Genomic DNA, 144,179 nt, shown 5'->3' on the forward strand with positions numbered 1-144,179 from the left:
TCACTGTCTTTGTATGTGATATTCATGTTTCTGGGCTTATTAAAACTCGTAAAATATAAGACATTTATCGTTGGTCTAACTTGGGCATTGAAGATTTTTTTTTATTTTGATAATTCTATATTTTATAAACAGTTTAACTCTTGAATTAATTGTGGAAAAAGTTCCAAAACTTTAAGAATTCATTGAGAATATCCATCTTTCGAAATACCCAAACGATCTCTGTGTTAGAATTTATCTTGATTCCATGGCTCAAGCTTATAGGTGTCATATTATGATATCCTACATTAAAATTGGCTAACTTGGAGTCAGGAAATGCTTTATGCTTAAAACGACACTTAAGACCATATATGTCTAGTTCCAGGAGCAGATAGTCCCCACATGAGCTGTCTCTTCTCAAATCATTCTCTTCTTTCTATTTCTCAGAACTTATTTGTTATATGTACATGACGTTCATCCCTATGTCTTATCTGTACTCCTTTCACCCTTTTACTCCCTTCCTACTACTGTCCTATGAGTATTTGCATGTAAGCATTTCCTTTTTAATGTATAAAAACCCAACTGAAGAATAAACAACAGAGGCTTATTTTGAATACAAACAGGTGTCTGGTGTCTAATTCATTCTCCTCCAAGTGCACTTGTAGTAATAATTTGACTTATTCTGAATATAACAAAGATCAATATTTAGATCTATATCAATTTGGTGCCGTGCCCAGGATCAGACAAATCCAGTCCATCTGGACCCAGAAGGGTTGACTCGGAGCCCAGACGGTTAATCAGCTGCAGCGGGTAAGAAAAAGCTTTTATTTTTCTACCTATAATTGATTTTGACTCTCTGGAACTCTTTGAGACCCCTGTCCGGGTGGGTAAGGATTTTAAAAACGTCTGATCTAAATAGCTTGTTTTCTGTGGTATTATGGCTGTATTCAGGTGGATGTTGTGTTATGTCTTGTGAAAGGAACCTTGAGATAGTGGAATATAACTGTGGGTTTTAATAATTAATAAATATTTTTTTATAATTTGAGTTAGAATCCTCAGAGAGCAGATCTCCTGATCTGTGTTTAGAATAACGAAGACAAGACTGTGAAAATTTCACTGGAGTGGTCCTAAGTGTCTTTTACACTGTTTTTGTACAGTTTGTTTTGGGTAAGGAAGTAATTAACCCTTACAAGTTTTAAGATGGGTAGCTCTCAAAGCACTCAAGGGCAATTTATGGCTTTAACAATTGTCAAGCATCACAAAGGACAAGGAGCAATTAAGAATATTAAGAGGTTACTTAAGAAAGCTGGCATGCCCTCAGAGGGCACTCTAGACCCACATATATGGAGGCAATTTAAGGCAAATTACAGAGGTTAGAAAGAAGTTAATGACTTAGTAAAAGTCACCCATATTGGACCTTACAATGGGCAAACTTAACTTTTAGGTAGAATGTTGAAGTAAAATTTAGTACAGGCCATAAATGAACAAGATATAAGGAGCTAATGCTATTGCCACCACATGAGCTCAGAAACAAGGATAAGGCAAACTCACAGTCATGAGCCAAGGACTGAGACAGATTAATGCTGGAAGAATGGGAACAATTTGGACTAAACACGTTTAGAGTTAAATACATTCTGGGTCTTGTACACTGGCTACTATTGCACTGGATACAGGATAATGAGTTAGGCAAAATACAAGGAGCAGACAGGTACCCTGGAAATCACATGATAATATAAATCATAAAATGGCACTGTAGTGAGGTAGAGTTTAAGTCTATTTATGCCTGAGCCCATGTGTCAAGATTGTGTACATTTTTTAAATGCCAAATGAAAGTGCTGACTTCAAAATCTATAAACAGATGCTAAGGTTGTTGCTTGCATTGTTCATGCTGGTTCAGAGCCTGAATGATGCGACCACAACTATTTAAGAATGACTCTATGCTGTTCTTGACTAGAATAATAGGAAATTGATGCTAGTGCATCAATTTGGTGCTCCAGAAAGGTACGTAAAGCTCACCTTTACCTATCTTTAGCTATCTCCCCCTTAGCCATTGGACTGTCAATTGTGATGTCACCATAGGGGTCTTTGCAAATTCAGAAAAGTCTCCAGAACGTGATAGTGCTGATTTGAAACTACCCTAGCCTAAGCCACACTAGCACAAGTAAAATAATCAGATGATCAAAATATATAGTTACATAGTTACATAGCTGAAAAGAGACTTGCGTCCATCAAGTTCAGCCTTCCTCACATTTGTTTTTTGCTATTGATCCAAAAGAAGGCAAAAAACCCACTTTGAAGCACTTCCAATTTTGCAACAAACTAGGAAGAAAATGTCTTCTTGTCCCCAGAGTGGCAGTAAGATTAATCCTTGGATCAATAAGCTATTACCCTACATTGAAAAATTGTATCCTTGAATATTCTGTTTTTGCAACTATACATCTAGTTGCTATTTGAGCATTTGTACAGACTCTGATAAAACCACTTCTTTAGGGAGAGAATTCCACATCCTTTTTTTTTTTTTAATATTATAATAATATTTATTGAAATTTTTTTTTCACATACATAAAGACATATAAACATCTTATATCGTACAGCAAATTTAGAAAAAATGAATAATTATAGATATATTCAGACTCAGTTTGCAGGTTACAGACATGTATAGACGAGATATTATAATTTCCATTTAGCAAAATTTCCCAAAAATACTGACGCAAAGATGAAAACATTACACTGCAAAACAAACAAGGATACATCCTAGAATTAGTTTATTTGATAGGTTCAAAGGGTTAGGTTGAGTTGTTAAATAATTTGAGGTCAGTAGTAACGTTTCCAACCATTCATTATACTTATCTTGTTTAATTGCGGAATGTAAGATAGATCCATGCAGATCTCTTTCCATACGCAATTGATAAGATAGTTGGTTTAATAAGTGCTTTTTATGAAAGGGTAGACTTGATTTCCATTGTCTAGCTATTATTATTTTAACAGCTAAAAAACAATGTGTAACAAGGCCTTTCGATGATAAAGAAGGGATGGTCCACTTTAAATGTAGCAAGGAAACCCCATATTCTTTATTTATGTTTATTTAAAATTAACTTTTAAGTAGGTCATAAGCCCAGAGCCATATTGGGTTTACTAGTTTGCAATACCACCATATATGTAAAAAGGAAACATCTAAACCTCCGCATCTCCAACAATGTGGAGTTTGGGCCGAATACATTTTTGAAAGCCTATACGATGTTAAGTACCATTTATACATTATTTTGTATTGTATCAGATTCAAACAATGAATTTTGCTCAGAGAGAGTAATTAACTTGGCTGCTTTGGGAGTTATTCTTTTTATTTTAGTATAGTTGAAAATTTATAAAATTAAAGATTCAAATTTAGATGAATTTGCTAATAGAGCTTGATTTAAAACGTTCTTGATTCTCAGATATGAAAAAAGGTTCTTTATTTGGAAGTTTTAATTGGGTTTTAATATCAACAAAGGATAACAGTTGATCTTTTTGACAGATATCCTTCATACTCAGTTGATGTTTAGACCAATTATTTAAGGAAATATCTTGCATATTATCTTCCAGAATAGCCAAATGACAAGTATTAATAACTTTATGAGAAATGTTTAAACTTTTTTTCAGTATGTCCCAAGCCCGAATTAATTGGGATAATATTAAAGATTTTGATTTAAATTGATCAGTAATTTTTGTATTGCTGTTTAAACCATAGATATACTTCCAATCTATCTCTTCCAACTGCTATGACATACCACATATACTTTTTGAAGGATTCAACTTTTAACTTATATATATATATGGCCAATGATATTAGAAAAATAACATCAGGATAATTTAACCCCCCTTGATTGTATTTCCTTGTAAGTACTTTGGAACTTATTCTAGGTATTTTACCTTTCCATATGAATGTCTGAAAACTAGCTTGGATCATAGTTAACCAGATAAATGGCATCTGAAGGGGAAGCATTCTAAACAGATAAGACCATTTAGGAATAATATATGCATTTATTATGTTGATCCTGCCAGACCAAAAAGATTCCAAAATTCGCAATTTTTTAAGCTTTATATTAGTATATTTTAAAAGATTTAGCACATTAATTTCTGTTGTGTTCATAGACTGTATCGAGATCAACACCCCTAGATAATTAAAATTATCGTTTGACCAGATGAAGTTATAATTATTTTTAAGATCTTTGAAATAATAATCTTCAGCCTTGTTGGTTAAGGCAACAGATTTAGATACATTCAATTTATAATTTGATACTTCACTATATTTGTTTATTTCTTGTAGAATTTGGGGTAAAGAAGTTTCAGGAGATGTTAAATATAATAAAATATCGTCAGCATATAATGATATTTTAGCTTCTGATTTGTTAGTTGAGAATCCTTTAATCTTTAGATTCGCTCTGATATTAATAGCTAACGGTTCCAGCGATATAACGTAGAGAAGGAGAGATTGTCAGGATCGGGACAGGGATCCAACACGCAGAGTACAAAGAGTGGAAAGGTACGTATACCGGGCCTTAGAATGGCCGGACTAACGTACCGAGAGTAAAGAATAGTCAGAGACAAGCCGAGGTCGAGGGAACGAGAAGACAGATAAGCGAGAGACAAGCCGGGTCAAGGGATAACAGAGAAACAGGGTAGTACGACAAGCCGAGTCAAAACCAAAAGAGCAAACTAGAATACCAGAGCACTGAGTGACTAGACAAGCTAGAACCACGACAGGGCAATGAGCTGAAGTAAGGAGTAAGCTTAAATACCCTGGCTCTGGATGGAAATCACGCCTCTGACAAGTACCGATTGGATATCGGACACTTGAGTGACAGATTGCTCGTGCTATCGTCATGACGTCACGTATTGAGCGTCCTGCTAGAAAAGGACGTGGATTCCTCGCGGCCGGTGTTTAAGTGACTGGATGAACCGCGAGGAACGGAGGAAACAGCTCGCCTGGACGGATACACCACCAAGTCTCTACCTCCCTTAGAGGTAGAGGCCTCAGGTACCCTGACAGTACCCCCCCTCTCAGATACGCCCACCGGGCGGAATGAACCGGGGCGAGATGGGAAGCGGAGGTGAAATGCTCTGCGAAGGCGAGAAGCATGGACGTCCTCCTGAGGTACCCAACTCCTCTCCTCAGGACCATATCCCCTCCAGTTGACCAGATATTGCAATTTTCCCCTTGAAATTCTGGAGTCAATGATGGAGCTGACCTCGTACTCCTCCCGACCCTCCACCTGAACAGGACGAGGCGAGGGGACCTTAGAGGAGAATTTGTTGCAAATGAGGGGTTTCAACAAGGAGACATGAAAAGAGTTAGGAATGCGTAAGGCAGGTGGCAGAGCAAGGCGATACGCCACCGGATTGATACGAGTGAGAACCCTGTAAGGGCCTATGTAGCGAGGAGCAAATTTCATGGACGGAACTTTTAGGCGAATATTCTTAGTACTCAACCATACCCTATCCCCAGGAACAAAAACAGGAGCCGCTCTTCTATGTTTGTCAGCGTGTTTCTTGAACAGCGAGGAACTATGTAATAGAATTTGTCGAGTCTGGTCCCATAATTTCTTCAGGTTGGCGACATGATCATCAACCGACGGTATCCCCTGAGAAGAGGAAACCGAAGGAAAAATCGAAGGATGAAAGCCATAGTTCATGAAGAAAGGGCTAGAGCGAGTTGAATCGCAAACAAGGTTATTGTGTGCGAACTCCGCCCAAGGAATCAGACCGACCCAATCGTCCTGGTGTTCGGAAACAAAGCAACGCAGATACTGTTCGATCTTTTGATTAGTATGTTCAGCAGCTCCGTTAGACTGAGGGTGATAGGCAGAGGAAAAGTTCAATTTGATGCCCATTTGAGAACAAAAGGATCTCCAGAAACGTGAGACAAATTGAGAACCTCTATCAGAAACAATCTCTGAAGGAATCCCATGTAGGCGAAAAACCTCTCTCGCAAAAATCTCCGCCAATTCAGGAGAAGTCGGAAGTTTAGGTAATGGCACGAAATGGGCCATCTTAGTAAATCTATCCACCACCGTGAGAATAACAGTCTGTCTTTTGGAAGCAGGCAAATCAACGATAAAGTCTATGGACAAACAGGACCAAGGTTTCTCAGGAATGTCCAAGGGGTGTAATAGGCCACATGGGGATGCATGAGGTAGTTTAGTCTTGGCACAAGTCTCACAAGCTGCGACGAACTCCTCAATATCCTTTCGAAGTGAAGGCCACCAGAAATCCTTGGATATCAGAGAGTATGTCTTGCGAATACCAGGATGACCAGCTATTTTACTTTCATGAAAACATTGTAAGAGCTCCAGTTGAAGTTCAGGAGGAACAAAGTTTCTTCCCTCAGGAGTGTTTCCGGGAGCTAGATGTTGTGACTTCAAGATCTGGTCAAGTAGCGGAGAATGAATTTTGAGACTGGTATTAGCAATAATATTGCATTTGGGTACAATGGAAGACAAAAGTGGTTCAACTGAAGCAGAGGGTTCATATTGGCGAGATAGCGCATCGGCTTTAGAATTCTTTGACCCAGGTCTGTAAGTCAGAACGTAATTGAAATGGGTAAGAAACAACGACCAACGAGCCTGCCTGGAGGACAGACGCTTGGCCTCTCCGATATAGGACAAGTTCTTGTGGTCTGTCAGGATGGTAACAGGATGTAATGTACCTTCCAATAAATGTCTCCATTCTTTCAAAGCCTTGATAACCGCTAGTAATTCTCTGTCACCAATGTCATACCTGCTTTCAGTACCGGTCAATTTTTTAGAGAAAAATCCACATGGATGTAATGGTTTATCAACACCCAACCTTTGAGATAGAACAGCACCTAAACCAGTCTCTGATGCGTCTACCTCGAGCAAAAAAGGCAGAGAAGTGTCAGGGTGAACTAAAATTGGAGCGGAAGCGAAAAGCTCCTTGAGAGTCTTGAACGCAAGGAGAGCTTCAGTAGTCCAATTCTTAGTGTCAGCCCCCTGTTTGGTCATGTTAGTGATAGGTGCAATAATGGAAGAATAGCCCTTAATAAAGCGCCTATAATAATTGGAAAAACCAATAAATCTCTGTATGGCTTTAAGACCTGTGGGTAAAGGCCACTCTAGAATGGATTGGAGCTTATCCGGATCCATCTTAAATCCCTCCCCAGAGATCACATAGCCGAGAAAGGTTACCTGGGTTTGATCAAAGCTACATTTCTCCAACTTGCAATACAAGCCATGCTGGAGAAGCTTGTGCAAAACCCTCCTGACTTGCTTGTGATGAATCTCAATGTCACTAGAATGAATGAGTATGTCATCTAGGTATACAATGACGCACTCTTGCTGAAATTCCCTAAGAACCTCATTAATCAGATCTTGGAATACCGCTGGCGCATTGCATAACCCAAAAGGCATGACAGTATATTCATAGTGGCCATATCGAGTATTGAATGCCGTCATCCACTCATGTCCCTGCTGGATTCTCACCAAGTTATATGCCCCTCTGAGGTCTAACTTGGTGAAAATTGTAGAGCCCTTCAAACGATCGAAGAGTTCGGTGATCAAGGGAATCGGGTAGGCATTTTTAATGGTTATCTTATTCAAGCCTCGATAATCAATACAAGGTCTCAAAGAACCATCTTTCTTTTTAACAAAAAAAAATCCAGCCCCGGCAGGGGAGGAGGACCTCCTGATGAATCCCTTGTCTAAGTTCTCGTGAATATATTCCTCTAGGACTGAGTTCTCCTTTATAGATAATGGGTATACATGACCTCTGGGAGGCATGGTACCAGGGAGTAGGTTAATTTTGCAATCAAAGGACCTGTGTGGGGGTAAGGTATCGGCTTTCTTTTTGTCAAATACTGCCTTTAAATCTAGATACTGAGGCGGAATTTGTGTCTCTGTAGGATTGTCAGAGGTATTCGATGTATTAGTTAATCCAAGAGGTAAGACCTTCCGCAAGCATTTTTCTTGACAATTCTCTCCCCACGAAACTATCTCCCCTGATTCCCAATTAATAATAGGGTTGTGTCTCCTCAGCCAGGAGTACCCCAGGACTATGGGAATAGATGGAGAAGAAATGAGCATTAAGGATATATCCTCTTTATGCAGGATGCCAACAGTCAAGTTAATCGGTATGGTCTCATGGAAAATAACAGGCTCAAGTAACGGTCTACCATCGATGGCCTCGACAGCCAGAGGTGTCTCTTTTAACTGGGATGGAATAGCATGCTTGGCAGCAAAACCCTGATCTATAAAGCTCTCAGCAGCTCCAGAATCGATTAGTGCATTAGTCTTAACTACCCCCTTCTCCCACTTTAAAGAAACGGGTAACACAAGCCTGAGCTCCTTGTAGTTGTGAATAGAGGACAAAGTAGAAACACCCAAGGCCTGTCCTCTAGAGGAACTTAGGTGCGAGCGTTTCCCGAACGATTGGGACAATTTAGGCGTAAATGACCCCTGACTCCACAATACATACATAAACCCTCCCTTCTCCTGTACTGTCTCTCCCTTTCAGTGAGATGAGTACTGCCTATCTGCATAGGTTCAGGAATACGTAAGTCTTCGAACTCAGAGATTTGAAAGGTAGGCGCTAGTTTAAAGGAGGGTCTACGGGTCCTATCTCGAGTGTTTTGCCTCTCTCTTAAGCGTTCATCAATACGAGATATAAAAGAAATTAAATCCTCCAAATTTTCAGGGAGTTCTCTAGTAGCGACCTCGTCCAGAATTACATCTGATAACCCATTCAAAAACACATCTATATAAGCCTGTTCGTTCCACTTAACTTCTGCCGCCAGGGATCTGAACTCTAGTGCATAATCCACAAGTGTTCGATTGTCCTGTTTAAGGCGCAACATTAATCTAGCTGCATTGACCTTTCTGCCAGGAGGGTCAAAAGTTCTTCTAAACGCAGCTACAAAGGCATTATAATTATAGACTAGTGGGTTATCATTCTCCCATAAAGGATTGGCCCATCTCAAAGCTTTTTCAATGAGCAGAGTAATAATAAATCCAACCTTTGCTCTATCTGTAGGATAAGAGCGGGGTTGTAATTCGAAATGGATGCTAATCTGGTTTAGAAAGCCACGACACCTCTCCGGTGACCCGCCATAACGTACTGGTGGGGTAATACGGGAAGAAGCACCTACAGTGGCTACCTCTAGACCTGAGACTGCAGGAGAGATAGAAGGAGTATGTGTCTCCTCAGGTGGATTACTAGCACGAGACAAAAGTGCCTGTAGTGCCAAAGCCATCTGATCCATCCTATGTTCCATGGCGTCAAACCTGGGATCCGAAGAACCAAGCTGACTGTTTGTACCTGCAGGATCCATTGGCCCTGTCGTAATGTCAGGATCGGGACAGGGATCCAACACGCAGAGTACAAAGAGTGGAAAGGTACGTATACCGGGCCTTAGAATGGCCGGACTAACGTACCGAGAGTAAAGAATAGTCAGAGACAAGCCGAGGTCGAGGGAACGAGAAGACAGATAAGCGAGAGACAAGCCGGGTCAAGGGATAACAGAGAAACAGGGTAGTACGACAAGCCGAGTCAAAACCAAAAGAGCAAACTAGAATACCAGAGCACTGAGTGACTAGACAAGCTAGAACCACGACAGGGCAATGAGCTGAAGTAAGGAGTAAGCTTAAATACCCTGGCTCTGGATGGAAATCACGCCTCTGACAAGTACCGATTGGATATCGGACACTTGAGTGACAGATTGCTCGTGCTATCGTCATGACGTCACGTATTGAGCGTCCTGCTAGAAAAGGACGTGGATTCCTCGCGGCCGGTGTTTAAGTGACTGGATGAACCGCGAGGAACGGAGGAAACAGCTCGCCTGGACGGATACACCACCAAGTCTCTACCTCCCTTAGAGGTAGAGGCCTCAGGTACCCTGACAGAGATAAAGGGCAACCCTGTCTCGTTCCATTTCGAAGATTAAACCAGTTTAATACTATATTTACCCCAACTATTCTTGCCGTTGGTTCTGAATAAAGGGCCATAATGGCTCAATGTATCCAACCAACAAAACCAAAGGAAGTTAAAACAGCGTCGAGGAAATTCCAGCTGACCCTGTCAAAGGCTTTCTCAGCATCTAATGACAGGGTCAGCATTGGAATTCCCAGACATTCCGATCTATCCAGTATGTCCAAAATTCTTCTGGTACAGCTTTCTGAAGATCTACCCAGGATAAAACCCACCTGGTCGGGATCAATAATTTGCTCAATAATCAATTTTAGTCTGGATGCTATAATTGCTGCATATATTTTCATATCTATATTTATTAATTATATTGGTATTTAATTACAAATCTCCTTAGCATCTTTATTTGGTTTTAATATTGGAGATTATTCCTTTGGGGTTTTAGCTTTTTTGGCCATTTCATTATAATGAGAAGTTAAAGAGAAGTTAGAGTGGCTATTTCGAGAATTCCACATCCTTATTGTTCTTACAGTAAAAAAAAAAAAACGTTTCTTTGCCTTAGACAACATCTTCTTTCTTCTAGTTTAAAGGCATGACCTTGTGTCCTTTGTAAAGTCTGGTTTGTGAATAGATTTCCACACTATGATTTGTATTGGCCCCAGTTATATTTGTATAATGTCATCATAACCCCTCTGAGGCAACATAGAAACAAAGAATGTGACGGCAGATAAGAACCATTCGGCCCATCTAGTCTGCCCAGTTTTCTAAATACTTTCATTAGTCCCTGGCCTTATCTTATAGTTAGGATAGCCTTATGCCTATCCCACGCATGCTTAAACTCCTTTACTGTGTTAACCTCTACCACTTCCGCTGGAAGGCTGTTCCATGCATCCACTACCCTCTCAGTAAAGTAATACTTCCTGATATTATTTTTAAACCTTTGTCCCTCTAATTTAAGACTATGTCCTCTTGTTGTGGTAGTTTTTCTTCGTTTAAATATAGTCTCCTCCTTTACTGTGTTGATTCCCTTTATGTATTTAAATGTTTCTATCATATCCCCCCTGTCTCGTCTTTCCTCCAAGCTATACATGTTAAGATCCTTTAACCTTTCCTGGTAAGTTTTATCCTGCAATCCATGAACCAGTTTAGTAGCCCGTCTTTGAACTCTCTCTAAGGTATCAATATCCTTCTGAAAATAGGGTCTCCAGTACTGTGTACAGTATTCCAAGTGAGGTCTCACCAGTGTTCTGTACAATGGCATGAGCACTTCCCTCTTTCTACTGCTAATACCTCTCCCTATACAACCCAGCATTCTGCTAGCATTTCCTGCTGCTCTATTACATTGTCTGCCTACCTTTAAGTCATAAGAAATAATCACCCCTAAATCCCTTTCCTCAGATGTTGAGGTTAGGACTCTATCAAATATTCTGTACTCTGCCCTTGGGTTTTTACGTCCAAGATGCATTATCTTGCACTTATCCACATTAAATGTCAGTTGCCACAACTCTGACCATTTTTCTAGTTTACCTAAATCATTTTCCATTTGGCTTATCCCTCCTTGAACATCAACCCTGTTACATATCTTAGTATCATCTGCAAAAAGACACACCTTACCATCAAGACCTTCTGCAATATCACTAATAAAAATATTAAAGAGAATGGGTCCAAGTACAGATCCCTGAGGTACCCCACTGGTGACAAGCCCAAGCTTTGAATATACTTTGAATATATTGACTACAACCCTCTGTTGCCTGTCACTCAGCCACTGCCTTACCCATTCAACAATATTGGAATCCAAACTCAAAGATTGTAGTTTATTGATAAGCCTTCTATGTGCAACAGTGTCAAAAGCCTTACTGAAATCTAGGTAAGCAATGTCTACTGCACCACCCTGATCTATAATTTTAGTTACCCAATCAAAAAAATCAATAAGATTAGTTTGGCATGATCTCCCTGAAGTAAACCCATGTTGTCTCTGATCTTGAAATCCATGTGTTTTTAGATGTTCAACAATCCTATCCTTTAACATGGTTTCCATCACTTTCCCCACTACTGGCTTACTGGCCTATAGTTGCCCGACTCCTCCCTATTACCTTTCTTGTGAATGGGCACAACATTCGCTAACTTCCAATCTTCTGGGACTACTCCTGTTATCAATGATTGGTTAAATAAATCTGTTAATGGCTTTGCTAGTACACCACTAAGCTCTTTTAATAGCTTTGGGTGTATTCCATCAGGTCCCATTGACTTATTTGTCTTTACTTTTGACAGTTGAAATAGAACCTCTTCCTCTGTAAACTCACGTGTAATAAATGACTCATTTATCCTTTTTCTTAACTGAGGTCCCTTTCCTTCATTTTCATCTTCTTTTGTTTTTAATCTAACTAATCCTTGTTTTACTTTTCTTTTCTCATTTATGTATCTAAAAAAAGTTTTGTCTCCCTTTTTTACTGACTGTGCTATTTTCTCTTCTGTGTGTGATTTGGAAGCTCTTATAACTTGCTTAGCCTCTTTCTGCCTAATCGTATAGGTCATTCTGTCTTCCTCACTCTGGTTTTTTTTATAATTACTAAATGTTAACTTTTTGTTTTTTACTATTTTGGCCACATCTGCGGAGTATCACAGTGGTTTCTTGAATTTTTTGCTTTTACTGACAAGCCTAATGCAATTTTCTGTTGCCTTCAGTAGTGCAACTTTTAAATAATCCCATTTCTTTTGGACTCCATTTAAATTGCTCCAGTCTGATAATGACTCCTTTACACATATTCTTATTTTAGAAAAGTCTGTTTTTCTAAAGTCTAAAACTTTTGTTTTTGTGTGGTGTGACTCAGTCACTGTTCTTATATTAAACCACACTGACTGATGATCACTGGATCCTAAACTTTCACCTACAGTAATATCTGATACCAAATCTCCATTTGTTAACACTAAATCTAGTGGCCTCTTTACGAGTTGGCTCCTCAACGACTTGTTTTAGAGACAATCCCAGTAGGGAGTTTAGAATATGTGTGCTCCTGGCACAAGTAGCTATTTTTGTTTTCCAATTCACATCAGGAAGATTAAAGTCACCCATGATGATAACTTCCCCCTTCATTGTCATTTTAGCTATTTCTTCAACTAGTAGATTATCTAACTCTTCAATTTGTCCTGGGGGCCTATAAATCACATCTACACGAGTTACTGTGTGATTACCAAATTCTAACGTAACCCAAACGGACTCTATGTTCGCTTCACTAACCATTATTAGGCTAGATTTTATGCTATCCTTTACATACAGGGCCACCCCTCCCCCTTTCTTGCCTTCCCTGTCTTTTCTATATAAAGAGTACCCTGGTATTGCTATGTCCCAGTCATTTTTCTCATTATACCATGTCTCAGTAACAGCGACTAAATCTACACTATCAGTTGCCATTATTGCCACAAGTTCATGGATCTTATTCCCTAAACTGCGAGCATTTGTAGACATGACTCTAAGCTTATCATTTTTTAACACACTTGCTACAGGCACCTTCTGTCCTTGTTTTGGGGGACAATTGGATTGATGTTTTATCACCCTTTTGCCCCCCCTCCTAGTTTAAATACATCCTAGCAAAACCTCTGAACTGCTCACTGGGAACATTTGTTCCCTTTTGAGAAAGATGCAAACCATCTTTTTTGTACAGTTTATTTCCATTCCAAACAGAGCTACCATGAGCAATAAAGCCAAATCCTTGCTCCCGACACCATTCACCAAGCCACAAGTTAAAGTCCCTAATACACATCCGCCTGTCGTTCTGAGTGTTATGCACAGGCAGATCTTCAGAGAATGACAGTGTGGAAGCAACCTGCCGTATATCATTGGCAAAAACACTAAAAACTTCCTTAACCTCTGAAACCTCATTGCAAGCCAAGTCATTTGTCCCTAAATGGACAAGTACATCCAATTCCCCTTCCTGCTTTGCTTGCTTAACAATATTACAGATACGCCTCCTGTCTCTGTGAGCAGTAGCTCCAGGAAGACACCTCACAAGACCACCATTGTCCATCTCCACACCTCTTATGATGGAATCCCCCAACAACAACTGCTTTCTATTAGGCCTCACCATAGTCTTCAAGCCTCTCTGCACAACACCACTAGCCTCAGTGCCTCTCTGCACAACACCACTAGCCTCAGTGCCTCTCTGCACAACACCACTAGCCTCAGTGCCTCTCTGCACAACACCACTAGCCTCAGTGCCTCTCTGCACAACACCACTAGCCTCAGTGCCTCTCTGCACAACACCACTAGCCTCAGTGCCTCTCTTCACAACACCACTAGCCTCAGTGCCTCTCTTCACAACACCACTAGCCTCAGTGCCTCTCTTCACAACACCACTAGCCTCAGTGCCTCTCTGCACAACACCACTAGCTTCAGTGCTTCTCTGCACAACACCACTAGCCTCAGTGCCTCTCTGCACAACACCACTAGCCTCAGTGCCTCTCTGCACAACACCACTAGCCTCAGTGCCTCTCTGCACAACACCACTAGCCTCAGTGCCTCTCTTCACAACACCACTAGCCTCAGTGCCTCTCTGCACAACACCACTAACCTCAGTGCCTCTCTGCACAACACCACTAGCCTCAGTGCTTCTCTCCATGACACCACTACACTCTGAAAGTGCAGAAAAGGAATTATGTAGAGCAACAGACTGTGCAATATGCCTTTTATCCACTACTCCAAGTCTACCAGATCCTACAGTAATCCATCTGCCATTCCTAGTATGTCTCTGCGGCAGTGGCTTTGCAGCAGTTCCAGCTTGAGTTTGCTTACCAGATAATTTACAAATCTCAGACTTCAAAAATACAATCTCCTGCCGCAAGATAGAGAACTGTCTACAGATTAGACAACAACCAAACCTCCAAAAAGTGGAACGTGAAACAAATGCAAAGCAACTATTACACTGAACTAAGTCTGCCATTCCAATGAGGTGAATAATTTAAATCAAACAAACCTTAACTTTTTATTTATCCTCCTGAACACCTCAGATTACCTCCAGTTTATCTCCAGAATATCTCCAACCACACACACACTTAGAAGCAACACTTAGATGTAGCAACCAAGCTATATTAGCCAAGCTAATGACAACTACCCTTATATACTCCTAAAATCACCTCCCACTAGGAATGTTTAACACCTGGGTAGGCCTCTGCTTATTAGCAAACAATAGCTAATTTACACAGCAATCAATAGCAAGTAGCTACCTAATCAAATCAAATGCCTTATAATTACCAACAGGAAACCAAACCTTGTGCAATCAGTAACCTTTTCCTACAGATGAATCTTACCTGTAACAGTAAAAAAGAAAACTCTTAGCACAACTCTTAGACAGTTGAAGCTTCTGTAAAACTCTCTAAAACGCAACGTTTTTCTAAACTAAAGAGGTTTAAATTTATTAACCTTTCTTCATAGCTGATATGTTCCTTTCATTTTATTAATTTTGTAGCCCGCCCCTGCACTTTTTCTAGTGCCATAATATCCTTCTTTAGAACAGGTGCCCAAAATTGCACAGCATATTCAATATGTGGTCTTACCAGTGATTTATAAAAAGGCAAAATGATATGCTCATCCTGAGATGCATGACAATACCTTACGGCCTTAGCCACTGCTGATTGACATTGCACATTGTTGCATAGTTTGTTGACTATAAAATTCCCAAGTCCTTCTCGTGTGTTGTTATCCCTAATTCGCTTTCATTAAGGGTATACGCTTGTGCATTCTTTACACCGAAGTGCATAACTTTGCATTTTTCAACATTAAATGTAATCCGCCATTTGATTGCCCAGTCCCTCAGTCTATCTAAATCCTCTGCTGCAAAGTAATATCTTGCTCACATTGTATTACTTGAGAGTGTTTTGTGTCATCAGCAAACACTGAAACATGACTTTCAATGTTTTTTTCAAGTTCATTTATAAACATGTTAAATAGAATGGGTCCCAGAACAGAACCCACTTGACACCTCTTTCCAGCTTGAAAATTTACCCTTAATGACAACTTGTTGTACTCTATCCTTAAGCCAATGTTCTACCCACAAACAAGCATTTTCATCTAGACCGATTTCCTTGAGTTTTAACACTAATCTATTGTGTGGAACTGTATCAAATGCCTTGACAAAATCAAAATAGATCACATCCACTGCAACACCCTGATCTATACTTCTACTTACTGCTTCGTAGAATGCAATCAAGTTAGTTTGACATGACCCGTGCTTCATAAAACCATGCAGATTTTTTCTGATAACCATGTTTTTCTCAATGAATTCTTGAATATTATCCCTTAATAACCTTTCAAATACTTTACCAGCTACAGAAGTTAAGCTCACATGTCTATAATTTATAGGCAAGGATTTTGAACCCTTTTTGAATATAGGAATCACATCTGCCTTCCTCCAATCCTCTTGAACACTCCCTGAAGGAAAAGAATCTTAAAAGATTAAAAACAGAGGTTCACTCATTTCTACACTTAGTTCCTTAAGTACTCGTGGATAAATACTGTCAGGCCCTGGAGCTTTGATTATATTAACTTTCTTTAGTTGCTGCAGCACCTTGTCTAGAGTTAACCAATTGCAATTTTTAGCAGGAATTATTTGCACATTTCTGCCTTTTCCTGGTCTTCATTCACTAATAGCTCCATCACATTTTTAGTGTACCTACACCTTCATTGTTTTTTTGTTTTTTTTAAATTCATGTATTTAAAAAATGCTTTGGGAACCTCACCTATATCGCCGCATGGGAACGAGACCTGGGGCCGCCGGAAGAATCGAGCGACTGGGCCGAAATCTGGGAGGCAACAAACTCCCTGACAGTATGTGTCACCCACAAGGAACAAACATACAAAACGCTGTTCCGGTGGTACTTGACACCATACAGACTCCACAAAATGGGTCAAAAACCCGACACCCTGTGCTGGAAGCTGTGTGGTGAAACTGGCTCCTACATACACTGCTGGTGGACCTGCCCAAAAATTAAACCACTATGGATGGCAATCAGCGGCCTCATAGAACACATTCTAAACAAACCCTACCCGGCGCAGCCGTGGACGACACTACTCAACAAACCTCTGGACTCCCTCACCAGGAGCGAGAACAAGCTAGCCGCGAGGATAATACTGGCGACTAGAAGAGCGATCGCGGAGCGGTGGGCCGACCACCGAATTCCCGCACTCTCAACCATCATCAACAAGATCATAGAAACCCGAGACCTGGACGAGCTAACCACGCAGATCCACGACTCTTACAAAGCATTTCATCAAACCTGGGATCCCTGGGACATAAACTACCCGACGCTGGACTCCATTGCAATAACATAAACGCCTCACGTGACAGCTGACCCCACCAGCCCCAATACCTGGCGAACTCCACGGCACGAACAAACCGTGTAAGCCGGACCCAACACCGGACACCGGCCGCACCCTCACCCCACAAACCCACCCCCCTTCCAACGACCCATCCCCCTTACCCTCCTCCCCCATAGGGGGCCCCGGTGGGCGCGGGCGGACGGCTGGGGGGGAACAATACCCACGGTCCCACCACAAGACCCCCCGTTGTTAGAGGAGGAGGAAACCCCGGAGAGGAAGGGGGCACTCCAGGGAAGAACCCACACCAGTCCCTGACCCCGACGGACGGACTACTGCCATCCTACGGACCGACATGGGCCAACGGAGGGGATCCCACCCGAGACGAGCACTTGCCCAGAGCCTAAGCACCGGACGGTTAGGGCCCCTACACGGCACAGCCCCATGGCTCCAGCCGTCACAACAGGCATGGCACTGGACCGCAAAGGCCAGATAACGGGATCAGAGGCGGGACCCCATACCGCATAATGACGGGACGAACCCCGAAGACATTAGGCCCCCACCCCAGGCCCCCCCGATGAAACAACTGAAACCCAACACATGCAGAGAGGGAGCAAACAGAGAGAATACCCACTCCCCCCCGCCACTGACACGCATAGGTGGGCAGCAAAGCACACCACACGCACCTACAACAATCACTGATCCCAGCCCCCCCTTTTTTGTTTCTACTCCCTTCTCTCTCTCTCTCCCCCTCCCCTTCTTCCTTCTCTACTGTACCCCCTTACCCCCACAACCCCAACAGAAAAGGGAAGAGATAACGCTAACAACTAACGAGGGAAGCTAGTAGACCCCGAGACCATGTACCCCAGTTCACCCCTACCCGGTAAAAAGGAAAATGTACACCAGACAGCCAGATTGGACATGGGAAATACTGTGAACTGTATGTGCTCAACAGCTAGCAACAGCAATACTATTACGAACAATGCGACAGCGTTAAAAAAAAACTGCTATAATTGATGTACTACCATGTCAAAGATCTGTCTGTAATTCTAAATATGTACCTTCGAAAATAAAGAATTTATAAAAAAAACAATGCTTTGGGTTGGTTTTGTCTCTTTGGCTATCATTTTTTCATTTGGAAGTTTAGTGAATCTAATCACCTTTTTGACCACATTATTGTCTTCCTTATATCTTTTATAGGATGCCTCTGATTTGTCCGATTTAAATGCTTTAAATGCCCTTTTCTTATTTTTAATCTCTTGTTTTACTTCTCTACTAAGCCACATTGGTTTAAAGTTGTTTCTTTTAGGACCTTCCATCTTCCTCTTACTTTGTCATTAGTACCAACATGGACCATAACCGCTAGGTCATCCCCAGCCCCTCCCAATAATCCAACCACTCTGTCAGCAAAATGCCGGACCTGAGCACCCGGGAGACAGCAAACTGTTGAGCTGATCAGAGTGGCAGATTGCCCTACCTACTCCACTAATGATAGAGTCCCCTATCATCACAACCTGTCTAGCCTTCCTTACATTTTCATCCCCACCCGTACTAGAGGGGCTATTCCCTCAGCTGTTAGAGGGAACAGATTCCTCTAATACAGCTATTGCTGAGCTGATGCTCCCAACATCTTCACTCAAACGGGCAAATTTGCTAGTGTCACATCCTGTTCTGTTCTGCCGAGATGTCTGGCTTTGGATTCTAGTATCCAGTACTCTTTTTACAATTCTTGTTTAGTTTTTCTTGTTTTTTCTGGTTTTCTATTCCATGTCTGGTTTTCTTTATGCTGGATTTTCTGGGTTCATTCCTGTATTCTGTTCCTGGAATTCCAAGTCTCTTGGATTTCTTTTAAATGTTTGTTTTATGTTGCCACACCCGTTCCTTTTCCATGAATCCTTTTGTTTCAGTTTTTTCCTGCAGGCAGTTGCTACAAGTCCTCTGCTCTTTCTTGCAGGTAAGTGCTGTGTGTGTTTTATTATTGTTTACTCAGTCATGCATATCTAGGTAGTTAGTAACCCACCTTAATTGGGGTACTTTGACACAGTGGTGGGCTGCATACATCTATGTATGACTAAATCTCCAATGTTTTACATATATAGTACTTAGTTATGTCTCCTGTTTTGCCTTGCATATCTTGTCTTGTTTTATTTTGTCTTGTATTCCCTGTTCATGTTTCCCTTATGTCTTGTGTACATGCTCTGGGTTCTGCTTTCTGTCCTGCTCCTGTTATGGGTTCTTCTAGTCTTGTCTTGTTTTCTTGTTAGGTGCCTGTCCTAGTCTTGCCTTGTTTCTGTACTGGATACATACCTGGGAGGTCTGCATATCATCAAGCTCCTAGCTCTTGGGATCCGCAGTAGCTGCATCAGGGCCCTGGTATGTGGCCGCACAAACACTGGTGCTCAACACCAGGGGGCGTCTGGTTACCCTGTACCAAGCCCTGATGGTCCATTACCATGCTGAGACACCCTTCATCCCATGACAGCTAGGTTGCATGAAATCAGGACTAGCTAGTACTTTCCTCTTGCCTCCCCCAAAGCTTCCTCGCCCCACTGTCACCCCATCTGTCTTATCTCCTCCCACTCCACTCCCTGTCCCCTCTAAACTCTGCTCAGTGAGCAGCAGACTCCTCTCAAGATTGTCAATCTCCCTTAATGTTGCAATCTGCTTCTCGAGATCTCCAGTCTGAGCTTCCAGAGAAGTCACTCGCACACACCTCCACAGCAGTATGGACCCTGGATGGGTACATCCAGGTATGCATACATGCAACATGATGTGCATTGAGTCAAACCAGCAATCTTGCTAACACTGATTTCCTCAGTTGCAGAACAGTAAAGCAATTACCTTGCTAGTTTAAACTCCTGGTTTTCTAACTATTTTCTAACTATTTTCTAACTATTCTATATTATTCTTTTCACGGACTCCTACATTCTTGGTCAAAGCTATCTGCACTTTATTACATTTTTGGGGAGCCCAACTCTACAAAGTTCCAAGAGGAATTCACTCCATGAGAACAAATATAATTGATTTTGTCATGTTGGTGAGATTGTGTGCAGGGACATTTCAGCTTTATATATTAACGCAACTTTTTCTTCCTGCCAAGGCATTCCATGATGCTCATTATTCTTAAAATTATTATTATTTTGTAATTTGATTAGTGTTTGATCTGGACATTTAATGTTATCATTCATATAAAGGAGTATGTTAATTATGCATTACCTGCAATTATTATCAACTAGATATATGACTTTTTTAAATATACCCTATGAATTGACTGGGGTATTGTATTGCTTCTGTTGTGAGGCTTGTATCCCACCGCTTGCCACCAATTGTAGTGGAGCTCCAATACCCCGACTAGGTATCTCCGCTGTTCCTTCCTCAAAGCTGTAAGAAGTGCTGTAGTGAATATAGCCCTTTCCCTCCAGCAACTAGATGACACATAGTTCTGGGAGTCAACTGAGATTTATTGTACCACACTCTGCTTTTATGCACAGACCGCAGCATGGGTTCTCCATAGAGAAATATGCAAGTCCCTCCCAGGCGTCTCTGTGTCTGAGAGATAGTTGAGTCCAAAGCAAGATAACTCAATTATATCTCAGTTACAGGAAATAATATAGAATGACACAAAACACCCCAAAAACATATCAAAATTGTATAGGAACCCCACAAAAGTCATATCCCCTTATAGCTTGAGTCTGAGCACCCATGTTGTCAAAATAGGAACCCCACAAATGTCATATTCCCGAATAGCTTGGGTCTGAGCACCGAAGTTGTCAAAATAGCGCTCAGATCCCTTTGGTAGAATGGAATCGCCATTCGGGTAAAGTTTTGACGTGCCAACCGCAAGGTGATGTCCCAAAACAGATCCATAGAAAAAGAGGTGACGGTCGGTCTTCTTTTGGGGGCTCCTGTACAAACACCAGCAAATGCTCCCCCTGGCTTTTAGGGAGCAAATGCTCCCCCTGTTTGGTAGTTTCTCTCTCCCGAACGCCATTCTCCTAACTGTTTGGGAAGTTGAACGGGCAGTGGTACAAGGATCCCCAGCATCCGCAAGGTTGTGTAGCCGACATAGAGTTCCATACATTTGATGACCAAGTACCGCTACCTGAGTTTGGGAGACAAAATGGCTTCCACTCTTTAGACCACGTGTATTTAGATATATGAAGGCTGCCACCCAGGGAAAGCATGGGAGATAATTGTTCATTTGCGGTTAACAGCCAGGGCTGGTCAGTGCTCGAGGGTGTTTAAAAGGGGGACCACACGTATTCTGTTCAGGAACTGAACAGAGGGGCTTTGGACAGCCGTACAAAAGGGAAATAAGTAGTTTATAACTAATCCATTCCACTACACGGCTCCCCCTTAACCACAAGCTGGCATACACAGTCTGATCCTTAATGTATGAATGTCCAGGAAGTACTCATGGATCACTTTTCTAGTTCAATTTGTCAAAATAACCTGCCGACATTGCCATTCTGTTTCCCGTGGTGGTAATGGATGGTGAAATCGGTTGTAATGCCAAGCTCCACCGCAACAACCGGGCATTGTCCCCCACCATTCAGTTTAGCCATTACTTTAGGGTTGTGATCCATGAGTAAGGTGAACTGCTGTCCTTACAAATATGGCTGAAGTTTTTTCAAGGCCCACACCACTGCCAGACACTCCTTTTTGATGGCTGTGTAGCTCACCTCCCGGGTAGAAGTTTCCTGCTTAGGTAAGCTACCAAGTGTTCTCAGTTATCTTCTCTGACCTGGCTTAATACTGCTCCCAACCCAAACATTGAAGTGTCTGTGTGAAAAAAAAACTTTAGATGGATTGGGAGCACCTAAAAAATAACAAATAAAGAATAAAAAATATAAAATATAATAATAACATGTACACATATTGCAAACAAGCAATTATTTGGTTATACATATTGCAAACATGCTTCTCTTATCCAGTCTAGTACCATCCCTATGTGGACCAAAGTTCTTCCAAGTTTTCACTAATCATTACAATGTCATCCAAGTATGCACATGCATAATCTTGGAAACTATCGAGAAGTCTGTCTACCATGCGGTTGGAACATGGCTGGGGCATTTTTCATTCCGAATGGCATGACTTTAAACTGAAACAGGCTGAATGGGGTGACAAAGGCAGATTTCGGGTGGTAAGGTATTGTCCTTGAGCCATCCTATCAAGGAGCTCATCGATCCTGGACTGTCGGACGCATTTATAACCCTAAGATGGAGCATCTCATGTATCTCCTGTCTCATATTTTCCCAAACAGCTTCTGGGATTCGGTAGGGGGTCTGTTGGAGGGGTAGCTGTTCGGGAGTTTCTACCAGGTGATTGCCAGGGTATCCGGGTACATTCAAAAAGGTAGCTTCTTTCATGGCTAGAAATTGACATACCTGGATACGCTCCTGGGCATCCAGCTGTTCCTCTAGCTGAACCTCACCTTGGAGGTAAGGGAAGGGAAGATTCTCAAAGTCATTGGAGGTGGGTGCACAAATGGCCATCACATCTTCCCTTCTCTTGTATTAGGGTTTGAGCATGTGCACGTGGAGCATGCCTCTCCTCCCACTACCAGTGCAAGGGCCGATCACATAAGTGGTGTAATACCTCTGTTTTACCACTTGATATTGGCCCTGCCAGGTGGCTTGTAGCTTGTCGTGGTGGACAGGTTTTTAAACCAAAACCATTTGGCCAATTTCAAAGCTACGTCCCCTGGCGCCCCTATCATACCATTGGCACTGGCAGTTGTGCACTGCCTGGAGATTGGTTCACACATTCTAGTCAATTCCTCCAAACGGTTGTGGAGTTTTTGGAGGGGCCTGTTTGCTTGCCTCCTACCCTGTGACTATGGGCCCAGGCCCTAATTCCCTGGAACTGTTTTGGGCATGAAGCCATGTTTGCAGCCAGGCTGTAACATATTCTTCCTCACCTTGCAGTCAGTGGACCTGCATTTGCATGACTAACACTTGCAGCATGTTAATGGACACCGGCCTCTGTTGATCCACGGCTAATTATACCCCCACGTCCGCTCACGTGACTAACCGCTCGTGCACGTTTTGTGTCCCCTGACCTCTGCTAGCACCCTGACTATTCTTTGGTACGTTAGTCCGGCCATTCTAAGGCCCGGTAATATGTTACCTATTAGTCATCTGTGTAACACAATTCTACGTGCTGGATCATATAGTAATCCTGACATAGTCAAAAAGAGACTTCCATGAAATTTTTGAACCCCTGCTCTGATCTGTGTGATTTTTGGATATGTTGTTCACCCAGAACAGGGCTATCTGGGGATGTAACATTTTGGGGGTATGTTATGTTTTGGGGTACTTTATGAACTTTGTGAAATTGTGGTTTTTCTGCCTGGAGATAATTGAGTTACTTACAGGACTTTACACAATTATCTCCCAAGCAGAGGAGAGGGATTGTGTGCTGTACCTTCATGAAGTCTTGGCTCATGGGGTCTCCATAGAGACATGCACAAAATCCTCCCAGGCGTTTTTGTGTCTGAGAGATAATTCAGTCCAAAGCAGGATAACTCAATTATGTCTCAGTTACAGGAAATAATACAGGGGTGGACGGTGCTCAATGGTGTATAAACACGTATTGTGTTCGGGAACCGAACAAAAGGGAAATAAGTAGTTTATATCTAATCCATTCTGCAGTTTTAGAGCTTTCATTTTTTTGTGTTTTATTTTCTTTAACTGTTTACATTAGAGTTTAATATTTATATTCTTCAATGAATCATCCATTGTTAAAGCTAGTACTCAAACTATCAGCATTTTCTGTGTATTTGTGTTTCTTGGTCATCCAGTGGGTCAAATCCATATTCTATATTAGACCTCATTTCGAATCATCTTCTCAGGAGCCAGCCTCTCTTTAGTGTCAATCAAGAGTCTCCTAGACTGTTTCTTTTTCAAAGCCACCAAACTAGGCAAATACTGGAGAAATGTTAAAACTACCCATGGGGACACAATCTGCTATTGCTTGTTTAAGGAATCCTGCTCTATAGCTAAAGTACATTTTGTTTCTGAAGTGGAATAAGTCTAGCAAACTTCTTTCTCTCTCCCATTTGAGGCATAGTAAATATTTCTAAGGTAAATAAAATTGTCAACTTCATTTTTTTATTTACTGGACCAAAACATTTTCTAGGTTTGCTTAAACAAATAATAAATAGAATGAGCCTTAACTAATTAATTGGTGGCCAGTGGGTCTCTTCCATATCGACCTATATATTGCTTGCACCCCTTAAAGTGATTATTATAATGCAAACCTGTTTATGGGAAAAATTAATACCCATATAAAATGCAAAATGTTAGTTTAAACTTGGATAAGAAAACAGAAATCTATAAAATCAGAGAGAAGGGAATTGGAAATAGAAGCACCATGCTTAGTAAATTTAGAGCTAGATATTGATATGTTTTAGAAATGTTGACAACCCAAATATCCCAAAGCACACAGGTCCATAGCTATATCCAGCACCCATTGAAATTCATTCCACTACACTGTATAAAAGGAGGGAGATCATTTCGATTCATTACAATAGGAGATTCAAACTGCAAGTGGCATTATCCTGACCATCACTGAATCCTGGATCTGTGATACGGTGTTTGTTTTTGATACATTACTATGTCTAAAGTAATAATGCTGCTTCATATATCTGGATCAGATGTGGTTAAAGTGCTATGGTTTATGCTGTTCCGATGTGTAATTTCTGCAATGCGGAGCTCAGCGATGACGTGTGACTTGATAATGACACCCTGGTTGGAGGACTTTCAATATTTCCAGGATGGAGACATTGTTATTGGAGGAGTGTTAAGTGTGAATGTTTATCTTTCTCATAATTTCATAATGCCTTATATAGCTGATCGTATGCTGTGTGCTAAGTAAGTGCTTCATTCTTTTCATACTTCAGTCTTTTCTTACTGTCATCTTCTATTTAACAGGTATCAGACACCTTAAATTCATTTCTCCTTCCAATATCTGTACCTCTGCCCCTCTCTATGCCCTAATTTTGCCAGTTACCACTTTCATGACAGATGATATTCTAGACATTTACTCTGTAATAAAAAAATTATATGGCAGGATAGGTCATGCGATTATCCAAGAACTGTCAGGTATTATTAAACAATCAAACCAGCTGTGAATCCCTCTACTTTAACAAACCATATACAAAGAAATAATAAAGGAAGGGATATTCTCCAAAAACGAATAATTTGATGCAATACCTTGCTAGTAGATCTTTCAATGTGACATAAAATATAGTGCTACACTTAAAGTATACTTTGGGGTCACGAATCCATATATTGAATATGTAAAAGTGATTATAAAAAATACTACATTAAAAAAAGAATCTATATTGATCTCAGCTCACACTTAATAGAGGCACATCTATCTCTATAATGGTGGCTTGATGGTACAATCCTCAGCTAGAGATGAGTTTGGGTTTAGCACATAATTTAAGAGATGCAATGTCTGAGAGGTATATGTAAAAAACATTAGTAGATATTTCATGGTGAAGTATGTACAGAACATTAAACTATAAAAAAAAAAAACATATGTTGATGCACTCACATTTATATGATCCTCCTTATTGCAATATAACATAGAGTGAATATTCTTCCCAGAAGTAGAATATATGGATACAAAATAAGTAAAAATACTTCAGATATATATGAAAATACATTAAAAATTGATGGGCTGCTTACAATTTTCCAAACAGAGAACTGAAATTAATATAGGTGATATATTATCCACCAAGGACAACACAAAGAGTAGCCATGCAAGCTTATAAGGGGGATAAAGATCAATCATTTATTCAAAGCGAAACAAGCAAGTTTACTGAAATATATTTCTCCACATTTCCCCGCACACAGAGGTGCTATCATAATTTAAACAATGATATGTAGAGTGTCTCTTAAATACTTGATTTGAATTACGATTATCCTGGCCAAGCTTACAAACAAGCATGGTTTCTGTAATGTTTTAATGCTATAGTGCTCATAATGCTGAAGTCCCCCTTTACCATCCCACAGTAAGTAGTCAAACCATTTTAGCCCCCTAGGTGCCCACATCACATCCAGTTTTCTTCTGCATGACACAATCTGTATTGATAGAATAAAACACAGCCAATAAAGGATCAGGACCTTCACAAGCCTCTGCTATTGTGTACATAGTTTATACTAAGTGACCCATAGGTTGAGGAGGCGGTGACCGTGGCGGTGTAGGTGGAAGCGGCGGTGGAGAAGGAGGTAGCCAACACTGTTTTTCTACAAATATATATTTTTTTATTTTAATTGGGGTAGCCCCCAAAATATTGGGACATATAAAAAAGAAACATTTGCGGCCTGCATTGCATTTCTTGCAGTCCTGATGCATGGAGAAATGCTCAACTCCCGATGCCTGGAGTAAAGGCCTTCACAAGCCTCGGCTATTGTGTACATAGTTTATACTAAGTGACCCATAGGTTGAGGAGGCAGTGACCATGGGGGTGTAGGTGAAGGCAGCGGTGGAGGAGGAGGAGGTAGCCAACACTGTTTTATATATATATATATATATATATATATATATATATATATATTATTTTAATTGGAGTAGCCCCCAAAATATTGGGACATATAAAAAAAGAAACATTTGCGGCCTGCGGTGCATTTCTTGCTGTCCTGATGCATGGAGAAATGCTCAACTCCTGATGCATGGAAAAAAGGCCTTCACAAGCCACTGCTATTGTGTACATAGTTTATACTAAGTGACCCATAGGTTGAGGAGGCGGTGACCGTGGCGGTGTAGGTGGAAGCAGCATTGGAGGAGGAGGATGAGGTAGCCAACACTGTTTTTTATATATATATATATTTTTTAATATTTAGGTAGCCCCCAAAATATTGGGACATATAAAAATAAAGAAACATTTGCGGCCTGCGGTGCATTTCTTGCAGTCCTGATGCATGGAGACATTATTAACTCCTGATGCATGGAGAAAAGGCTTTCACAAGCCTCTGCTAATGTGTACCTAGTTTATACTAAGTGACCCATAGGTTGAGGAGGAGGTGACCATGGCGGTGTAGGTGGAAGCAGTGGTGGAGGAGGAGGATGAGGTAGCCAACACTGTTATTTATTTATATTATTTTATTTGTTTTTCAGCAGAAATTACATCGGAAAAGCGACATTATACAATAACAAGCTTTTAAGTGTTGTACATATTTAAGATGAACAGTCAATGATTAACAGTAACATGAGCTACATAAACATTGTCACATTTGTTGTCGGAATATTCCTTTACATAGGAAACTGAATAGTGCAGTTTAACGGTTTAACTATCGCATTGTCAGTAATCATCACAGCGATTTTACATAGGACTTTACATAGGAAACTAAATAGTTCAGTTTAACGGTTTAACTATCACATTGTCAGTAATCGTCTCAGCGATTGTGTTAGATAAAGCATCTCCGGACCTGTGGGAGTTTTATTTTAGGTATCACTATACTGGGACGAATCAATCCCCTTGCCTATCTGCCTTATTTAGAAAATCATTCCAAGGTCCCCATATACGGTGGAATGTTTTGAGGTTTTTAGTTGTGGCGAAAGTAAGCTCCTCCATTTGTTTTATTCCTTATACCTTATTAAACCATTCTCTAACAGAGGGGGGTTGCGCCTGTTTCCATTGTATTGGTATTAGCAGATTTGCTGCCGTGAGTAGGTGTGTAATGAGTGATAAAGTGTGTTTCTTTATACCTGGGGGTGGGAGAAGGAACAGTACATATTCCGGGGAGAACGGTATATTTATTCCTGTGGCACTGTTAATGAGCTTAATAATTTGTTTCCAAAAGGCTTGTATGTGAGTGCATTCCCACCATACGTGCGCGGGATGAGCATTGGGTTGCTGGCATCTCCAGCATGTGTGCTGTGTCGTCGTGTATATTTTGTGTATTTTGGCTGGGGTATAGTGCCAATGGGATAGTCTCTTATAGTTTCCCTCCTGTGTATTTACGCAGGTGGATGTTTTGTGGGTTCTCAAGAATATTTGTCTCCATTGGGTATTGGAAATATCTAATTGCATTTCATTACACCATTTCCCCACATAAGCGGGCAAGTCCTTTTCCCGGGGTCTAAGCAGTAGTTTGTACATTGTGGAGAGCACGTTTCTTTTCAGTTTGTGTTCGGAGCACAGCTGTCAAAATTTGTGAGATCTCTCTCTCCTTTTGGTAGGAGTTGCATAATTTGGATAAAGTGAGTTAGTTGGGCGTAGTGTAACTGCTGTATCCCTGACGGAGTCTGTGAAGCAGCTAAAATATAAATTGTTCTTAGGTGACCATCTTTTGCCACCTCCCTTAGTTGGACGTACTCTTTCTTCTGGTTTGAGTTTAATAGTTTGCCCGTCTTACCCAGCTCATAATGGGGGTTATGGGTAATTGGGTATAGTGGTGATGGGAAGCTAGACAGGTTTTCGCTGGTGTGTAGGGATTACCATACCTTGATAGTGGCCTCTATTGTGGGATGATGTTTGTGTCGTATGAAATGAAGAGATGTCTTATGCCAGGGCAACGTCTGTATAGGGGATTCTAGGAATGAGTTTTCTATAATTGTCCATTGGTGGGGTGAGGGTACCTTAGTCCACTCGTAAATTCTGGCTAGGTGTATAGCTTTGTGATATAATTCCAAGTCTGGGAGGCCCACTCCCCCTCTTTTGCGGGGAGTCGTCATGGTAGAGTGTGCCAGTCTGGGGTGGGTATGTGACCAGATGAAAGTTGTGATGTTTTTACGCACCGTATCAAAGAATGTCTTTGGGATAGCTATGGGTAGAGTTTGGCGAGGGTACAGTAGCCTTGGGAGCACATTCATTTTAATTATGTTAACCCTGCAAAACCAACCGAAGCCCGGTCTGTGCCATTTAATCAGGTCTGCAGAGAACGCTTTTAAGATTGGGAGGAAGTTTAGTTTGTATATGTGTTCTAATTTAAGTGGAAGGTGTACCCCTAGGTATTTGATAGACTTACTAGCCCAGCTGAAGGAGAATAAGGTCTTGATTTGCATCTCTAGTTCTGGTTTGATAAGTAATGGGAGGATTTCGCATTTGGTAAGGTGGCCTTAAAGTTGGAGACCATACTGTAGATCTCCATTTCCCTGAGAATTTGAGGAAGTGAGTGAAGAGGGTCCGCCACTGTGAACAAAAGAACATCTGCAAACGCAGAGACCTTATATTCTGTGTTGTTGACAGAGAATCCCTTTATCTGATGTTATCTCTTATCCCTTGTAGGAACGGTTCTAGCACTAGAATGAAAATTAGTGGCGAGAGAGGACAGCCCTGTCTCGTTCCATTTCGGATTTGGACCGTGACAGATAGTTGGCCATTTATTCTCAGTTTAGCTGTGGGGGAGGAGTATATAGCGTCAAGCCACTCCAGCCATCTGTCCCCAAAACCCAAGCCTCTCATCGTGGCCAGCAAAAAGGACCAGTCCACTCTGTAAAAAGCCTTCTCGGCATCTATCGACAAAAGTAGACTGGGGGAGGCTTTGTGTGTGGTCCTTGCCCAGTGTATCAGATTGATAAGCTTTGTGGTGTTGTTCTTCGCCTCTCTACTAGGTACAAAGCCCGCTTGATCCTCCTGTATAAGATCCGTGAGTAGGGGCTTTAATCTAGTGGCCAGTATCTTGGTGAATATCTTCAGGTCTAAGTTTATTAGCGAAATGGGTCTATAGCTCCCGCAGTTAGACAGGTCATTTCCCTCTTTGGGAATCAGTGCTATGTGAGCTTCTAATGCAGAGTGTGGGATAGTGTTTTCCAGGTCTCTTGTGTTAAAGGCTCTAAGGAATGGCTGTAACAAGTCTTGGGACAATGTTTTATAATATCTGCCCATAAAGCCATCCGGGCCTGGGCTTTTCCCTAAAGGTAACTGTTTTATAGCGTGTCTGAGTTCCTCCTCTGAGATGGGATCATCTAAGAAATGTCTCATATTAGGTGTTATGGTCCGCTTAATCCTCTCTTGGAGGAATTTTTGTATGTCTGCGGGGTCAGGGGGGGGGAGTCTCTGAGGTTATAGAGTCCTGTATAATAGTTTGTAAAGGCTTTCAAAACCTCTGGCATCTTCTGAGAGATTGTCCCATCATGTAGCTTAATTTCTGACACAAAGGTTGAAGGCCTCTCTTGTCTTAGGGCTTGGGCCAACAGCTTACAACTTTTTCCTCCTTGTTTGTAATATGTGTGTTTAGTTAACCTAATTTTCCTTTTTGCATGGAGTTGTAGCGTGGTGGTAAGTTCTGATCTTTTTGTATTTTATATGTCATGATTTACAGGTCTCTGGTGTGCTGGTCCTCTAGTTTTTTAATCTCCTCTAATAGGTTGTTCACTCTGCTCTCTCTTTGGTGTCTGTGGTCTGATGCCAACTTTATAAGTATCCCTCTCATGACACACTTGTGTGCTTCCCAAACTATAGCTGGGGCAGTGTCTTGCTGTTCATTCTCTGAGAAGTAGTTTCTCAAGTGTTCCTGTATGGTTTCTATGTAGGTAGAGTTATTTAGGAGAAGGTAATTTAATCTCCAGTGGGGGCGCATCTCTGGGACTGAAGGGATCGTGAGGTCCACCGAAAGGGGAGCGTGGTCTGACCACGTTATCTGACCATACGATGCGCTTTTGAGTAGGGGTAGGTGCTTGTGATGAAGAAACAATGTATCTATTTAGGAGTAACTACCCGTTGGTGGGGAGTAAAAGGAATAATCTTTTTTCGTCGGGTGGAGGGTCCTCCAGCTATCGTATAGTCTGGCTTCATGTAAGATAGTGCGAAATATCTTGCGCGCCGGGGTTAAATAGTCGCTGTGGGTAGAGGTGGAGTCCAATTCGCTGTCTAGGGTTATGTTAATGTCACCCCCTATAAACAGTATGCCTTCCTGAAAATGGGAGAGTTTATTCAGGATCTTCGTCATTGCCTGGCATTGTTTCTTATTGGGGAGGTATAGGTTCACTAGCGTGACTTTCACATTCCCTATTTTCCCTTTCACAAAATATATATCTCCCTGCCTCATCTTGAAGTTGGTCGTTGAATTGAAAAAGGAGTTAGTGACTTATTAATATCGCTACTCCCCTGGCCTTTGCCCCAACGTAGTGGCTAAAATAGCCTTTGGGATACCTACGGCTTCTGAGTGTTGGGGCCTTGTCTTTCCTGAAATGGATCTCCTGAATATACACTATGTCAGCTTTGTGTCTCTAGAAGTCTGCTAGAGCTAGCGCTCTTTTTTCAGGTGTATTTAACCCTTTTGCGTTTTGTGAGTGAAAGCGGATGGATGTCATGATGAACCAGGTCAGAGTGTTGCTGTCTCACTAATTATTGTGTGGGGTTTTTTCGTACCCAACGTGTGATGTAACGTTTTTATGGTCTGCAGCACTATATCTTTTGATAACTATGACTATTAAGGTCCTATCAGGTTGTTTTGGTTAAATGACTAGCGTTCTGACAACTGTGTGAACTAATATTCGAACAGTACAACTGATAATTAAGAATAACGGTAATATTAACAGTTTACACCCGAATCTTGGTGTGAAGTTTTTGTGAGTAGGGTCTAGAGTTTAGTAAATCGCAGGAGTAATCTATCCATTTGGAGTGGGTCCTCTGACCTATTTACTTAACAGGGAGACGACTGTTCCCTGAAGGGGAGGGGGAGGGGGGTAATAAGGATGGGGCGAACAAGTTCTCTCTCTGTGGTGGAGAGGAACAACTGTCTGTGAGGGTTTGTGACCTATGTACAAGCCCATTAGGCAAATCCACTTTTATATTCTGGATACTTTAGGAGACTTTGAGCATGAAGTTAAGAGATTGGGTTTGTTATCTGTGTGTCGAAGGGGAGAGAGAATGTTTTTATGCATTGTAAACGTAAGGAGAATGAAAGACCTAGGGGGTATCTCTAAATATATCAATACACCTTAATATTAATATCAGCATCCTGTCTCGTACAAAATAGATATTTTCCCTTTATATTCCTTTTATATCATCTATTTATCGCTAGAAAATTGGACTTGAAGGTTGTTGATTTTTGGGGAAGTGGGCGTACCGGGACCCTTGTACCATTATTACAGTGGCTATATAAACATATAGACTATCCGTCTGGGCAGATGGGATTTTACTACTAACGGTACGATACTTTAGGTATCCCATGTTCATACTTGCAGCTTACAACCATGGTACTGAGAAAATTTAATTCACCTCCTGAAAGATAAGTAGTATAATACACATTGTCATTCTACAAGTATATGACCTGTCTGCGGATATCAGGAGAGGGTGGTTGATGAAGTGTCCCCTTTTTTTTTTTTTAACTAATCTGTCGAGTTCGCCCCTCATCTGTATTGTCCATTCAAGCCTTGTGGTTGCCGTCTAGCTAGTGAGAGAAACCTTTGGTCCGGTCTCTTCTTCTTCAAAGGTGTATATCCTCCCTGCCTTTGTGGGAGGGGAATATTTGACTGGTTGGCAAGAGGCTGATTCCAGTCCATAACCTGTGTGTCTGGTAATTCCATAGCTCTAAGAAATGGGCTACGTCTAGGTAAGAGGCGATGGTGTGTAAGGTACCTTTGTGGTACACTATGAGAGCGAAGGGGAATCCCCATCTATATTTGATGTTTCGCTGCCTCAGCAATTCCGTGACTGGCTTTAGCAATCTCCTGGCTTGAAGTGTGCACCAGGAAAGGTCAGGGTAGATCTGTATCTGGATACCATGGAACAGTAGGGGTTGGGATGTCTCCCTCAGATTTCTCAGTAGTTCATCTTTAACCATGAAGTAGTGTAATCTGCAGATCACGTCTCTGGGAGCATCAGGTGTCCTCTGTCCATGAGGATTATATTGTCCACTGGCTTCTCTAGAATTAAATTAAAAAGCTATGTGAGCATTACAGGGATATATTCTCCTTGGTTTTCAGGTAGACCACGTGTTCTCAAATTATTTCATCTGCCGCGGTTGTCCAGGTCATCCACATATCTTTGTAATCCTGCTAGCGCTAGTGATTGGGAATCTATTGTGGATGATAGATTGGTGATTTGGGCCTGAATAACATCCCTCTCTTCCTCCATATTGGTCATCCTCTGATTCACTTGTTGAACTTCTGGCTCTATCTTTTCCACTTTGATTTGGAATGTTGTTTCCAGCTTACCTAGCATGCATGCCAGATCTGTTTTCGATGGCAGAGATTTCAGTATCTCTCTGATGTCATCCTCTCTCCCTGTGTCTTGGGATCTGCCCGACATGTCAGAGGGCACTGGGCTGGCCGGCTCTATCTCCATAGCGCCGCCATTTTGTTTATCCCGGCTCCGGCCTCGTGGTCTGCAGTTTCTTTGAAAGGAGCTCTCTCAGTACACTTCTATGCAGCTCCGCGGTTGGCCACGCCCCCCCGCCAACACTATTTTTTTTTTTTTTTTTTTTTTTTAATTGTGGTAACCCACAAAATATTGGGACATACAACAAAATAAACATTTGCGGCCTGTGGTGCATTTCTTGCAGTCCTGATGCATGGAGAAATGCTCAACTCCTGATGCATGGAGAAAAGGCCTTCACAAGCCTCTGCTAATGTGTACCTAGTTTATACTAAGTGACCCATAGGTTGAGGAGGCGGTAACCATGGCGGTGGAGGAGGAGGATGAGGTAGTCAACACTGTTTTTATATATATATATATGCTTTATACTGCTTACTTCAGATATTCAAGAAACACCAAGTCTTGTAATCATACGGTGGACCCAAATTTAATTTAAGCTTATGCATAGGTGGCATCTAGTTCCTTTCTAATAGATGCTGGAGGTGTGGAATCAAGGAAGGCTCTCTTCAGCACATTTGGTGGGAATATGAATTAATTAAACCCTTATGGTTATTAGTATTTGATCATTTAAATTTACTTACTAAACTCAAACTAGAAAAAAGGTCAGAAACTGTTTTACTCCTACGAAACTATACAGAGTCTGTAAGCTAGAAACAATGATAATTATACATTTTTTGTTGCTTCAAAGAATCTAATATATAAAAACTGAGAAACTAACCCAGTAACCTGGTCACAGCTACAAAATCAAGTCTTATATCAACTCCAAATGGAGAAAGGCCTCAGATGGATAAATCCTTCTGCCATCACCAGAAGTAATGATGTCCAAAAGTGGTGGAACTATCTTCAAAGACAATATTTTCCTTATCTATTCACTCACTTATCTTTTTTTATTGTTTTCATTTCTCAGGATATGTCTTTCTTGTGGTTCGCAACTCTCTTGTCTTGTATAAGTGTAATATTAAGCTGGCAAACTAATAACATACTGAATATTGTGTTTGTATATGTTCTTGTTATAATGTTTAAAAAAATCTCAATAAAGATTATTAAAAAAATGTGTTTTACTGCAATATTGCTAAATTTTCAGCAATAATGTCAGGGGTGCACTATATAGAGCCTTTTATCATGGTTTACTCTGATATGGTAACTTAGACTTAGAATTTATCTTAACATAGTTTAATGGATTAAGGTGAGATAAAACATTATTAATCAAACTTATATTTTATCAGACTTACATAGTTCCCTTTTGTGCAGTGCAAGACTCCCAGATCATTATTGCTCCCTCACTCAAGTTTAAAGCATTTGCCCATTCCAAATCTGAAGACTCCTATGCTATATCTTTGTTTTTGCTTTTCATGAAAGAATTTTGAGAAATGAAAAAAAAAATGCTTAAAAATAACTTGATTTTTTTCTCTGGTGTTAGAAACAAGCATTGCAGAAGACTTTAATATTATGGTTTTATATGGTGATATGTTCATTTCATATGTGGATGCTACCTTATAATAGAGAGAAGAAATAAAATTATTATTCATATTATCTTATATTCATAGACCAGTTGCTCTCAAGTATAAAAACCTCTTGACCTTCCTTCTTGCTATTGAAGAAATTAACTACGATCCACATATTCTCCCTAATATCACTCTGGGATATCATGTGTATGATTCATGCTCCAATGAAATGAAGGCTGTGAAGAGTGTCCTACAGATCTTATCTGGACCAGGAAAGCCTGTTCCTAATTACTCCTGCACTGAAGGAGGGAAGCTTGCTGGGGTTATTGGAGATCAGAATTCTATTACAACTATACCAATAGCCCAAATACTGGGGCTTTATGGATACTCACAAGTGAGTAAAGCAGTTCAGATCTAAGTTATTATATATGGAAGTAATGAAACAGGAAAACACACATTTAGACGGAAATAAGGTTGCTTATGAACAATATTGGTTTTCCTGAAACACTGCACCATTTTTTAGTGGAGGGAGTCAACAAAGTTAAGTTCATCATGTGTTGATGTGAAAAAATGGCTACATTATTGCCTGGCATAATGGCTATGCAATGTTAGTCATTTTCGCAACGACAATTCTGAGTTGACAAAATCAGATTATTTTATTTCTGAATTCAAAAGAAAAAAACAAAAATTAGCAAGTGAGAGAATTTAATTTTAAAATCATCAACTGTAATCCTTTTACTTTTACTTTTACTTTTCCTATCTTATATTATGAAAAATTGGGAGGAGGAGTCATTTCAAGGTCAAATTTTATCCAAAAACACAAGGATCAAGCTAGTGGGCAATTGACCACCTCTCAACACCCTGACAAAAAAATCTTAACAACCAGTGTGCCTTCAAGGTGAGGGAGGCATCCTGGCCACTCCATAAACTGTTGATAAAGATCACATACCAATCTAAAAACCTTAGCCAGATGGTAGCACACATGAATAGTACTTTGAATGTAACATTTTCTTGCTGAGAATTAATCATTAGGAAATAACTGATTGAGTGGCTAGGGGTTGTATCATGTGATTAAAGGTCTCCCCTTCCATCTTGGAAAAGCAAGATACCCCTACAGTGATCAGTGGGGCAATAAGGTGGTGAGTTTGTTAGCTTGCTGTTTTGACATGCCCCTGGCATGATATCCAACAAAGTGATGTGGCAAACATGTCACAGGGATGATGTGGTCTGAGAGTCCATTGGTCTCTGTCAACTACGCTCAACATCAACCTTCCTGTGCTTAAGTGTGCTATTAGTGTTCTTATAGTGGCTGCTAGTGGCACAGAATCAGATAAAACACCAATGGGCATGCTGCCCTAGTACATTCTCTTTCTGCTTCTTCAATAATAAAGACTTATGGTCTCTTTGCTTTATATCCGTTGCTTTATAATAGCACTAGTGAGATCACTCTTCACTCTTCCCTTACCTCTTCCATTGTCACACAATTTTTTCTTCTTGAAAACTGTCAAATTAATATCAAAGTTTGTCTTGTGACTGGATAAGATGCAGGTGGATTTGCATCATTAGAAGCTCAATATACTAGCCTCTACACTAGCACTTTGTCAACTAATTATAATGGAATAGGAGATGGCAGTGTTACTTACAATCTTACGGGTAAGCTACGCCTGAAATCAGTATGAAATAAAGTTCCAACTGTTTGCATTAAATAGGTGATTCTACTGCAGATAGAGATGGACAGATTGGTGAGTACACAGTAGATGCAGAAAATAGTGGACTGCTATATCTGCTCTATGGACTCTCCTCTTCTAATTCCTCTTATAGTTGATTTCCTCCTGGGACAGACATAACCACATTTCTGAAATAATGAGTGAAAGAGTGATATCATCATCAAGAGATTCCTCACCATCACTACCACCAGACATTGCAGAAACCATTTTGGTACTCTGGTCTGACTTTCAAAGACTTTGAAAGGCATTCAAAAGGTGCATGACGAGAGGGGAAGATTTTATCAAGAGGATTGGCAAAGCCGAGATGAGATGGATTTTTGAATTAAACACTCTAATGCCATATGGACTTAATAACAATTTTGAAATCTGCCATTTTTTTTTAGATATATTTTAAATATTTTTTTATATTTTACATATTTATATTTTTCTGTACATATTTACATAACCTTATACTTGGCATGATGAAGTGTGTGAAATATCCATCTCATCTCGGTAGACTGACCTATGTCCCATTATTTTAACTGTATTAGTGATAACTGTTTATATATATAAACGATTGGTGAGTACATTTTCTTATTTCCTATATATATAACTTTGTAGCTAGGTACATGGACCTTGAGAAAGACCCGAACGGGTCGAAACATCGGCTATTTTTTAATGCTATACCTATTGGAATAAACTACCCCTTTTTTCATCTACCAAGTCCTTGGAGTGCATCTCTTTATTTCTGTTTATATATTTTCAACGTGGGATTGCACCCAGGCTAAATTGAACTATACACATGAAAGGGTGAGTGCCAAGAAACACTGTTTGTATATATATATATATATATATATATATATATATATATTGTTACGACACTCACCGCCAGGTAGGTAAATCCGCCGTTTAGTAGATAATCCCTTTTATACAGAAATGCAATGTTTAATCCAGCCGACCGTCAAACTCCCAAACGGAGCATACGAACACCGCAACTCCCGATCAGCAATCCAGTCGAACTCCTTCCACAGCTAAAAATAACGAAAGCGCTGTTCCAATAGTAATTCCCCTTCCCCACAAACGAGACAGAAGCTCCGTATTGAGGGTCAAACAAGATCTGTTTTACTGTGGGCTACCCGCCCGTATTTATGCGGGTCTTCCACTTGGTGGACACTCCCCTAGGGGACCAAATGGAAGACAGTAATTACAGTAGGACAGAAGTACAGTTCAGACAGACTTCTCCCATAATGCATTATGTTTCCCTCCCCTCTGCCCTGGAGATAATTGGGAAGTAATGCAATTATCTCCAGGACAAAGGCACATCTCCATTTTAAACATAAACACAGAAAGTACATAAAAATATATAACTTTATAATAACCGAATATTCTACATTCGTATCACATATCCCCAGATAGCCGGGATCTGAGGGCATATTATTGACGAATAGCGCTCAGATCCTATGCGTATAGTCCAATCGCCATGGAGTCAAAGTTCGTACAGTCCTTCGGTATGCGATTGACTCCATGGGAAGGCTACCTGGGTTCAGTACTTTCGTATGCAGCAAAACTACCGAACAGCCGGTGTTCGTACGGGCTCGTCGAGACAGCTAAGCGACTCGTTGGTTCAGCGGTGTTCGGCAGCACGAGTGTCCGTTTTTAGTTCCATGAAATCCGTGCCGAACACCGCTGGGCTTTCGTGCGTTTTAAAATGGCCGCTGCCTCGTGGTCGACATACAAACGACGGCCACCCTGAAGTCGGTCTAATTGAGAAGTGTCTGCGGTTAACCACAACGTTCTAATTGGGATCAAGAGGTTAACCAGCAGCACACTTCTTATTCTGGGTGGCCATCCGTTCGGCAGCTTTGTTCGGTCAAAATAGTCGTTCGTACGGTTGGGCTATTGGAAACAGTCATTATATGCACAGACAGCCAAACAGACGAATCCAATATAACAGACAACCGGATGGTTTTGTCACATATATAATGTCATGTAATTTTATGTTATGATTCTGAATTATACTTATGTATTTTCTCTTTCTTCCTATCTTAGTAGGAATTTTGGAATGTGGTTTATTCATTATATGCATTTTAATATGTAGATTAATTGCTAAATGTTTGTTTTTATTGGGTGTATATTATATGTTATACATTGCATCTATGTGAGGGCACTTTAGGTGTTAAATACTCCTGTGCAGCATTGATCAGAGTCTGGATATCTATATGTAAATTTTGGACCTACTGAAGGACCAATCAGACCTTCAAACTGATGGCACTGCTTTGCCCTTAAAAGTTCCATTATCAAAGATGGTGTGCATTACCAATCAGGTCCTGACGAAGCCGTAGGCGAAACGCATAGACGTGTGGAGTGACGCCAGATGGTGAGCGAAGACAATAAAGTCTGCGGCAGATTTTCATTGCTAAACTGAAGTGTTCCAGAGATGGAGCTGCACAGCGGGAGGCTTGACTGAGACTATATCTCATACACTGACCGAGCTTTCGTGAGTAGCGGCGGATGTGCTGCATATACTTTTTGTTATTTGCCAGCTTTTTATTTTATATTAAATCTTTCTCTTATTTTATCTTACACTAGGTTAGGGGTTGTTTGCAGATAGTCTTCACTATTGCAACATTTAATAGGTCTGCTCTCTCATCAAACCTCTCACTTTAGGCTGCTACATGCTGCTTCATTTTACTTGAAACTGTACCAAGGGTTTCTTCCCCATTTTTGGGAGGTTTAGGTTACTTATCTTGGAAAAAAAAATCTAAAAATATAAATGAGGGATTGATAGTATTCTGCTTAGTAAATATCTTGAGCATAAATTTATCCCACGTGGTTTAATATTTGATAAGAAGCCATTCTTTGATGATGACATATTGCTTGAAGACGAACGGCTTGAGGCACTTGATAATTGCTCATTTGTATTAATGGGCATTTTCGTCAAATTTAGGACATCCAGAACCCAATCCAAATAAAACTGAAGAACTCCAGAGGAATATCAGCTCCTCAGATGAGGTGGATACTATTTCTAAATTAGACAGCATTATCAATTAATGCTTGACCAAATTTGAGAAAGATTTGGTGGCTCATAAAAACTCTCAATTTCTCAGAGATAAAGGGGATTGCAAGACCAGGAAAATCAGAGGCTGGCACGTAAGAAAGCCCATAAAATGCCTAAAATACCAAATAAGGAAAATGATTCCACTAAAGTTCGATACACCAGAGAGCATTACACTCCAAAGAGAAAGTCTTCGCATATTGAACAGAATCCAGACAGTTTCTCAAAAATCTTATGCTGATGTAGTTAAGAATAAGAATCTTAAACTAAGGAAATATCCTCAGAAAAATGGGGGACTGCACTATAAATCTATGGCTAGATCACCAACGGTTCAAGTTAATAGAGAAAATCATAATCATATTCTTTTACTGAGACCCAGAAACTTGAGGGATTCCCTGGATAAATACTTTTCAGGTTTCTGTGGAGTGATTCCGTTTGGATCTTGGGGCTAGACCTAAGATCAGAAGCCCTAGGAGTGATTGCCCTTTAAAGATAAGTGTTGTTTTAGGGGAGGGCTTAGCTCAGACATCCAAAACATTTCTGCTATTCACAAAAATTACCAACAGAAAGAGGGGAGCTCCCATAGGGGAAAAAGAGGACGGGGAAGACACCGTGACCAAAGTGAGGTGTCTTTTACCAAAGATCTATTTCATCTCTCCTCATATACCTTAATAATAAAATAAAATAAATAAAATAAAGGATTGGAATTTGAGCTGAATAAAAAGCCAAATATGTTTGAACTCTTTAAAGATCTCAACTACTTTGTGAGGAGGAAGAGTGCCCTAAGATCTTTAACAACCCACAGGACAACATTATCTTTCATAATCTCCTCTCCCTTCTAGATGAACTGGAAGAACCCAGTTTGGAAGTGGATGCTCTTCAGGTGTTAAATGCTAACATTACCTCAGGTTTAAAACCTCCCTCTACATATTACCTGCAGACAAGGGACATTTTATACAGATTATTTATGAATTGATCTTGAGGGATTGAAACCCGTGTGTAACAGCTTAGAAAAGAATAAGGGATCTATACCTATAAAGAGCCTTAAGATTAATAAAGACAATGTCATCAAAGGGGCAGATAAGGGAGGTGATATCGTTATACTTGACACGCAGGATAACATGAAGAAAGTGCTCAACATCTTGGGGAATAATGATTACTATCAAGTATTGAGCACTGACCCCATGAGGAGATTTGAGAGGGAGTTGTGTGACCTAATTGATAAATCCTTCAATAGCGGTTAATTGGATAGGTAGGAAAAAGGGTATTTGCTATCTGCCCCGGGTGATATCCCTATTTTGTATTATATACCTAAGGTTCATAAGTCCTTAAAAATCCCCCTGGTCATCCTATTATTTCTTGTATCAGTTTCTTTACATCCCCACTATCCAAGTTGGTAGATTTCCATCTTCAGAGGTATGTTATATTAGGGACACTGGACATGTATTCCCATTGGTCCAAGATTTTAGTTGGCAAGACAACTACAGTTGGGTCACAATTGATGTTACAGCCTTATATTCAAACATAGATCATACCTTGGAATTATGGACTCTTGATCATTATCCTTCATCTAATCCTTTACTTCCAGAGCAGAAGGCAGATTTTGTTTGGAGTTCTACAGGATTTATTTTAAAAACATAATTATTTTCTGTTTGAGGGTGCTTTCTATCTGTAGACTAAATGGAGTGCGATGGGGGCGAGGTTTGTGCCATCCTATGCAAACCTTTTTATGGGTTTCTGGGAACAGTTGATTGTCCTAGACAACCCACATTGGATGGAGCGGCTCACCCTCTACCGCAGATTTATTAATGACATTTTGATCATCTGGAAGGGTGGTTGGGAGGAGATTAATGAATCTAATTTCATCTAATTTCTAAATGGTAATGATTGGGGGTTGTCATTTAACAAACATAAAACAAATATAGATTTTCTGGATCTGTCCCTTAGGGGATCTGTTAACGGTTTCCTTCATGCAGGGAGTGGGCACCATCTAACGTGGATTGCAAACGTACCCCTGGAACAGTTTATAAGTATCCGTTGCAATTGTTAACTTTTAGACGATTATGAGTGGGTATCTTTTTTTACTCTGCCAACATTTTGAGGAGGCATATCCCTCTAGTTCCATCCAATGAGCCTATTTATAAGCTGAGGCAATGCATAGTGAATACCTTATCAACCATAGCCGATTAAGATCTGAGTTCCCTTTGATGCATCAAGTACGTCATACCAGTTTTCATTTGCTCGGGGAGTCTAGAATTATGTGCCCAAAGAAGGCAAAATAGAACAATTGACCAAATTTCAAACAACACAAATGCCTAACATGTATACTTATGAAACTAGAGGAATTCGCTGAGGGCATATTAGTTCTAGGGGATGACTTTAGCATAACCCTCAACCCACGACTTGACAACTTGATGACCATCATGGCCTTAGACATAGGCGGAGGATCAGATCTTTACTTAACTCAAATGAATGAATCGATTGCTGGCGTATCCAAAACCACTCAGTAAAAGACTACACTTTCTACTCGCACTTTACACACTCCTTCCCTAGGATAGATCTATTACTCCTCGCACACAGGCACTTACCCCTATCATGTGGTCAGACCACGTGATTATCTCATTAACACTATTGCCTGAGGCACCTCAACAAACTAATCGCTTCTGGAAACTGAATGAGTACTTATTGATTTCCCCAGACACCCTCGTTGACTATTTTAAGGAAAATGACAATCCATTGATTTCCCAGATGACCTTATGGAATGCACACAAATGTGTAATTTGTGGGGAATTCATCAAATTGGGCTCGGAAGCTAAACAGAATAAACAGGCTGAAATCCAATCCTTACTAACCAAATTATCAGAACTGGACCAACAAAATAAACAGTATCTCACCCCTAACACACTATCCCAACTATGTGACACTAGACGGAAACTAAATGAGATGCTTGACACGAAAACTAGGAGGTCCATCCTCATAGCTAGGTACCATTTCTACCAACATGTAGAAACACACGTGTTGTGTGTCAGTGAGTGTGCGTGTTACTGTGTGTGTGTGTCTCTAACTGAGTGTGTTAGTTTGTTTGTGTCTGCTATTGAGTGTGTGCCTGCTAGTGAGTGTCAGTGTGTGTGTGTTAGTTTGTGTGTCAGTGAGTGTGTGTGTGTGCCAGTGAGTGTGTTACTGTGTGTGTCTGTTACTTAGTGTGTTAGTTTGTTTGTGTCAGTGAGTGTGTGTGTGTGCCAGTGAGTGTGTTACTGTGTGTGTCTGTTACTTAGTGTGTTAGTTTGTTTGTGTCAGTGAGTGTGTGTGTGTGTGCCAGTGAGTGTGTTACTGTGTGTGTCTGTTACTTAGTGTGTTAGTTTGTTTGTGTCTGTTAGTGTGTGTCTGTTAGTGAGTCAGTTTGGTGTCTGTTAGTGAGTGTGTGTTTGTCAGTGAGAGTGTATGTTTTGTAAGTGAGTGTGTATGTGTGTCTGTCTGTCACTGAGTGTGTGTCTGTCAGTAAATGTGTGTGTCTGTTAGCTAGTGTTCATGAGAGTGTGTGGTTAAAACCCCTTCAGCACTTACCTTTCTCCAGAGCCAGGCTCAATTGGCGCTGGAGATCTCTCTGTGCGCACATTCAAACCACCCATAGGAAAGCATTATTCAATGCTTTGCTATGGACGTCCAGCGTCTTCTCACTGTGATTTTCACCGTGAGAATCGCAGAAGCGCCTCTAACGGCTGTCAGTGAGACAGCTACTAGAGGCTGGATTAACCCTCAGTGAAACATAGCAGTTTCTCTGAAACTGCTATGTTTTCAGCTGCAGGGTTAAAACTAGAGGGACCTGGCACCCAGACCACTTCATTAAGCTGAAGTGATCTGAGTGCCTATAGTGGTCCTTTAAGTGTATGTGTATCTAGCGTACATACCGCGGTCACATGCAGAGTAAGTGCCGGGGTTCAATTTAGAGATTGAGATACAATTAGTTAAGGTAAATTACATCTGTTTGAAAGTGAAACCAGTTTTTTTTTCATGCAGGCTCTGTCAATCATAGCCAGGGGAGGTGTGGCTAGGGCTGCATAAATAGAAACAAAGTGATTTAACTCCTAAATGACAGTGAAATTGCAGGGGAATGATCTATACACTAAAATTGCTTTATTTAGCTAAAGTAATTTAGGTGACTATAGTGTTCCTTTAAGGTGAATTGTGAAGGGGAGCCTGTTAGGGAGGGGAACCCCATGTGTATAGCGCTGAGATCCCTTACCTGTCACCGGTGGGAAGACACAACCTCCTCTTACAAGCCGCCCGTCAGAACCGTGAACACAGAACGAGCATCGTGGCAGACTTCATCTGTGTTTTTTCGGCTGGACCTGTCCTTCACCTAACCCCAATCCTGGTAGTGACCATCCTGCTGGCTCGAGGTACTCATTGGCTTGACGGTTAGAAGGTGTATGTGTGCTGCCTCTTGCCGCTACCTGATGGGGTAGGTGATTGAAATATTGTGGAAATGGGGGACAATTACTTGGTTGGCGTTTGAGGGCAGATATATACTGCCTCTCGCTGCTGCCATAAGGGAACCAATGCTGACATAACGCTGAATGATCTGTGGGACTGATTTAATACAGCGAGTTGGAATCTGTTTCATTGCCGTTACATTGTTGCCCTGCCTCTTGCTTCCGCCATAAGGAATTCTAAGCTGACTTATACGTGGGACTGTTTTACACAGATAGTTGAAATCAGCTACACTGCTGCTACATTGTTGCCTTGCCTCTCGCTGACGCTTTAAGGAATTTAAAGCTGACTGAACTGTGGGACTTAATACAGTTAGTTAAGTGTCCTTGCATAGCAAGACCACTGAATGTTATCTCACATATATATTATTATTATTATTATTATTATTATTATTATTATTATAGCCAAATTTACCACCCTAACTCCTCCACAGTTTTTACACTACATAGACAGTAATATACCGAAATATGCGGATTGTTCCCGATTGGATTGCTATTAGTTTGTGGAACGTTTCGCCGAATGGTTCACGGAATATTGTCGTTCTTGTTGTGAAATTGGTCCCGTAGGAATGAATGGCAAAATGTTCAAAACTGGAGTGGGAGCTGGCAAAAGCTGAAAAATCAGGACATGATTTCTAAACTGGCACCACTCCCTCATTTTCAAGCCCACCTACACAAATCATATATCAAAACGTTCAGCTATCCACTGCCACTGCCATCTGCTGCCACTAGAAAAGTCCACGGCTAAGCCATAGTCCTGATAGTTTTCACAATATGACCATTTGTTTGCAACTCACGCCGTCCATTGACATTCATTTAAACTCCACTCTACCCAGCTCAAACTTGAAGGGCAATTTCTAAACTGCGACTGTGCCTTCATTTGTAATACTTCAGAGACATAAAATGTAGGTCTGGGTCTTGTGATTCTCACAATATAAAGCTCTTAGCTGTAGGATGTATAGTTTATAAACTACGACCGTTTGAAGATGGCATCCCCCAAAATACCCTGACCTGTGCCGGGCTGCAGCAGCAAGTGATATCATAGACACGGCCTTTTGTACACCTGCTGTCACGACTAGTAATGTGGTCCAGCACGCAGAAACTATGTAAACATATACATAGGTAAGAAAAGGAAAATAACAGGATAGAGCGTAAACCGGACCTTAGAATGGCCGGACTAATACGCTAGAGACAGAGAATGGTCAAAGGGAAAGCCGAGGTCAAGGAAGCCAGAAAATACTCAATACCGATAAAACAAGCCAAGTCAGGGAAACCAGAGATCAGAATAACCAGGGAAACGCCAAGGATCAAGATACCAGGAAATCAGAATCACGGAAATAGCACTCTCAGGAAATCAGGAAACTGAAACCACGACATGGCAAAGTAATGGGAAAAGCTAGGGGTTTAAATACCCCTCTCTAGGCTATGATTGGTCAGAGGGCGACCTCTGACCCCAAAACGTGCGTGTGCGTTGACGTCGTGACGTCACGCACACGTTGGTATAATTTTCGGGGGCGGAGCTACTCTTAGGCGCGACCACGTGGTCGGTGCCATGTTTGATTCGGGTGTGATGCCCGGAAAAACGGCAGGAGCGGTTCGCCGGCTCGCCGACGAGCTCGTGTTGTCGGCGTGGCCGTGCCGGTCGGGCACGGCCGTGAGGCACGGCGGGCCGGTGACCGCAACAATACCCCCCATTCGAAGACCGCGCACCGGGCGGGAAGGACCCGGCTTAAGAGGAAAGCGGTTGTGAAATGACCGGATAAGACGGGGCGCATGGACCCGGTCAGCAGGAACCCAACAACGTTCCTCGGGACCATAACCCTTCCAGTCAACGAGATAGGACAAGACACCTCTGGATAATTTGGAGTTCATGATAGAACGGACTTCGTATTCTTCTTGATCACCCACTACCAAGGGCGGAGGAGGAGTGGATAATCTGGTGTAGCGATTGCAAGTAAGGGGCTTGAGCAGAGACACATGGAAAGTATTTGCAATTCTCATATGAGCCGGAAGTGCCAAAGAATAGGTCACTGGATTGACACGTTGGGTAACCCGAAAGGGACCTATGTACCGGGGGGCGAATTTCATGGACGGGACCTTAAGTTTGATATGTTTTGTGGAGAGCCACACCCTGTCACCTGGAAGATATACAGGATTAGCGGCCCGTTTTTTGTCAGCTTGGGCCTTTGCTCGTAATGAAGCTTTCTGCAGAGCTGAATGGACGGAATCCCAGGTATCATGAATTGATTCCAAACGGGTGTTCAAGGCAGGAATTTCCGTGTCTGAGAATTCAGAAGGAAAAACAGCGGGGTGATAACCCTGATTTACAAAGAATGGACTATGATTAGAAGATTCATGAGTGGCGTTGTTCCTGGCGAACTCAGCCATGGGTAAGAGCTCACACCAGTTAGACTGATTGGCATTTATAAAGCAACGTAAATAGGCTTCTAGAGACTGATTCGCCCTCTCTGCTGCTTCATTAGTTTGAGGGTGATATGCCGACGAAAAGGAGAGTTCAATGCCTAATTGCTTACAAAAGGAACGCCAAAACCTAGAAACAAACTGGGTACCTCTGTCAGATACTATGCTTTTAGGTACACCGTGCAACCGAAAGATCTCTCTCAAGAATATTTGAACTAGATCTTGAGCAGATGGTAATTTTTTAAGGGGGACAAAATGTGCCATCTTTGTGAACCTATCGATAACCATAAGGACTGTATTAAACCCATTTGAACTGGGTAGATCCACAATGAAATCCATGGCTAAGTGGGTCCAAGGAGCACTGGGTATGGGCAGTGGTTGTAAGAGTCCAGGAGGCGATCTAGGAGGAACTTTAGAAACGGCACATATTTGACATGCCCCAACATATTCTTTGATATCGTTTCTAAGAGAAGGCCACCAAAACCTCCGGGAGATGGCAGAGAGGGTTTTATGGACTCCAGGATGGCCTGCTGTGAGGTTGTCATGGAACAAATCTAGTACCTTCTTTCGAAACTGAGGTGACACATACAGTTTGTCCGGAGGTTTTCCCACAGGTGCCTGAGTTTGATCTGCTATTATGGCACAGAAGAGTGGAGAAGACACTTCAGTAACTGTAGTGGCAATGAGGCATTCAGGAGGTATAATAGGATATATCACCTGTTCCGGAGCTTCATCTGTCTCAAACTGCCTAGAAAGTGCATCTGCCTTGGTGTTTTTAGTACCAGGCCTGTACGTAATTATGAAATTGAATCGGGAGAGGAACAATGACCATCTAGCCTGACGAGAGGACAGTCTCTTAGCGTCCCCAATATAAGCCAAATTCTTATGATCAGTAAAGATCAAAAGTGGCTCTTTGGAACCTTCCAAGAGATGCCTCCATTCCTTAAGGGCAAGTACAATGGCCAAAAGTTCCCTATTCCCTATGTCATAATTCTTCTCTGCAGGTGTGAGTTTGCGAGAGTAAAATCCACAAGGATGTAAAGGTGTATCAGGACTTTCTTTTTGAGACAGAATGGCTCCAACTCCTGTCTCTGATGCATCCACCTCTAGGATAAATGGTTTGGTTGGATCAGGATGGGTCAGGACAGGTGCTGAGGAAAATAAAGATTTTAACAGTTCAAATGCCTCTCTTGCTTCTTTGGGCCAAGATGTACAATTAGCTCCTTTTTTGGTTAAATTGGTTATAGGGGAAATCACGGAGGAAAAACCCTTTATGAATTTGCGGTAGTAATTCGCAAAACCTATAAAGCGTTGAGTGGCTTTAAGGCCCTTGGGTAATGGCCACTGTAAGACTGCCTCCAGTTTACGGGGATCCATCTGGAAACCAGACGGAGATATAACGTATCCAAGGAATTGTATCTCCGTTTGGTCAAACTGGCATTTCTCCAGTTTACAGTAAAGGCCGTTCTGTAACAGGGTTTTCAGTACAATTCTCACATGTTCGTGATGTGTCTCTAGGTCTGGGGAATAGATGAGAATGTCGTCCAAGTACACTAGAACGAACATGTGAAGGTACTCTCTTAGGACATCGTTAATAAAATCCTGGAATACCGCTGGAGCGTTACATAATCCAAACGGCATAACCAGGTATTCGTAATGTCCCATTCTGGTGTTAAATGCGGTCATCCATTTGTGACCGTCCTTAATCCTGACTAGATTGTATGCGCTTCGGAGATCGAGCTTGGTAAAGACTCGAGCTCCCCTCAATCTGTCAAACAGCTCTGATATAAGGGGAATAGGGTAGGCATTTTTTATGGTAATCCTATTCAAACCCCTATAATCAATACAAGGGCGTAGGTCTCCTTCTTTTTTAGAGACAAAGAAGAATCCAGCCCCGGCTGGTGAGGAGGACCTATGGATATGACCCTTTCTGAGAGCATCTTTAATATATTCCTCCAAACAAAGATTTTCCTTGGGGGACAAGGCATAGACTCCTCCCTTGGGAGGCATAGTCCCTGGTAATAAGTTTATGGTATAGTCATAAGGTCTATGAGGAGGTAACCCTTCTGACTGGACCTTGTTAAATACCTCTTTCAAATCCATATACTGCAGTGGAATTTGTGTGGTCAAGGGAGGTGCAACAGGAACATTAATGGTACCAATAGGTTGTGGGATTTGCTTAAAGCAAACACCTTTGCATCTCTCACCCCAACTCACAATCTCTCCTTCAATCCAATCCAAATGTGGATTGTGTTTCAGGAGCCAAGGGAAACCGAGTATTATCGGAACTGTAGGTGAAGATATGATTTGAAAGGTCATTTCTTCAGAGTGGAGAATACCCACTGAAACAGTGATTGGCAGAGTTTCGTGTGTGATGAAAGGCTGGGTAAGAGGCCTTCCATCAATGGCCTCGACTGCTATCGGTTTCTCTTTATGTCTTAAGGGCAGGAGATGTTTTGCAGAGAATTCTTTGTCTAGGAAATTCTCTGCTGCCCCAGAGTCAATCATAGCCTCACACTGAACCAGTGGCGGATCCAGAGCCTGATCTCGGGAGGGGCACTTGTAGATTATTTAAAAAAAATAATCCTAGCACAATAACCACTACAGCTCAGTGTAGTAGTTATGGTGCCAGTAGTGCCAGGATCCCACCCCGGAGTAAGTAGTCATACCGTTTAAGAACAGTTTGACAACTTACCTGGGGTCTGCTGGGATATAGGGCATAGGAGAAGTGGTGTGTGTTAGGGGTGAAGTGTGTGTGAAAGGTGCAGTGTGTGTGTGAGCGGTGAAGTGAGTGTGAGTGCGTAAGGGTGGCAGTGTGTGTGTTAGGGGGCAGTGTGTGTATGGGGGCACTGTATGTCTGTGTGGGGCAGTGTGTGTATGGGGGGCACTGTATGTATGTGTGGGGCAGTGTGTGTATGGGGGCACTGTGTGTATGGGGGGGTCGTGTGTGTGTGTTTGGGGCAATGTGTGTATGGGGGGGCAGCAGGGTGTGTAGGGCACTGTGTGTGTATAGGTGTGCAGTGTGTGCGGGGCAGTATGTGTGTGGGGCAGTGTGTATGGGGACAGTGTTTGTGGGACAGTGTTGTATGGGGACAGTGTTTGTGGGACAGTGTTTGTGGGGCAGTGTGTGTATGGAGGCAGTGTTTGTGGGGCAGTGTGTGTGGGGCAGTGTGTGTATGGGGACAGTGTGTGAATGGGGACAGTGTGTATATGGGGACAGTGTGTATATGGGGACGGTGTGTATATGGGGACAGTGTGTATATGGGGACAGTGTGTATATGGGGACAGTGTGTATATGGGGGCAGTGTTTGTGTGTATGGGGGCAGTGTTTGTGTGTATGGGGGCAGTGTTTGTGTGTATGGGGGCAGTGTTTGTGTGTATGGGGGCAGTGTTTGTGTGTATGGGGGCAGTGTTTGTGTGTATGGGGGCAGTGTGTGTGTGTGTGGGGTCAGTGTGTGTAGTGTGTGTATGGGGTCAGTGTGTGTATGGGGTCAGTGTGTGTATGGGGTCAGTGTGTGTAGTGTGTGTATGGGGTCAGTGTGTGTAGTGTGTGTATGGGGTCAGTGTGTGTATGGGGTCAGTGTGTGTAGTGTGTGTATGGGGTCAGTGTGTGTAGTGTGTGTAGTGTGTGTATGGGGTCAGTGTGTGTAGTGTGTGTAGTGTGTGTATGGGGTCAGTGTGTGTATGGGGTCAGTGTGTGTAGTGTGTGTATGGGGTCAGTGTGTGCATGGGGTCAGTGTGTGTAGTGTGTGTATGGGGTCAGTGTGTGCATGGGGTCAGTGTGTGTAGTGTGTGTATGGGGTCAGTGTGTGTATGGGGTCAGTGTGTGCATGGGGTCAGTGTGTGCATGGGGTCAGTGTGTGTAGTGTGTGTATGGGGTCAGTGTGTATGGGGGGAGGGGAGGAGGGAAGGGAGGCTTTTTAATTAAAAAAATAAAATAAAAAAAAAAAATGTATTTAATAAAATATATTTATGTCCCCCCTCCCTTCTTACCTTTATTGAGGAGGAGGGGGGACATTTCTGGATCCCTGGTGGTCCCAGTGGGGAATCCCTGGTGGTCCAGTGGTTCCAGTGAACTCTAGCCCGCGCTCCAGGGCTAGAGTTCACTCTCGCGAGATTTGGAGCGTTGCCGTGGTAACCGCGGCAACGCTCCAAATCTCGCGAGAGGAGGACCCGGAGGAGCTGCTGGTAACAGCTCCCGGGTCCTCTCTCCCTCCCCTTCCGGTCGGCTGTCAGTAATGTGCCTGCGGACCGGGGAGGGAGATCACTGATCTCCCTCCCGGTCCGCAGGCACATTGCAGGGCTGGCGCTTGGGCAATGCCAGCCCTGCACTAGCCGGCAGGGGAGAATCTCGGGGGGGGCAATTGCCCCGTTGCCCCCCCTGGATCCGCCAATGCACTGAACAGTAGTGTTTTTGAAAGATAAGGTTACTTTGACAAGGAAACGGTTCTTAGTCAATTTAGGGGACATATACATCACACCTAAGGTCGGTCCCCGTACGTGCCTTAGGTGTGCAAGTTTTCCGGCCGAACCGGGCATGACGATCTTAGATGTCCCTTCTTGCCACAATACATACATAACCCCTCGTTACGTCTGTGTTGTCTCTCTGCCTCAGTGAGTTTAGCGCTACCCAATTGCATGGGTTCAGGTTCTGGAAGAGGCGTTTGGCTACTCACCACTGGGTTAGGGAAACGAGGAGCTATGGACAAATTAGAACGTCTGTTACGTTGTTTGTTTTTCTCTCTCTCTCTGAGCCGGTTATCAATGTCTATCATGTAGGCAATAAACTCATTAAGATTAACCGGAAGGTCTCTAGCTGCAGTCTCATCTTGTATACTCTCAGCTAGACCTTCAGAGAAAGCAGCCACCAGACCACTATTGGTCCAATCAACCTCAGACGCTAATGTCCTGAACTCTATTGCATAATCGGCTACAGAACGACTGCCTTGCTTGATTCTCATAAGGGCTTTGGCAGCGTTCTTCTCCCTGCCTTTAGGTTCAAACGTAGCCTTAAAGGCCGTAAGAAAAGTACTGTAATCACGGGCTACTGCGTCACCACTTTCCCATAAGGGGTTAGCCCAGGTCAAGGCTTGTCCAGTTAATTGGTTCAACAGATAGCCTATTTTTGACCTATCTGTTGGGAATGAACCTGGGGAGGCCTCAAAGTGGTATTCAATTTGGTTTAAAAAAACTCTGAATTCCTTAGAATCACCTCCATAGCGAGGGGGCGGTGACAAGGTTATGGACGGTGGTTTATGTGGTACGGGAACCACTACAGGTGGCGGAACCACAGGTGGTACCGGAGGGACCTCTAAATAGGCAGTCCTCTGGAGCAAGGTCTGAAATGCCTGGGCAAATTGGTCTAACCTGTGGTCCATATCCTCCACCCTACTCTCACAGGCGATCATATGCTTGCATAGTTCTGCAGGATCCATGGCCATGTCGTAATGTCACGACTAGTAATGTGGTCCAGCACGCAGAAACTATGTAAACATATACAAATAGAAAAGATATGTATATCTGTGAAATAGGCGCTTTATATGATATAGAAACAGATGTAGTCAGATAGCAGCTACCACCAAAATAGGATCCCTTTATCCTAATATAAAATAACAACCAACAGAACAAACACCAATCCCTCACACAGTGGTGAACTGGTGCTCAGAGGTGGAGCGCTTAAATCATACACTTACCCCTCGGGGTTGAGGAGAGGTGTGCAATAATGATAGAGTCCTAAATGGTATACAAAAAGTGCAAATATAGGGTAATATTGTATAGCAAATATACTTTATAAGTCTCTAATAAGAGCGCACTCACATGGTTCAGAGCCTATGGGTGATCGGCTCTGATCTTGAAGGCAGACGTGTACTTTGAGGTGACACACACCTATCTTGCGTGGATAATAACCTCAGAAACGAAAAGAATAAGGAAAACAGGGAAGCAGAATCGACCCTGGTGTAGGGACCTTCAATAAATTCGGCAAATGCAATAAAAATACAGATAATTGCTCACCTTCTGATGAGCCTATGACTTGGCTCTCAGTATACACGTAGATATATCGATTCAGGGTGATATTAGCCCTTCTTGTCAGCAGTAAACAGAATTCCTCCGAACCAGCTTGTAGTAAAATTAAAACATTTATTTCAATAAAATATACATACATACAAATGATGCTGGTATAGGGAAATCCACCAAAACACGTTTCGCTGATTCAATTCAGCTTTCTCAATTGGTAATTCGCTTCCTGCTGTGTGTAGTTTAAATATGTCCCGCATTCCCACTATTGGTGGGTCAAGCCGATTACTGGTCCAATCACACGCCGCTGTTACCCCGCCTGTCAGGTGGTATCGACGGTGCGTAATCTGTCCCCCTTGTGATGTCATCGCGCACCATGCGTCGTGTGGATGACAGCACTTCTGGGACCTCAATCCTGTGTTCTTCCGAATCCGGAACTAGAAAAACTTCCGGCGCTCACGAGTGACGTCTCCTCATCGGCTGATCTTCAATATTGTAGCGGAGAGTCCTATGCCCTCTTGTGAATAGTGGCCATCTTAGTTTCTGGCAAAGTCCGTTTTCCCCATATTGTGGACTTATACACAATAGCTCATATACGAGCATACAGACAAAGTAAGAATATAATAAAATAAAAAATGGGAGACAGAACAATACAAAGTTATAAAAAATTATGATGATACTAATCCATTCTTAATAGTACCTAGAATCAAGTAGCTAATACATATAAAAATAGAGTATATGGATATAATAGTATCGGCCGACGACCTCGTGTTATGAATATCACATAAAGTTGTAAAGTATAAAATATAAATTAAACTCAATAATGTAAAATATGTTATAAACATCATTACAGTGGGGGTATTTTCCTAATGCCCACCCACTGTTCGATGTTAACAATTACGCAATATATATATAGCATATACATCGATAAAAATCCAAAAAACTCTAAAAATAATAATATAAAAAATTATAAAAAATTATAAAAAATGGCATAACTCGAAGTCGTCATTCAATCCATACGGTTGCATGGTATCTAGATTGAAGATCCATTTCATCTCAGCCCTTCCTATAGTCTTAATAGGATCACCACCCCTCCAGTTTGTATTAACTTTTTGTATACCTAAAAACTCTATATGGCCGGGATCACAGTTATGATGATCTCTAAAGTGGAGGGACACGCTATGCTTATCAAAACCTCTTTTTACATTCCGCACATGTTCCTGTATTCTAGTGTTCAGAGCCCTTGTGATTCTGCCAACATATATTAAATTGCAGGGACATCTAATCATATAAATAATCTTAGTGGAATGGCATGTAATCAATTCTTTTATTTTGAACTTCCTTGTGTCGTCTCTAGGATGTTGGAAGTCTCTTATAACACGTTTTTTACTATTTGTGTTTTTACACGCCTAGAGACGACACAAGGAAGTTCAAAATAAAAGAATTGATTACATGCCATTCCACTAAGATTATTTATATGATTAGATGTCCCTGCAATTTAATATATGTTGGCAGAACCACAAGGGCTCTGAACACTAGAATACAGGAACATGTGCGGAATGTAAAAAGAGGTTTTGATAAGCATAGCGTGTCCCTCCACTTTAGAGATCATCATAACTGTGATCCCGGCCATATAGAGTTTTTAGGTATACAAAAAGTTAATACAAACTGGAGGGGTGGTGATCCTATTAAGACTATAGGAAGGGCTGAGATGAAATGGATCTTCAATCTAGATACCATGCAACCGTATGGATTGAATGACGACTTCGAGTTATGCCATTTTTTATAATTTTTTATAATTTTTTATATTATTATTTTTAGAGTTTTTTGGATTTTTATCGATGTATATGCTATATATATATTGCGTAATTGTTAACATCGAACAGTGGGTGGGCATTAGGAAAATACCCCCACTGTAATGATGTTTATAACATATTTTACATTATTGAGTTTAATTTATATTTTATACTTTACAACTTTATGTGATATTCATAACACGAGGTCGTCGGCCGATACTATTATATCCATATACTCTATTTTTATATGTATTAGCTACTTGATTCTAGGTACTATTAAGAATGGATTAGTATCATCATAATTTTTTATAACTTTGTATTGTTCTGTCTCCCATTTTTTATTTTATTATATTCTTACTTTGTCTGTATGCTCGTATATGAGCTATTGTGTATAAGTCCACAATATGGGGAAAACGGACTTTGCCAGAAACTAAGATGGCCACTATTCACAAGAGGGCATAGGACTCTCCGCTACAATATTGAAGATCAGCCGATGAGGAGACGTCATTCGTGAGCGCCGGAAGTTTTTCTAGTTCCGGATTCGGAAGAACACAGGATTGAGGTCCCAGAAGTGCTGTCATCCACACGACGCATGGTGCGCGATGACATCACAAGGGGGACAGATTACGCACCGTCGATACCACCTGACAGGCGGGGTAACAGCGGCGTGTGATTGGACCAGTAATCGGCTTGACCCACCAATAGTGGGAATGCGGGACATATTTAAACTACACACAGCAGGAAGCGAATTACCAATTGAGAAAGCTGAATTGAATCAGCGAAACGCGTTTTGGTGGATTTCCCTATACCAGCATCATTTGTATGTATGTATATTTTATTGAAATAAATGTTTTAATTTTACTACAAGCTGGTTCGGAGGAATTCTGTTTACTGCTGACAAGAAGGGCTAATATCACCCTGAATCGATATATCTACGTGTATACTGAGAGCCAAGTCATAGGCTCATCAGAAGGTGTGCAATTATCTGTATTTTTATTGCATTTGCCAAATTTATTGAAGGTCCCTACACCAGGGTCGATTCTGCTTCCCTGTTTTCCTTATTCTTTTCGTTTCTGAGGTTATTATCCACGCAAGATAGGTGTGTGTCACCTCAAAGTACACGTCTGCCTTCAAGATCAGAGCCGATCACCCATAGGCTCTGAACCATGTGAGTGCGCTCTTATTAGAGACTTATAAAGTATATTTGCTATACAATATTACCCTATATTTGCACTTTTTGTATACCATTTAGGACTCTATCATTATTGCACACCTCTCCTCAACCCCGAGGGGTAAGTGTATGATTTAAGCGCTCCACCTCTTAGCACCAGTTCACCACTGTGTGAGGGATTGGTGTTTGTTCTGTTGGATGTAAACATATACATAGGTAAGAAAAGGAAAATAACAGGATAGAGCGTAAACCGGACCTTAGAATGGCCGGACTAATACGCTAGAGACAGAGAATGGTCAAAGGGAAAGCCGAGGTCAAGGAAGCCAGAAAATACTCAATACCGATAAAACAAGCCAAGTCAGGGAAACCAGAGATCAGAATAACCAGGAAAACGCCAAGGATCAAGATACCAGGAAATCAGAATCACGGAAATAGCACTCTCAGGAAATCAGGAAACTGAAACCACGACATGGCAAAGTAATGGGAAAAGCTAGGGGTTTAAATACCCCTCTCTAGGCTATGATTGGTCAGAGGGCGACCTCTGACCCCAAAACGTGCGTGTGCGTTGACGTCGTGACGTCACGCACACGTTGGTATAATTTTCGGGGGCGGAGCTACTCTTAGGCGCGACCACGTGGTCGGCGCCATGTTTGATTCGGGCGTGATGCCCGGAAGAACGGCAGGAGCGGTTCCCGGCTCGCCGACGAGCAGGTAAGCTCGTGTTGTCGGCGTGGCCGTGCCGGTCGGGCACGGCCGTGAGGCTCGGCGGGCCGGTGACCGCAACACCTGCTAATGTTTTTATAAATGTATGTTTTAATGTAACTGTGAAGCACTTTGGGCAACAATGTTGCAATTAAATGTGCTATATAAATAAATAATAACAGTTACTCCGCCCACTCCAGTTGTAGACTACTGGTGGAGGCAAGAACACTTCACACAATTTCCCCAGAAATTGTAGCTTTTCTAGTTAATATCAGCTTTAGTGATGCTACATTGCTCTCCTACCTCTTGCTGCCGCCATAAGGAAATCAAATGCTGACAGAACACTGACTGAGCTGTGGAACTGATTTAATACAAAGTAACTGGAATCAGCTACACTGCTGCTATACTGTTGTCTTGGCTTTCTAGACGTTTTTTCTATCCCTTGCCTAGCTAATTTTTTTTTGTTTTTGCTCTTCCTTTCTTACCATAAATTAAGTTTGACTGGAAGAATCCTCAAATCTGATATGTAAATCAGGATATGAGGCTTCCCTTAAAGAGAAATGGATCTAGCTTTCCAACAAAAATCATGGAAATGTACAGATGCTTTATAAAGGATATCTGAGGTCATACTGAAGGCATAATTTATCCATTAAGCGGTTAAGCGGTAAATCTGGAAGAGACTGCTCATGCATATAGATTTTCATGTATATAGAAGCTAAAAGACGTTAAAAAAAGGAACAGATTTTGGTCATTTGACCTCCGCCGCCTGCCCTGAAGGAATCCAGTGCTGAGATAAACTTGGGCTTGTCACCAGTGGGGTACCTCAGGGATCTGTACTTGGACCCATTCTCTTTAATATTTTTATTAGTGATATTGCAGAAGGTGTTGCTGGTAAGGTGTGTCTTTTTTCGGATGATACTAAGATATGTAACAGGGTTGATGTTCCAGGAGGGATAAGCCAAATGGAAAATGATTTAGGTAAACTAGAAAAATGGTCAGAGTTGTGGCAACTGACATTTAATGTGGATAAGTGCAAGATAATGCATCTTGGACGTAAAAACCCAATGGCAGAGTACAGAATATTTGATAGAGTCCTAACCTCAACATCTGAGGAAAGGGATTTAGGGTGATTATTTCTGATGACTTAAAGGTAGGCAGACAATGTAATAGAGCAGCAGGTAATGCTAGCTTCATGCTTGGTTGTATAGGGAGAGGTATTAGCAGTAGAAAGAGGGAAGTGCTCATGCCATTGTACAGAACACTGGTGAGACCTCACTTGGAGTATTGTACACAGTACTGGAGACCATATCTTCAGTAGGATGTTGATACCTTAGAGAGAGTTCAGAAAAGGGCTACTAAACTGGTTCATGGATTGCAGGATAAAACTTACCAGGAAAGGTTAAAGGATCTTAACATGTATAGCTTGGAGGAAAGACGAGACAGGGGGGGATATGATAGAAACATTTAAATACATAAAGAGAATCAACACAGTAAAGGAGGAGACTATATTTAAAAGAAGAAAAACTACCACAGCAAGAGGACATAGTCTTAAATTAGAGGGACAAAGGTTTAAAAATAATATCAGGAAGTATTACTTTACTGAGAGGGTAGTGGATGCATGGAATAGCCTTCCAGCTGAAGTGGTAGAGGTTAACACAGTAAAGGAGTTTAAGCATGCGTGGGATAGGCATAAGGCTATCCTAACTATAAGATAAGGCCAGGGACTAATGAAAGTATTTAGAAAACTGGGCAGACTAGATGGGCTGAATGGTTCTTATCTGCCGTCACATTCTATGTTTCTATGTTTCTTAAAAAAGGAACGCAAAGAATCAAACACATAATATATATATATATATATATATATATATATATATATATATATATTTTGTATATATTCATGGTTATATGGTAGCCTGCTTATCCATGTTAATTAAAGGTACCCATGATATAGGCCTTCAGCTAGAGCTGAGCAATATTATATCTATGTGGTCAATTAATTAGAATACCAGCTGTATTGCCTAATCTATATATACAAAGGAACATGGCCAGCAAGGATAAAATTAAATCTTTGACAAGGAAAGACAGAAAAAAGATGGAAAAAGCTTAGCAGGAAAGATAAAAATCTATCTGTCTCCCCAAAAGCCGTATTTCCCCGTTACAGTCTGTAATGAATGCTGCAGCTAGACTGATTTTCCTCTCTAGTCGGTCCTCTCACACCTCGCCCCTCTGCCAGGCCTTACTTTGGCTCTCTGTATCTTATAGGAGTCAATTCAAAGTGCTAACATTTAAAGCACTGAACAATTCCAGCCCCTCTTATATCTCTTCACTGATCCATAGGTATGCCCCTCCTAGTACCCTCTGCTCTGCCCGTGACCACCTCATGACCGCTGCTCGCACCCGTATGGCCAACTCGCGCTTGCAGGACCCTCGCGGGCGGCTCCTCTCTTATAGAATAGCTTGCCTACTGCCATCAGACTCTCCCCTAGTCTTCAATCGTTCAAGAAGGGCCTTAAAACCCATCTGTTCAGGAAAGTGAATGGCCTCCAAGAGTAATCTCTACGTTACATACCTGTCTCTTGCTCTCTCCTATGGGACAGTGCTTTGCTCTCACCTCCAGCTCTGCTTCACTCCTACTTGATATTTCCTGTCCTAATGTTTCTAATACCCCACCTCCTATAGTCTGTAAGCTTGTTTGAGCAGGGTCCTCTTCAACCTGTTGTTCCTGTAAGTTTTCTTGTAATTGTCCTATTTATTGTTACATCCCCCCTCTCAAAATATTGTAAATCTGTTGGCGCTATATAAATGGCAATAATAATAATAATAATAATAATAATAATAATAATAATAATAATATGTTTTTTTCTCACCTAGCTCCCAAAGAGATACAATTACCTCTTTAAATTCCCCGGCAGTGCTAAAAGACAGATTATCATCTGGGAAAATACAAGCCTTACATTCATTAGACCTTTCTATAGATCCTGAACAAACCACTATAACTCCAGATTTATTAAAATCCTGACCGCTGCTCGCACCCGGACTAATAGGAGATCAGACCAGACTATTTTACTCTCGCTCGATGCATATAAAGCCTTTGATCGTGTAAGCTGGAATTTTATGTCCCAAACACTGATTAGTGGCTGGATCTTTCAGGCAATATCTGCTCTCTATACTAATCCCTCAGCTAGGATTATTGGCTCAGGCATTACTTCCTCTTGGTTTAAGGTTTGAAACGGTACTAGGCAGGGTTGCCCTCTCTTCCCAATGCTATATATTCTCACCTTAGAACCTTTCTCCCAATATATTAGATAGAATGGAAACATTAAGGGAATACAGATTGATCACAGAGAGATAAAATTAAGCTTATATGCAGATGACGTTATATTGATATTAACAGATCCTGTAAATTCCATAAGCTGCCTTCTTGGAGAATTGGAAATCTATGGAAATATGTTGAACTATAAGCTTAATACATCCAAATAAACTATTATGAGTTAGAGTCTAAATAAGGTTATAAAGGATTTATTACAGAAAGAATATACTTTTAAATGGGAAATAGACAGTTCTGAATACCTAGGCATAGTCCTTACCTTTCAAGTAAAGAATCTAAGTAAGGCTAACTAAGAAGTATTGTTAAATAAGACATCCAGACTGCTTGATGAGTGGAAATCCTTAGAACTCTCATGGCTGGGATGAATCAATGTTATAAAATCTTATGTGCTCCCAATATGGAATTATCTGTTTGGGGTGATCCCTATATGTCTCTCCAGAACAAATTTGCTTAAAATCCAAAGATTATTCTCAGATTACAAATCGAAGGGAAACAAATCAAGAATAAAAATAGATAAAGGAGGTTTAGCTATCCCTAACATTAAAAAATATAATGATGCTGCTATCCTTAAACATATCTATAAGTGGTTAAATACAGAACCAAAAGATGCTTGGTACGAGCTTGAAAAATTCATGTTGGGGATCTCTGACCTCTCCCTCTTATTATGTATCGACTCGGAAAAATTGGGTATTGTTAAAGTTTGGATAATACATTTGGAAAACATTTCTTTACTTTTCAAATCTTAAAATTCTGGGCTAGATTTAAGAAAGAATATAATTTAACATGGGATAATAGTAATAGAGCCAAAAGCACTGTGAGTCTTTTGGAATATAATATGGAAGATATGAATTTATCCACATGGAAAAGGAATGGTATAGAGGTAATAACAGATATTCTTGAGGGTGCCTATTTCAAACCTTTTCAAGAACTAGCTTTAGAATTACACCTACCTTCAAAATAAGTTTTTGAATACCGTAGAGTTAAAAGCTATTTGAGGAACTTCATATGCAAAAACGATAATGAAATCTTAGGTTTAGAGGCCTTATTTAAATATGGAACTAATATTAGATTCTTGATGAGTAGCTCTATCTTTGATAATGAAAACTCCTCCATAATAGACCCAGTTATTGGTATTATAAACAATTGGAAAATAGACCTAGAAATTGACATCCAATTATTGAACTGGGATAAGATTATGCCGATAGTCAAGGAATCCATACATTGACTTCATCTTATAGAATTACAATATAAGATTTTAACAAAATGGCATTTGGTTCCTAGGAAAATCAATAAGATGTTCCCTACGTATTCCTCCCTATGCTGGCGTTGTTGCTAACAGGAAGGCTCTTATGTCTATATTTGGTGGAATTGTAAAAAAAAAAACTTTTGGGAATTAACATATAGCACATTAAAAATGTTGACAGGTATTCATATGACAGTTTCTCCTCAATCTGCTTTATTACATCTCGAGTGGCCCAAATTGTAAAAAAAAAATAGATATATAGTCACCCATATTTTTATTGCTGCAAAGAAATGTATTGTAAATTCCTGGAAGCGAAAAGGAATCCCCAACATGGCTAACACTTAAAACGCAAAACTCTTTCCAACTAAAAATGGAGAGAGAGCCCATGCCTATAACTAAATATGGTTGGAATATATGGAATAGCTTTATCCAAGAGGAGTAGTATGTATATATATAAAATTGGATGAGAACTCCCTGAATAGGAAGATATTACTTTTTATGCTCCTCCTGCCTCTCTTTTATTTTTCTCCCACAAGATTATTCTGGGGGTCTATAATGTGAATAGGTTTTTATATAGGTAAATTTCAAATGGGAACCTCCTTTAAATTTCTCAACTGTATTTTAATGCTTCAGACCATCATGTTTTTGTCCTTGTTTTGTTTGTATGTACTGCAGTATGTTGGGGTCTCTGAGGGATTGGATCCAAACGGCCCGATTAATCTGTGTTCTGGACAATAAGGAAATGGGATAAACTGGCACTGGGAGATCATCAATGTACTGTATTCTGATGTTTTCTGAATGTATGTTTTATTTGAATATATGTAAAATATTTAATGAATATCTATAGATTAAAAAAAAAGAAAAATGCAAAAAGAATAATTAAATGCTTTATATTATACAACAGGTCTTTTCTTTAAATGAGCACTATAGCATTACTAACACTATAAGTTTAAAATAGCTTTTTTGGTTCCACACCTTACCTATTGTGACAAATGGGATTTCCTTGACTGAGATCATCAAATTTGCTGATATCAGCTAATTCAATGCTTTCCCATAGGAAAACATTGGGGTGCTATTGCGCATGCATGACAAAACACTATGCTGCACCAATTACCATCTACACATCGAGATGCATTGAATTAATGCGTCTCTATGGGGAGTGTTCAGCATTTCCATGCAGAACTTGGAGATCCTAAATGTCAGTGCTGCACACCCAGTGTGTCATGGTACCTGCCACTCACACCTCCTTCTCCTCCAGCAATTTCGCCACTTTGGACGCCAGCCGCGATAGCACCGCCCCCTTTTATGACGCGGCGCAACTCCGCCGACGTCAAGACGTCAATGACGTCACGACCCGCGGGTAATCTCAAACCAGGACGTTCTGGGGGCATGGATATCAATTAAAGAGACAGTGTATAAAAGGTACTCACTTACTGTGAGTCATTGCCCTGTCGTGGTTTCAGCTTGCCTGTCCCTTCAGTGCATTTATATTCTTCTAGTGTTCTACGGTTTTGACTTGGCTTGTTTCTTGACTTTGCTTACCTCTCCTATCCTTACTTGGCCCGGCTTACGCTTACCTGTCTTCTCGTTCCCTCGACCTCTGCTTGTTCCTGACCATTCCTTGTTTGCTTGACGTTAGTCCGGCCACTCTAAGGTCCGGTATACGTCTTTATAGTTTTAGTACACTGCGTGTTGGATCCCTGTCTTGATCCTGACACAGCGAGCACCTTTTTAGTGCAATATTTACATTAAAAAGACTGCAGGGACAGACAGTAGACATTAAGCTGTAGTTGTTCTGGTGATTATAGTGTCACTTTTATTTTATAGCTTTTTGATATAGTATAATATGATTTGATTTGTGCTTTCCAATTTCCATATAATTCAATAAAAGGAACACATTTTCGAATTGAATTTATGGGTAAGTAGCTGTAACTTTCTTTGAATCAAGGGTTGGAGTTGAGTTTTAGGGTTAGCGCCAGTCATTAATAGTAGTGACAAAGTCAGGAACCATTCGATAACAAGCAGTTACAAGCTTCCATACAGAATAAAGATATTAGCAGCATTTAGAAGGGGTATTTAAGTTGTGTTAGTCAGTAGCTTTGTCACTACTGGTGACATTTTTAATTCAGTATAAAGTTGTTACACACTAAGAGAACTTTTAGGAACTGTAAAGAAGTAGCAACTGGAAACACTTGATTAGGATATTGTAGCAACGTCACTTTAAATGAACACTCCGGCGTGAAGTTGTTATGGTGCCAGGAGACCCTGGAACTTCCTTATCTTTGGGGGTTAACTGTTCACAAACTTGTTAACCCCTAAGTTTGCTCTCCAGCACCATTGCTTCATGTAAATGTCTATATCCACTTTCTCTAAGGCCTGCCACTGGGCAGGGGTCCCAGTGATTGGATTAGAGTGGTCAGCTGATGCTCTGAACAAATAACCATTCTTTAAAAAGGTACATAGTTTGTGCATGTTTTGGCTGCACTCTCTCAGTTGAGGATTAGATCAGGAACAGAGCTGTATTGTCGTCAGCATTGATTTTACAGTCTGTTACTCTTACTATAGTTCTGATCTACGTTTACAAAATACAATAAAGGAACGGTAGGTGGGGTAAAGTGCAACAAACAGTGCAGGCAAGACACTCTAAAAAGGGATCACTCCCCAATCCAACAGATATAATAAAAAACAGGAAGGTAATGAAAATACACAAGTGAGGGCGCCACTATCACAAATTGTGGATATATAATTACCACTCGATCAGCAGGGATAGCATGTGGAAAAAAACATATATTAAAGAATACATAGTGAAGTATTTAATGATTTAAAATGACAATAGTAAATATCAATGAAATAAAACTCACAAGTATTAATATAGGAATATTATAGAGGACTATTAGAAAGAAAATTTTTCACCATCTTTATGTTTGTAGTGTATTTGCCTTTTTTTTTTTTTGATAAATAATGTTTTATATAGTATAATAAGATATGTGGACTGATTAGGAAGGAAAAAAGGGAGAAAAGAAGAAGAGAAAAGGGAAAACATTGATGATGACTAATGTACCAAGGCCTGAGTTACAGGAACTGCAGTAGAAATCTACTGGCTCGTACTGTCTGAAAGAAAATTTAGAAAAAAAGAGAAATAAAAAAAAAAATAAAAAAAAAATAAAAAAAAAAAAAGAAATAAAACTCACAAGAGAAGTGGCACAAAAAATAAGTATTTCTATTTGTGCAAGAAAGCTTTTAAGCCACTAAGGGGGCTTACTCCCCAGTCTCTGGAAATCGCTGTTTGGTACCTTAAAATCAGTCCAGAAACAAGTTATAACAGAAAAGTTATTTTCGGGCTCATGGATATCGGCTTCCTTCCCTGGGGAATGGTGGTCGCAGGATAGCTCAATGCGTTTTGTCCATTCGGACTTCCTCAAGAGCAATTTGTGATAGTGGCACCCTCACTTGTGTATTTTCATATACTTCCTGTTTTTTATTATAATCTACGTTTACATACTTTTTGTACTTGGGACAGTTTTTTAAGGCCATCCATGTTATTTGAGAATAATCTGCCGCTTCTGTTTGGGAAATACTAGGTAAATGTGGTTGCATTTCTCAGGCAGTATGCTGCACAAAAAAAAACTGACAACACATACATTCTATTTTTGAGCAAAAAGTGTTTACTGGAAATGTCTATCCTCCCCAAACTGCAATATATTTTTAGAACACTCCCTATACCCGCCCCGCACTCCTTCTTCAAACTGGTTCAAAAGGATGCAGATAACTTTATTTGGGCCGGGTCCAAGCCGAGAGTAGCCAGGAAACTTTTACAAGCTCCTAAAAAGTTAGGAGGACTGGGACTACCTGATGTGAAGGCCTACTACCACGCATCCACACTGCCCTCACTACTCCCCCACCATATGGATGAGACACCCCCCCACTGGGTAGAGATAGAAAAACGCCCTTCACACTACCTAATATTATGTGGCTACCGAAAGTATATCGCCCGACCTTGCCACATCCATCCGACTTAATCGCCCTAAAACTACAAATATGGGATAGACATAGAGCAACGCTTAGCACTCTAACTAAACTTTCACCGGCAATGCCAGTGGCGGCCCTCCCGTATTGTATACCTACCTTCCATGCCAACCCTTGGCTGGATAAAAAACTAACACACCTCTATCACATCCTCCAACATGGGGCATTAAAGGCATTCTCCACACTGAGAGACACGCATAAACTCCCTCTAACCTCACAATTCTCATACATGCAACTGAGATCATTCCTCCATAGGTCAGCGAGTACTGGTGAGAAATTGCAATCGGATACGAGACAACCCACGGTGTGGGAACAAATATGTATAAATGGGTCATTACCACTCACATGTAAACCGACCTCCATGTGTTACCGACTCATAGCCAACTGTATGCCATTCCCTGCTACCAATATAGCTCAACAATGGAATTTAGATTTGGGAGAGCCTATCTCCCCCACACAATGGAATACCTTATTCCAAGATATTAATCAGCTTCTCACATCCACTTCTCTAATGGAGCAACAACGTAAGAGTGTGTATAGATGGTACATGGTACCCACACGTCTCCATAAATTTTACCCAAATAGCTCCCCCACCTGCTGGAGATGTGGAATATTAAGAGGAGATGTCCTCCATATTTGGTGGCACTGCCCAGCCTTTAAACCGTTCTGGGCGGAGGTCCATTCATTCCTGCAAAACTTGACTGGCATCTCCATACAATTTTCGCCCCAAATATATATAACACTACTCCTCCCAAGCGGAACCCCTAGAGCTAAGAGGAAACTCATGTATCATGTCCTCATCTCAGCTCACAAGGAGATTGCGAGAACATGGAAATCTAAATTATGCCCACCCTTCTCCAAACTATTAGCTGCTCTGATAGAACAAAGAGCATATGAGGGTGCATACACTAAACTGTGGCCCCCATCCCATACCGCCGCAAAGGCGTGGGAGATCTGGGACACATGGAGATCAGGTCAATTGGGTTAATCCCGATGGAAGAGAATTGTAGTCCTTGAGACTAAAATGTGAGTCGAGCCGACCTCGGACCCTAGAGTGAACGAATGCACATCGTATATTCATAGCCATTCTGTAATGATTATCTGTTCGGTGCTGTACGAACATGCTGTGTGAAGTATACAAAACGGTATTCTGCTACTCTCCCCCCACTCTCTCTTCTGTACCCCCCCTATCCCCAACTTATGTTGTCGTTTATGACAGAAAATGTCAATAAAAATTGTCAAATTTCAACAAAAAAAAGTGTTTACTGAACTTTTTGAGCAAACTATGATTTTTGCAATGCGTTCTAAATCTATCAGATATACTTTTAAACCAGGGCAGTTCATAAAAAGACTAATATTTTATCTTGCTGCGATATTAATTATTGTTATTTATCATTTTGGAATGTAATTTGTTTCAGCTCTTCATGCTTTTTCCTATTCCCAGATAAGCTATGGTGCAACCAGTTTGATTCTAAGTGACAGGAATGTTTACCCAACTTTTTTCCGGACTCTACAAAATAATCAAGCTAACTATCATGTGTTATCCAAGCTACTGAAATACTTTGGATGGACCTGGGTTGGAATTTTTGCTTCTGATGATGACATGGGTGAGGAAGAAACACAGGTTTTAAAAAATAATTTGATAACTGATGGGATCTGTGTGCCCTTTACAATAAAAGTCAAATCATCTAGTCATCTTAGTATTGATAAAAGACAATATGATACTATTAAAAACTCTGGAACCCAGGTTATTGTTATTACTGGATCACTGTCTTTGGCTGTAATGTTTTCCTTTAGCAGTTTAATAAAATATCGAATCATTGAATATAAGACACTTATTCTTGGCCCCAATTGGGCCTTAAATCATTTTTTTTATATTGACCGTTTTATATTTAATGGCAGCTTAGCTCTTGAATTTTTTGAGGAAAATGTTCCAAAACTTCAAGAGGTCATTGAGAATATTTATCCTTCGAAATACCCAAGGGACAAGTTACTTGATTATATTTGGATGTATTATTTTAATTGTTACTCACTTAACCCCAAAAAGACTGATTTTTATATTTTGTATTTTAACTTTAAACCACGTAATTGTACTCAGACGATTCGTATCTCGGATATTCCTAATGTTCACTATGATGGACACACTCCTCATATGAATAGGGCAGTACAAGCCATGATCAAAGCTTTACATAATATGCACTTGTCCCTGAATATCCACTCTAATGAAAATAATGCTCAAATCTACAAATACAAGTATCAGGTAAACAAAGAGATTTGATTAATGTAAAAATATGAATACATATATAGAACGCAATGACAATTCTATCAGCAAAAAAAGATGGCGATAGTACCACTTATGTTCATGTTTTTAGAATTGAATGAGACACTTACCTTAGTGTCACAAACTTCAATTCTACTTACAGCTTCTCTGATGCTACACTCTATGGGAATGAGAAAAATTATAAAATAATATTTTAATTCAGTATGTCTGTCTATTTATCTATTGATCAATCTATCTATCAAAGTTTTAAAGTTAGTACATAATGCCACATTGAGAATCTGGGCATGTTGTTACCAGAGTCTGTGTAGGAAGTGCAGCAAGTTATAATATTTTTATCACTTTGTTCACATTATACTGACAGTCCCCAATCAGGTGTCTCAGTTCTGGAGGATGTTCTGACTCCTTCACATTACATAAGATATTGGAACATCTTTTTTATTTTTTTATTTATTCAACAAATGCAACCACTGGCTTAAATTATCAAGGAACTGACTGTACCATGTTAATTAAAACTTAAATCTTAATATATAAGTAAGGGGGTGGTGCCCCTAAAGGTAGTGTCTCCATAGATTGTACGGTCTGGCTATGCCCTGTTAATTTGGAACAGGAGGGATGAGAGCTACATATGTATAGGTAGTCCTGAATAAGGTGAGGGCCACTCCTTGGGACACAGTTACAGAACAGGTTTTAAACAAACTAACTGTTAACAGAGACAGGATACCAGATGTAGGATACCCCCGCCCGCAGTTCACATCAGGCTAGCCCTATAACTAGCAGTTGAAGCTGGAAAAACGGTGCAATTGTGAAAAAGCTGCAATGCTTGATAGCGAGATAAGAGGAGAGAGAGGTCGGCAAAGCCTTAAGGCTCATGCCCAATGATGGATAAAAGGTTCTGGGCAGCAAATGAAGGGATAGAAATATATGCAAGGTAGGGAACAGGGGTATAGAATAAAACAGTTAGAATTAAATCAATTAATACAATATGAATTAATACAATATGAATTAATACAAGAATTAATACAGTATGAATTAAAACATCCTCAGAACAAAAGACCTGTGCATAGCAGAAGCAGCAAAGAAAGAGGAGGAGCTATGCCTGTCAGGGTTTTATTGTTTTTGATTGGTTTAAGTTTAATGATTGACTTGTGCTGCTGGAGGTATAAGTAAAGAAAGTTATGCAAAATACTCGGCTCCTGTCATTATTAAAAATAAGATTATAGGTAAACTACGTCAGCATGATCTACAATTACCAAGGAACCCACTGTACAATGTTTATTAACACTTAAATCCTAATATATAAGGAAAAGAAAATCAAGAATTAAATGTAAATTTCTCTACCTAAAATATAGAGTTTGTGTATGATTTGTGCACTCCAAAAATAAATAAATTGGTTTGTCCAAATCGAATTATCTGAAAAACTTGTTTGGATTAAACCGAAATTCCTCCATGAGGTATGCGAAAAGAAGGTATGCTGCCAACTAGAAGCACTGCATAATTCTGTGGTGAAGTTAATGCTACCATGCAGAAATCGGTACAGTGATATAACTGTTCTGTCTGAAAGTGGTTTGAATATAAATTACATATTGTCGAGCGATGGCCTGTATCAAATGCTTAAAAAGAAGTTCCCTTTAGCAATCAGCTGGGTGATTTTGTTAGCCTAATATTTGGACATTGACCTGGAAATCCAACAGAATGTTTAAGAGTGGGCTTGTGGACACATTCCTGGGATGATGAGGAGTCTGATTGTCTCTTTCCAACTTGTGACTGACGAATAATGCTGCTGTTATTGACAGGACCTCTATCAAATACAGTATCAGTGGGCTTGCTGCATGCCCTAATACTGGCATTAGTGAGATGAACCATCACTCTTCCAATACTCACTTCCTTGCTGCACAATTGGCAAATTGCCCTTTTTGGACGTATTCCAAGTGGCACCTTATGTTGCCTCAGGTAAATGCATTACCTCAATCATTCACCTTGTGGCTGCTAAAGATGAGGGTAACTTATCATCGGCGGCATTGGAAGTTGTCAAAACACAAGCCTCTACAATAGTGTTTGGATGAGTAGTGTAACAAATGCAGGGAAAGGGAGTTAGTGGAGGTGCTAATAAGAAAAATGGGTGAGCTACATATAGCAGTGGTATCAGATAATGTTACAACTGTCTCCCTAAATGAAGCAATTCAAAATATAGAGATGGTACACGCTAGCTGGAGAAATTAGTGGACTGCTGCCTGTTATTTCTGGGCTCTCCTCGTGTACATACTCTGACTTATAATTGTGTTCCTTTTTACTTGCTTCTTGGGCCTAAAAGAACTAGGGGTAACAGAGGAAATCCAATGTAACTGAGAACAAAATCCAGTACATAAGTCTAATTTAGCCACTTTGCTGTTAATGCCCCTGACCCATGGGATGAATGTATAAGTCATCAAGGTGTGCCTCAGTGATGCCTATATTTTTTAAACTGTTTTCTGCTGTGAGAATATATTTGGAATAATACAATATTCAAAATAATATTTTTATAAAAATTATCAAAAATTAATCATGTTTATCAATATCAAAAATATATTTTATGGCACTGTATCCCTGTATTAATTTAAGAGTGAACTCACTATTTTTATAAAATGTATAAATGTATTTTTATTACATTTATAAATTTATAATATATAATTTATTGTGAACAAATAAATAATAACATGCGTGACAATCAGTGAATATTCTGAAACAATATGAGGTAGAAATTAGTAATTTTAAGATTACAATATTCACAACAAGATAAATCTAAATTGCTATGTCTTAGAGTGATGTGGTTAGTAGTCGACACAAGAAATTATCTACCATTAGGGGTCACCATACATAGCAAGTAATGTATTACTGCAAAGATAATGCAATTTTATAGCATGACAGGAGGCTTCATATTTGCTTAAGTCTCTCTTTACTAGAAATCCACAGCAGCACATTAACATAGAGATAAAAACACCAGAGACAAAAAAATCATGAATCTATAAAAGGCTTCTCCCAACTATCTATTTCCTCTTTCTTTGCTGCTCCGCAGACAGTACAGGTCAGAGTACCACTGCCTCCTGTTTTATATGGGTGGTTGTGGATATTTTACTGTATTTATATCTTTATTACTGTATTGATTTATTTGTTTAGAGGGTATTTTTGCATCTACCTACTTAGTGCTGTAGTGATTTATTTATTTAGCTACTCTGTATTTATTTAGCTACCTGCTTAGTGGTGTAGGAATTGATTTATTTAGCTATACTGTATTTTCTCCATCTACCTTCTTAGTGCTATAGGGATTGATTTATTTAGCTATACTGTATTTTCTCCATCTACCTTCTTAGAGCTATAGGGATTTATTTATTTAGCTATACTGTATTTTCTGCATCTACCTTCTTAGTGCTGTAGGGATTGATTTATTTAGCTATACTGTATTTTCTGCATCTACCTGCTTAGTGTTGTAGGGATTGATTTATTTAGCTATACTGTATTTTCTCCATCTACCTGCTTAGTGCTGTAGGTATTGATTTATTTAGCTATACTGTATTTTCTCCATCTACCTGCTTAGTGCTGTAGGGATTGATTTATTTAGCTATACTGTATTTTCTCCATCTACCTTCTTAGTGCTGTAAGGATTGATTTATTTAGCTATACTGTATTTTCTCCATCTACCTCCTTAGTGCTGTGGGGATTTATTTATTTATCTATACTGTATTTTCTGCATCTACCTGCTTAGAGCTGTAGGGATTGATTTATTTAGCTATACTATATTTTCTTCATCTACTTTCTTAGTGCTGTAGGGATTGATTCATTAAGCTATACTGTAATTTCTCCATCTACCTTCTTAGTGCTGTAGGGATTACTTGATTTAGCTATACTGTTTTGTCTGCATCTACCTTCTTAGTGCTGTAGGGATTTATTTATTTAGCTATACTGTATTTTCTCCATCTACCTTCTTAGTGCTGTAGGGATTGCTTGATTTATCTATACTGTATTTTCTGTATCTACCTTCTTAGTGCTGTAGGGATTTATTTATTTAGCTATACTGTATTTTCTCCATGTACCTTCTTAGTGCTCTAGGGATTTATTTATTTAGCTATACTGTAATTTCTGCATCTACCTTCTTAGTACTGTAGGGATTGATTTATTTAGCTATACTGTATTTTCTGCATCTACCTTCTTAGTGCTGTAGGGATTGATTTACTTAGCTATACTGTATTTTCTACACCTACTTGCTTAGTGCTGTAGGAATTGATTTATTTAGCTATCTGTATTTTCTTCACCTACCTGCTTAGTGCTGTAGTGATTGCTTGATTGATTTACTCTGTTTTTCTGCATCTACCTTCTTATGGCTGCAGGGATTTATTTGTTTAGAATGTGTTTACCTTCCTACTGCCATTATGATTTATTTATTTAGATTGTATTTTTCTGTCCCTACTTTTTTGCTGTAGGGATGTATTTTCTCTTATGACTTTTCTGCATTTTCCTGATTTGGGCCCCCATGTCTGGGGATCGTTTTTTTCTTGGGTTTGCGGGGGGGTTCCTTTTTTCCCTCCCTCCCTCTACCTTTTCCGGGTGGCTTTGCCCCCTTCACTTTTCGTCAGTTTTGCGGCTGTCGGAAAACGGTCTTCCAACCGCTTTCCGTTGCCGACCGCCGGGACCCCGGAGTAAGACTCTGTCGGTCCAATGTGTTAGATCCAAATCCCGCTGGCTCCATCCGCCGAGCGAGATCCTCTGCTTCCACACCCCACCCGACCCACGCTTCCGCTCGCGGTATAACTAATCCCACGGCGTGGGTGGGGGGGTTACCTTCCCATGCAGTGCAGCGGCCCCGAGCATCCACTTCTCCGCGACCGCGTGGTTTGGTGGGGGCGGGGGCGGGCAGTTACCAGACTTACCGCATTAGTTCCGCGATGGCAGGCACATGTGCTGTAGCTTTTACTGGGATTCAGCTATGACTTGGGTGCATTGCACCCTCAGGCTGTCCTGGCTTTGTGCCCCATGTGGCTGGCAGGTTAGGCTACTGGGGACCATAGTGGATGGTATAGATCACAGTCTTGCTATGTAGAGCTGTGCACAACCCCTCAAGGGTTACAGGCACAACTTGCAGTGTTACCACTTATACTCATCCCCCCACCCCTTTTTTGTTTGTTCAGGTGATTGCTTGCAGCGCTCTGTTTTATAATTTTTACCAATGGAGCACCTCTTGTGAGGTAAGTTGGTGAGTTCCCTGACTACAGGTGTACTCAATATGCAAGTTCACTAATTACGTAGTGTCAGGCACTATTTAACTGAAGTGCGTTATCTACAGTTACACAGTAGAAGGCTATGTTCAGTTACACAGTAGACGGCTATGTACAGTTACACAGAAGAATGCTATGTACAGTTACACTGAAGAATGCTATGTACAGTTACACAGAAGAATGCTACGTACAGTTACATAGAAGAATGTTATGTACAGTTACATAGAAGAATGGTATGTACAATTACATAGAAGAATGTTATTTACAGTTACATAGAAGAATGTTATGTACAATTACATAGAAGAATGTTATGTACAGTTACACAGAAGAAGGCTATGTACAGTTACACAGTAATATACTATGTAGTTACATAGAAGAATGTTATGTACAAATACACGGAAGAGTGTTATGTACAGTTACACTTAATAGTGTTATGTACAGTTACACGGAAGAGCGTTATGTACAGTTACACGGAAAAGCGTTAGGTACGGTTACACAGAAGAGCGTTATGTACGGTTACACAGAAGAACGTATTGTATGTTTACACAGAAGGATGTTATGTACGGCTGCACAGAAGAGTGTTATGTACAGTTACATGGAAGAAGGTTACGTACAGTTACACTGAAGAGTGTTAATTACAGTTACACAGAAGAGTGTTAATTACAGTTACACAGAAATGTGTTATGTGCTAATAATCTGAAGAAGTGTTATGTACATCTTAGCGAAAGGTACATTTTATCAGAAGAATGGAATGCGCAGTTCCTCACCTGTACATCTCTGAAGGTCCTGACTTGTCGGTGCCCCAGGACTTGGCCGGCTTTGTCCGTGCCTTACTGATTGGCCTGCTTTGTCTCTGCCCCATTGATTGGCCTGCTTTGTCTGTGCCCCATTGATCTGGCTTGTGCTGTCTGTGCCAGAATGTCTGCATGCCAAGCCTACTGCCACATACTCACGCTTGTGCATTGCATTCGCTTCCCAACTTGCCTCGGTCACTATATGGGGTGCTGCCCCTATCTCCCTGCGAGTGACTCTTGCCCTCTATACTCCTTGAGGTCACTTTGCCTGGGACCGCTGCACAGGAGAACCCTTATCCGGGTTAACAGCGCAGACAATGACTACTATGGCAGTGACCGCCTCTGTGGAATTAGGCTTCAGCCAGGGTCCTCCCTTAAACTTATCAGGAGCGTAACGCTAGAGGGCCCACCTTTAAAATGGCAGGCGACTTGAATGAGGAGAGCAGGCAAGGGCACAAAAGCGCTACTGGAAGGGTGAAGGCCCTGAACCAGTGACTTGAATGAGTCAGACTCTCCTTGAGGAGAGCAGGCAAGTGCGCATGAGCACTACTGGAAGGGTGAATGCCCTGAACCAGGCTCCCGGAAAAATAAGACTCAGAGGAGCGGCTAACCCCTCTGCAATCGGTCAGATGGCCCTGCCTATATGGCGCGGGGGAGGCGATGACCACCGGATCCGGCAGTGACCGCCTTCTTAAAAAGGCAGACGACTTGGAGGAGTCAGATTCTCCGAGTGGAGAGCAGGCAAGGGCGCATAAGCACTACGGGTAGGGTGAAGGCCCAGAACCAGACGCCTGGAAAGATTAGACTCCGGAGATGTGTCTAGCCCTGATATGATCGACCTTGACGGCCAGACGACACTACCTATGTGACACAGGGGTGAAGGTCCCCGTAACCCCCCACCATGGCCGCCCTAGCTGAATGGCGGGTGGACCGTTTCCCCTCGGAGGGAGAGGACGATGGGGGTGTGGATTATGATGACGGCCCCTAGTGGCACTACAGGGGCCCCGACGTCCTTGGAAGAAGAGGTCATCTCGTGGATCGACTTAAACGAACCCCTGTTCGACCCTCGATCCATTGCTCACCTGGTTTCTTTGGAATGGTTTCTGCCTGATCACCTAGCACCATCGGTGCGTTTATGGGACCGTAGACCGCTGGCTTGAGAAGCCCGCAGGATAATTCAAGCGGTATTCGTAGCCGGGCTCCCGAACAAAGTAGCCGCAAACCCAGACTTAGAACCCGATGGGGCACTGCGGTTTTGCTGGTTAAGCACCTGTCTAGTATTCAGGAGATCCTGAGAGCGGCCCACTGCAGTGCCTATACTATGAAGTCCGCACTGGCAAGCCGATTGTTCTCCGCTACACGAGTGAGTTGTGCTAGCAGAACATACAAGGAAGTATAAGAGGTGTCCTATTTTACATGGAAATACTTGATGGAGGCTTATCTCAGCTTCAAGCCATACCTTTCATAGGGGATTGGACCCTTGACCCGGAATTTCACACTTGCCTCCACTTTCGGATGAAATCCCAGACAGGGCCCCGAGTCTGGGGTGGCAGATGACCCTATCCTAAACGCAATTTGGACCGCTGGAGGTGCTTGGGATAATTGGATCTGAGCCCCTTGGAGTCCTGGCATGAGTCTACGATTGAATGTATATTCATTAGTTGCTTTGAATTAGACGCGGCCCTCAAGAAACTTCTATCGACCGCGGGCCCAGTTCTGGTAAGGTGGCCTCTATTTTCTCCCTGGTGAGATAGGTATCTTGTGCATCAGTCATTTGGGTGACAATACAACCTGGTTGGGAGGAATTGAGGACATTCAGGAATACCAGAACTATCTGAACAGATCTTTCTCGTTTTCCAAGCATTGGGACCCGGACGCGACTCTTCATCGATATAGGACATCTTGCTGTACGGTCTACCTGGACGGACTTGCCGGAACCCCTGCGAGGTACCTCCCAGACCGAAAGGTCAGACGCTCCCTGCGTTTTCCCTGATTTTTTTTTCAACCAGGGAAATATCGACCTCCTCTACATCTCAAGGAATGGGGTCCTGGAGGGCGGATTGGACGCAAGGGGGTGCCTCTTACGCTCTCCACTGCCTGAGTTACTCGTACGTATGGAATAGTTTTCTCTGGGAGGACCCATGGAGGAGGACCCATCAGGCCCTGACCAGTTCAGCTGGATGACGGACCCATTTGCTCAGCGATGGACGCTTCCCTCAAGGAGTGTTCGACACGGAGACGCGGACGAGTCTCCTCCGTTTGTTTGGTCTCAGGACCTTTCTACACGTGCCTCGGTCTGCAGTTCCTGGATTCCCTGAACCCTTGCTCATTTGATCTCGGGGATTGTGAGACTTTGGTCTGCATGGTGACCCTAACGTAGTACGGATCTCCTAATTTTGCTACTGCAAATTTACAGGGTTCGGGTATTGTTTGGTCACTTTATTACCGGGGACTGCCATACAACTGTTGTCAGCGGGCCTCGCTCTGCTTAGAATTCCCTTTACGGTTCCTGAGGATGGGTATTCATCTCCCCAGGGGGTACACGCATTTTTGTCATGCTCCTATGGTGGTTTCTGTCCGGTTTTGTCCATTCACTGATTCTGGATTTATTTCAGTTATACCTTGTTTTTTCTTTCAGATGGTTCGGACCTTAGTTGTCCATCAGCCTTAGTCGGACCCGGGGGTCATATTATTACTTTGGTAGTGCTCCCACCTTTAGGCGGTGTTCAACGTCACCGTTTGTTTAAATGGTTCTTCACTTTTTCTCGCCCTTCATGTACCGCTTGGTTGTGGTTGGCATTGGCGGGGCGTATAGGTTTTTTTGGTTCACTTCAGTCCGTAACACTGCGACTTCAGGTACCGACATGGCGGGCTTTTTGCTTTTTTTGTCTCTGGTGTTTTTATCTCTATGTTAATGTGCTGCTGTGGAGTTCTAGTAAAGAGAGACTTAAGCAAATATTCGCCTCCTGTCATTAATAAAATTAAGATTATAGTTACACTAAAGCTAGTATAATCTACAATTAGCTTTCTATTAGCAAAACAGTAGCCAGGAATACCCAGTTAATGTAAACACACATCATTCCTTTAGGAATCAACATACCAAACATACAATTATACAAAACTGGAAAGGAAATAACTAATAATACACAAATCAAACCAACATTAAATAACTCAATAATAATTCCATAGATATCAAAGCTATTTAAATTTAAGCATTGATCACATAGGAACTATGGCAGACAAGACACAAAATGCAGCAAAAGGCAATTAAACAGATGGTGGCAGCATGGGTGTCCACATGAGGGGGCAAGGGAGCACCCTCAACTTGTCCCGTCCCCATGGGCAATTTTCCCTTGGACTGTGACAGCTCAGTCCGAGAGAAAGAAGGAGGGATGTGCTGGGGGCTTGAGTGAGGTGTTGGAGACTGGCATAGCCCTATTTAGGTTGACAGAGGACTGGAGGGAGCACTGTGAGGCTCCCTTCCGAATCACCACCATTTCCGTGCCTCTATGCTTCTCCCACGCATTCAGGCTCCACCTCCTGCACTCAAGCCCTGTCCCATGCAAGTTCCACCCCCAAACTCACTGCTGATGAGCTAAGACGACAGAACATGAAGACCACCTTCCAGTGATCCCAGTCTCCCACAGCCTTCTTTGACAGGTAAGCTTCAGCCCATGACAGTGTGTGTGTGTCTGATAGTAAATAAGCTTGTCTTTGTTTGTGTGTGTCAGTGAGCTTATCTGTTTGTGAGTGAGTTTGTAGTGACCATGTGTATGTCAGTGAGATTTCCATTGTGTGTCAGTGAGTTTATAGTGACCATGTGTCTGTCAGTGGGCATGTGTGTGTCAGTGTGAGCTTGTAGTGAGCATGTGTGTGCCAGCGAGGTTGTCTGTAAAGAGCATGTGTATATGTGTCAATGGGCTTGTGTGTGTGTGTCAGTGAGCTTATGTGTAAGCGAGCTTGTGTGTGTCAGCTAGCTTTTCTGTAGTGAGCATGTTTGTAATGAGCATGTGAATATGTGTCAGTGAGCTTGTCTGTAAGTGAGCTTGTATGTGTTAGTGAGCTTTTCTGTAGTGAGAATTAGTGTGTGTCAGTGAGCTTGTCTGTAGTGAGCATGTGTATGTGTGTCAGTGAGCTTGTCTGTTGTGAGCTTGAGTGTATGTCAGTAAGTTTGTCTGTAGTGAGCATGTATTTGTCAGTGATTTTGTCTTTCAGCCTTTTAGTAGATAGCTCCCTAATACCGTGGGAAATAGGGAGTTATCTACTGTTTCATTCCTGTCATTCCATTGACAGGCTAAGTAACTTACATTTTATATGAATGTGTGTTACTTGATTGTTGTAAGTGTTGCAAATGCTTACAGCTGAATCCTGGCTATGTTTGTATACTTTTTATTTAAACTTGTATACAGTGTAACATTCTTCATTCTTCCACTGGGTAGGTAGATTAGTACTTCGGCAATACTGTGCTTCGGAACTTCGGCACTTCGAAACTTTGGAACTTCGGCAACTTTAGAACTTCGACACTTCGGAAATTCAGCAATTTCGGAACTTCGGGACTTCAGCAATTCGGCACTTCCGCAATTCAGCAATTCAACTATTCCGACATTCGAATGTATCTGAATGTCCGCAATGCCCGAAATTCGTCCAAATTCACATTCGGAACGTAACAAATTGCACATGTGTAGACCTTATAAGTGTGACGGAAATCCATCAGGGCCAGTTACTCTGTTAACTTGGATCAGTTTTATAGTACTTTGAAGTCCCTCCACGGTGAAAGGGATTTGCATTCTCTAGCATCAGAGATCTGACATTTGGATCTAGAAGGTGTTCTATCCTAGGGCTATGCTGTCATTGGGATAGAGATAAGTCTCTATACAAATTATATAGCGACATATAATAGGAATGAAACTTGTTAGTTGTACCATCCAGGAGTGGCATCTACCCTTTGGTACTTTGTGTGATCTTGTGCATTTTAGCTAAAGATTTGCCACATTTGTTGGGGTGCTTGCAGAAAAAGAGATTAATATTGTAGAGAGCAAGCTGGGAGAGAATTCAGGTCCCAGTGAGCAATTAATAGCTTTTTAAAGGTCTCATCAGAAAGGGAAGATTTATGGGACTGTTCGAGTTCAGTGATCTTCAAAACTAACTCCACAATGTGGTGTGCTTATGCACAAATCTGAATAAGTTGACTTCTAACAGTTATTTGTGTTACTCCTATAGTGTGAGCCTAGAGCTCTCCTTTCAGTTATTATCTAAAACAAAAACTTAGTGAGAAAGTAATCTCTGTGGTCTGACAAAATATTGACTCACTGAGTTACCGGTGAAGAGAAGAGAAGGTTATCATGGTACAATGAGGAATGGTCTGACCACACCACTGTACTAATCAAGGAGGTGATCAGATGAGAAAGAAGCACCTAGCCTAACAAAATATAATCAGTTCTGGAAAAGGAATTATACACCATCGTGAAATACGAATAATCTTTAACATATGAATTAACCGCAAGGAGAGAGGAAGGTGGGGAGTGAATAAGAGAAGAAAGCATTGTAAAGAAAAATAAAAAAGAAGGAGCAGGAAGAAGGAAAAACAGGTATGTGATGGGTAGAATGGGGTAGACCGAGGAATAACAATGGACTGTCAACAAGCCCAGCCTGGACATCTAAAGGCACCCAACCTAGTAGTAGAACATAGAAAACAAAAGGAAGAGTCTGAGAAAAATTTAAATCCACTGTGCCAACCAAACCAGATACAGGCATAGAGCACCTCGAATGGACTTACCCAATTCACGACCTGGACCTGCAGTGTCAGACATTTTGTGATTAAAATCAATCTTATATTACAATTTACAGTTAAGCAATTAACATCATACCCTTGACGTCATTACGTCATTTGTTTCTGGATGGTAAAGAAAATAAAGTTTAACTAACTGTGTGATATAGCTCAAAAGGGTAAGGACACACTGTATTCTGTTTTCTTTAAGATTATACAGTAAACATACTCGCATGCAGACATAGACAATCTCGCTGACACAAGCACACAAGCTCATTGATACACAGGCTCACAGACAAACAATCTTATTGATACACATAAGCTCATTGACAAAAAACACAAGGATACTGGTACACCCAAATAGGCTCACTGACAGACAATCTCATTGACAAACACAGACAAGCTTACTGGTACACACACACAAACTTAATAAAAACTCTGACACTCACACAAGATTACTACAGACTCATTGGTAGACAAACAAAAACTTACTACAGACAAGCTTACTGAAACACACACGCTCATACAGACAAGCTCACTGACACACATATGCTCACTACAGACAAGTTTACTGTCACACACATGCTTCCTACAGAAAAGCTCACTGACACACACAAGCTCACTGACACACACACAAGCTCACTGACACACATACACATGCTTACTACAGACAATCTCACTGACACACATGCTCACTATAGACAAAGTTCACTACAAAAAAGCTCACTGATACACACATGTTCACTACAAACTTACCGACACATGCACATGCTCACTGACACATATACACATGCTCACTACAGACATGCTCACTGACGCACACATGCTTACTGCAGAAAAGCTAATTGACACATACAAGCTCACTTATACATCAGCTCACACATGCTCCCTACAGAAAATCTCCCTGACACACTTAAGCTCATTGACACACATACACATGCTCACTACAGATAAGCTCACTGACACACACAAAAGATTAATATTAATAAAGATTACTTAGTATTAGTAAATCCTGCCCCTACTCGCTATACCACGAGTAGGGCCATGTCGATTAAACAGTGAGCAGCCTGTGGCTCGTAACTCAGAACTCTCTGATTGGTTACTTTCAATCCGCCAATCAGAGTGTTGTTATCAGTCAAATTACACAGCGTGGGAAAATTCCAAAGAACTTTCCCACGCTGTGTAAAATGACACATAGCACTCTGATTGGCTGGATTTCAAGCTAACCACTCAGAGTGCTGTGACAGGTAAATGTAGAGCTCTGAGCATAATTGGAGGGCGGGGCAAGGCTTTATAAGCCTTCCCCCACCCTACAGAGCTCAGTCTGCGTGGAGCCCTCCATGGGTGAACATAGATATTTTTTTTGTGCTCTGTTTTTTTATTTTATTTTTTGTTCAAAGTGTGTCGGTTATGGATTTTTATTTGGCATTTTTTGGGGCTGAAAAAATAAGTTTTTGGAAGAAAGAAGACATCAAATGTAATTTTTTTTAACGGTTACTAGGGGGTAAGAGGGGTAGGTAGGGGTTATTTTTGGGGGGGAGGGGGTGACTATTGGTTTGGGGATCCCTAGTCACCTTGGGGGGTTAACATTTTTATTTAGGGCCCCCACCCACCGCTCAGGGGTGGGGGCCATGGGGGAGGAGAATAGGTCCCCCCTTATTCTAACTTAGGGCCCCCACCCACCACTCACTGGTGGGGGCAGGGGGGGACAATATGTCCCCCCTTATTGATATTTAACGCCCTCACCCGCCACTCAGGGGTGGGGGCGGGGGTGGACAATAGGTCCCACCCCTTTATTTTTATTTAGGGCCCCCACCCACCGCTCAGGGGTGGGGGCCATGGGGGAGGAGAATAGGTCCCCCCTTATTCTAACTTAGGGCCCCCACCCACCACTCACTGGTGGGGGCAGGGGGGACAATATGTCCCCCCTTATTGATATTTAACGCCCTCACCCGCCACTCAGGGGTGGGGGCGGGGGTGGACAATAGGTCCCACCCCTTTATTTGTATTTAGGGCCCCCACCCACCGCTCAGGCGTGGGGGCCAGGGGGGAGGACAATACACCCTGTTCCAAATTATTATGCAAATTATATTTTTCTCATTTACTTTTCTCATTTACCTAAATAATTGATGTAAATAACAGTCAGCATAATTCTCATGTTATCAACTTTTAAGAGTACCATTCAAATATTATTGAACAAACCTCCTAATGATAACAGTATTTTTTTAAACATAAAAAACTTACAATGCACTTTTCCAAATTATTACGCACAGTAAGTGTCAAAACACTTTATAGGTTGTAAAGAACTGAAAATTGCCATGTGTTGTGTTTGCAGCATATTTACTAAATCAAAAGCTATTTCAATCAAACTTATAACAACATTTTAACTTTTTAAACATTTTAACAGGTCACGTTACATTTTAACATAGGACCCTTATTTGATAGCAGCTTCACAAATATCTGTTTGCTGCTATGTAATGGTATTTTAGCAGCTGCTCTCTTGATCCGATGCATGGATCTGGCAGAAATCTTCCTCAATGTGCCTTTATCTGCACAAACCCGTCCTTGCTCTGAATCAGCCACAAATCTCTAGTGCGATGATCACGCTTAAGTTTTTGTGAAATATCTAATGTTTTCATACCTCATCCAAGGCATTGAACTATTTCACTCTTTTCGGCAGCAGAGATATCCTTTTTCTTCATATTGCATGAAAATGGTGCTCTGCTTAATAATGTGGAACACCCTCCTTTAGTAGTTTTTCCTTAAATTGGGCTCACCTGGCAATCTAATTATCACAGGTGTCCGAGATTGTTTTCAGTGATCAAAAGAGCCCTGAGACACAATGCCATCCATGAGTTAAACTGAAAAAAAAAAAATGTAATCTTTGTGACACTTAAATAGAATTTGCATAATAACTTGGAACAGGGTGTAGGTCCCCTCTTATTCTAATTTAGGGCCCCCACCCGCTGCTCAGGGGTGGGGGCCAGGGAAGGAGGACAGTAGGTCCCCCCTTATTTTACTTTAGGGCCCCCACCCGCTTCTCAGGGGTGGGACTGGGTGGAGGACAATAGGACCCCCTCTATTCTAATTTAGGGCCTCAGGGTTGGGGGCCCCTTATTCTTCTTTAGGGCAGGGGGGAATTTTTTTTTTTTTTTTTACGTTTAATAGACATTACGGTATAGCGAGTAGAGGCAGAATTTACTAATTTTAAGTAATTTTTACTTAGTATTAGTAAATTTGGCTGAAAGACCAATTTAGGTCTTTCAGCTTTTTGGTAGATAACTCCCTAATACCGTGGGAATTAGGGAGTTATCTACTAAGTGGCTGCAAGAGAGGTCCCGAAGAGGTCCCGACTTTTCCCCATGCACATCCCTAATAAGGTCCTTGGAGAGATCCATCTGCTGCTTATGCTCACAGGTATTGTAACGGCCACCCTGGTGGTTAGAGGGTGTATGCTGTTGGAGACATCCTTTTCCCTAGTGAGAGGTTGTGCTGCAGAGTATTCCCGATGTCCCATCAGCTGGATCAGTGTAGAGAGAGACAGTGGCAGAGCTCTTACAAGAGCTAGTGATTAGCTGGATGCAGGTTCCCTACAATAACAAGATAAGGATAAGCAGAACTGAAAGTTTAATGTGCCAGGCTGGCTTTTATGCAACTTTTCCCACAAAGTTACCACCCATATGGACCTTGTTGGGCACCGAAAACACAAACTCAACAACCAATAGTTTACAGTCACACAGTTAAACACTCCCATTCATTACTGTAAATTCCTCCCCTCTACTTGGGAGATAATTGAGATAATTGCTGTATCAACTCAATTATCTCCAACCAAAAATACACTTTTTACTCATTTTTCATAACATCAAAATTATACATCAAATTCCCATAAAACGTATATATTCAGAACGAGCATAATTAGGGAACAAACATTTTCAAAAATCATACGAATCGGTTCAGAGGTTCGTGAGATAGATGGAAGTTGCATTGCTGTCCGGCCGCACACTAGGTTCCTGACCAAAATAGTTCCATGCATTCAGCTGGTGTGGCAAGTTCCTTTTTGTATGTTTAAAATACCGAACAGTCATTATTTTTATTGTTCGTGCCTTTGGTGGTTGTGTGCTGCCTCGTTAGTGTAATACTTCTACCGAACGCCGTCTTGTTCGTATGAATCTGTGCGAAGCTAAGTGATCCTGGAAGTCTCAGCGGTGTTCAGGAGTTTGAGTGTCCAAAAATGGTTCCAGACACTCGACAACCAAACCCTGCTGGACGCGTTCGACAAAACAAGATGGCCACCACCACGTGCTCGTGCATACGAATCGATGGCCACCCAGTGAACCACTTAGAATGTTTGTGGTTTGCGGTTTGGCACAGAGTCAGGGAGTTAATTGGCGGCACACGCCTGGTCTGGGAGGTCTCTGGTTCAGCAGTTTGTTCGGTTATACAAATGAGTTAGCAGGGCTATTCGTTTTTCCATTTGTATGTTCAGCATAACAATGGTTACAATTACAGTGGTTACAATGTTCCAAGTCTGTTGGCCAGGCAATAACAGGGGATCTGTTACAGGTATTAATTCCATCCTGGAGGGAGGTGGATTTTCTGCAGACACTCTGGCCGCCATCATCATGGTAATTCCCAAAGAGTGTAAAGTTCTATTTTGAACTCAGACATAAAGCACTCCTCTAATGTGATAGCACTGACTAAAGACTGGGTGATTCCTGCCCTCATCCAGCTTTGTCACAAGAAGCTAAGGATGCAATGCACTTGATATATGCAACATCTGAGGAAATGGATTTAGGGGTGATTATTTCTGATAACTTAAATGTCAGCAGACAATGTAATAAAGTAGCAGGAAATGCTAGCAGAATGCTTGGTTGTATAGGGGTATTAGCAGTCGAAAGAGGGAAGTGCTCATGCCATTGTACAGAACACTGGTGAGACCTCATTTGGAGTATTGTACGCAGTACTGCAGACCGTATCTTCAGAAGGATATTGATACTTTAGAGAGAGTTCAGGGAAGGGTTACTAAACTCGTTCATGGATTGCAGGATAAAACTTACCAGGAAAGGTTAAAGGATCTTAACATGTATAGCTTGGAGGAAAGACGAGACAGGGGGGATATGATAGAAACATTTAAATACATAAAGGGAATCAATTTAGTAAAGGAGGAGTCTATATTCAAAATAAGAAGAAAAACTACTACAACAAGAGGACATAGTCTTAAATTAGAGGGGCAAAGGTTTAAAAATAATATCAGGAAGTATTACTTTACTGAGAGGGTAATGGATGCATGGAATAGCCTTCCAGCTGAAGTGGTAGAGGTTAACACAGTAAAGGAGTTTAAGCATGCGTGGGATAGGCATAAGGCTATCCTAACTATAAGATAAGGCCAGGGACTAATGAATGTATTTAGAAAATTGGGCAGACTAAGTGGGCTGAATGGTTCTTATCTGCCGTCACATTCTATGTTTCTATGTTTCTATGTTTCTATGATATTGTGCACTCATCACAGAAACAGGGCAGACGATGACTCCTCCTCTCTACCAACACTAAAAATACACTTGATAGGGTTGACTGGGGACACATGTTAGCACTCTGAGCCACCCTGAGGATTTGGGCCCAGGATGCTAAAGTTTGTTTGCATCAGCAAAGATCCTAATTAACAGCTCTCCGTCTTAGCGGGTGCTGATAACAAATTACACTAGGTAGGGCTGTCCCCTCTCACCATTGCTTTACATTCTCTTGCTCAAGACTTTCCACTCCAGTTAGGTGGAATGGTGACATCTGGGGTTTCACGGGGGTATGTCAGAGCATAAAATAGCTGATTATGCTGTTGGCTTTTTTTTTTTTTTCATGGAACAAGCTGTGGTCTCCCTTCCCAATATTCTAAGTGCATTTCAAGAGTTTTGTTCTCTGTTTAATTTCAAGCTCAATGCAGATAAGTCAGAATATTCAGTAATTAATATTTCTGTTCTGTTAAGAAGAGGCAGAGAAAGGTTCCTTTAAAATAAACTACCTGGGTATATGTCTAACCAGGAAAATTTACCATCCATTCACAGCTAATTTTCCAGACCTCTTGGCTAGACTTTCTGAAGACTTTTAGTCCGTGGTTTCCAGCATATTGTGGCGAAAGTAACCTCACTACTGGGTTTTGGATAGGCCTGTGTGCCAGCCTCTTGTCCTGTGACTATGGCCCCTGGGGTGTATTGCCTTTTAAAAACACTATTTGTGCATATTGGGACTTAGCACAATGCCCCTTTCAAACATGTGGGGTCGGCCATCTTAAATTGTTCAGCAGTGTTTTGTCGTCGAGTGTATGGAAATGTTTTGGGCATGGGACCATGTGCACGGTGGGGCAAAAATAAGACTTCCAGGAAATTCCTGAATTCCTGAACCCCTGAACCTGATGTAGATTAATTTAGAAATAAACAAATATGTTTAAATGTCTATCTGTTCCTGTCCAAATCTGAGATGATTAAATTGCGTATACGCAGAAGTAAGCTCACACTGACACATGGAGTTCAGGTTAAAAGCACTTCAGAAAATTTAATGGCATCTAGTTGGAAAACAGTTATGCAGACCTTTTTAAAGGCAAAATGACATCATCATTGAATATCAGATAATAACAAATAAACATCATTAATTGGATTAAATGTTATGTGACTATATCAGTGTCCACCCATCAATTTTATTAATTGGCTCAGGGGTTTAAGTGACTAGCTAGGTGTCCTCCCACCGGGAGGTGGTATTGTTCTGGACAAGGGTGTGGACAGAAGGCTCAGGCGCCATTTTTCCCAGCATGAGTTTTACTCGGTGGAAAGGGGGGCTTGAGCGTCATTTTACACAGTCAGTGATGTCAGGTCTTGTGGTCAGGTGCAAGGTTCTTTTATGAATAGAACATTTCATTAGTACAGTGTTCTCATGGCCTTGGCTCTGGCCTTGGTTATACTTTGTTGCATGTTACAGGAGATTCAATAATTCCGGAGTCAGCTATGTCTTTATAGAAAATACAGTCTCTGTTCATTGTATTAAATGTACTGGGAAATTCTGTCATGTAATGTAGTTTAAGATGGAGAATCTGTCAGGTAATGAGGACAAAATGGAGGGTTTGTCACAGTGTGAGGTTAAAATGGAGTTAGTACAATAATTCAGTACAAGTTCAATAAAGATTTTTAATAATTCTACATCAGTCCCCCCTATGAAATGTTAAATTCTAAAAGATAAACTTTATTGGTTAGTCTCAGAAGACAGGTTAGCCCAAAGGCACAAAACCCTATGAAGTAACGGTTCTTAAAGTCTTCTTAGTTCTTCAGTGGGACATAATAAATAGACAAGCTTACATTACCATATGGACCTGTGTTATCTGGAGTATAGGCACAACAAGTCATGGTGACAGGTAAACGTTATTGGTTGCAATAGATATAATAAATGCGAATCAAAATATTATTATTAGCAGTGACGGTTGGGAAAAAAAATGGACTCAAACTTTTCCTTTTAGAGCGGTGCTCCTCTTTGTGTTCTGAAGCATGAATGTGGTGTGTCAAGAGTACCTTGTCATGTATTATGTGTATGGACATAATAACCTTGGCTAGGGCACATTTGCTTATGCATTGTAGTATTAAACCTGTCCCACGCTACATCAGCGTGGGTGGACTCGGATCATTTAGTCAATATTAATATCACCACAAACTCAGGATGGACAAATAATCCTGAGGAAGCTTGGCGTTTGGATCTCTTCAGCTTCACGAGGTCTCCTTTTGGGGTCCTCGGCTTTCCATCGATGGCAGGTGGTCAGGCATTATTATGGCCATCAAACACCTACTTGTTGGTATCTTTTTTTTTTTTTTATTAACAAGTCATTTTTTCTTTAGAGTCAAAAGTGTGTCAAAATCAACAAATGTCACTTCTCATGTTGCAGAGAGAGAGAGAGTCTTGAATCTGGAACAATGAATCCACTGAGTGATCTCTGCAACTTTCACAATGCACTATTGGGTATATGGTCTTGGTTGTCACATTGATGACCGGCTAGGCTTCTGGCCATCCTGACAAAATGTCTATTATAACTAGTGCATATTTGACCCAGCAGCTCTTTGTCACCTGGATTCTTGAAAGGGATAGTGAGAGTTAGCTAGGTGCTTAGGATTCTCCTCCTCTTCTGCCTGAGCTGTCTTTGGCACAAATAACACAGGATCGGTAGTAACTGATGATTAGAGGAGTAATTCTAGGTACTTTATAGTATTTAGAGATCAGAGAGTTCATGAGGGTCTTGGATGGGTATAAAGTTCCATGGGCTCACTGCCCAGTACATGTTTTTGGGTAAACAGAGCTTGAGAGTGTTGGAGTACAGCCCGTCTTCAAGGGTTGCCCCTTTCTGTTTTTCCAGCTTTGTATTTCTTCAGGGTCAGCAGCTGCTTGTCATTCTTTCAGAAGCTTGAGATCTGTAGGTAGGATCTACATGGTGAGTATAGAAGTTTCTTTAGCGGACACCATTCTGTCCACTTCCCTTGGTGCACTTGTGGCTTGGTTGGCAGCTTTTAGTCAGCTGAGTGGTGCTTCTTATTTTCCAGATTGATCCAAAATAATGTGCTGCACCCAGGGCATATCTTGAGTCAGTGTTGGTATTGGCATGTCTTCCTTCAGGCATTTTGTATGCCACTGAGAAGGCTGTCAATTCAGCGTCTTGAGCAGATGTGGGTGAGGAAAGTGAAGATGCTTGACGTACCTGATCTTCTGTAGCAACAGCAAATCCAGTATGGTACCTTTCCTCTTTATCCGCAAACAGAGTGGAGTCAGGATCTGGTAAAGCTACTGCATGCTCTGTTGAAAGGTGTCTTGTTTCTTCTTTCATCTGTTCAAAACAACCATGAGGAGCAGTAGAAGAGGTTTCCTCACCTATTTCTGTGTGAGATTGGGGGGTATTTGTCTTTCTATTTACAGTTCTCTTGCTGACCCCCCTCTGTAGAGAGTTGTGAATTGATTGTTCATGTTTTGTTCTAATGAGTCAGGTTCCTTTCATGAGATTTCTGGGGACTTAGTGAAGAAAAAACATGAGGGACAGCCACCTCCCTTACAGGTGTCTTACTTCCATGGGAATCTGGGTCAGGACCGCACTATTTCCTTGAGAGTGCCCAAAACAGTTCTTTCATGTCTGAATAATTTTTCGTTAGTGTGGTATTCCCCCCTGGGAAGTGGCGGAAGAGTGGCCAGAGCAACTTTTCTTCAAAATATAATGTTGTCAGGTAGAGGCAGAGTTGTCTATGAGCGGAGGAAATTGGTAAGGAATAAGAAGGGAGGAAGCATATAAAGGATATAGATATGGTGGTGGGGAGATGGAAGAATGAGTAGTGGATAGAGTGAGAGGGGAAGAAGGTGGAGTAGGAGGAGAAGGTGGAGTAGAGGGAGGAGTAGGAGGAGGAGAAGGAGGAATAGAGGAGAAGGTGGAGTAGAAGGAGAAAGTGGAGTAGAGGGAGGAGTAGGAGGAGGAGAAGGAGAAATAGAGGGAGGAGTAGGAAGAGGAGGGAGGAGTAAGAGCAGGAGGAAGGAGGAGGAGGAGTAGAGGAGAAGTAGGAGGAAAGAGGAGAAGGTGGAGTAGAGGGAGGAGTAGGAGGGGGAGAAGGAGAAATAGAGGGAGGAGTAGGAAGAGGAGGGAGGAGTAAGAGCAGGAGGAAGGAGAAGGAGGAGTAGAGGAGAAGTAGGAGGAAAGAGGAGAAGGTGGAGTAGAGGGAGGAGTAGGAGGAGGAGTAGAGGAGAAGTAGGAGGAGAGAGGAGAAGGTGGAGTAGAGGGAGGAGTAGGAGGAAAAAGTGGAGTAGAGGGAGGAGTAGGAAGAGGAGGGAGGAGTAAGAGCAGGAAGAAGGAGTAGGAGGAGGAAAAGGTGGAGTAGAGGGAGGAGTAGTAGGAGAAAGTGGGGGACTGTAGATGAAGGGGAGGGATCGGTGGGAGGAGTAAGCAGGGGTGGGCAGGTAAGGGAGCAGACAGGTGATGTAGCAATGGAGGGTACATCAGAAATCAAGACTAGGTAGAAATGCAATGGAGGCTGCAAATAGCCCATGTACAACAACTATTAACTGGCCCTATGCTTTCCCTAGAGAAAAATAATAAAAGGCTAACATGCTCATCTTGTCTCCACAAGCCTCGAACGTTTCACTCCGTGGGTGTCCCGCAGCGGCTAGCCCACCACATCTCCCACACCAGACTTGTGCCCGTGGAGACAGACGCTATCCCTGACTCTCGTTCTTTATTTTATTAATTTATATCTAACATCCCAAAATGTAATTCCTACTTATATCACAAATATACATTATCACAATTTTATGTCTCGCAAATGGGATAAAATGTATTCTACTCTTCACTGATAATGTATATTTAAAACATACAAAATAGACAAATAACATTGTCTTCTGCAAAATAAATGAAAAAGATAATGGAGATTTTGTTAAGCATTGTTAAACAGCTATACCTGAATTCACATTTCTTGTTCTCCAGTTCCTGGCTGTTAATGGCAATGTACAATGTAATAGAGCAGCAGAAAATGCTAGCAGAATGCTTGGTTGCATAGGGAGAGGTATTAGCAGTAGGAAGAGGGAAATGCTCATGCCATTGTACAGAACACTGGTGAGACCTCACTTAGAGTACTGGATACAGTACTGGAGACCATATCTTCAGAAGGATATGGATACCTTAGAGAGAGTTCAAAGAAGGGCTACTAAACTGGTTCATGGATTGCAGGGTAAAATTCACCAGGAAAGGTTAAAGGATCTTAACAGGTATAGCTTGGTGAAAAGACGAGACAGGGGAAATATGATAAAAGCATTTTAAATATATAAAGGGAAACAACACAGTAAAAGTGGAGACTATATTTAAAAGAAGGAAAACTACCATAACAAGAGGACATAGTCTCAAAAATATGCATGTTACAGGAGATTCAATAATTCCGGAGTCAACTATGTCTTTATAGAAAATACAGTCTCTGTTCATTGTATTAAATGTACTGGGAAATTCTGTCATGTAATGTAGTTTAAGATGGAGAATCTGTCAGGTAATGAGGACAAAATGGAGGGTTTGTCACAGTGTGAGGTTAAAATGGAGTTAGTACAATAATTCAATAAAAGTTCAATAAAGATTTTTAATAATTCTACATCAAACCGATCTGGGTGATTTTTGGATATGTTGTTCACCCAGATCGGGGCTGTTGTATTTTGGGGTACTTTTGGGGGTTTGTAAAAATGTATGTTTTTTTCTGTTTAGAGTAAATTGAGTTAGCCCATTGTGTTTGTTAATTGTATCACAGGCAGAGGGGAGGGATTGTGAACACTATAGGGGAGTGTCTGCATGTAAGACTCTGTTTTGATTGGCTTTTGTGACTTTGTGTCCTGTGCTCCACAAGTTCCACCTGGGTGGTAAACCTGTGGGAAAAACTGTATAAAATACAATAAACCCTCAGATCTGCTGAGTTCCTGTTTTACCCTCAACATAGAACCTTGTCTCATGTGTGGGGGAAAAGGCTGCATCTACACTGGGGGATTGCTATACTCTGTATACTCCCCTGAGCTATAATGACTAAACTCTTTTAAGAGCTTGTTCCTGCTACTCTCTCTTGGAGGAGAGGTTCACCATCTGGAACCTGGAGCCTTGTCGTAGGTCCAGAGTGGGTAGAGGATGGCGAGACCCCAACCAGGCTGCCGCGGTTCGTGGGTGTGGCGAAAGTAACCTCGCCACTGGTTTTTGGAGGGGCCTGTTTGCCAGCCTCCTGCCCTGCGACTGTGGCCCTGGGATGCATTGCCCTTTAAGGAACTGAGTTGGGGCTTATGGACTTGTATTATACTATTACTGACCCTTTAAGAACTGTGTTTGGCATAAGGGGTTTTTATAATGCTGTTTCTGGTCCTTTAATTACTTTGGAGCAGTGTTGCAACTTTAAATTGGCACTTCGGATACAGCCGAAGTGCCAAAGTAGTTGCCAATCGACAAACGAACACGTGGCCGTGGCCATCTTTGTTCATTCGAATGAGGTCAGTGGTATGTGTAGCTAAATCCATGGAACTGAAATCGGCTACACATTTCAATGAACACCGCTGACCCTTACCTTCTCCTGCACCGAGTTTTCAGCCACACAGAGACTAAGTCCCGTTAGAAGATTCGAACGCACGTTCGAATGGGACGTAGTCATTTTTTCAGTGTGAAATTGACCAACCGCACATCCCAAATCTATGGAACTGTTTTGGGCAGGAAAATGTGCTTGTGGTCGGTCATAAAGGACTTCCAGCTAACTCTTTAACCCCTGGATGGAATTGGTTGAATTTTGGTTGAATTTTGGATAAGTTTGTAAGTAAAGTGTGCTGAGTTCGAATATGTAATGAAGATTGAATGTATAGTTTTAAAGTTATAAAAATGCATAAAAAAAGTATACGTTTTAGCTTGGAGATAATTGAGTAGATATAGTAAGAAACTCAATTATCTCCCAAGCAGAGGGGAGGGAATCTGTGGGATGTAACCGTTGTCTGATTGGTTAATGTCTAATTGCCTGTGGGCATCTCCCTTGCAGGGGAGCACTGCATAAAAGCAGAGTACCTACCATTAAACAAGAGTTCTACTTCACCCTCAATCTAGAGTCCTGCCTCTTATTGAGGGAATTTCTATATCACTATGCTCTGCATACTCCCTTAGCTAATCACTACTAAGCTCTTTTAAGAGCTTGTTCCTGCTTCACTCTCTTGGAGGAGAGGTTCACCCACTGGAACCTGGAGCCTTGTCGTAGGTCCTGGGTGGGTAGGATACGGCGAGACCCCAACCAAGCTGCAGCGGTTCGTGGGGTCTGCAGTGGTTGTGGAGTCTGTAGAGCGCTTGGAACCCTCTGTAAGCGGAGGTACCCAGTCGGGGTGCCAGGTGATCCGTTACAGTGGGATCTGCGGTGCTTACGGTGTCTGGTGTGGTGCTGATGGTTCTTGGTAAGCACTGGGAGCATCGATTGACGTAGGGTCCATCACACATATCTCCTGATTTGACAGAATTAATGCAATCATGATGAACATCTTCTTTGGGTTCTGTATCTGCTCAAACTATCCCAGAAAAGCTTTATCAGTTGTTTTTCTCTTCACTTTCACCTGCTCTTCATAGGTTCTCATGGCATGGTTGTGAGCACAGCATAAAACCTGGTTCTCCACAAAGACTTGGGTGGGATGACATTTCATCCTTTCTACACTACCACTATGCTGTTCACATGTGGAGGCTGGTTGATTGGCATTGAACAAGTTCCCCCACCCAGTGGATTCATTTGGAGTTTGCAGTATCCAGGGGTGTCCTCCCAGCTCTTCCTTGGCTGGACCCATAACATATGCCTACACACCACATCCCATCACTATTTCTATATGCATTCCATCAGGAACTCTCACAACCTATTTTTGTTTCAGAGTCCCATATTCCTGCTCCTGTTACTTAATGGGTAAGTGAATGGATGGTGGAAATATATCTAGGAGGAGGCATTGTTGTTTATATGGGAGTGACAGTGGCCGGCGACCTGCATGGCACAAATGACCAAAAGGATTTTAGGATAGGACAGCTCCAAAATATGTGTAGGATAGTTCCTCTTTGGGAATAGCTGTCAGGATACTAGTTGATCCAGCACGCATAATTGTATCACACCTAGGACTAAAGGTAACGACTTAGCAGGCCTTATAATGGCCGGACTTAACGTACCAGAGGATAGTCAGGATACTTGCCGAGGTCAGGGAAACAGAGGGAGACACAATGATGAGGGAAAAGCCGAACGTCAAGGATACCAGAATACAGAGAAGTCAAAACAAAGCCAAAGTCAAAAAACAGAAATAAATGCTCAGGAATACTCTCTCTGATAACCTACTAAGAGAAACCACAACAGGGCAATGAGGAAAAGGAAAAGGGAGTTTAAATAAGCCTCCTTCAGATCCGATTGGCCATACCTGGCCTTTGACCCCAGAATGTGTGTGTCACACGCACGTTGACGTCGTCAGTACTGTGGGTGGATGTGGGGTTACCAATTGCGGTGGGTCCTTCAACATGCCACAGGAGTCAGATACACCGGTACAGGGCTGCTGAGTGGCACCTCTGTCAATGCCAGAAAGGCATTTGTCATCACAGGCACCATGAGGTGAGGATGAACATGTGACAATAGCATCTACAACAGGTGTCAGAAATGCCAGGGAAGCAATACCCACTAGGTCAATACACATACTTTTTCGAGCAAAACACAACCCTCTTTGGCAGTAGATACCTGACTGTTAACCACAACGATTTCCAACTGTTATGTAATGATGTATAATACGCTGTGACCCCTGCGTGGGTCCCCTTCAATTATGTATACAGATTGTTTGTGAGAAATCTAAATCACCCCCTCTATGTATTCCTGTTTTCCTTTTATGTAAACAATAAAAGTTTATGAATAAAAAAATAAACAAATAAAATGCCAGGGAAAATGAACTCAAGTCATGCTTGAATCATGTACCAGCAGTATAGTAACTTCCCATTGTGCTTCCTCCCAGTCGGAAGCACAATGGGAAACGCTTTGCATGATTGAGGCTGCACTCAACCAGTCTTCTCGTGGAAGAGGCATTGTTGGGGTCACATTATACTGCTGGACAAAGTGTTCCATGCACCTCACTTTTGGACCGAACGTTGGGGAGAGCCTTTCAGTGATACACAGACAACGTGTTTCAAATTGGGCTACTACCAGTATATTAAGGGTCAGTCTGGATGGTGCGTGATGACGTGAGGTGCGCACCTGTACACCCTCTGAGGGAAAGACCGGCTTTCAACATGGCAACTGCTTTGTTTCTGATCCGGACACAGAATACTGATTAACATACCTGCCTCCATCTCCTTGCTACAAGCAAAAGAATCCTTACCCAGCCTGCTCCTACTCTCCCTTTCCTAACTACTTATGAACAAAATGTTACCGATACGATGGACATCTTGCATCCACGCCGACAGACCGTATAATTGGAGCTGAAGTTTTAGAAGCAGCACATGTGGTTTAGCTTGCTAAAAAAAAAAAATGCAGACTAAGCTGAGTTTCCCTGAGGGGTACTGCACACATCAAAAGCTGTGAGTAGCTGCAATAGGAGCATAAAATACTTTGTATATATTTAATTATATTCGAAAACTAAAGATCTCTACTTTGATGATTTTCTATGATCCCCTCCATCTGCCTTAAACACTCTTTCCACAGTTCGCTCCTTCCCCTTTTAGTCACCTATGAATGGTCATTTTCTTTTTTGGCATGGCTGCAGCATCTCTGCAAAACCAGTGTGGCGGCAGTTAGAGAGAGTGTGTATGCTACGATACGAGCGGCAACAATTAGGGAGCATTTGAAAAGCCTTTTAAAATAAAGGAAACGTTGAATATACAGAGTTTCATCAAGGGGAACCCCCACACATTGATGTGAATAGCTCCTTTAAAACTACAAAAATATATATTCTGTAAATACAGTAAATATCTGTATGTACTTGGAAAACTAAAAGTTCCCAAAAAGAAAAAGAGTGTGGGGGGAATGGAAGAGAAAGGGGAAAAGGGTATAGAAAGGGAATAAGATGGAGGGGAGAAGGAGAAAAGAAGAAGGGAGAGAATAAATAAAATGGAAGAGAGATAAAAGGGGAAAGTTAAAACAACTACATAAGAACCAAAAGTTAAATCTGAAAACATAAAAGATACAAAGTTGATATTAAAATATCTACTAAACAGTTATATTTTATAAGATAACTGGGTTTCTTTTTGAAAGAGGAGGGGGAAGGAAAGAGAAGGGGGAAAGGAGAAGAGAAAAAGGGGAAGGAAATATAAAGGAGAAGTGAAGGGAAGAAAAGGAGAAAGTAAAAGAGTTAAAGAGAAGAGAAAAAAATAGGAAGCAAAGAAAAAGAGGACAAAAAGAGGAAAAAGAGAAAGAGGAGAGAAGGATAATGGAGGAAGAAAATGGAAGGAAGAGAGGGAACGAAAGGAAGAGGAAAAGTAAAGGATAAAGGGAGGAAGAAGAAAATAAAAAAAAATAAGAAATAGAAGAGAATAAAAAGAAAAGGAAAAAAAAGAGAAAAAGGGGGAAGGAAATGGAAAAAAAGGGAAGAGAAGAGAAAAGAAAGGAAATAAAGAAAAACAAGGGAAGAAAAACAAACAAAAAGAGGGAATTACAATGTCTCCTAAAAAATAAAAAAATCCTCATCTCTGATAAAAATAAATCCATCAACCTATTCTGTTCTCCTAAACCACATGAAACATCTAAAACAATTCAAACAAAATCATTAGAACCTAATAAAGACCAATTAGGCTACTCTAATGAAACATCACACGATGAAGAGCATTTACCCAATCCACCTCTTTCTCGTGATTCCATATTAATAATGATGGACAATCTCTAAACAAAAATAAAAAAATAAAGATGCACACACTGACACACATGCAGATACACAGACATACAGGTACACACACTGACACACAGACATACAGATACACACACAGATACAGAGATACAGATACATACTAACATACACATAGATACACAGATATACAGATACACATACAGATAAAGACATACAGATACACACATACAGATACACTGACACACACACAGATACAAACACTACATACATATTGACACCCAGAACACACATACACATACTTTTTGGGTGGTTTCTGCTATCTGGGGCAGATGGGAGTTTAGGGCTATCTCCTCTCCCGGTCCGTCCTGCCCCCCTTCAAGACCCCTCCCTCTCGACTTGGTATATTACAGATGGGAGGAAGTGACTGTCTTACTCTCACTTCCTCACAACACTAGATGCAAGTTAGAAGGGGCCCACTATTAAAGTGCTCTAGCGAATGACCGGGCTCTTCATGGTATATGTCATTTGTGTGGCCTTGAGTGCATGGGCCACCCAATGGATCCACTCACCTTACAGTGCCCAGCCTATGTGGTTCAGTTGCACCGCCGCAATTACCATTTTTTTCAACGTACCCTCTCGGGCACTGAATTTTTCCCATGGCGGTATGCGTACCATGGGTTGGGAACCCATGCTATAGAAGCTGGAGCAATATGAGTTTTATATCACTAGGTAATTGTTGAAGAGGTAAGTTTCATGGAGCAAAAAACATTTTTTTTAGTATTAAATAACCAATAATCAATATTAATGTATAAGTTCAAGCTCTGCTAGCCTAATGTTAGATTCATCATGCATGAGACATTGTACTTGTATCATGACTACCATTAAGCACCAATGTTGTAAAGTGTATGCATGGTGCCACAGCCACTGGATACCTCAGACTAATGCAGTGAAGCTATTGCCAGATATCCTACCTAGTAAGGACTCTAGAAAAAGCCTGTATGAATGGCAAGATCCATGATTTAAGGAAAGCTACAGAGAACAGTGACTATCACAAACTGATTATATACAATGTCATGTGATTTAATTACGTAAAATTTAATTTTTTTGTTGGTAAAATCTTATGAACATATTGTACAAATATATACTTATAGTTAACATAATATTTTTTTTTAATTGTAAAGCTGCATCACTATTTAAGACAATTAGATGTTATGGATAAAACTGGTTTACACCGATTGTTTAACAACAAAGGAGAAACTGTCTCTGGGTATCGCATTATGAATTGGAAAAGTTTCACAAATGGTTCCACCAGGATAGAGAAAGTTGGATCCTTTGACCCATGGGCGCCTAGTGATCAGCAGCTTTCAATGGAAACAAATCTAATAACATGGAAGAATGATCAGGTGAGAATGAAATCTTGGCAGCTATGTTATACAGGTAACTAATGCAGACAAAAAATACATAAATCAGGTGAGACTGTACAGTGTCCATTTGAAAATAATATTAAAGGGTTACTCCAACCACCATGATCACTTCAGTGCACATACTAAGTTATTGTTAATTATACGCTGGGCCTAGTCCAGAACTCCAAGCTTATAATGTCAATTCTGTGCATATTTTGAGTTGTCAGAGCACCTCAAGGGGAGATAACCTTGCCCACTTTCCCACAGTGTGCTCCCTCCATTGATCACATTTTTTAAGTCAACTCATTTTGGTCTGATGCACAATTTTACCTCCAACTAGAGGGTACAGCCATGGGAACACGTTTTGCACCAAGCTATACAAACCTATTCATGGGCAGGTGGGGAGATGAATACATCTGGGACCAGTGCCCATTTGGCGCAAAACTCTTCCTATGACAAAGATATATGGACTACTGTTTTTTTTTTATATGGAAAGGTAATATGGAATCATTAGAATAATTCAAAACCTACCTCAATCACAACCCCTATAACTTGAAATTCACCTTTTCACATTCAAAAAGCCAAATTGAGTTTTTGGATCTGGGCATCTATATTTAAAAAGGACAACTACAAACCAAAACTTTTAAGAAGAACTTAGACTGTAATAGTTTTATTCCTTGCAACAGCCACCATAAACAGACATGGCTAAAGAATATCCCCTACGGTCAATTCAGGAGAATCAGAAGGAATTGTTCACAACTAGACATCTGTCAAGAACAAATGGAAGTGATGAAACAATGATTTGTCAAAAAAGGATACCCATCAACACTTCTGGAAGAAGCAATGGAAAAAGCACTAACCATCCCAAGGGAGAATACTTTATGTAATAAAATCCAATCTTCAACAGTACCGAACAAAGCTCCAGCTTTTATCACTAAATTCAGCAACCAGTCACACGTCATACAGAATATACTAAAAAAACATTGGGGAATTCTCAAGAGCGGCCCCATTCTCTCACAATTTTTAGAAGATAAACCTCAGGTCATATTTACAAGGGCCCCAAATTCAAAACTAATGTTAGCTCCCACTATAAAACCCACTAATCACACCATGAATAAAGAGTCTATCAAAGGTTTCTCAAGATGTAAAAAATGCATTGGGTGTAAAATAATGACCTTAAAGAATACAAATTAAAATCTAATATGAATTGTACTACTTCAGGTGTAATTTATCTAATCACATATCCATGTCCCAATCAATACATAGGATGTACAAAAAGACCCCTGAAGATAAGAATTTCTGAACATATTTGCAACATCAAAAGAGGTCTACTATCACACAACTTGTCAAAACACTTTAAAGAAATGCATTATGGCAACGGGACTACAATTTTTACCAATAGAGAAAGTTGACATCCATTGGAGAAGGGGGGATCTAGAAAGGAATTTAGATCAGGCAGAGGCCAAATGGATCTTCTCCCTCAACACCCTAGTTCCAAAAGATCTCAATGTGGACTTTGAACTTTGCATTTTTATAGTATCAGAAATTGTTCTATCTTTTTCTATATATTTATTTCCAGTCATTTTAATGTATAGTGTTTTTTTGCATCAGATCTAGTTTCTTATATAACCGTGTCCATTTAGGGGCATGCTAGTCTAACTGTAAGGGTCATACGTATTTCTGTCCTCGATGTGACAAGTTGTGATTAGAACTGACGATAGTTGTACAGTTTTCTACCTTATAACTATACAGTCTCATTTTACTTTTATATTTATTTTTATTTACAATTATCCTTATTTGTATCTACTATTATTCTTATGTTTGATCTCAAGATTTATCTATTTATTTCTACATTTATTTTTATTTTCATATCTATTTTATTTAATTTAATTTTCTTAATTTTTTTTTCTTTTTGTTTCTATTTTTATCTTTGTTTTTATTTTATTTTTATTTTTATTTTCATGTATATTTTTCATATGTCTACACTAATTTAATTTCAACGTTATTCTTATTCCCTATTCCATATATTTCATTTTTTTTTCTTTTTAGTTTTCTTTTTCTTTTTTTTCTATTTTTATCTTTGTTTTTTATTTTATTTTTATTTTCATGTATATTTTTTCATATTTCTACACTAATTTAATTTTAACGTTACTCTTATTCACAATTCAATATATATGAATATGCACCAAATATTAGTTTCTTCTGATAACACTGATATAAGTATTCTCTCCTGTTTAAATATATGTGCAATTATGTTCTGTATCTATTTGACCTGTAATATTACAACTACTATAACATCTAATTTATACAATGCTCGTTACATTTCTATGTCTATTTATATACTGAAAGTCATTCCTTTCTGAGTGCATCCAATTTTTATTGTTGCATTTTCCCGTGGATATAATCCATTATAAGATTTGAAGATATTTATGGTATTTGTATAATACGTGATTATTTGCTGCCTAAGTTATCTCATCTTATCTTGCCTAAGTTATTCGTATATCACAGTGTTAAATATGCGCTTATTTAAAAAGTTAAACAGATCATGTTTTTAAAAGTACTATATTATTTCATGTCACAAATTGCCAATTTGGGACATTCATATATAAAGCCTTCTAATGCTACATAGCTCATACAGTCTCTGATGAAGTAGGGCTGCATCCCTACGAAATGCATAAGACAACAGACAACTATTGAGCTAGTTTAGCCACTATCGGTAAGGATCCACTTGCGAGTATTCCTGTTTGCTGCCGACCCCGGACCTACTTGGAACATCACCCCGTGAGTCCAGATCCAACACCTTGATGTGAGGTATGAGTTGGAATGCACTGTGACACGCACACCGTCCTCACCGACTGTCAGAATACAGAGGACACTCCAACAATCCTCGTCCATCAGGGTCTGGACTTAAGGTTAACTTTCTTTATCCACTCCCTATAGACTGGCTATCCTACTCTACTCTGATTTGTATTCTTATTTTTAAATTTGAAGGATTTTTAATAAATATACTATTTTGATTCATATTTCTAGCTGTTATATATTTTTTACAAGCGCTCTTTTGATACTGCACATGTCATTTAGCAATCAGTTCCTTATACTGATTTGCTCTGCCCTATGTGGACTTACTATACATCTTTTATATTTAATATAAAAGTATATTATTTGTCATCGATACCACCAGTCTTGTGTTGTTTTCATAAGCAGGGTTAGGGATACTCATGCTATATATCTTTTTTGGACTCTTATAGGTTCCATCATATTTGCTGAATGTATATTTAATATTTTTATTTTTATTACTTGTATCTCTTTTCTCTTATTATATTAATATGCATTCTACTAATTATATGGTTACAATTATACTTTCCTAAAAAGTCAGCGGAATACGAAAGTAAGCTTTATTTCCACATGAGTTAAAAGTTCACATGTAAGTGATATAGCTCTTTATCCCTTATTGAAGTTCATACCCCTCAGTTGTACGGTCTGACAAAGCCGCGGCTTGCACTAGCATTTTTTCCAAGGTGTCAGCACTGTAGGGAGTTCTTCCGGGAACCGGAGCTTTCGTATTCAGCTGCCATCCTGGTTACCTACCAATATCCAGTCCTGTACCTAGGACCAAAGCCAGAAAGGTTAGAGCAGACTTTTACTGCTCTCCATGTGGGTCTTATTTCCTCTATTTATATACTATTTTATACTATACAGTATTATACTATATCTTTCCTTTTTTCTCTTTTATGCATTATGTCCCTACATATCCCTGGAAGGAATATTGTGATACTCCAATTTTAGGAGATTATTAGCAAGTTTCTCTAGTAGACTTATCACTTAATGCACTTGTGAATTTGCACACTTATTTAATTTATTGATTTTGTATTGCTGGCACTATATTGTGCATTACACTGACACTGACACACGGGAGATTGGACTTTTGCATTAGAAATATAGGTTTGCATTTGTAACATTAAAGTGTTCTTTTAATTTTCCAGAAGTCCTAATTTACACAACTGTTGGGACAAGAAAACTGTCACAAAAATGTATTTTTTTCTCTCTAGATTCCAATTTCTCGATGCTCTGAAACCTGCCAGCCCGGAAGCAGAAAGGTTCTGATTTCACAAATACACAGCTGTTGTTATAAATGTGTTCAATGTGCAGAGGGAGAGATCTCCAATATATCTGGTAAGGACTATCTGTTTATATAATAGGAGAATAGCTGCAGTGGCAAACTGATTACTTTCATTTACGACACAAATAAATTGGCATTGTCTGGGCTAACCTAACATATTGTGCTGCATTGGTCCAGAGACAAAATGTTGAAGCCTCCCCATGAATTGAAGCCCTGATCCTGAAACCAAGCCAATACTGAGCACCTACACACATTACAACAACAGGAAAAATCCCTCTGATCATATTCACTTTGTAAAAAAATGCTATTTATAAATTATTATCATTATTTTAATTATATCATTTCTATATCATTATTTTTATAATAGATTTAGGGTTATAAAACACTATTTTACCATTACCCCCAACATGTCCCATTACTTTTTTGTCTATTTAATGAATATATACATAAATACATACATCTAGACAAAGATATATATATATACCAGTTATATATACCAGTTATAAATATTATTTTGTAGGGCAGTGGTTTTGTGGAAGAATTCTCGGGACAGAGATGAAACAAGGACACTCCAAACACTCCAGATACTGGTCGATGAAGAACAAATGCAATTTTTTGTTTTGCAGCTGCAAAGTCTCAGTCAGACAATAGTCTTGGAATACCCAACAGAGCACACATTTACAAGAGAACAAAGAATATATACCACAAATGACTTATTCCATACGCATAAAGAGAATACAAAAATGACACCTACATTACTATAGTTACATCCAATTATTAAACTAAAACTTATCTCTTACGTAATGGTTATCTAATAGTGGGCGTTCCTGGCATTCCACACATGTGCCCTGGTCCAAGATAGTTGCACAGTAGTTTTAACAATGTGAGTACTGAACTTTATTTAAACATCCTGCAGCTTCTACCACAGTTTTAGTGCAGTATGTCATATTAAAAAGGCTGCTGTGAATATTCATTACATACTGAAATGCAGAATTGTTATAGTCAGCAAAAACAATGGGTTTATTCTAGACTTGTGTGTTTTGGTTTATAAATAGATGTGCAAAATGCTGAACTCTGGAAAGCTACACGGATAAATAATGAAACAAACAAAATGAGCCCAAGAAAAATATTTTAGTTTGATTCGTAATTTGGAGTTCTGACTGGGGAAGCAAAAAAAGATGGTTTTTGGTTCATACCAAATGAAGCAAAACCACTCAGTTGCTTATGCGGCCTGGACTGCAAAATTCAGATAGGGCCAAAATATACCCAAATCACAATCCAAATGAGTTGCACCATGACCAAACATGTTTGTTTTAAATTGTTATTCAGAATTTTGCTCGTAGCACCAAAAAAAGAGATAATTGATGGGAAAAAGATGACTAGGGGGCAATCACTAAATATACATTTTATCCACAATTCATGTGATAATGTTATACGCTGTTAATAACATAGATTTTTAAACTGTTTAGTAAAAACAATTTGAAAAAAGTATGTGTGACAGACTGCCTGGCTGGGTATATTTCCTCAAGCTCGCTTCCTAGCTCTCCTCTGGAACACAGGAGTACTTCAGCCCCTAGCCGCCGCAGCTTGGCTAGGGACTCTCCGTCACATCCCACCCTTGAACAAGGTCCCGGGTCCTCCTACAGCTTCAAGTGATTAAGCTTACCGCAGAGAGTATAGCTTATCCACCCAAACACTAGTCCAGACTGAGTGAAGGGTGAAAAGGAATGGTTTATTTAGGCTAAGTTGCCTGCTTATATTCACGACCCCCAGCATGGGTCTCCAAACAATACAATGCATGCCCCTCCCAGAGATCGCTGTGCCTGGGAGATAATTGAGTTAGAACAGTAAGTTAATTATCTCCCAGGAACAGAGAGCCAAACACAAAAACAAAAAACTTAAAAGTAACCAAAATATTATAAAAACATATAATACCCCCACATATCATACACCTCTAAATAGCCCTGATCTGAGTGGCCATGCTGTCCAAATAGCATTCAGACCCATGCAGTATAGGGGAAATGCCCCTGTGTCAAAGTTCTGACCGGCTGCACACGTGGTCCTATGCCCAAAATACTTCCAGAGCAATGTGTGCTTGGCCGGTCAAATTTCGGGAGCTTTTGCGGCCAAAATACAGAGTGCTCCGCCTGGCTCTCAGGGAGTGTTTGTTCCACTTAGTCTCAGTCTCCTTTGCTCCAAAAAGTGCTCTCCTGCGGGTTGCAAAGGGGTTCAAAACCCCACACCAAGTTGTCCGGGAACTGTAAGGTCATCTCATGCCAAAAATCGTTCCATAACAAGTACTGCTGAGGTGACCAGAAACCACAAAGTGCTCATGCCAAAATTAGTTCCATAGTGGTTGCGGCTAAGTACCACTGAGGACCATTTGTGGGTTTCTCCATGCAAATGGCTGCCAGGGAGCTAGCGTTCAGTTTAGCTCAAGAGAAGGGTAACTCCAGAACGGGATCTTTGGCTACGTCCCATAGTCCTAGGACAGGAGGCTAGCTAGCCGGCTGCTATAGAAGCATATGACATAGGCACATTTGCCACAGTGAGCAATAGAGGAAGAAAAAGGCTGAAAAATTTATCTAAATATAGCTATTATACATATATTTAAAAACATTACTGCTCCTAATGTTTTTCCGTCTATCGGTTATTTTGTTAACTCATGATTTATCAACAAAATGGTGGTGAAATGCTCCTGTCATTGTATTCAATATATATATATATATATATATATATATATATATATATATATATATATACAACAATAAGAAAGCACGGCACTCCTCCTCTATTTTACTATAGGTCAAACAAATGCCTAGGTGCAATCCCGCGTCCAAATATAAAATGCTAAATAAAGGGAGCACTCTAGGTCTTCTCTTCAGTGAAAAAAAGTATTTACTGTATCAAAATAGAATACATTACATGTGCAAACAAATCGACGTTTCGACCCTGCTGGGGTCTTTATCAAGATCACAGTGAGGCATTACAAATACAAACAATTTATACATATGTGTGTAATAACGCTTACCAATTAGACGATCAGACTAGCAACAGGCTGAACAACCCGGAAGTGAAGGAGCCACGTGGGAGGTGCAATCAACTGCGTGCATGTGACTAGGTTGCCTCGGCAACCTTCCAAACAGTGTCAATCTTTCAATCTAAAACTCCGGTGTCTAGCAAACAGAGGTACCCGGAAGTGAGAAACCCACGTGAAGGCTTCTATGTGACATGTAAGAGCGTGCATGTGACCGGGTTGCCAAGTAACCGGATACACAGTGCTGAGTCTCCTGATCTCAGCAAAACCCAAACCAAGCACCACTTATGGAGGAAAGAATCAATCTAAGCACCAGATACAACTCGATCAAGCTCTCATTAAAAACCCTAGTGCCTAAGTGAAATACAATCTATGCATAGTGTAAATAGTGAACAAACTAAAACAAATGAGAGACAGTGCCAAAAACGAGTATATCTGGGGGGCAATAAACTACAATACAAAATAAAGAAAAATACACTACATAAATAGAATAGATCGCCCACCTGCATTTTCTATAATCTGGTTTTATATCCCCTATTTCCTCTAATTATATTACTATTCCAAACAGTCTTCAGGGTCACGATATCCATTCTAAATGCATGTATAATAGTATAATAGTATAATTCCAATACCAAGAGGAGCATTAGGCATATTTTTCTCAATGACTACATTAATCATACTGAACTATATATACTCAGAGAAACAAAATCATGTTGCTGATTCTCTACTCATGTTACTACAGTTGAAAATAGACATAAATAAAGTTACTCCTTTATCCAACCTGCAAAAAGGCCGACAAAGGCACACAAAAAAATATATATCAAAAATATCAAACAGAATAAAAAATAAAAAATAAAAAAATCAAACACAAAAATATCAAAAAAGTCAAATAAGTATCGTCAAGAATTATATTTGTGTGAGTTATTTTAAAGGAACATCGAGAGGACCAGATGTTCATTCAGTCCTTTCGGGTTCACGGTATTTAAATGATGAATCCAATAGGCTTCTCGTTGGAGTAGTAGCTTAGATCTATCTCCTCCTCTAGGTGGAGCCGGAACATGATCAATCGCTATAAACCGGAGAGTGGGCAAATGATGTTGTACTGCTAGAAAGTGCTTGGCCACTGGTTTATCTGTTCTTTGATCTCTAAAAGCTGTTGTAATTCCCGAGCGGTGTCCCCTAATCCGATCCCTTAGCGTCATGTCGGTCTTCCCAACGTACGATAGTCCGCATGGACATGTAATCATATATATCACATGTGTGGTCATACAGGTAATATAATGATCAATTGAGATACGTTTCCCACTCTGGGGGTGAGCAAATGTAGCTCCGGTCAGCATATGGCTACATGTGACGCAGCCACTGCATTTAAAACAGCCCTTTTTTTGGATTATGGGCGTCTTGGCATAGCATTGTCGAGGATCGTTCTTTACTAGTAAATCCCTCAGATTGCGATTTCGTCTGTAGCTAATGATGGGATTAGTTTTGAATTTTTCAGGGAGGTTTTGGTCTACCTGGAACATGTTCCAATGTTTGTAAATACATTTCTTCAGCACAGGAGTAGCGGTGTTGAATGTAAGTGGAAGGAAAATCGTATTCTTTTTCTTAGGTCTTACATTGTCAGTCTGATTGAATTTATTCCAAGCATTAGTTTTAGCTGTTCCAGTGTACGAGGATGGAACCCTCTTACTAAGAAGCGATCCCAAACCTCTTGTATCTGCTGTTCACGATTTGCTGGGTTGCTATTATACCTCATAACCCGAAGAAATTGTGAGATCGGGAGTGAATCCTTCACATGATGGGGATGAAAGCTAGTAGCGGCTAATAGTGTGTTCCGATCTGTAGTTTTCCTAAATAAGGTATAGCCTAATTGATTTTCATTTTTGTATATCCTCACATCCAAAAATTCAATGCTATGCTCATTCCAATTTAGAGTTAGCTTAACCGGAGTTGGTAGACTATTGATTTGTTGGACCATCCTTTCAAGTGTGGTAATGGTGCCTTCCCATATTATGAAGACATCATCCACAAATCTGGCATATTTTATTATATAGGGTTGGTATTCCTGCAAGATGTATTTCGCTTCAAACCAATACATAAATCCATTGGCGTAGGCTGGTGCCATGGCTGCACCCATGGCAGTTCCAGACGTTTGAAGATAGAATATGTCTTCGAATTTGAAATAGTTACACGATAACGCAATATCTAGCCATTCCATCAAATATGGGATATGCGGACCGCTGTATGTGTCATCATTGCATAGGATCCCAGTTATAGCTTCCATCCCTTCTTTTTTTGGTATTATTGTATAGAGACTTTGGACGTCAAGGGTAGCCAAAATAATTTCTCTATTTGTGAGATCGATGTTTTGTATTTGACTGATAAAATGTTGTGTGTCCTTCAGGCATGTTGGTAGTTTTCTCACACTACTATTGATGTGATAGTCGATGAATTGAGCAATCGGCTCAATTAATCCGGCTTTGGCCGATATGATTGGACGGCCCGGTGGCTGCTCCGAGTTTTTGTGTATCTTCGGTAATGTGTACATTACCGGATGTTTGGGATATTTAACAAACAAAAATTTAGCCGTTTTTTCATCAAGATACCGGTGTGACAATCCTTCATCAATCAATTTTTCGATCTTTTTTTGGAATTTTGCAACTGGGTTAAAAGTAAGTGGTAGATATGTGGACGTATCATGTAGCTGACGAAGGATTTCCTTCCTGTACTCATCATAGTTTTGAATAACTATGGCACCGCCTTTGTCCGCTGGCCGAACTGTAATGGTGGGGTCCTGGATCAGATCCTTTAATGCTACATGTTCTTCTTTTGATAGGTTATCTCTATGGTGAGGTGGAGTCATCACGATCGGGTCTATCTCGTGTCTCACAACCTGCATAAAAGTCTTAATCGAATGATTAGGAGTGTAGATATCTTTCTTATCTCGATTAGGGAAGATATGTGTCGTAGTGGGAATCTCATTTTTCATTATTTCATGACTGTACAAAGTTCTTTGTAATTTATACAAATCAATAGCCATATCAAATTTCTTGGGCTTAGCTACAGGTATAAACGTAAGTCCTTTCTGTAGGAGTGAGATGTGGTGTTGGTCCAAGGTCTTATTTGAAAGATTAAATATAGATGTTACTTCCGAGGCCTGGGAGGTTTTCCCATGGCTCCTATATTTCTTGTGACCCTTTTGTCCCCGTCTGATGTTTCTCTTGTGTCTCTGCGGTTTTGTTCTTTTGTATTGATTAACCGTGGTGGGTCGTTTAGATGTCCTCCATCCTTTAAAAAAGGAGCCTGTTTTTCCGCTTGAGGATCAGCGTTCCTTTCTCCATCCGAGGCTGATTCACCCGGGCTAATATCCACTGTTTGTAGAGCGGGTTTCCTGATGCGTGTTCTAAATCTAGGGATGGGGTTGCGTGTGTTAGAATCTGACCCACTTAACCACCGGTAGACCTGATGGAATTTATAATCGTGGTTCACTTTCTCCACTTTGACCTTTTTGAAACGAATAAGTTCATTCTGGTATTTTTGAATGTCGTCTTGTAGTTTCAGCATGAACTCAGTAGATGGCGTAGCTTGCAACACAGTAACGTGGGTCAACTCAAATTCCTGTATTGATTTTTTAACCTGGAGTAATTCTGTCCCGACCTCTTCGATCACTATTATCATCCAATCTAAGGAGCACTTATTTGAGATATTCATCCATTTTTTACAGAAATTGGGATTCTGTCTCCCTATGGTTGGGGCGTTTTTTATCCGAAACCCCCTTGGTATTCGTTTGGATCTATAATAGTCGGACAGAAAAACCCCATGTAAATCCAGGTCCACTTCTCTTTTTTTCAATCTAGATAGATCATTATATAGATCTTTTGCTGAATGTGTATGCGGAAGATCTTGTGAGCTCCGTGGCCATAATAATGATAACGCTTGTTCTTCTGAGATAGACAGAATTTCTGCTGTTTCTGCCAATGCTCCAGCTTGGTTTAAAAAATCCTCCATAATGAATGGATCCTGATTGCGCTAGGAGTCACCGTTTAGGTGATAAGCGGTTTTCTTTTAAATTCGGGGGTGCTCATGTAAGTGCCACGCTAGCACTTGACAAATATATACAACAATAAGAAAGCACGGCACTCCTCCTCTATTTTACTATAGGTCAAACAATTTTTGATATTTTTGTGTTTGATTTTTTTATTTTTTATTTTTTATTCTGTTTGATATTTTTGATATATATTTTTTTGTGTGCCTTTGTCGGCCTTTTTGCAGGTTGGATAAAGGAGTAACTTTATTTATGTCTATTTTCAACTGTAGTAACATGAGTAGAGAATCAGCAACATGATTTTGTTTCTCTGAGTATATATAGTTCAGTATGATTAATGTAGTCATTGAGAAAAATATGCCTAATGCTCCTCTTGGTATTGGAATTATACTATTATACTATTATACATGCATTTAGAATGGATATCGTGACCCTGAAGACTGTTTGGAATAGTAATATAATTAGAGGAAATAGGGGATATAAAACCAGATTATAGAAAATGCAGGTGGGCGATCTATTCTATTTATGTAGTGTATTTTTCTTTATTTTGTATTGTAGTTTATTGCCCCCCAGATACACTCGTTTTTGGCACTGTCTCTCATTTGTTTTAGTTTGTTCACTATTTACACTATGCATAGATTGTATTTCACTTAGGCACTAGGGTTTTTAATGAGAGCTTGATCGAGTTGTATCTGGTGCTTAGATTGATTCTTTCCTCCATAAGTGGTGCTTGGTTTGGGTTTCGCTGAGATCAGGAGACTCAGCACTGTGTATCCGGTTACTTGGCAACCCGGTCACATGCACGCTCTTACATGTCACATGGAAGCCTTCACGTGGGTTTCTCACTTCCGGGTACCTCTGTTTGCTAGACACCGGAGTTTTAGATTGAAAGATTGACACTGTTTGGAAGGTTGCCGAGGCAACCTAGTCACATGCACGCAGTTGATTGCACCTCCCACGTGGCTCCTTCACTTCCGGGTTGTTCAGCCTGTTGCTAGTCTGATCGTCTAATTGGTAAGCGTTATTACACACATATGTATAAATTGTTTGTATTTGTAATGCCTCACTGTGATCTTGATAAAGACCCCAGCAGGGTCGAAACGTCGATTTGTTTGCACATGTAATGTATTCTATTTTGATACAGTAAATACTTTTTTTCACTGAAGAGAAGACCTAGAGTGCTCCCTTTATTTAGCATTTTATATATATATATATATATATATATATATATATATATATATATATATATAAAATTACAAATATATATATATATATATATATATATATATATATATATACATGCATGTATTGATTTTACAGTACACTGATTTGACCATTTTTGGGCCGTTTTGATTCATCTGATACATTTCTTAATCAGGTTTTTGGTATTTAACTTTTCTCAAATGTAACTGACATATTGTCAAAATTTAGGCATCACAAAAAAATTTCTATTATCAGGAACAATGGTTGAGTCAAGCCACCTGACTTTGGAGAAATCATAATAAGCGCATGCACATTTTCATTTTCAACTAAATGGAGTGGGTTTTTATTCTGAAAACCCTAGCCCCAAATGGCCTCAATGCCAAATTTGACTTATTTAACTTGTTTAATTTGCTTTGTACCTTTTAATATACATTATTTATTATTTTATTTTTTTTTATATGTGAAAAGATTTTATTCCATCCTCCGTGTCTCAAATATTACTATATTCCACTATATTATTTGTCTATTTATTTTTATTTTTATGTCACTGTCATTTTAAGACATTATATTTTATTATAGTCTTTTGGTTAAAGTTAATTTATGTGGATTTACTTTTAGGTGTCTGTTTTTTTCAGACAGTTATCCCTAATGTTTTTTTTTATTTTTTATTTACATTAGTTGCTTTCCTCCCAACGTAATATGGTCCATTTCCCCCCTCCAAACATGGCTGCTGCCGCCGATCACATGGCTTGGGGCAACCAATTATAATCCTCTTCAATCTAGGGCACTCCTCACTTTATTGTGCCACTTTCATCTGGTCCCCTCCTATATTTTATTTCACTACTTAGCCATGTGGCCAAATCCAAATTCAGTTCCCAGAACTACAAACCGGGCGGCCAATTTGGATAATCTGATATAGAACTACAGCCCCCACAATGCATAGCGGGTGGCCATTTTGGATCACTCATTTTCAAAAAACACTTATAATTTCACCTACAACCCTCATTTTTATATGAGTCCACAAGATTTAAAGTTGTATATTTTAATACATGTTAGTGCTATATCTCTCTTATTGTCTTTTAAGATATTTTAAGTATTATTGATTGGCTTGTGATTTGGTGTCATTTGTAATTATGTTTGTACTTTTATATACCTCATTAAGCCAGGCTGTATATTATTCAATTTGAAAAAGCTCTATTATGGAGAAACACGTTATGGAAAGTATGACTTTGTATTTTATTTGAATATAGTTTTTTTTTGGTCACTATACTTGCGTACTGTGCCAATTTCATTTTGTTTTAAAGAATTTTTTTTTTTTTATATACTTACTTCTTGGCTACTTCATTTCCTGCCTACTCCAAATTAATCCCAGGTGGGGATTTTTTTATTTTTTTTTAAGGAATGGAGATTGGGTAAACATCTAAGGGAAAAGGGAAGGGAAGTGCAGCCCTAGAGAAGTCTTGAAGGTGAGCATCAGTGGTGGGAGTACGGAAAGAGGATAGATGTAAATCTTTGATAGAGTGTAGAGGGTCTGGGTGAGACATACTTGTGTATTAAGGATAATAGGTAGGTAGGAACAGCATTATGTAGAGATTTGTAAGCAAGAACCAGAATTTTAAATTGAGCCCTATATCCTATGGGAAGTCAATGCAGGTACTGACAGATGGGGAGGCATGGGAGTTGTGGGTGTACAGGAAGATAAGACCCACCACCGCATTCATTATATACTGTAACAGGGAAGTTGGGAGCATTTAAGACCACTGAGAAGTGGATTGCAGTAGTCAATGTGAGAGAGCGTAGAGCTGATGGCAGCACCATTAACTTGGAGGGAGACAGACATGGGAGTAGCAACACCTTAGGGAGGAAAGAGCAGAAGTTCTGTTTTGGACAGGTTAAATTAAAGGAAGTGAGCAGCCATCCAGTTAGGAGAAACAGGGAGCCAGTTAGAGAAATGAGTCAGGAGGGGTAACAAGCATTTAAGAAAGGAAATGTAGATTTACGTGTCATCTGCATAGAAATTATATTGGAAGCCAACGGAGCTGATGAGTTTACCAAGGGAGGCAGTATAGAACAAGAGCAGTAGGGGACTGAGGACAGAACCTTGGAGAACACCGACAGAGAGTGGTTGGGAAGAAGAGGCAGAGTCAGAGAAATAAACACTGACATAGCGCTGGAAAAGGTAGGAGGGGTACCAGGAAAAATGAGCATCTCATAGACCGATATTACTGAGGATGAAAAGAAGCTGTTGACGATCAACAGTGTCAAGAACAGCAGAAAAGTCAATGAGGTTTAGGATAGAATAGTGACAATGAGATTTTGCAGCAATTAGATCATTGGATACTTTGGTCAGACCGTTTCCACAGAGTGATGAGCGTGGAATCAAAACTGATTTGGGTCAAGCAGTGATGTTGCTGACATCCACTCTGTCAGCAATATGCCTGACCCGAGCACCCAGGAGACATCAAATTGTCCAGTTGATGAGCTCAGAGTAGCAGATTATTCTGTCTACTCCTTTAAAAATAGAATCCCCTACTACCTAGCCTTTCCTCCATTCTAGATACCATCCATATTAGAGAAGTTGTTCTCCTGGATTTTAAAAGGAGCAGATTTCTCCAGCACAGCAATTCCTGAGCTGATGCTCACAACATGTTAACTCAAGTTGGAAAATCTGTTAGAGTGTGCAAAATCTTACATTACTTTGTTCTTATTCAGCAATTCCAGCATTAGTATTTTTGTAAAGTAAATTACCGTATATACTCGAGTATAAGCCGACCCGAATATAAGCCGAGGCCCCTAATTTTACCCCAAAAAACTGGGAAAACTTATTGACTCGAGTATAAGACTAGGGTGGGAAATGCAGCAGCTACTGGTAAATTTCTAAATAAAATTAGATCCTAAAAAAATTACATTAATTGAATATTTATTTACAATGTGTGTATATAATGAATGCAGTGTGTGTGTATGAATGCAGTGTGTGCGTATAAATGCAGTGTGTGCGTATAAATGCAGTATGTGCGTATAAATGCAGTGTGTGCGTATGAGTGCAGTGTGCGTATGAGTGCAGTGTGTGTATGAGTGCAGTGTGTGTATGAGCGCAGTGTGTGTGTGTATGAGCGCAGTGTGTGTGTATGAGCGCAGTGTGTGTGTATGAGCGCAATGTGTGTGTGTATGAGTGCAGTGTGTGTGTATGAGCGCAGCGTGTGTGTATGAGCGCAGCGTGTGTGTATGAGTGCAGTGTGTGTGTATGAGTGCAGTGTGTGAATGAATGCAGTGTGTGAATGAATTCAGTGTGTGTATGAGTGCAGTGTGTGTATGAGTGCAGTGTGTGTATGAGTGCAGTGTGTGTATGAGTGCTGTGTGTGTGTATGAGTGCTGTGTGTGTATGAATGCAGTGTGTGTATGAATGCAGTGTGTGTGTATGAGTGCAGTGTGTGTGTATGAGTGCAGTGTGTGTATGAGTGCAGTGTGTGTATGAGTGCAGTGTGTGTGTATGAGTGCAGTGTGTGTATGAATGCAGTGTGTGTGTATGAATGCAGTGTGTGTATGAGTGCAGTGTGTGTATGAGTGCAGTGTGTGTATGAATGCAGTGTGTGTGTATGAATGCAGTGTGTGTATGAGTGCAGTGTGTGCATGAGTGCAGTGTGTGTATGAGTGATGTGTGTGTGTATGAGTGCTGTGTGTGTGTATGAATGCAGTGTGTGTGTATGAGTGCAGTGTGTGTGTGTATGAATGCAGTGTGTGTATGAGTTCAGTGTGTGTATGAGTGCGGTGTGTGAATGAGTGCAGTGTGTGAATGAGTGCAGTGTGTGTGTATGAATGCAGTGTGTGTGTATATGAGTGCATTGTGTGAATGAATGCTGTGTGTATATGAGTGCAGTGTGTATATGAGTGCATTGTGTGTGTATGAATGCAGTGTGTGTGTGTTGCAGAGCCTTGGTGGGGGGTGGGCAATTTTATTATTATTATTATTATTGTATTATTTAATAATTATTTTTTATTTTAATTAATTATTATTATTATTATTATTTTTTTAATTAATATTTATTATTATTTATTTATTTATTTTTCGTCCCCCCTCCCTGTTTGATACATGGCAGGGAGGGGGGCTCTCCTTCCCTTGTGGTCCAGTGGCATTGGCAGTTCAGTGGGGGGGAGGGGGCTGGCAGAGATCTTACTTATGACCCCGCGGCTCTCACGAGACTTACACTGGGAGCTGACCGAGGTGCTGAACGGACCGCCGCGGAGGAGAAGGGAGCTGACAGGAGCTGCAGGAGAGGTAAGTAAGATCTCTGCAGCCCCAACAGCCCCCAGTCTGTATTATGGCAATGCAAATTGCCATAATACAGACAGTGACTCGAGTATAAGCCGAGTTGGGGTTTTTCAGCACAAAAAATGTGCTGAAAAACTCGCCTTATACTCCAGTATATACGGTAAGTACATTTTGTAAAGAAAAGAAAAAAGAGGACACAGTCTCCACACATACATTACTTTAACTTTAAAGATTGTTTGGATGGAAGTTCAGGCTGGGGGTGTTAGTGTAATGTTATGAGGATTGTTATCTTGCCAAATCAGTGTTGTTTTATTGCCACAGCCTAACCAAGTCTTCTTATAGACCATGTGCATCCCTTTATGGTCGCAGTCTACTCATCTTCTCATCTTCTCATGGCTATTTCTAGCGGTATAACATTCCATGTCTAAAGCACACATCATCTCAAGTTTTTTTTGAACGAACATAGCTATGAGTTCAGTGAATAGCACACAAAAAAAACAAACAAACCACATAATACCAATGAAGGGAAAAAGAGGAGCAGTAAAACAAATATATATAATAAAAAAAATTAAATAAATAAAGATATGTTTTTAGATTAATATTTAAAAATACAGATTTTTTTAAAAACTCTTTTTTACTGCTCCTCCCTTGCTTTCCCTTTATTGTTTACTTCTTACTTGATCTGTAACCTAAATGGCCCAAAAATCCATGTATCGGTGGACTGCAAAATGTATACGTAATATTTAAGTGATGTCCATATTTTGTAGTACACAGAGAAATGCATATTTTGCACCATTTTAGTTATTCCTAATTCTCTTTATAGAAATTACTGCAAGGCCAAAACATCACATAGACAAAACCTAAATCCCCCCAAATTATTTTTCTTCAGAGAAACCAACATTTTTCACAGTGCACAAGTCTATTGCTTATAGATGTCAAGTTGATGGGAATTAGAAAGAATGCAAAATAAAATAATAATATTATTATTATTATGTTATTTATATAGCGCCATCAAATTCCGCAGCGCTTTACAATGGGTGGACGAACAGACATGTAGTTGTAACCAGACAAGTTGGATACACAGGAACAGAGGGGTTGAGGGCCCTGCTCAATGAGCTTACATGCTAGAGGGAGTGGGGTAAAATGACACAAAAGGTAAGGGTAGTATTAGACTAGTGACAGTTGCAGAAGAGGAATCAGTCGGGAGCTATTAACAGTTTAATTGATACGCTTTTATGAAGAAGTGTGTTTCTAACGATTTTTGTGAGTGGAGACTGGGTGAGCATCTAACGGAGGAGGGAAGCGAGTTCCAGAGGAACGGTGCAGCCCTCGAGAAATCTTGAAGGCGAGCATCAGAGGTGGGAGTACGGACAGAAGATAGACGTAAGTCTTCAGCAGATCGTAAGGGCCTAGACAGGACATACTTGTGTATAAGGGAGGATAGATAGGTGGGAGCAGCATTATGTAGCGATTTGAAAGCAAGAACCAGAATTTTAAATTGAGCTCTATATTTTATAGGAAGCCAATGTAGGGACTAGCAGAAGAGTGATTAGTTAGTGACACTCCAGCAATAAAACTCCAGATAAGAGCAATATGATTTCATAATAACATTTACTTTTGTAAAGAGGTATAAATTGACAATTAATAACATCCTTTTTACTTTTCACACCTTGCTTTGTAGTTTGATTTTCCATTCACTAATCTATTTAACCCCTTAAGGACCGCTGACGGTTCAGGACCGTCAGCGGTAAAACGTGCGTTTGGACCGCTGACGGTCCTGAACCGTCATAACGGTTTTGGGCAACTTACCTGATCGCCGTCGGTCCCACGGCGGCGATCAGCTCTCCTCCCGGTCCAGGGGGACTGCCTGTCTGCCCGGGCAGTCCCCCCTCGGCAGATCAGGACCCCACGGCCATGTGATCACTCGATCACATGACCGCAATAGGGGTCTTTGTATCTGCCTGCAGGGGGACTGTCTGTGCTGACAGGCAGTCTCCCTGCAAGTGAAAAATCATTAAATAAAGTAAAAAAAAAAAACAATCAGTGTAAAAAATAATAATATGTGTATATATATATATGCTATATATACATGTATTATATCTATATATACCTATATATAATATATGTATATATATCATATATATAATGTCACACTAAGTGTATTTTTATATTTATATATACGTATATTAATATAAAAATACACTTATATTTAAATTACACACGAATATATACAATATATATAATAACTATATATATGGTATATATATATTATTATAAAATACAAATAATATGTTAATAAAAATAAATAACAAAAAATAAAAATAATTTTTAATAATTAAAAAAAAATTATATATATATATTCAATTTTATTCTAACAGTATTTTGATATTGATATATATATTTATATCAAAATACACTTAGAATGTAATGATATATATATCTATGTATAAATAAATAAATAAAAATAATACGAAATATACATATGTCCACATACAAAATTACATTAATAATTTCATAAATATACACGTAGACGTCAAATATATAAATATGTATATATATTAAAATTCTACGTGCATATTTATGTAATATTTTTACCTAATTAAGTAATTTTAATGATTGCAATTTGAGGGACCTGCCTGCCAACCCAGGCCAAAAGTCCAGATAATTTAATTTGCTAGCACTGTGCTTAACCCTGTAACTTTCTATGACACCCTAAATCCTGTACATGGGGGTACTGTTTTACTCGGGAGACTTCGCTGAACACAAATATTAGTGTTTCAAAACAGTAAAACATATCACAGCGATGATATTGTCAGTGAAAGTGAAGTTTTTTGCATTTTTCACACACAAACAGCTCTTTCACTGAGGATATTATTGCTGTGATATATTTTACTGTTCTGATACACTAATATTTGTGTTCAGCGAAGTCTCCTGAGTATAACAGTACCCCACATGTAGAGGTTTTATAGTGTTTGTGAAAGTTACAGGGTCAAATATAAGGCTTGATTTTACTTTTTTTTTTATTGAAATTTGTCAGATTGGTTAGGTTGCCTTTGAGAGCGTATGGTAGCCAAGGAATGAGAATTAGCCCCATGATGGCATACCATTTGCAAAAGAAGACAACCCAAGGTATTGCAAATGGGGTATGTTCAGCCTTTTTTAGTAGCCACTTAGTCACAAACACCGGCCAAAGTTAGCGTTTTTTGCATTTTTAACACACAAACAAATATAAATGCTAACTTTGGCCAGTGTTTGTGACTAGGTGGCTACTAAAAAAGACTGGACATACCCCATTTTAAATACCCTGGGTTGTCTACTTTAAAAAATATGTACATGTTAGGTGTGTTTCGGGGATTTATGACAGATAACGGTGTAACAATGTCACTATTGATACATTTAAAATATATATATATTGAAACAGCAATTTCCTACTTGTATTTATAGGCCTATAACTTGCAAAAAAAAGCAATAAAGCATGTAAACACTGGGTGTTTTTAAACTCGGGACAAAATTTTGAATCTATTTAGCAGTTTTTTTCATTAGCTTTTGTAGATAAGTAAAATATTTTTCAAGTAAAAGTCCAAAAACATGTTTTTTTGTTTTTTTTTTCACCATATTTTATTATTTTTTTTAAATACAATATATGACATAATATAAATACTGGTATGTAAAGAAAGCCCTTCTTGTCGTGAAAAAAACAATATATAACTTATATGGGAACCGTAAATGAGAGAGCGGAAAATTACAGCTAAACACAAACACCACAAAAGTGTTAAAACTGCTCTGGTCCTTAACGTACAAACATCGCAAAAACAGGCCGGTCCTGAAGGGGTTAAAGTGTTTATGTATTATTATTTTAGAACATTTTTCCATTTGTGACATAAATAATTTTTTTTTTTTCAGATAGTAAAAGTTGCTTGAAATGCCCAGACACTGAATGGCCCAATAAGAAGAGAGATAAATGCATTCCTAAGCAGATAGAATTTCTGTCTATCTCCGGTGACTGGATCGCTATGGTGTTGGTGGCATTGTCAGTTCTATTCTGTCTTATAACTGCTGCAATATTTATAATATTTACATCATATCGAGATACAGCTATTGTTAAAGCAAATAACCAAAATCTCAGCTACATTCTCCTCGTCTCCATCATGATGAGCTTCCTCTGTGTTTTTATGTTCTTTGGTCATCCTTCTGATGTAATCTGCATGCTCCGTCAGACCTGTGTCGGAGTCATCTATTCAATAGCCATGTCTTCTATATTGGCCAAGACGATCATAGTGTGCATCGCTTTCAAAGCCTCAAAACCTGGCAGTATATGGAAAAAATGGTTTGGACCCAAACTGCAGAATTCTGTAGTCTTGTTGTGCTCATCTTTTCAAGTTATAATATGTCTTATATGGCTGGGGATTTCTCCACCCTATCAGGAGGCGAATATGCACTCTTACCAGGAAAAGATCATAATTCAATGTAATGAAGGACTGGTCACTGCTTTCTATTTTGTTTTGGGCTACATGGGAATTTTGGCTGCTATGAGTTTTATTCTGGCTTTCATGGTGAGGACATTACCAGACAGTTTTAATGAGGCCAAGTACATCACCTTCAGCATGCTGGTCTTCTGCAGTGTTTGGATTGCAATGATTCCGGCCTATCTGAGCACCAAAGGGAAGAGCATTGTGGCTGTACAGATTTTTGCCATATTGACCTCAAGTGCTGGACTTTTAGGATTTATATTTTTCCCAAAATGTTACATTATTTTATGGAAAACTGAATTAAATACAAGAACACATTTAATTGAAAAAAGAAAGAGTATTTATAAATAACCATTTTTTTAGCAACTAGAATGGAATAGTGACTATTAAAAAGTTTCACCTATGAAATGCATGTATATATTTAATGAATCATAATTTTTTTTTGTGAGAGACTAGTATGCAACCCTCCTGCCTTTAAAGTACCAGTAGAACTGCCTCATTGGATCCCCAAACTTGCATACAGTGGACTGCCTGTTAGTCTTTTAAATGCTGTTTTTGTTTTATTATTTGAAACATCATGTCAATACAATTATGGTCTGTTTAATTTAATTGTGTGTTTTTCTTCTCAAACATTTCTTTAGTAAATAAGTAAAAACAATTGAGTGTGGGAGCGAAGTCCTGATACCAATATACAGGTCATTGCCTTTATCTCTTACTAGAGGGAATGAAGCTATGAAGATAGGTCTTAATTGCCTCAAGTTTGAGTTTGGATTGCTTTCTCTGTAAGTCCACTTGCCTTGTTTCCATATTGAGTTTAAATGGGCACCCCATCCATATGAACTGGCATCTGTGGTAATTATTTCTCCAGAGAGAATACGTGCCTTAGGTTCTTGCTGTCCTTTCACTAGTTTAGTTCCTATTTGATAGAATAAGGGATCATCATCTTTTGTTCTCAGTTCACTTTTCTTTTGTCAAATTGTTGGAGAAGACACTTCTGAATGGGACAAAGTTGAGTCAATTTCACAAGTTCGATTGTTGATGTTAGTGATCCCAGATGACTCATGAATTTCCTTGCTGAAGTAGTCCTGAGGTATGTATATTTCTAATTTTCTCCTGAATATTTAGAATTCTTTTTGGTGACAAGAACACTTGTGCTGAAATGGTGTCTGTGACAAGGATAAGAAGACTATCCTTTGAGAAGGATTCAGTGACCTTTTTTCTGTATTTATCAGCAGTCCATTACTGCTTGAATATGGAGAGACACTGTCTGAAGAGAAGGATATACAATAAGAATATCATCCAAGTAGTGGAAAATGTATATTTCTTACAAATGCAACTAAGGTTATTAGAACCTTGGAGAATATTCTTGGAGCCAAACTCAGTCCAAAGGGAAGACATCTAAACTTAAAATGCTTCCCTAGAATTTAGAACCTTAAAAACCTTACTTGGTCTTTGTGGATAGGGATCTGATAATATGCATCCTTTACATCTATGGACATCATTCAGTCTCCTTCTTTTATATTTTTTTGTGATAATCAAAATAGATTCCATCTTGAATGTTCTTATTTTGAGCATAATGTTGATGATTTTTAAATTCAGAATTAGTCACCACCTTTTATTGAGGTTTTGGTGCTCTGAATATCATGGAATAAATTTCCTTGTATCTTTCTTCTTCTGGGACTTCTTCTATTGTGTCTTGTTTCAGAAGTTTTAAGATGCAGTCTCTCATAGCTTCTTCTTTTATGATCTTTTGATCTTTTGAATGCAAATTTTCTTGTAAGAGGAGAATTCTATTTTGTACCCTTCCCTATAATGGAAATGACCCATTTGTCTGTGATGTTTGTTGTCCAAACAGTGAAGAATCTTTGAAGTTTTCCTCCAATTTTCCCTGTTTGAATCTGCAGACCTTCAGAAATTTTTACTTGCTGTTCTAAGTCCTTTTTCTCTTAAATTCTTATTAGCGGATGTCTGAGGGAAGTTTCTCCAACTTGTGTATCTGGAGTTTTTTCTCCCTTGTCTAGCTTCTGTTTTCACGAAAGGAGAGATTCTTGTATCTTTTATTTCTCAAAGATGAGGACACCGGTCTCCTTTTTTCTTGAGGTAAAAAGGCCTTTTTACCATAGGCTGTTTTCTAAATGGCTGCATCTAAAAGTTTTCCAAACAATAGGTCTCCCTGAAAGGGAAGGCCGCAAAGAGAGGATTTGGAAGCATAGTCGGCTCCCCACTAGTGTAGCCATAGAATCCTTCTTGTGGCTACTGACCATGCCATGCTTTTTGCAAGAGAGTCGTTTAGGCGATAATCCAGTTCGGCAGCAAATGATCATTCCTTAAGGGAAAATCCAAGAGAGTCGTGTAGGTGATAATTCGGGTCAGCAACTAATGAGCAATCCTTAAGGGAATATCCAAAAGAGGAGTTTAGTTTGGTCCAGTTAACAGGAAAGTAATCCAAACGTAGATCCAGAAGAGTGGTTACATTTCAATCCAGTGCGGTAACAAAGGAGAAAAAAGGTATTTTTTACCATCAGCTGCCTTCTGAATGACTTCACCTAACAGGTTTCTAAACAATAGGTTTCTCTAAAAGGGAAGGCCACAAAGAGAATTCTTTCAAAGCATAGTCGGCTCCTCACTAGAGATGTCGCGAACATAACATTTTCCGTTCGCAAACGGCGAACGCGAATTTCCGCAAATGTTCGCGAATGGGTGAACCGGGCGAACCGGGCGAACCGCCATAGACTTCAATAGGCAGGCGAATTTTAAAACCCACAGGGACTCTTTCTGGCCACAATAGTGATGGAAAAGTTGTTTCACGGGGACTAACACCTGGACTGTGGCATGCCGGAGGGGGATCCATGGCAAAACTCCCATGGAAAATTACATAGTTGATGCAGAGTCTGGTTTTAATCCATAAAGGGCATAAATCACCTAACATTCCTAAATTGTTTGGAATAACGTGCTTTAAAACATCAGGTATGATGTTGTATCAATCAGGTAGTGTAAGGGTTACGCCCGCTTCACAGTGAAAGACCAAACTCCCCGTTTAACGCACGGCAAACAACCGCAAACAGTCCATTTGCACAACCGCAAACTCCCCATTTGCACAAGGTTGGATACCAAGCTAGCCATGTCCCGTTCCTTGTCCTCACTGATGTCATTAAAGGTCTCTTCCTCCACCCAGCCACGTACAACACCAAGGGTCCCCGAAAGGTGACAACAAGCCCCCTGTATTTTTTTTTTTAAATGTACACTACTGTTACACCAGATATGAGTTGCACTGGTGTGACACTGTGCCCTGGCAGGCTCTGAAACGCACATGTGTGAAGGAAACTGACTGCTATTATTTCACAGTCAAATTTCTAGTTTTTTTTTAATGTACACAACTGTTGCACCAGATATGAGTTGCACTGGTGTGACACTGGGCCCTGGCAGGCCCTGAAACGCACACGTGTGAAGGAAACTGACTGCTATTATATTACAGTCAAAAAAGTTTTTTTTTTTTTTTAAATGCAAGCTATTGTGACACCAGATATGAATGGTGGCACTGGGCAAGTGGGCACAGTATATGCTGTGAGCCTGACACACATGCTGGCAGGCAGGCAACTGCAATTAGATTACACAGGAAAAAAAAAAAAGCAGGCTGATGTTCTACCCCTAAAAAGGGCTTTTTGGGGTGCTGTCCTTACTGCAGAGATCAGATGAGTCCTTCAGGACTGTAGTGGACACTGAATACACTAGCCTAGCTATCGATTTCCCTATTAAATCAGCAGCAGCTAGACTGTCCCTCCTCTCACTAAGAATGCAGCTTCTGGGGGGCGGGGCCTAGCTCTCATGGAGGATAGACGCACTTCGTGTGAGCTCTCTCAATATCTCACTTTAAGCAGCTATCAACAAACGAATTTCACCCCAGAAGGGGATGACCCAGCAATGTTGCTCCTTCCTGACCGACCCAACATGCTTAATAGTGGTAAGCAACTCAACAGAGTCTTACTTACCTCCGCGTGGCAAGTGTGGCCTGGTGCTCACTGGGCGGGAGAGGCGGCCGATCTCCCGATCCTGGGATGCCCAGGAGCAGCTACTTTCCGGCAGGAGCACCGTTACCCCCCCCTCGGACCGGTGGGGGTTATCCAGGGCCACCCCTGAGAGGCTGTCTGGAGCTAATGGACGCACAGAGCACAGCCGCCCAGGCTGACATACTCATCTGCGACTCTTCCAATATGGCGGCAGCCGCGTATCCTCCTGGTACCAGCAAAGCATGGCAGGATATTGAGTCTAAGCTGGACAGACTCTTTAATCAATTTTGGAAGCAAATAACAAGCAGGAAGCCCCAACAAGCTCCACCACAGCCCCAACAAGCTCCACCACAGCTAAGCGAAGCAGTCCTCATTAAAATCCACCAACGCAAAAGACGTCGAAGACGGGACCGGAGGCACAAACAGAAATGCAGAGCCTGCCCCATGTCAAGCACTCGCCTCCACCTTAAGCCACCAAAATCCCGCACCGGACGTGAAGCACCACCGGGACAGATCCGACCACCCGACAAAACAAGCTTCCACCACCTCAAGCCGGCACTCAGTCAGAGACTTGCCTTTGTTGTTCCAGGTATCAGGGACTCCCAGGGTCTGCACCTGGCGCCCAGAAGGGATCGGATGAGCACAAGCAGTAAACAGCAGCCTGCCAAGCATGTCCCACTATAGCCGATCCTCCACACCATGCCTTTGATCACATGAACTGCTCTCTGCACATTAACTAATCGTAAAGGAGCAAGCATTTAAACATGTAATTATTTCACCTCCTAAAGAGTTTATTGTCGTAGTTCCTTACATGCCTTTACCTTAACCGTTCATGTATTATGTTATTCACTAGTCTCATCTCATGGGGCGACTCACACTTGATTTATAACTAGTGGTGGAGCTGCTGATATAAATACACAGTTGATAACGTGCAAGCTACACCCTAAACATGACAGCCATCTTTCACAACAATGTACTGCTATATACTCATACCCTCAGTGCAACTAGCCATGATATACGCACGTTCAGCCTAGCGTGCTCAAATATAACACACTTCTGTCTAAAAAAAAAAAAAAGAATGAAAAGAATGAATGAATCTATAATGGATGCTGTCCAGGAGGTGGGAGGGTCTGGGAGGGAGGGTCTGCTGCTGATTGGCTGGAATGTGTCTGATGACTGTGAGGTACAGGGTCAAAGTTTACTCAATGATGATGAATAGGGGGCGGACCGAACATCGCATATGTTCGCCATCCATGGCGAATGCGAACAAGCTATGTTCGCCAGGAACTATTCACCAGCGAACCGTTCGGGACATCTCTAGTCATTGGAAAATACTTGTAAATTTAAAGAGATCGCTTGGCGATTGGTAGGAGGGGGAAAACCACTTATTGATGCTATTCAAAAATACCCATTTACATATGAGAGTTAGGAGATTCATAGGGAATCATGTGTAAGTACGTGGGGATGGGGTCATCAGGATACGACCACTAAGGCCAAACACACCTAGGAGATGTACCCGCTAGCGGGTTCTTTAGGTGGCCTCTTCCCATAAGTTGGCTCGTAGGACTTAGTGCAACCCATGACTGGATAGGTTAAGAGATATTGGGTAAATAATGCATACTTAGATCACAAACAGACTACAGGGGTACCCCAATATGTCCGCCCAGTACATCTAAGGCCAGAACCAAGCACAGCCGAACTCGATATGGAGCATGACATTATTCCAAGGACTTCCTAGACCATGTAGACGATGCCCGTCCCAAGACTAGGGTATAGTTTTATGATGTTGTGGTCTGATGCCTTGAGTGGGTAACCTGTGCCAAAACTCCAGCTACAGTCATCCCACCCTAAATGCACATACCTTGAAATAAGACGGGCCAGACAGGGAGCTCTGGACACCAGGGTACCAGCTGCAGATGTTAGTATAAGTCTAAGGAGTTGCGTTGAGTACTCCGTGAACACAGAGGAAAAAAGTAATTACCCAGTATGCAACAATTTTCTTTCAATGTTGCCTAGTTAATCATCTATATTATTATTTGTAGGATTTCATTAATTGTACAAAGGCTAAAATAGCAAGAAAAAAAAGTAGAATAACAAGAAAAATCCCCCGTTGTACCTTCTTTGTTGTTTCTTCCAAATAACCTACTAATCTAAATGTCCAATCAAATTATCACAACAATGCAAGCCAATGGGAGGTAAAGCAATATCGAGGCTGCATATTAAATGTTGTCTGTCGATACTCAGGGGAAAATAAAAATATAATTCACTTCTCTATGCAAGTAAGTTCGAAACTTGTGGAATCTATGCTTAACACACTTAACATACATCAAAAACACACATTCTACATCTATTGCCGGGCCAGCTAACACTTCCTCTCTCTCCAGCTAACTCTACAAAAATAAAAAATAAAAATAATAATAACAAAATAGTTCAGCCAGAAATTCTTCAACAATTGATTAATCTCTAACATCAGGTCATTGTTCCCTATAATGAATAGAGCCAGGACGAGATTACCTAAACAACACGCTACCTACTTGTTAACCCCTTCACGACGGGTGACGGACGAGGTCCGTCATCCAGGGGATACCCTTAACGACGGATGACGGACCTCGTCCGTCACGCGGTAAAATTAACCCCAGATCGCCGCAATCGCGGCGATCGTGGGGTTAATGGTGCTCCGGTCTGCCTCTGTATTAGAGGCAGACCGGGAGCACCGGATCGGGCTGTCCCAGTACATGTGCCCGCTCTGACAGCATGTCTGAGCGGGCACATGTGCTCTGCATACTCACCTCCGCCTCCCTGCACTTCCGGGTTCAGTGTGAAGTGCAGGGAGATGGATCTTCAGTGATCCTGCCCCCTGGTGTGTAAAAAAAAAAGTTAAATTAAAATCCCACCCCCCTTTACCCATATTAATAAAAAATTAACCCCTTCCCTGCCAATTGATCACTGACTACAGTGATCAATTGGCAGGGATTACATTTTAAGATGATCTGATTTTTTTTTTTTAACCCCTGAGGGTTAATTCTTTTTTTTTTTAACCCTCAGGGGTTAAAATTATTTTATTAATTAATTTAAATATTTTAAAATTATAAATTTAGCTAGCTGGGGAGGGTGGAAGTTAGTGGGGAATTGGGGGATTTAGTGTTAGGCTAACTAGGGGTTAACGTTAAAAAAAGTTTTAAAATAAGCTTTAAAAAGTTACAAAATTAAGTTAAAAAAAGTTTTAATAACGTTTAAGTAAAAAATTTAAAAAAATAAACCCTTTACCCAGTCCAAATAAAAATTAACCCCTTCCCTGCCAGTCTATCACTGCCTACAGTGATCAAAATACAGATCACAGTATTATACTGTGATCTAATTTTTTTTTAACCCCTGACGATTAACTTTTATTTATTTTTTAACCCTCAGGGGTTAAATTAATTTAATTAACTAATTTAAATATTGTATAATTAAATATTTTGCTAGCTGGGGTGGGTGGGAGTTATGGGAAAATGGGGAATTTAATGTTAGTGCTGCTTACTGCTAGTTAGGGGTTAACGGTAAAAGAAAAAGCTTAGAAAAATGTTAAATCTGTAAAAAAAAGTTTTACGAAAGTTTAGGAAACTTTAAAAAAATGAATAAGCAAAACAAAAGTTTAAAAAATAGTTTTAAAAAGTAAAAAAAGTTTTAAAAAGTTAAAAAAATAATTTAATAACGCTCATTACCACTACACCTGGTACAAGCTAGCGGAAAAATGATCCCACGCTAAGGTTCAAAATATGCCTTTTGAAATACCCTGGGATGTCTTCTTTAAGAAATGGTATGGCTTTATGGGGTATTTGGATTATATAGCCTGGTAAAATACTCTAAAATGGGACATGGGCACAGCGTAAAAATTTAAAGTTTGAAAAAAAATGGAATGGCTGTGTCCCAAATGTGCCCCTCCGATGTCCACATATACCTGGCAAAGGTACATACGGGGGTATTTTTGTACTCAGCCGACATAGCTGAGCAACATATAAAGTATTATAGAGTGGTGGTACACATAAGGTTTGCAAAATATACTGTGCAAACTCACTTTGTGTGTCAAAAAGGCAGAAAAAACGCTTATTACCACTACACCTGGTACAAGCTAGCGGAAAAATGATCCCACACTAAGGTTCAAAATATGCCTTTTGAAATACCCTGTGATGTCTTCTTTAAGAAATGGTATGCCTTTGTGGGGTAGTTTGAATTATATAGCCTGGTAAAATACTCTAAAATGGGACATGGGCACAGCGTAAAAATTTAAAGTTTGAAAAAAACTGGAATGACTATGTCCCAAATGTGCCCCTCTGATGTCCACATATACCTGGCAAAGGTACATACGGGGGCATTTTTGTACTCAGCTGACATAGCTGAGCAACATATGAAGTATTATACAGTCGTAGCACACATAAGGTTTGCAAAATATACTGTGCAAACTCACTTTGTGTGTCAAAAAGGCAGAAAAAACGCTTATTACCACTACACCTGGTACAAGCTAGCGGAAAAATTATCCCACGCTAAGGTTCAAAATATGCCTTTTGAAATACCCTGGGGTGTCTACTTTAAAAAATGGTAGGCCTTTGTGGGGTAGTTTGAATTTAAAACTTACGAAGATGCTTGGAAATTGCACATAGGCCCAGCATCAAAATTCAAAGTTCTGTAAAAACTGATATGGCTTGGTCTCCAATATGCCACTGTAGCTTCACAAAATAGTGCCAAAGACATTCATTGGGGATGTCTTTTTACTCAGAAGACTTAGCTGAGCACAATTTGGAGGTTTTGAACTTAGTGGCACATATGAAATATACAAAATGCCCAGCAAAAATGCAATCCGTATGTCAAAAAATGCACAAAATAATTTTTTACCACATACTTTGGCATGTAATGGTAAAAAAATGGGGGCATGTTAAGGCACAATATGCACCTTATGATATACCCTGGATTGTCTACTTTTACAAATGGTAGGCCTTTGTGGGTTTTTTTTGAACAGTCAAACTGTTATAATACCCCAAATGGAAGCATAGGCTCATTAAATCCGTCTCTCAAAATTCTACTGTGAATACTGAAAAGGACAGGTCTCCTGTATGGCACTGTAGCTTCACGAAATAGTGCCATAGACATACAATGGGGGTGTCCTTTTACTCAGAAGACTTAGCTGAGCATAATTTGGGGGGTTTGAACTTAGTGGCACATATGAAATATACAAAATGCCCAGCAAAAATGCAATCCGTATGTAAAAAATGCACACAATTATTTTTTACCACATACTTTGGCATGTAATGGTAAAAAAATGGGGGCATGTTAAGGCACAATATGCACCTTATGAGATACCCTGGAGTGTCTACTTTTACAAATGGTAGGCCTTTGTGGGGGTTTTTGAACAGTCAAACTGTTATAATACCCCAAATGGAAGCATAGGCTCATTAAATCCGTCTCTCAAAATTCTACTGTGAATACTGAAAAGGACAGGTCTCCTATATGGCACTGTAGCTTCACGAAATAGTGCCAAAGACATACAATGGGGGTACCGTTGTACTCAGCAGAAGTAACTGAACACATAATAAAACTTTGTACAGGAATAGCACACACCAACTTTACAAAATACACATGAGAAGTTCTTTGTTATAGGTTTGTGTGCGAAAACCCCCCAAAAACACAATTTTACTCCAATATTTAGCAGAGGTTGGCGGTAAAATGGCTACGTAGAAAGTGTCAAAACAACCTTAGGTAAATAGCCTGTGATGTCTACTTTATATAAATATATACTTTTGTGTGGCAATTTTGTTTTATTTTATGGCTATTAGGCTTACAAGACAAACATACCAAATTCTAAAATCGCTCCACATTAAAATTTTATTTGACTCCTTGTGCTTTGTGACCTGTAACTACCAAAAAAAAACTTAAAATCCCAGACACATTATATATTCTGTAAATCAGAACAAATAAATGAATTTATTTTTAATTACTTTCCTTAACCTGCACTAATTATGCACACATTATGATTGCAAAAACTGTAAAAAAAAAAAATATTTTTCATTTTTTTTGCATTTTTCTGTATTTTTTTTATAATAAGTAAGCATTTATATATATATATATATGTCATATCAAATTAAAGCCCTTTCTGTCCTTTAAAAAACAGTATATAATATGTGTCGGTGCAATAAATGAGAGAGATGCAAATTGCAGATGAACGCAAACAGCAAGAAAATGCAAAAATTGCTTGTGTCATTAAGCGTAAGTCAAGCTTCTGAAGCTCTGTCCTTAAGGGGTTAAATGAGTATATTATTTATTTCTATCCTCTTCTGGGTCAGTTTGCTGAAATATCTTCTAATAAGGTCTACCAGCAAAATGCTTTCAATTTACCAATACAAATATAATACATTAGTTCAATAGATTAAAATTGCCTCACTTCCAAACGTACTCATTTCAGCATAAATCTTTCTAATCAATATTAAAATATAATTTCACCATAGCTATGATCAATGAGATACACTAGATGAACCTTAATTCGGAGAAACCATACTACCCTCTCTCTTTTTTTTTTTCGGAGTGCCAGGACCGTGACGGTATAAGTCTGTGGCTTACTAATAAAATCCTTATCTATCACGTAAGAGGACAGGTTGCTTAGTACCTAAATCACAGCCACCCATGTAACAAAGATGAAAGGGATTAACTTAATGTAAAGAATAATGGTGTAGCAAAATTCCATTAGAATAATCAATCTGGATAACACAAACAAAGCAATGTACTTTTTGTTTTTTTTGTTTTTCAAAGAAATTAACTCGGAGATGGACAATACTCCCCTAATAGCAATTCTTTATAAGGGAGAGCTATCTCCTAATCCATCCAGTCTGTTTCCAATGAAAGATTCACGTTCAGGATTAGTCACTTTACAATGGGAAATGTGGATCCATGAGTTGATCAGCTGCATTTTGTGGGCCCTTTCACGTCAGATGTAACAAGCGCTTAGTTTGCAAAGTCTTATATCATCAAAAATCTCTAGGCGTGATAGCATGCAATGATTTCATTATTGCCGGCTGTACAGCCTGTGACCTGTTTTAAAAATACTAAAGACTTGTGTTAATGACATGCAAATATTTGGACAAGGACACATAACACACAAATTCATTACAAGACATATAATTCATACTCAATAATCATTGCAATATGATTCATGTTTTCATCCAACAAAACAGAGAACAACTGTGGCGAAAGTAACCTTGCCACTTGTGCTTGCGGGGTGTGCTTGCCAGCCTCCTGCCCACATACTATGGGCCCTGCAGGGAAACCGGTAAAATACTACCAAACTTGACCGACTGTTAGCACTGATTTCCCTGGAACTGTTTTGGGCATAGGACCATGTGCACGGTCAGTCAAAACTATGACTTCCAGGAAATTCCTGAACCCCTGAACCGACCTGGGTGATTTTTGGATATGTTGTTCACCCAGATAGGGGCCATCAGGGGATGTATGGGGTTTTATGTGTTTTTAAGGTACTTTTTGGGGTTTCATAAAATTGTATGTTTTTCTGTGCTTGGAGATAATTGGGTTAGAATAGTGCAGTTCCTGATTCAATTATCTCCCAAAAACAGAGGAAGGATTCTATTGTTTGTGTATGGGAGTGTATCACTTTATGACTCTGTTTTTATTGGTTTATTCACTTTGTGTCCCTGTGCCCTACAAGGTCCACCTGGGTGTCACCCGTGTTGGGATACTTGCCTAAAAGGCCAGTGTGCCTCCATTAAAATTCTGTTCCTGCTTACCCTCAACATAGAGTCTCATCTCATGTGTGGGGGAAATGGCTGTATCTACCCTGGGGATTGCTATATCACTATACTCCCTCACTAGCTCTTATAAGAGCTGTTCCTGCTACGCTCTCTGTGAGTAGTAGAGGTCTGCCCACTGGAAGCTGGATTCTGATCTTGGTTCCAGGGTGGGTGAAGGATGGTGAGACCCCGGCACAGCTGCATTTCTGGAAGTGGGGTCTGCAGTGCTTATGGTGTCTGATGGAGTGCTGGAGCATCGATTGACGGAGGCACTTGGTTGGAGTGCCAGGCAGTCCGTCACAACAACAGACGTAGTAGATACACACTGTGGACAACCAGCAGAATTGCCAATGCAAAAATCACATTCATGGATACACTGATAAGCCATTACTAATCCAAAATAAGTTAATAAAATAAGTAAATACATTTCACATTCTATATCCTTCAGATGAAACACAGTAAGCCAAAATGTAGGTTCCTATGTAGTGATGTCCCGAACGGTTCGCAGGCGAATAGTTCCTGGCGAACATAGTATGTTCGCGTTTGCCGCCGCGGGCGAACACATGCGATGTTCGGTCCGCCCCCTATTCTTTATCATTGAGTAAACTTTGACCCTGTACCTCACAGTCAGCAGACACATTCCAGCCAATCAGCAGCACACCCTCCCTAGCAGACCCTCGCACCTACTGGACAGTATCCATTTTAGATTCATTCGGAAGCTGCAACCATTTTATTTTATTTTTTCAATTTATTATTTTTTTTAGTGCATATAAATGTTACAAGCAGATACTCCCCCAAGACACTCTGTATTACTGCAGATACTCCCTGTGGTGTATCACCAAATTAATATATATATTACACAAGGTTCGTCTACATTAAAAGGTATTTATTTAGAAGGCAACAACACAATACTATAAATGTATCACAAACACACAGCCCAGACCCACGGAGCAACAACCCTTTTTAAATCTATCTATCTATCTATATAGTAATCCCCTTCCCCACACGTTTGATCTCACCCACGGTTAGGCCTTCACATCTAGTAATGGCTCACTGCTGCAAGTTCGACATCACATCCACCAAGGAAGAAAAGGAAGCAACAGAGTGTAACATGGTTCCCCATGCTAGCACATGGCGTCTGCGCATCTGCTCTGCAGCACAGCCAAGAAGGAACAGAGAGGAATGAGGATAGGGGGGAGTGGCTATCTCTCTCCTGACTTGTAAAGGGATTGAATTACCTACTTACCATATCAAAGGTAAAGCTTATCCCCCTGTAAGAAAGATCTACATGAACTTGATCACATGACCCCTGGTCACCATGTTAGTTTGATGACAGAATGTCTCTGTGTTACTGCAGATACTCCCTCCAGACACTCTGTGTTACTGCAAATACTCCCTCCAGACACTCTGTGTTACTGCAGATACTCCCTCCAGACACCATGTGTTACTGCAGATACTCCCTCCAGACACCCTGTGTTACTGAAGATACTCCCTCCAGACACTCTGTATTACCCCAGACACTGACACAGAGCAGAATAGGGACTGTTCCGCCTACATAGGGTCACTTGGCAGATATGGATTGACACCTATCATAAGGATCCCTGATACACACTGACACAGAGCAGAATAGGGACTGTTCCCCCTACATAGGGTCACTTGGCAGATATGGATTGACACCTGTCCTCAGGGAACCTGATACACACTGGGGGGGGGGACATTTTCGGTTCGGTTCGGCATTCCAAAATTCAGGACTTTCGCAATTCGGGACTTAAGCAATCCGGCACTTAAACACTTCGGAACTTCGGCACTTCAGCACTTCGACACTTTGGAAATTCGGCAACTTCGGCACTTCGGATTTTCGGAACTTTGGAATTTCGGAATTTCGGAATTCGGAATTTCGGGACTTTGGCACTTTGGGTCTTCTCTTGCAGCCGCTTAGTAGATAACTCCCTAATTCCCAAGGTATTAGGGAGTTAAATACCAAAAGGCTGAAAGACCTAAATTGGTCTTTCAGACAAATTTACTAATACTAAGTAAAAATTACTTAGTATTAGTAAATTCTGCCCCTACTCCCTATACCGGAATGTCTATTAAACAGTGAGCAATCTGTGACTGCTCACTTTAAAAAAAACAAAAAAAAAACATTCCCCCCTGCCCTAAAGAAGTAAAATGGGCCCCCACCCCTGAGCGGTGGGTGGGGGCCCTAAATTAGAATAGAGGGGGGACCTTTTGTCCTCCCCCGTCCCACCCCTGAGAGGCACCCCTGAGGGGCCCTAAAGTAAAATAAGGGGGGACCTATTGTCCTCCTTCCCTGGCCCCCACCCCTGAGCGGTGGGTGGGGGCCCTAAATACTAATAGGGGAGGGACCTAATGTCCTCCCCCTGGCCCCTACCCCTGAGCGGCGGGTGGGGGCCCTAAATTGGAATAACGGGGGGACCTAATGTCCTCCCCCTGGCCCCCACCCCTGAGCGGCGGGTGGGGGCTCTAAATTGGAAAAAGTGGGGGACCTAATGTCCTCCCCCCGGCCCCCAGCCCTGAGCGGTGGGTGGAGGCCCTAAATACTAATAAGGAGGGGACCTTATGTCCTCCCCCTGGCCCCCACCCTTGAGCGGCGGGTGGGGGCCCTAAATACCAATAGGGGGGACCTATTGTCCTCCCCACGGCCCCCACCCCTGAGCGGCGGGTAAGGCCCTAAAAAAAAATACTTATTAGTATTTAGGGCCCCCACCCACCGCTCAGTGGTGGGGGCCAGGGGGAGGACAATAGGTCCCCCCATTATTTTATATTAGGGCCCCCACCTGCCGCTCAGGGGTGGGGGCCGGGGGGGCAATAGGTCCCCCTTTAGTTTAAAAGCCCCCACTCGCGCGTCATGGTCTTTCAGCCTTTTAGTAGATAGCTCCCTAATACCGTGGGAATTAGGGCGTTATCTACTTATTCATTCCTGTCATTACATTGACTGGCCAAGTAACTTACATTTTATATGAATGTGTGTTACTTGATTGTTGTAAGTGTTGCAAATGCTTACAGCTGAATCCTGGCTATGTTTGTATACTTTTTATTTAAAATTGTATACAATATAACATTCTTCTACTTACACTGGGTAAGTATATTAGTACATAGGCAATACTGTGCTTCGGAACTTCGGCACTTCGGCACTTTGACACTTCGGAAATTCAGTAATTTTGGAACTTCGGGACCTCGGCAATTCGGCACTTGGGCAATTCGGCGCTTCGGCAATTCGGACATTTGGACGTACCTGAATGTCCGAATTGCCTGAAATTTGGCCGAATTCATATTCGGACTGAAAACTAATTGCACATGTCTATAAAGCACCTTAGTATGTTTTAGAAAAGAGGGGACCCCTTAAAAAGCATGCTTTTTCTTTGATTTTAACTTTCAATTTTTATTTACTATTGCATATATGCCGGCCACTCTGGCCACACAAGGTTTGTACCCTGTCAATATTTTTTCTCTCAGATGATGCTACATTAAACTAATAACCATTGAGCAATTATTTGGACCAGGTGATACAGAACTGGTGTCATCTGCATTTTTTTCTGGCCTCAGATATTCAACATATTTATTGCTATGTCGTGTTAACGCTCTGGCAAATCGTTGATTTGACTGATTTGACTGGTCAAAGTTGGATTTCCAAGGGTCAAACAAAAGAAGATTATACTGTTGTCCATGATTTTCTGATCCAGACTACAAGCCTGACTGTGACGAGACCAATATCGCCACTGTGCATTGGAGGAGCCTGGTTGCCCGCCTGCTGCCTTTAGACTATGGCCCCATGTCGAAACGCTTGATTTTCCCCTGCAAAGACACGAAAGCCGGGTCATTCGGTGCTTGCCCTGTTTGAGCGGTGATACCCCAGATAGCTATGCCATTGAGCCCATTCGTATAATGAAAGACCATGGGAAAGACTTTGGCTCCATGGCAATTGAACTGTATGTGTGTGATCTGAGCGCCATTCAGTAATAATGTGCGCTGAGATCTGAGCAATCTAGGGATATGTTGAATGTACCTGTTTTATGCAATGGCTGCACCGTTATATATTTTTATGTATTTTATTGTCTTTTGCTGCCATGTGTTCAATGGAGTTTTGCCTCTGTCCTTGGAGATAATTGGATTACTTCCCAATTATCTCCAGGATAGAAAACTCTGTGGAATTGGTTTTGGGCAGAAAAGCCATGCTTCATTTGGTCACAAAGGACTATGATCTATCTTTTGCACCACTGGACCACTGGACCACTTGTATGTTTGTATTTGGAGTACGCTGATTCTGAAAATGTAAGTTTTATGTGAATGTGATGCATACTTTTAAAGTTATGAATAATGTGGAAAAACTGTATTTCTTTGTCTGTGATAATTACATTACCCATTGTGTAAGGTAATTGTATCACAGGCAGAGTGGAGGATTTTGTGTGTGAGTGTCTGAGTGTATTGTACGTGTTTATTGGTTATTTTCCAAAACCCTGTGGGTGGTACTAATGTGTATATAAGAAAAATAAACCCAAAGCTCTGTCTGTTCCTGCTTGACCCTCAAAATGGAGCCTTGTATCAATCTTGGGGGGATTTATTGTATGCTGTTCCAGTTTGACTGCTAGGAGTGTAAATCTATTTGTATGTTTTTTCCTATTCGGCTGTTTACAGCATTCATATGTTTGAGAGCATTCATATGCTTCTCCGGTTTGGTGGATTGGTGTCTACAGTAGCTGTGCCTGTGTCTCTGGAAGGGGAAGATCTACTAAACGGCTGTTATCCCCTTTTATGCCTTGGGGTGCCGTTACACTGACCAAATCTCAAACCCCACGCACCTGGAGTCTACAGTTGTGGTCACAAAGAATAAAAAACTCTTTTAAAACAATTTAAAAGAACACATTAAACCAGAGATATATTAGTAGTAAGCCTTTTTACAACCCAAGAGGGTGCGTTCCCTTAAAGATGAAACAACTGAAATGGGGAGTTAGTATTGTGCCACTTCTTAATTTCATACCCTCAAGTTAAAATTATATTTAGTTATTTCATGTTTTAACCTCTGTTTCACCAGGGATCTGTCTTCCTCCCGCTGCCCCAGGAAGGAGGGTGGTGACACATCAACAGTTGTCATATACCTGATTTTTTTAGTGAGGATTAGCTGCAGTATGGGTCTTAATACATTTCATGGGAAATATGGGATCATTAACTATCTTGTGTGCTGTTTGGTGTATCACTCTGTCCACATAGCAGGACTTATGAAACTATCCCTAGATGTGTCTTTCTAATCTAATCCGAAGTCATGGTCTCATAAAAATGTACAAGGCTCATTTAAAATTTAACCACTCGTTCAGCTTACAAATCCTTTTACAGCGAACATATATTCCTAGTCCCAAATTAAAAAAATAAACAAAAAATAGGCTTATTAAATCAGCACACAACTCATACATTCCGTCACGGTTCTCCCCGTGCCATCCAGACTGTTAGGCGTGGTTTCCCCACAGGTGTCCTACGGAGGATTTGATCTTGGTCCCTTCAGTATGCTAAGCCTGCTTCCCTGCCTCTGAACCACTGCTGAACTCATTTTTTTATTTTTTTTGTGAGGTTCTAGCCCTGTTTACCATGCATTGTCTGCAACACTAGGGGGCTGGGCTTTACCTGTGGCTACTACCTGTCACTCAAAGTCCACCTGATGCAACCTGCGGATTAGCTGCTCATTATCCAGCTATATAACACTGTCTCTGCCTAAATGCAGTGTCAGTTCATTGATTCCTGTTGCCTATTTTCCCTGATTTCCAGACTGACTTGACCTGCTTTTGGATATTTCGTTATAGTATGTTTGCTTCCCTATAGTATGTTTGCCTTCCCTGACCTTTGGAACCATGCCTGACTACCCTCAAGGATTTGCCCTTGTCTGTTTCTACATACTCGATTATTGTTCTTGCCAAGCCCCCATTCACAGAAACATAGACATATAGAATGTGACGGCAGATAAGAACCATTTGGCCCATCTAGTCTGCCCAATTTTCTAAATACTGCCACTAGTCCCTGGCCTTATCTTATAGTTAGGATAGCCTTATGCCTATCCCACGCATGCTTAAACTCCTTCACTGTGTTAACCTCTACCACTTCAGCTGGAAGGCTATTCTATGCATCCACTACCCTCTCAGTAAAGTAATACTTCCTGATATTATTTTTAAACCTTTGCCCCTCTAATTTAAGACTATGTCCTCTTGTTGTGGTAGTTTTTCTCCTTATAAATATAGTCTCCTCCTTTACTGTGTTGATTCCCTTTATGTATTTAAATGTTTTTATCATATCCCCCCGTCTTGTCTTTCCTCCAAGCTATACATGTTAAGATCCTTTAACCTATCCTTGTTTTATCCTGCAATCCATGAACCAGTTTCGTATCCCTTCTCTAAACTCTCTCTAAAGTATTAATATCCTTATGGACAGGGCCTACCTTTGGCCTTTAGGCGCCTTGTGCGAAACATCTTCGCAGCGCCCCCCTGTCATCCATGTATAGTGTGTGTATAGAAGTGTAGTGATTGTATAGGGGATTTATTAAATTAATACTGATTTAAAAATAAATATTAATTACACACATACACACACAGAGTTACAGGCAGACAGTCACACACACACACACACACACACACCGTTACATGCTGACAGCCACACACACACTGGCAGACAGACAGTCACACACACACACACACACACACAGAGGCAGACAGTCACACACACACACAGGCAGACAGCCACAGACACAGACAGCCACACACACACACACACACAGGACGACTGCCACACCCAGGCAGACAGCCACACACACACATAGACAGACAGTCACTCACAGACAGTCACACACACAGAGGCAGACAGTCATTCACACACACACACACACACACAGAGACAAACACACAAAGACACACACACAGAGGAAGACAGTAACACACGCATAAGCAGTCACACACACACACACACACACACACACATAGGTAGACAGTCACACACACTCACACACACACACACACAGGCAGACAGTCACACACAGACAGATTCTGTTTGTTGGGGAAGCAGGGACTCCTTCTTTCCTGCTTCCCATGCAGCAATTACCTGGCATTTCTAGCCCTGCCCCAACCATCATTTAGCCCCACCCTGCCACACGCTAAGCCCCACCACATGCTAAGCCCCACCGCAATGTTTTGTTTTTTTTTGGGTGGAGAATAATGAAATCCTCCACCCGAGTAGCCCTGTGCGGCCGCACAGCTCGCACACCTCTAAGGCCGGCCCTGTTTATGGAGATATGGTCTCCAGTACTGCGTTCAATACTCCAAGTGAGGTCTCACCAGTGTTCTCTACAATGACATGAGCACTTCCCTCTTTCTACTGCTAATACCTCTCCCTATACAACCAAGCATTCTGTTAGCAATTCCTGCTGCTCTATTACATTTTCTGCCTACCTTTAAGTCATCTGAAATAATTAACCCTAAATCGCTTTCACAGATTCACAGCCTAGGTGGCTTCTTTCCTGGTTACCGTAGGCTGAGATTAACTGCAAGGGTGAGCAAACATCTCTGCCCTACGGACTCCAACCAAGGTAAGTCCTTACATAATAAACTGCCCTTCATGGAGTCCACAGAGATGGGAAAGTTGTTTACCCAGCAAGTGTCCAGCCTGCCCAGACTGTTTCGGAGCTGCAGCGAGAAGTTTAGTTTCTTAAAGGCACAGTTCGTCCAGCCCCGTAACCTGCATATTCTGAGCTATTTGTTGTTATGCCAGAGAGATTCGAAGATAGCCGTGCATCTTTCCAGTGCTTTAAGGTGGATTGTGAGATATTATTTGCCTTAAAGCCTCGGATATATTCCACTGACGTACCCCATATAATCCTCATATAAGAAAAAATCTCAGGCACTCACGTTGATATGTTCAAAGCAGTTTTAATGGATCCGCAACGTTTCAACCTGTACCCATGTCTTTATCAAGCTAACACCACAGTAACAAGTAAATATGTATATACACACATAATCAATTAATGTGAGATTACAAAATTCATTAACATACATAGTGATAAAAAAACACATGATAAGTAAATTTGATAGGAGGACACATGCTATGGACTCAAGAGACTCTTGTGATAGGAGGACACATGCTATGGACTCAAGAGACTCTTCCTCAAATAGTAAATGAAAAAGAATAGATAATAAGAGGAAAGTGTGAATAAATAAACTAATAGTTTATGAAATTACCTTATAAATCCTCCAAAATAACAGCCCAACAAGCCCGCAGTAAAATGAGCCCCACACGTGCACGTCCCGTGCGTGATTACATCATATATATAAATATATATATATATATATATATATATGTAACGGACACCTTCCGTTGACGGATGCTCCTAGCGCTTCCTGAGGACTCCAAGCACTGCAGATGACACCACAACTACCACAGACTCCACAACCGCCGTAGCTTAACTGGAGCCGCGCCATCTTCCTTCCACCCTGTATGAACCTCCAGCATCCAGGACCGTGTGGGAAAGACCTCTCCTCCAAGGAGAGCATAACAGGAGCAAACTCTCAAAAGAGCTAAGTGATTAAAACTCAAGGGAGTATGCAGCGCATAGCAATCCCCAGTGTGAATATAGCTGTCCCCTCCAATCACGAGACAAGACTACGTGTTGAGGGTCAAGAAGAACTCTCGTTTAATTACACACACTATGCTTTTATGCAATTCTCCCCTGCAAGGGAGACGCCCACAAACAATTATGCATTACCCAATCACACAATGGTTACATCCCACAGATTCCCTCCCCTTAGCCTGAGAGGTAACACAATTATAACGTACAATTTAAACATACATTTAACCCAACTTTCATAACTCTAAAACCATACATCCAATATTAATAACAGTTACATATGATTAATCAGCACATTCCAAATACAAACATACCCAAAAATCATTCAAATCCGTCCAGCTGTTCGGGAGATAGCTATAAGCCCTTTATGACCGACCGCAAGCACATTTTCATGTCCAAAACAGTTCCATGGATTTGGGCTGTGCGGTCGGTCTATTTTACACCGTGAAAATGACTAAGTCCCATTCGAACGAGTGTTCGAATCTTCGAACAGGACTTAGTCTCCAGCCGCAGTGTCGAAGTAGGTACGGGTCAGCGGTGTTCGTGCAATTGGGTAGCCGCAAACAGTTCCATATATTTGGCTGCACACACCGCTGACCACATTCGAACAAGTTAAAATGCCCGCTGCCACGTGTTCGTTTGTCGAATGGCGGCCACTTCGACGACTTCGGCACTTCGACGGCTTCGGCACTTCGACGGCTTCGGCACTTCGACTGCATTCGAAGTGCCAGTTTAAAAGTTGTAACCCTGCTCCAAAACATTTAAATGGCCAGGAATAGCATACAAAAATCCTTTATGTCCAAATGTAAGTCTCAAAGGGCAATACCTTCCAGGGCCATAGTCGCAGGGCAGGAGGCTAGCAATAAGTCCTCTCCAATGCCCAGTGGCAAATGGCAGTTTGTCACAATATATATAGCTCAGTATGTTTAAGGGAATATTCACAAAGCATTGCATAAAATTATTTTCCATCAGCAATCTACCTTCTCCTTCTCTTCCTCCAAGAATTCCACATTTTCAGAATCTTCTTCCAAAAACCGAGGAATGAGGTTCTGCTCTATATAGTTAGATAACCCCATTTCTCAGAAGTAGATCTGAAGCACTTTGCTATTGCTTGGGATATCCAGCATTTTAGATCTTCCTGCAGGGAACACTTTTGGGAAACATCCTCCAGTACATCCATAAGACAAGCTCTGCATAGGTTCTTTCCATCTAGGGCAGTTAAGTTGCAATCCCGAATCAATGTAAAAAAAAACACATTAAGATCATATCAGAATAAAGAAATTATGGCTGGGTATGCTGGGTTTTTCAAATGAAAAGAGTCTTGAACTTAGTTTAGTAGACCCACAATAAATGCAAGAGGTGACCCATAAAAAAAAAAAAAAAAAAAAAATTACGATACTGACTTTTAGATGTCTTCTTCTTAAAAAAATAATTAAAAATAAATAAAATTAAATCACTAATTAAAAATAAATCTAATCAGCCTTGTAAGGGCTTCAATGTTTGACATTTGGGAAAATACTTAATAAAGTATTTTCTATGTGCTCTGTTCATTGGCTGGTAAGTCAACCAATCAGTAAGCTATATAATTGCATGGGAATAATGTTTTGTTTTAATTTTTTATAGTAGATTTAATAACAGCTCAGTGGGTAGGATGAGTTTGCTAAAAAAGAAAAAAAAATATATAAAAAGGTATACAACTACAATTAACCTTTTTATCATTCTTTTCATGGACTCCTATATTCCTGGTCAAGGCTTCCTGCACTTCACTAGAAACATAGAAACATAGAATGTGACGGCAGATAAGAACCATTCGGCCCATCTAGTCTGCCCACTACTTTTATGAGGAGCCCCACTCTACTCCTAAAGTGCTCCATCATTATTATTTATTATTATTATTGACATTTATATAGCGCCAACAAATTCCACAGCGCTTTACAATATTATAAGAGGGGGAGATTTTACAAAAATGAGACAATTACAAAAACCTACAGGAACAATAGGTTTAAGATGACTCTGCTCAAACAAGCTTACAGTCTAGAGGAGGTGGGATATAAAACAGGAGATAGCAATCAAATGAGGTGGGAATGAGGTAGAACTGAAGGAGAGAGTAGAATGCTGACTTTTGGATAGAGCAAGGGACAGGTATGTGCAGTAGAGATTACTCTGGGAGGCCACAAGCTTTCCTAAAGAGATGGGTTTAAGGCACTTTTAAAATGATTGAAGGCTAGGGAAAGTTTGACCTGTGAGAAGCCTTGCAAGCGTGAGTTGGCTGAATGGGTGTGAGCAGCGGAAGGGAGAAGGTCATGGGCAGAGCGGAGATAACAAGAAGGGGCATACTTATTGATGTAGGATTCTACAATGCCAGGAAAACAGTGCTTTATATGTTTGGATTAGTACTTTGAATTGCCTCCTAGAGGATACAGGGAGCCAATGTAAGGACTGACAGAAGGGTGAGATGTGAGAGGAGAGACTGAAGAGGAAAATCAGTCTTATGGCAGCTTTCAATACACAGTGTAGCAGGGCGATATGGTTTCTGGAAAGACCAATTAGGAGAGAGTTACAATAATTGATGCAAGAGATTACTAGAGCATGGACAAGCTCCTCAGTAGTATCGTGCGTAAGAAAGGGGTCTTTGCGGGATATGTTTTCTAAGGTGGAATTGGCAGGATTTGATGACAAACTGGATATCAGACTCAAGAGTGAGGCCAGAGTCAAGTATACTGCAGACAGCATGCTTTCAAGGATAGGCTGATGTGGGTGCCACTAACTTAAAGGGAGATCAAAAGAGGAGGAGCAGTATTAGGAGGAGGGGAAAGACAAGGAGCTCAGTTTTAAAGATTGAGTTTCAGAAAATGGGAGGACATCCAGTCAGAGATGGAAGAAGGTAATTGGTGACACATTGTAGGACAGCAGGGAAGAGGTCAATGGAGAAGAGAGATATCTAGGTGTCATCAGCATATAGATGGTAGTGAAATCCAAATGATTTAATGAGTTTGCCAAGAGAGGCAATATAGAGAGAGAACATAAGGGGACCAAGAACCGAACCTTGAGGTACTCCGACTGAGGCAGGATGATAGCAGGAGGTTCTCATTGGAAAAGAAGACATTGAATGAATGTTGGGAGAGATAGGAGGAGAACCATGAGAGGGCTATGTCACAGAGACCAACAGACTGAAAAATTTGGAGAAGGAGGCCATGATCACCAGTGTAAAAGGCAAGATCCAGATGAATTAGTATGGTGTAGTGGCCCTTGGATTTAGCCGCAATTAGATAATTTGTAACTTTAATCAGAGTGGTCTCTGTGGAGTGGAGGGGTCAGAATCCAGACCAAAAAGGGTTGAGGGGAGAGTTGGAATTGAGGAAGCAAGTCAGACGTATAAAGACAAGTCTTTCCAGAAGTTTTGATGAAGCTGAGCTCTTGTCGATAGTTCGAAGGGTAAGCTCTTGTCAGGGACAAGAGATGGATTTTTTTTAAGACGAGTACAACAATAGTATGCTTTAGGGAAGCAGGAACAGATGTGCGTTAAGGACAGCACAGGACAAGGGGTGATAGATATAAAAAGGTGAGATGGGATAGGATCAAGCGGACATGTGGTGGGACGAGAGGAAAGGAGAAGTGCAGTCACCGCCTGTTTAGTAGCTGGAGAGAAGGCATGGAGGGTAGGGATGGTACGGTTCAAGTGAGGTCCATGAGAAGAGATTTGGCCATGTTGGTGAGATTGTTTAAAGGGACACTGTAGGCACCCAGACCAATTGAGCTAATTGAAGTAGTCTGGGTGCTGTGTCCCTTTTGCAATTATTCCATTATTCCAGAGAACTGCAATGTTTACATTGCATCTCTAAGTTACCCTCAGTGACTGTCTACCAGACAGCCCCTAGAAGGCTTCCAGAATCAAAACAGACCTTTAGTCCGTTATCTGATGTTGGACGTCCTCCCGCTCTGCATGAGGACCTCCAGCATCAGATTTTGTCCTCATAGGAAAGCATTAATTAATGCTTTCCTATGAGGAAATCCTTATGCGAGCTCAGTCATTGCTGCACATGCTCTTTCGGTCTCCTCCGCTGGCTGACATCAGAGGGGGAGGAATGTGAGTGGAGCCTGAGTCAGAGCCGAGGGACATCAGGTAAGTGACTGAAAGGATGAGCCGCGGGAGGAGGGGAACGATGGAGAGGGGCACTGTAGGATTCTACAATGCCAGGAAAACAGCTTTGTTTTCCTTTCATTATAGGATCCCTTTAACTGTTCAGGGACATTTGGACTTGGTATATCAACACAACATTTTCTGCCTGCTAAGGCATTCTACAATGCTATTTATTCTTATATTATAATTATTCTTATTGTTTTGTAATTTGATTTGTGTTTGACCTGGACATTTTAATGTTACTATTCATATACAGGATGGTATTAATTCCTTAAGCATTACCTGCAAGTAATATCAACTAGATATAATACTTTTTTAATATACCCTATGAATTGACAAGGGTATCTGTTTTTTTTTCTGTTGAATAGTGTGCCTCAGACTCTCAGGGTGGCATGTGGGTAGTGGATAGTGTAAACAGCCTGGGTAAAAAGCTATCCAACTAAGGTGCAGTATTTGTCTTTTAAGAAGTTTTAGTGCTTTCATTTTTTTTTGTTTTATTTTCTTTAGCTGCATCCATTATATTTTGTATCTTTCTATTCTTCAAACTCATTGTCAAAGCTAGACCTAAAAATATCAGCTTTGTCTGTGTATTTGTGCTCTACGGTCATTCAGTGAGTATAACCAACATCCTATAGTAGACCTTATTTATAATCAGCTTCTCAGGAGTTTTTAGTGTTAAATAAGGGTCTCATAGACTGTGTTTATCTTTCAAAGCCACCAACTGAAAATGGTTTGGGTTAACAATATCCCTTGGTGGCACAATCTGCCTTTGCTTGTTGAGCCTTTAACGAACCTGCCATATAGCCAACGTCCATTTTATCTGAGCCAGAATGAGTCCCTCTCTACTTGCCATAAAACTGATTAAATTAGATTATTCAAAATTATAAAAAAAAAAAAAATAGAATAAGCCTTAATTAACTAATTGGTGGTCAGTGAGGCTCATCCAAGGCAGGACCCTACTATAGACCTATATATTGATTGCACCCTTTAAAGTGATTTTTATAAAACAAACTTAATATTTCTGGTGATAATGAATAAGCATACAAAATGTAAAGTGTTAGTTTAAACTTGGAAGAAGGAAACAGAAATCTATAAAATCAGAGTGAAGGGAATTGGAAATAGAAGCACCATGCTTAGTAAATTTAGAAGCTAGATATTGATATGTTTTAGAAATGTAGACAACCCAAATATCCCAAAGCACACAGGTCCATAGCTATATCCAGCACCCATTGAAATGCATTCCACTACACTGTATAAAAGGAGGGAGATCATTTCGATTCATTACAATAGGAGATTCAAACTGCAAGTGGCATTATCCTGACCATCACTGAATCCTGGATCTGTGATACGGTGTTTGTTTTTGATACATTACTATGTCTAAAGTAATAATGCTCATTCATATATCTGGATCAGATGTGGTTAAAGTGCTATGGTTTATGCTGTTCCGATGTGTAATTTCTGCAATGCAGAGCTCAGTGATGACGTGCGACTTAAATATGACACCCTGGTTGGAGGACTTTCAATATTTCCAGGATGGAGACATTGTTATTGGAGGAGTGTTAAGTGTGAATGTTTATCTTTCTTATAATTTTATAATGCCTTATATAGCTGATCGTATGCTGTGTGCTAAGTAAGTGCTTCATTCTTTTCATACTTTATTCTTTTATTATTATATAATATATGCTATCTATCTCTATGCTCTTATTTTAGTTACTTATTTCATGACAGGTGATATGCAATTTACTCTGTAACTAAAAACAGTATAGACAGTATAGGTCATGCTATTATCCAAGAACTG

At 40.7% G+C, this 144,179-nt stretch overlaps 1 protein-coding gene across 1 annotated transcript; it reads left to right on the forward strand.

Moving 5' to 3' along the window:
- The first annotated feature begins 24,922 nt into the window (after nt 1-24,922).
- LOC134615259 (vomeronasal type-2 receptor 26-like) lies at nt 24,923-118,195 on the forward strand. Its single transcript, XM_063459747.1, has 8 exons — nt 24,923-25,074; nt 35,024-35,315; nt 36,743-36,859; nt 66,319-66,654; nt 66,973-67,134; nt 96,479-96,700; nt 100,750-100,873; nt 117,279-118,195. The coding sequence occupies exons 1-8, from the start codon at nt 24,923-24,925 to the stop codon at nt 118,193-118,195; spliced, it is 2,322 nt and encodes a 773-aa protein (XP_063315817.1).
- Nucleotides 118,196-144,179: the final 25,984 nt, after the last annotated feature.

This window comes from Pelobates fuscus, chromosome 6 (assembly GCF_036172605.1).
Source record: "Pelobates fuscus isolate aPelFus1 chromosome 6, aPelFus1.pri, whole genome shotgun sequence".
NCBI lineage: Eukaryota > Metazoa > Chordata > Amphibia > Anura > Pelobatidae > Pelobates > Pelobates fuscus.

Bases quoted from the DNA above. Each gene is read 5' to 3' on its own strand.
- LOC134615259 (XM_063459747.1), top strand. From the start codon at position 24,923: ATGACGTGTGACTTGATAATGACACCCTGGTTGGAGGACTTTCAATAT. The intron at 35,316-36,742 runs GTGAGTAAAGCA...TTCCTCTTATAG, and splicing joins GGCTTTATGGATACTCACAA to TTGATTTCCTCCTGGGACAG. The intron at 36,860-66,318 runs GTACTCTGGTCT...TCCTATTCCCAG, and splicing joins ACATTGCAGAAACCATTTTG to ATAAGCTATGGTGCAACCAG.